Here is a 114,607-nt window from a genome sequence, read left to right on the forward strand (position 1 = left end):
TCTTGAGCAAGTCCTTGGGGTAGACCCAAGGACCTTGCCTGCAGTGCTGCCAAGGGCCACCAGGGGGCAGTAAGGCCCGCCCAAGAACCCAGAGCCGGTTCACCCTTCCAGAGGAGGGGAGGGCTTGGGGGCGTGGGGGGCAACGCGCCCATCTTGGGCAAGTGAGGCATCAGCCCAGGCTGCTGAAACCCTCGGAAGGAAAAAGGGAGCGCGGAGCCCAGTCTTCTTCCTGGTGCCCCCCCCCCCCCCACTCTCCTCCAGCTGACCCTTCGCCGTCCGGGCATCACTGCAGGGTCAATTCGTCAGCTGGCTGACCGGGGACGCCAGCAGGCAGTTTGGAAGGAAGGTCCAGGGTAGCTTCGCAGTCTGCGGGGGGGCTAACCGTCTCCCGCCCCCCCGCGCGGTGCCCTCCAAGGACCCTCCACCTGTGAGGCGGAGCTCAGGCGAAGAGAGCAGAGCCGGGAGGGAAGCTGCCCCTCGCGTGACCCTCGCCAAGCAGCCGCCTCCCGCTCGCCTGGGGCATGACGCGCCCCCGCCCCCGCCAGCCCTCCCGCGCGAAGCGGCCACTGGGACCCCCGCCTCCGCTTTTCGGCCCCCGCCCTCGCATGCAGGCCGGCGGGGAGGCTCGGCTGGCAGCTCCTAAGGCGGGGGAGGCGGGCAGGTGCCTACCTGGCCCCTCATTACGAGGGGCGGACTCGGGCAGGTGAGTCCCGTTCCGCCCCCAGGGACCCTTTCAAGTCAGACAAAGGCGCATTGAGCTGCGCAAAGGCCTCCTTGTTCTGCAGGGCCGGCAGGGCGGGGCGAGGGGTCAGCGAGGCGGCAGTGTTTGGGGGTTCCCGCTTCGGCCCCCACTGCCGCCTCGCTGACCCCCCCGTCCTGCCCGTCGGGTACCGCAGCGGCGCTGCTGGGACGGAGTTGGCACGAAGTGGGCCCCGTTTGGCGCCCAAGGGACGAAGGCGGGCTCCCCCCACCAACTCCACGGGAGACCGCCCCGTGCCCGGCCTGCTCGCCGCCCAGACCCCCTCGGCCTGGCCCGAAGACCCTTCGCCAACTCCGCCAAGGGTCCCGGGGAGACACGGCTGCCTCCCAGCGCCCGCTGACCCCGGGCAGGTGCCCAAGAGGGGGCATCTCGCGGGCCTCTTTGAGGTGGCCCAAGAGCACCAGGATCGCCCGGCCTTCCGTCGGGGAAGTGAGGCCGAGTTACCCAGCAGGCGCCAAGCCGGGGCTGGGCTGGCTAAGAGGCCGAAAAACGGGGTGCGGGGGAAGGGGGCTGGGCTGAGGAGCAAGAGCGGCCCCGAAGGAGGACCTGGGCACGGAAGAGAGAGCGAGGCGAGGGGCCAGAGCTGCGCCAGAAAGGATGCCCGGCGCCCCCTCCAGCCCCCTCCTTCCTTCGCTGCGCGGACCCAATTCTAGCCCGAGACCCGCACGCAGGTGGGCCGGCGGGATAGCAGAGGCCGCCCTCAATCCCCCCCGCCCCCGGACAGAAGTTCGCTTGAGAGCCCAAAGGGCGCGGTGATCTCCCGATTGTTCCTCCCGGCCGACTTTCGGGGGGCAGCGGGCACCACCCAATAGGGCAAGTCCTCGGTTTATAAATGCAAGGCACCCAATGACTGGGGCTGCCTTGGCTGCAGAGGAGGCGGGTTGGTGCGCGGGCTGAGCTCCAGAGCCCCGCAAGGGACCCCGCCACTAACTGCCCCCCCGCGATTCCGTAGCGACGGTTCCCTTTGCCATCCCCGCCCGGACTCAGCGCGGGGAGGGGGAGGCCGCGCTGGGGGAGAGGCCGGCTCGGCGCCCGGCTGCCCCTTGCTTGGGGGAGGGCCACGGCGGGCTTGCCGGCTCCCCTCCCCCTTCTGCCGTCCAGGATTGGCTACCCCCGGCCCGGCCCGGCTCCTCCTGGCCCCCGAGGCCCATATAAGCCTCTCCGCCGGCCTCTCTGCCCAGCGGCATCATGCGGGCGCAGCGCAGGTGGGCGCTCTCGGGGGCGCAGAGGGAGCTCCGGCCTCAGCGTCGCGCCCCGAGGTGGCTCGCGAAGCCCCTGGAGCTGGCCCGGAGAGCCGGCAAGGGCGGCGGGAGACCCCCGGGGCCCTCGGGGCAGCTTCCAGCGGCGCCTTCAGGAGGTGCCCGAGCCGCTGGTCTCGCTCCTGCGCCCGGCAGGAAGGCCGGAGGCTTTGCCGCCCACCGGCGCTCCCCGCGCCCCGTTTGACCCGCGGCCGCTTCTCTCCTCCGCTGCAGGTTCCTGGCCGTCGCGGCAGCCGCGCTTCTTCTGCTCCTGGCCGTGGTGGCCGCCGACGGTGAGATGCGACCGTCGCTGCCTGGAAGCGGGTCCGGCGGCCCTTCGCCCTGGCGGGGGGACGGGGGACTGTCGCCTGCGGGGAGACCGCGCCGGAAAGGCTGCCATCGCCTCGGGGGCCTGAGCGTCCGTCCCCCCGGGGGCAACTGCTTGGCTGGGTCCCAGCCTAGCTGTGCAGCCCTTCAAGGGAGGCAGGAGGGGTCCCCCCACCCCGCATGGGGCTCCCGAACCCCGCTTCTCCCTCCCTGCTCCCAGGCGCGCGTTTCAGCGGCCTCCTCTTTGCAGAGCCGCTGAGCTCGCCAGACCCCACCTCCGCCGCAGCCGGCAGCCTGACCTCAGGTGCGCTGGGGGACCCTCCCCTGCCTGGGCCCCTTTGCCCCGAGCCTGCCAGCCGAGGGGTTCCTGAGCCGCCCCCTCTTCAGAATCCCTGAGACCCGCCAGACGCTTATTTTTTTGGGGGCTGGGGAGGGGAAGGCAGAAGGAAAAAACAGCTTCTGACCCCGCGCAAGGGTGATGCGGGGGGGTCTGGTGGGGAGCCCAGCCTTTTCTCCCCCCTTTCAGAGACCGGGGCAAATTCTGAGCCTCTCTGTCGCCAGCAAATCGGAGGCCTCTGGAGAAAGTAAGAGACGCCCCAGGAAGCGGGGTTCGCTTGGGGTCGAGGGGGTCGAGGGGGAGGGGTGAATCCCAGTTGACCTCTGCAAAGGGGTCTGCGGCCCCCCAGCCGCCGTTTCCATCAGCCCTGAGATGCGTGAGGTGGGGGCCCTTCCTCAATCCAACGCTGTGCTTGGGGGGCTTCGGGGGCAGTGTGCAGCCTCCTTCCACTCCTCCTCTGCCCTCCCCTCTACAGGTGAGATTGCTGGTCCTGTGGAGCAAGCCACGACAGGTAGGCCGCAGGGCAGTCTGGGCACGCTCCTGCCCCCTCTGCGCTCTTTGCGGGGCAGCCTGCTTCGGCCGGCGCCTGCCCTGGCACCTGCCCCCAGCCCAGCCGCCCTCCCCCTCTCTCGGGCAGGTGGGGCCCCCGTGAGCTTTGCGCAGGCCGATCGATCCCACACGGAGGAGATGAACGGGGACCTGCTGCACAGCGACGCCTCCAACCTCGGCTCCTTCAGCCTGGACCCCCTTCCTGGAGACGCCCAGAGTGGTGGGTGGGCCGGGGAGCACGGAAGGGGGCTCTTCCTCATGGAGCTGCTGCTGCTGCAGGGGGAGGGGAGGGGGCTGGCCCTGTGCACCACAGCCGGGAGGGGAACCCCAAAGGCTGGCGGGGCCCCAATGGGGCCGGACCAGGCTGCCCAGTGGCCGTGCGGCCAGAGGGGGCCCCTCGGGGCATCTCCAGTCAGGCGGTTGCTTCCCAGGGGAAAACCAGCAGCTCTTCCTGGCTGGCAAAGCTACCAGCTGGTTGCCACCCTCCCCTGCCAGCCCCCTTCGCCAGGCTTTGGTGCCGGGACAGGGAAGCGACGACGGGGTCTTTCTTTCCACAGGCCCAGCCACGGAGGAGCCCTCCCGCTCGCAGGAGTCCCAGGAAAGTGAGTCCTCCCCCCTGGGTTGGGAATCCCAGCGACGGGAGCACTGGGAGGAGGGGCAGCCCCCTCCCTCTGACGTGCTGGCACCAGTCTCTCAAGGGGAGGGGCCCCCACCTGGCTATGGGCCGGGAGCCAAGGGACCCCGTGCTCACAGGGCGCTGCTCTCTTCCCTTCCCAGGCCTGGACCACGAAGTCGATTCGGAGGAGTCCCTGGCTTCCCCAGATAAGTGTCCTCGGCTCTGCCTGCCTCTCGCCCCCTGCAAATGGGGGGCTGGCCAATTCCTATTGGGTGGGTGGGGGAAAGAGGCCCTAAGCTTGCGAGGGATGTGTGTGTGTGTGTGTGAAGAAGGCCAGGCCTTGCCACACATCCCTCTCAGCGGCCTCTGGGGGACATTGAGCGAGGCGCCCGGCTGACCCCCAGGGATGCCCAGTCAGTGGCCCAGCCTGGATGACTTTGCTTTGGGCAGGTAGCAGACGGGGACAGCCTGGCAGGAAAGCTCCCGAGGGCCCAGCAGGGCTCCGGTCGGAGGGCTCCTGGGGGCGAAACCCGGGGGGATGAGCTTCTTGCCGAGGGCCGCCAGGCAGTGCAGGGCCCGGTGATGAGGGCCTCTCCTCCTCCTCCTCCTCCTCCACAGGCATGTGAGGAGGGCTGCTGCCACCTCTCCCCAGCCTTCTGGAAGATGATGCTGAGGTGCCCCGGCCGACCACCAGGACCCGCCTGCTCCTGCGCTCTCTAACCCGGATCCCTGGGCTCAGCCGTCCCCGGCTCCTGCCACAGCTAGGCCCAGAATAGGGGCCCCTTGTGTGTGTGTGCGTGCGTGTGTGTTTGTGGGTGTGTGCAGTGTGGGAAAGGCAGCAACGGCACCAGCATTTTCCTCGGGCGTTGTGGCGTCCTCGTGTCTTCCAAAAGGCCTCCTGGCCGGAGGAGCCAGGCTGCAGCTGCCCTCCCAGTGAGGGGCTAGAAGGGGCCCTGAAGACCATCTGGCTGGTCCACGCTCAAAAGCAGGGGCCCTTTTATGACTTGTGAACTTCAACTCCTGTAATTCCCCACCTCTGCTCTGGAGCACCCATGTCTATGTGGCCCCAACCCCTTCCGGGCTGCCCTCTCACATCCCAGGCCAGACCCCCTAGGGGTGGGACAAAACGGGCTAGGAAGACCCCTGCCCAGGAAGTGGGGGGGTCCTAGGCCTGCAGGGGGAAGGGATTATGGGCCGAGACCATCTGCACAGAACCTTAACGGAGGCTGGCTGAGAGACGGAGGAGAGACCCCTGGAGGGGCTCCGGGGCGGGGAGGGTCTTCCCGGATTGACAAGGGAGCCCCAGGGGGGGTTGGGGAGAGGAGGCCAACCCTGGCCTGGCTCCCTTTGGGCCACCGTGCCTGTCTAGAAGAGCCACACAGGCTGGGAAACGTGCAGTTCGGTCTTTTTAAGGTTTAGGGTCTGAACTGGTGAAGGAGAACGTGAGGTTGGCCGAGGGTGGGGGCCGACCTGGTCGGTGTGTGTGTGTGTGTGTGTGTGTGTGTGTGTGTGTGCGCGCGCTGTAGGTTTCCCTTGCCCCCTGTAGAGGTGGTGGTGGTGGTCTCTGCCTTTGCTCTTGCCGGCTGCTCCTTCAGCCCCTGTAATCAATAAAGGTGCACAAACTGCTCTGGGTCTCTGGGTCCCGTGTGTCGTGTCCCCCCCAGCCAGGAAGGCGTTACCTCGTGCCCCCCGCCATGGGGCCCCGCCTTGCAGCTTGGCCAGGCCCACCTAAGTGGCCTCTGGTGGGAGGGAGGCTGCGAGAAGTCCTCAGATCCTGGGCGTGTGGCATCCCCCCCATCCCGTTGCAGCTGAGTGGGGGGGTCTGGGGCAGGAAACGGGACCCCTTGAGCTCTGGTGTCACACCCCAGGCCCGCTCCTTGTGGCCACAGATCCTGGCCCGGAAGGGAGAGGAAAGAGAGTGACGAAGCCAGGCAGGGCCTGCCACTCACTCCTGGGGCAGGCTGGGGGAGGAAACGCCTCTAAAACCAGGGGGGCAGAGGAGTGGGGGGCAGGTAAGGAACGGGAGCCGGGAGAAACAGCCCCAGGAGCTCTTCATCCCAGGTGAGGCTCATCCTTCGCCAACCCCCTGCTCCCCTTCAGATCGGCCCCCACAAGCCCCAGCTGCTCCATGGGGCCGGATGGACGACTGAGATGGAAGCCATGGACCCACCGGCCCCTCCTCCTTTAGGAGGGCTGAAAGCAGGCTGGCCGCCTTTGCCGGAGGGGCCACGGGGGGCATGAAGTTTGCTGCAGTGTCTCGGCCTGCTGCCCCCCATTCCTTGACAGCCTGCAGTGGCTGAAGGGCAGATCCCAGCCACGCAAGGCCAGGCCGGCTGACCGCTGGGACAGGGTTGGGCAGGCCCCAGGATGGGGAAGGCAGCTGGGAAGAGGCTGGGCGGGCTGCCCCGGGAGGCACCCACCTGCTCCCCTCTCTGGGGCTGCCCCCCGGTGCTGGTCACCTGCCAGCCTGGCCCGAGAAAGGGAGGCGGATGGGGCAGCCCTGCAGCCACACATGGCAGCAGGCTGGCCTTGAGTTTGGGAAATGCGGGGTGGCCCCGAGTGCAGGGGGGCACCCCTTTGTCAGGTGCACTGAAGGAGGGGGCCGGACATGGACCCCCCCACGGCCTCCTTCCCCGCAGAGGATCCTGGCAGCCCTTTTCAGAGGCTGCAGCTGAGGCAGGTTGGGGGCACAAAAATGTAAACCAAGCCCAAGTGGGGGGCTGTTATTCCCAAGGAGTCTGTGGGATTGGGACCGGCCCTGCCTGACCCCCATCCCCCCATCCTGGGCCGGCCTCCTCCGAAGCTCCCCTGGAGAGCGAACCCCAGAAGGCGGCGTCCGAGGCGACAAAAGCGGAGAGCGGGAGGGGCCGTTCCGTAGAGATATAGATATATTTGAGCGTGTCTATATAGATATTTATATGGGGGGGAGGGAGGGGGGGCGGGGGGGCGTCTTCTCTTATGTAAAAATTCAAAATACAATTTTTCTAGTAACAATCAAAGTGTAAATGTACAAACCCTTCACTGCTAAGCCAAGGGAAAAGAAATCAACCCCACTGGGGGAAGCCGGGGGCCTTCTCGGGGGCCCCCAGGAGGCAGGGCTGCAGCCGTCCCCCAGGGAGCCCCCTCCGCCCTCTGCCCGGCTGCTCGGAGGAGCCACGGAGTCTCTCGGGCAGGAGGCGTCGCCTTCAAGACACGGAGAGTGACCGTCACGCAGGCCAGGCGGGCGTCCTCTGGCAGCCACGTCCCTCCGAGCCCCACGCCTGCCCTGGGCCGCTCTCGGGCCAGCAGGGCCCACCGCACCGCCTGGGAAGCCCCCCACCCGCCGCCGCAGCAGCAGCTCAGCCCCCTTATCCCGCAGCAGCAGCTCAGCCCCACAGCAGGGCGGCCTTCCTGGCTGAACCGGGGTCTAGGACGCCGCGGGGTCCTTGGGCTGCTCTGTCCCGGAGAGCAGGGAGAGCCCGGGGTCCTCCAAGCAGTCCTCCCCCTCCGGGAAGCCGGGTCCTTCCCCCAGCTCGAAGAAGATGGGCGGGTCCGCGCTGCCCACATCCACCGTGCTGGAGTCCACCAGGAACAAGGGCTGGGCCGTGTAGTGGACCAGCTGCTTGCCTGTCAAGGCAGAGGAAAGGGGTCAGGGGTGGGAACGGCCCAGGGCCCCTGAATGGACCACGGGGAGAGACCTTCCCCTCTGGGCTGGCCCAGCATGCAGAGCCCGGAGCCCACCTGCGTCGGCCGCGGCGTCTTCCCCTCGGCCGGCTTCTGCTGCTCCTGGGAGGAGAGGAGCTCCTGGATCTGCAAGGGAGCCCGCGGGGTGAGATGCCGGGGGGAGCCGAGGGCAGCCCCCCCACAGAGGCAGCCAAGCAACAGACCACCAGCCCTGGCCCCTCCCCCACCCCCTTCCTTCCACCTTCCTTCCCCTTCCTTCCTTCTCGGTGCTCAGAGGGGCCTCTCCATGGTGTGTGTGGGGGGGGCAGTGAGCGTGCCCCCAGGCGCCCCCTCCGAGAGGGAAGCTGCCTCTCCCAGCTGAGGCCAGAAGGGCCAGGAGCCCCAGGGAGGGAGGGAGGGAGGACCGAGGGGCCTGCTGGGGAGGGGGCCGGGCTGGGGGACCTCCGCAAACTCACACTGGCCAGGCTGCTGTCCAGATCCGGCAGGTTCATGTCCGCCACCCCCACGGAAGGGCTGAAGAGCTGGCGGGAGAGGAGGGGGAAGGGAGCCGGGTTAGGGGCAGGGTCCCCTCCCCCTGAAGCCCCTCCCCCACCCAGAGTCCCCGAGAGGAGGAGGGGGGCTCACATCCATCAGGGCGCTTGTGTCCACGCTGAAGCTGTGCGTGGTCAGCATGTTCTGCAGGTGGTCCAGGCTGGAGTCGATGGTCTCCAGGTGCTCGTTCAGCTCGTTCCTGGGGAGGGAAAAGGGCGCCTGGTGGGGGGCGAGGGCAGAGCAGGCCACGGGCTCCCTGGGCTCGGCCTGCCAACACCACCACTGGCCCCTCGTCCCTGGGGGACGGGAGCACCGAGAAAGCCAGGGCCTGGGCTGCCCCTCCAGCTCCTCCGTTGGGGCGCCTGTGCGACCCACCCCTGCCAGGGGGCACCCGGCACAGCCCCTCCCTCCCAAGAGCCAGCAGAGTCCCAGGGAGGTGGGTGGGGAGGCTGGGAGGACCCCTGCCTGGCCAGGCCCCCAGGATGGGGAGAGGCCAGCTGGACCCCTAAGAGCTGTGTAGCCCCCCAGCGCCCCTTCTCAGCTAGTCAGGAGGGGCCTCCCGTTCCTCTCTCTCCCGGCTCCTTCGCTCTACCGCCAGCAGGGAATCCTGCCCCCCCCACCGGGTTGGAAGATGTAGGACCCCCTTCCTTGGGCCGAAGGGTTGGTGACCCTCCGGGCCAGCCCCACCCTGCTCGGAGCAGCAGCCAGGCCCCTGGGCCCTCCAAGGGGGCTGGGCAGATGCCCTGGCTGCTGGCTGCGTCCCTGAGCGCCGCCTGAGGGCGAAGCAGCCGCCGCCCCCTCCAGCCCCCTTGCCTGGGCGTCTCCCTCTCCGCGCCCTGCCCTCCTCCCCACTCGGCTCCTGAGGGGCTGGCAGCCACGGCTGAGGAAATGCTGACCCTTGCTGTGGTCTGCAGTGCAGAGAGGAGGAGGAGGAGGAGGAGGAGGAGGAAGGGCTGGGGAAAAGGCAGGTGACCTCAGGCATCTGCGGAGCACGACCCACCCTGAAAGATACAAGAAGAAGAGGCCTCCATGGAGACCCACCTGGGGCCCACCTGGAGGGAGGGGGAGGGGGGACGAGCAGAGCGCTTGGCCAGCCAGAGGCTGAGGGCGGGGGGAGGAGAGGCCCCAGGCGCAACCGGGGGCCGCCTTGCAATCGGGCAGGCCCAGGAGGGGCTTCCTTGTTGCCCAGGCAGGCCAGGGTCATGAGCAGCAGCCCAAGAGCCCGGAGTGGGGCCCACGCCTGCCCCCTTGCAGGGCCCGAGCGAGGTCTCCCCACCCGCTGAGGCCCAGCCCCCCCTTGCCACGGGGCTCTTCCTGGAGGCTTCCTCCAAAGGATGCCAGCCCAGACCGGGCATGCGCTGTGTGTGTGTGTGTGTGTGTCCGTGTGTGTCCGTCTGTCCGTCCTGGGGGAGCATCCCTCCCACCTGGGGCCTCAGGTTTTAGGGGGCTTTGGACCTCGAAGCCCAGGGGGGGCTCGGAAGCGACCCCCTTGAGATGATGCTGCAGACGCCCCGCCCAGGGAGCCCCACCCCTCTTGTCCAGGCCACCTCCTGCGACCCCCGAGACTGGCTCCCCCCTCCGGCTCTGGAGACAACACAGCCCCCGCCCCCATTCAGGCTCTGCCTTTGGGGCAGGGGGTGCGATATCCTGCTTGGGCCAGCCCCAGAAGGCCCACTCGGAGGCCATCAAGCGTTGGCAGGGCCGGGCGTCCCTGGGCTGCAGCCAACCTCCAGGTGGAGCTCGGGCGGGGACGGGGCCCCCTCCCCTGCGCTGGGTGCCCCCCACTTACTTGTCCAGGCAGGCCACGCTGAGGCACTTTTCGTGGGGCTGCTGCGCCCGGGGGCCCTGGGTGGCAGGGGCTGTGGAAGAAGTGCTGCTGGGCTGGTCCTCCTGGAAGATGGAGTCGATGAACGTGGAGGGCGAGAGGGGGGCGCCCAGGGGGCTGGCCTCCTCCGCGGAGGGGCTGCACGAGGGGCTCGGGGGCTCTTCTTTGATGCGGACCACAGGGCTGCTCCTAGGAGAGTCCGGGAGACGGAGGGGCAATGAAGGCAGGCAGGCAGAGGCCGACTGGCCCGGCCGGAGGACACCGCGGCTTTGAGGAGGCGGCTAGCGGCTGCAGGCAGAAGAATGAACGGGGAGGGTCCCCCCACCACAGAGCTGCCCTCGCCCCCCAGCTCATCTCTCCTCTGAAGGGGGAGAACAAATCCTGGGGACAGATAACAGAGGTGGAAGGGACCTTGAAGGTCTTCTAGTCCAGGCCCTGCACCATTTCAGGCAAATTATTGTCCAGCCTCTTCCTAAAAACGCCCAGGGATGATGGAGCCCCCACAACTTCTGGAGTCCAGGCGTTCCACTGGTTCATGGTCCTCAATGCAGGGAAATTCCTCCTGAGTGGCAGGTGGCTTCTCTCCTCGATTGGTTTCCCCCCTTGGTTGCTTCTTCTCCTGCCTTCAGGGCCTTCACCCTCCCTCGTCTTCGTAGGAGCCCCTCGAATATGGGAAGGCTGCTATCCGGTCACCCCGGTCCCTGTTTCCTTCGACCAGGCCTGCCCAATTCCTGCCAAGGTTTCAGCCTCCAGGCCTTCGTCACCTGGGCTGCTCTTCCCTGCGCCTTCTGTGGCGTCTCCACCTTGGAGGTGGAGGGAACGTCCAGGGTTCACACGCCAGCAGCTCCAGAGACGGAGTAAACACGGAGCAGGACTGGCCCCTTTCGGCTCCCCTTGCGAAGCAGGAGCTCCTGCCTGGCCCTCAAATGACAGGCAGGCTGAGGGGTGGGGGGGAGGAAGCAGTAGGTGGCCGGGGTCTTCAGGGAACACTGGGCAGGGCACCAAGCAGGGGCCGGGAGTGCAGAGGGGGCCTTCCCCTCTTAGAGTCCCCTCGAGGCTCAGCAGCGTGGCGGGAGGGGCCTCGGGCAGACGGCGCACAGCAGCCTCAGAGCCAGCGGGGAGTGACTGAGCGGCTCCCCATCAAGGCCACAAAGGATGAAGACCCCAAACGGGCTCGGGACGTCCCCAGCCCCCTTGGAACGCCAGTCAAGCCCTTCCTCGCTTTGGAACCCTTTTCCCTTTCCTCGCCGGGAAACGCGGAGGACCAACCCCAGCCCTCCCCTTGTCTCCGAGGAAAGGCCCCCCCCCCCGCCCAGAGAAGCCCCCTACCTCTCCTCCTCAAAGCTGCTGCTGCTGGGACAGGGAGACGGGCTGGACTGGGCCAGTTCGGTCACATCGGAGATGATGGGGCCGGAGTCCGGAGAGTAGAGTTTGGGGCCGCCGTAGGCTGGGGAGGAGGCCTGCGGTGAGGAGGGGAGGGGGAGCAAGGTGAATCTTTCCCCAGCTGGCCGTGGGCCAGGAGGCAGCCCTCCCCCGGCACTGCCCCCTCCCTCCCCAAGAGGGGAGGGAAGCAGGGAGCCCCCTTCCCAGGAGGGGCTCCTTCCTACCCCGACTTCTCCCCCTGCAGAAACTGCCTCCCCCCCCAAAACCCCTTGGTAATGAAGCTTGAGAAGAGGGCCGAGAAAGCCAAGAAGGTGGACAGAAGCCAGTCAGGAGAGAGAAGGGAGGCCGGAGGGAGGCCGAAACGGGGCTCAGGAACGGGGCTCCACGCCTGGCCTGCACGAAGGGAGCGCTGCGCCTGGGTTCGCCCCGTGGGGGACGGGAGCTGCAGCCCCGGGGGCCCAAAAGAGCAGGATCCAGGCACCCCGGTCCCAAGGGGCACGTGCCGCGCAACGGCAGAGGCAGCCAGGACCTGCCTCCGTTGGGAAAGGACCGCTCGGGCGTGGATGTCTGACGTGAGGGCTCGCCAGGCCCCCCTGCCTGGGGATCCGGCCCGAGGGATGCTTCACACAGCTCCAAGGGCCGGCCGGAGTCCGAGGGGCTGCAGCAGTCCATCAGCCAGGATGGAGGGGGCCGTGGAGGCCTTCTAGTCCAGCCCCTGCTCAGGCAGGAGTCCCTGTACCTGCAGCACACATGGCTGCCCGGCCTCCCCTTCAAAGCCTCCCGGGATGGAGCTCTGGGGGCAGCTTCCCTTCCAGGGGTTCACTGTCCTCCCTCCTAGGAGGTTCCTCTCTCTTGAGCCCCTCAAATACGGGGCTGATCTACTGCTATCATGTCTCCCCCCCCCAGTCCTGGCCAAACCCAAACCCTGCAGCCGTTCTTCCTAGGTTTTACCCTCCAGGCCTTCGATCCTCTCAGTTGCTCCAAAGCCTCAACCTCTTTTTTTGTAACGTGGGGACCAAACCGGGATGCAGGATCCCAGGTGTGGCCTTACGGAGGGTTTATAAAAGTGGTCCGAATACCCCACGTCCTTCTGATTCAATGCCTGTCTGTTTATGCAACCGAGGATTGTATCGGCTCCTGTTTAAGGGGTCGCCCAGGGGAGAGATGCCAGTCCTCTTGGAGGCTCTCCCCACAGGCAAGGCAGCCAGCTCTGCCCAGGGACACCCGGAGGAGGAGGAAGTGGGGGGGGGGGGGGGCTGGGGTCCTAAGGGGCAGCCTGACAACAACGGTCCCTCTGTACTTACTGAGTAGGGGGAGGGGCTGTGGAGGTGCTCCAGGGAATACTGCCGGCCGTACTTGGGCATGCTGTGGGGGAACTGCCGTCGTTCAGCATCAGGGGGCTGGAAGGGAAAGCGGGGGAGTAGTGAGGCCCCCCTCCAGCCAGGGTCCCCAGGCCGCCCTGCCAGACCCGGAGCTCCCCCCTGCTGCCCCTCAACGGTGCCCCTGGAGGCTCACTTACATCTTCCTCTTCACCCCAAGGATGCGGTTGGACTGCACCAAGGAGATCAAGAACTGGATGAGCTGCAGGAGGAGGAAGAGGAAGAGGAGGAGGCCCTGAGGGGGCTGCTCCCTGGGAGCAAGGGGGCCCCAGAAGAGGCGGGGGAAAGGGGGAGCCTGCTGGGGGCGGCCAACTGCTTCCCAAGGCAGAGGGGCTGCTGGGGGTGGGAGGCCTGACTCAGGGCCCAAGATCAGGGCCCAGCCCCAAGCCCTCCAGGCTGCTGCTTCCGCCACCTCCCACCGATGGGCACATGCCCTCCGGCCCTTGGGCAAGCTGTGGGGTCACAGAAGTGGGGAGGGGGCTGCAAACTCACCTTATTGACGACCTTCTGCTGCTGCGTGTGCTTCTGACGCAAAGTGACCACCTCTCGCCACAGGGCCTCGTTCTCGCTGCAAGGAGAGGGGCGACCAGGCCATCAGGAGACCCAGCCTCCTGGGCCACCCCACCCCCAGGCCCCAGGAGGGCCTCCCGCAGACAGGCCCCGGCCTCCCAGCAGCGGCAGCCCAACCACCGGGGTCCTCCTTCCCACGACTCTCCAGGGGCTTCTGGCCTGGCCTCCTGGGCATCGAGCATCCTAGAACCCCCACCCCCCCCGGGAGGCTATAGGCAGTCCCTGTTTAGTGACCACAACTGGGACCTGCAACTCAGCCATTAAGCATAGCGGTCGCTAAGGGAAACCATGACTGTGCTTAAGACCTTACTTTGGCTTTCCTTCGCTTGACAGACCTGCACAGGCCCCAACTAGGAGGGCAGGTTGCAAAATTACTTCCTTCTTCACCGTCCTAAGTGCAAACAGCCACCAAATGAGGACTTCCTATAATGCCAGCTCTGTCTGTCGATATGCAGGCCTGGGGTGGGGAGAGCCGCCGTCCCGTCCCGGCCTCCAGGCTCAGCAGCCCCAGGACCTCAGAAGGACAGAGTGGGGAGGGACCCCGAAGGTCTTCTAGTCCAGCCGCCCCCAAGTCTTTTGGGCACCGGGGACCAGTTCCGTGCAGAGGGATTTTTCCACGGATCGGAGGGGCCCCGTTTCCTGGGCTGCTTGCCTGCCGCCTGTGGGGCTCCCCGTGCTGGCAACGCTGCAGCCTTCCGCTGGTCTAGGGCCCAGGGATTGGGGCCCCCTTTTCTAGCCCAACCGCCTACCCAAGCAGGAGGCCCCAGGCCATTTCGGGGGGCCCGTCTCTTCTTAAAAACCTCCAGGGTTGCAGTACCCATTCTCCACACCCTGCAGTGCCTTTTAGGATCTACCAACGTTACCTATTGTTTTTTATTATTTTATTTCAAAAATAATTAAACATACAATCGCAGCCAAAGCTCTCTGGGCAGTTTACAATAAAATGTACTTGGGCCCGAAATGTGTTAAGGCCTCGGCTTTACTGTTGATTTATCATCACGGTTGATGTTGAATTTATTGTTTTTATTATTTTGACGTTTTCTAAATTGTTTTATAATTTTAGACTTGTAAGCTGAGCCACTTGGTTGAGTTGGGCGGCTATAGGAATGGAATAAATCAATAAAATATTTTGAATGCTTGCCACGCAGAAGGAACGAAATGCTCTATGGACCTAACTTCGGTTAAGTAAAAATGGCAGATTCAACTCTTGTGAAGAACCCAGGCGGAACAGAAACCTTCACTACTCTTTCTGAATTGTGTTCACACAACGCCTCCATTCCCAAATTGCTGGGACGCAGGCGGCTTTGTGTTGACTTGCAAGGAGGCTCAAGGTTAAGCTGGCCTTGGGTTACACGCCCGGCATCCTGCCCAACAGGCAGCGGAACCGATACGAAAAAGGAAAGGAAAATCTTGCCCAATACACTTCATCCTCAGTCCATGCAATATGAATAGAGAAAAAAGGGGAAAAAATAGAACAAAAAGAAGAATGAAAAGTTAATAGGAAAACAGGACAAAATGCAGAATGATTTTAAAGAAAATCACGTTCTGGAGAGGCGAAGAAGGCAAAACAAAAGTGAATAAAATTCAAAGTAAGTGATGAAATGACCTGAAGTGGAACTGAACTGAGAGAACGGGGGACGGAGGACTGTATGCGGAAAAGAGGAAACGACAGTGGCAGATGCTATGGTTGAAAGGGTAGAAGAGAGAGGCTGGTGGGATGTTATGCTGGCCAACGGCCTGGACAGACTGGCTCTTTAGCCAGTCATAATGAATGCCCCCACAGGATCAAGTTTAACTTGTGTTAATTGTGTTCTTGCCGGCTTTTGTTGATCCTGGTGGCTGAGCTTGTGTGTGTGTATGTGTGTATAACACACACACACACACACACACACACACACGGATTTTAATTGTTGCTAGCCACCCAGAGTTTTGAATCTGAGACAAGTGGTCAATCTAAATTAAACCAAGAAAGCAACACCTGTCGGTGCTCCCAGCAGCCCCTGCTGCCCCTGGAGAGGGAAGCTTCTCCTGGCATTTGGAAGCCCTGCCCCTCAAACCGAAACTCAAGAGGCCTCCGGGGACCGTCTTCAAAGTCTTCCAGGGGAAGGCCAGTCCTTCTGGCTCAACCTGGCAAGCCCCCCTTTTGCATTTCTAAGGAAAGGGACTGCTCTGCCTCCAGTCCAAGGCACTGGAGGTCCTGCAGGGGCTCAAGTGGGAAGCTTCTGTGTGGGGGAAACGAAGCCTCTCTTGGCTCCATTCGGACAAGAGGAGCTAAGGAGGGGGAGCCGCCCCCCATTTGGCCATCAGCGAAGCTCCCTGGAAGGGCTTCGGTGGAAAGGAAGGCAGGGAAAGATCCATCCTGGGAGGCCCTGCTGGGCCCCTTCCCCCCACCCATGGAAAGATCAAATGGCACTGGGGGGACACCTGTGGGGGGCGGCTGATCAAAGGCGCAGAGGGAGCCAGCCAGCAGCTTAATCAGGAGGCTGCTGGCAGATTGGCAGGGGAGGGGCTGTACTGAGAGAGGCCGGGCGGGGTGACACCTGCCTGCAGGGGCCCAGACAGGTGGACGCACCTGTGCGCTTGTCCAAGCCGGCCCTCTTCCCCAGAAGGCCAGGCACCTCCCCTGAAGGGGCCTAGCCCTCCCACCCCAAAACCGAGCCAGCATCTGCTCGGCTGGCAGCCCCTCCAGGCCGCTGAGAAGGAAATGAGGGGTGATGGGATTCGGGGCTCAATCTGGGAGACGGGGAAGAGCCGCCACCTTCCCCGAGAGGGGAACTGAGCGGGGGAGGGGGTCTCAGGGGACAGAAACAGCATAAAGCTCCCCACGAAAAGAAGTCTTAAACGTTTGGGGGGCAATCCTTGATTTAATTATTTAAAGGTCTCCTTTTTATTTAAAAGGCACAGAGCTCTTGAGCAGAACTTTCAGAGGAGTTTCCCAAGGCCTACAAAAGACAAACTGTGTTCCTTATACCTATTTTTAAAAAAGGGGGGGGAGGGGAACCTTGGAGAAATGGAAGCCCCTTTGCCCAGGAGGTCCAAGAAGGAGCAGATGCGCCCCCCCCCCCCCACGCAGAGCACCTGCAAGAGGTTCCTTCTGTGGGGAGGGAAGCCGCTCTGATCTTTAGCAACCCCAGAAAGACGGCCAGGCGGGGAGGGGGGCAGGTCTGCCTTCTGGGGAGGCGGGCACCAAACGGCAAGGGCCACACGGGGAGGAGGCAGGCACCAGTGCCCAGCCCTGGCTGTGCCCGTCCTCAGAATCGCTCCTAAGTTTCCTCGGACCCCGGCCCTTCTCTGCTCAGGCCCCGCTTTCCACCCACCCACCCCACCCCAGCCACGTCTTCAGGAAGTGGCCTCACCTGAGCACAGCCGTAGTCAGGCAAAGCCCTTTGCATCACTTTCTCGTGAACCCACAACCTATGACACAGCCTCTTTCTCACGTGGGTGCTTTCTCCCGGAGCTGACCGAGAGCAAAGTCCAGCCTGCCAGGTAGGTCAGTGCCCAGACAACACCAATGCCTCCCTTCCCAACGTTTATGGGGACCCCTTGCACCCTTTCCGTCAACCGCAGCCCAGGGGGGCTCCGCTCTCTCCCTTTGCCTCTTGCTTCTTTCTTCCCATGTCCAACGCTTCCCCCAAACTTCATTTCGGACACTGCCAAAAACAACATTTCACACTCTCAGACTCTCTTATCGTTCTTGTATGCTTCGCTCATTCTTTCATAACTAGATTGGCCATGCTTTCTTATGGGCTCCTTTTCCGGGAGCCAGACGGACCACTGAACTGAGATGATGTCCAACTTCCAGGTAGGATAGAAGCTGCCCTCCAAAACCAGCTCAGGGGACAGAGAGCAAAACCACAGCAGGAGGAGGAGGAGGAGGAGGAGACAGATGAATGCTGAGCCACCTAGACAAGAACAAGGAACAGCCACCCCAGAAACAGCCGGGGGGGGGGGGCGAGGGGGGGCTGCATAAGATGACCCCCCTCTGCAGCTTTGCAGGTATTTTGTCAACTCTTCTCTGCTTGATGGGAACACAGGAGGGATGCAGCACACCTGAGTATTGCCATGGGATGGCAACGGGGGGCAGGGCTGCCCTGTGGAGGGTGGGGTGTCATAACGGGTTTCTTTTATCTCAAGATCAGGTGAGGCACTACTGCCACTTTAGAAAGCCACACCTAGAATACAGCATTCAGTTTTGGTCACCACACTATAAAAAACAATGTGGAGACTCTAGAAAAAGTGCAGAGAAGAGCAACCAGGATGATGAGGGGACTGGAGGCTGAAACATATAATGAACGGTTACAGGAACCGGGCCTGGCTCAGTCTAGGGAAGAGAAGGACCAGGGGAGGCAGGAGAGCAGCCTTCCAAGATTTGAGGGAGGGGCTGCCCCAGAGAGGAGTCAAGCTATTCTCCCAGGCCAGACAAGGAGTAATAATGGATGGATGCTGATCAAGGAGAGATTCAACCTGGAAATAAGAAGGAATTTCCTGACAGTGAGAACAACCAACCCATGGAACAGAAGTGGGAGCTTCATCCCTGGAGGCTTCCAAGAAGAGACTGGACTGCCATTTGTCAGAAATGATGTAGGGTCTCCTGCTTGGGCAGGGGGTTGGACTAGATGACCTCCAAGGTTCCTTCCTACTCTGTTCGTCTGTATATCTGCTGCTGTCTGGGGAAGGACAGCGATGCACCAGGAGTCCTGGCCAAAGGGCTTCAACATCCCACCAGGCCCAGAGGAATACACAACAGGCCCTTACACACACACACACACACACACACAAGCAGGATGCCACAAGTCGGATGGTGTTTCTCCGCTCTAAACACAAGGTGACAACTTCCAGGTGGCCTTCAGATTGGCAGAGAACTAGACTTGGATGCCCCCTCAGGGGAGGCGGTGTAATGGGACGTGGGGTCGCCCTGGGAGACAGCGGGAAGAGCTGCAGCCAGGGCGGTGGCCGGAGAAGAGGCGGCTGAGCCCAGAGGAAGAACCTGGGCGTGGGGAAAGCCTCAGAAGGGACCCTGCCTGGTCTCCTCAGCTGCAAAGGTGGGGATTGAGGGAGAGAGGTCTGTCCAGGCTTGCAAGATGCCGTTCCTACAACTTGACAAGCAAGCCGAACGGATTCCCCTGGGCGGGCGGCTCCCTCCTCCTTTCCCAGGACAGGACCCAGGAGAAGGGAGGCTGCACCTTGCCAGGGGACGGCCTAACTGGCAGCCCCCTCCTCCGCGGGGGCTCTGAGCACCGAGGACACTGAGACTTCCGGCCAGGATCCGCCCTTCTGGCTCTCTGCATCCAAGGGGCCACAGGTGGCGAAGAGGACGACCCAGGAGTCACCACTAGGCTTCACTGGGTCTCCCACGCGCAAAGCACTCCCTACGAGCGGGACAGGGGCCAAAGGCACTAGCGCTGTCTCATTTGGCAGCGGAAAACAGCAACACCCCCCCAATTAACAAGCAAGTCTACTGTGGCATTTCCAGGTATTTCCCCCCACCCCATCTCTCACCAAAGGATAATAAATCCTCATTTGCCTCTGGAGGCTCCTCTCGCTTCTCCCTCGCACAAAGCTCCCTTTGAACTAAGGCGCCATCTGGAGATAGCCAACCTGCTCTCTCTCTCTCTCTCTCTCTCTCTCTCTCTCTCACTCACACACACACACACACACACACACACACGGCTAGGCTGCTCAGAGCACTGGACGGGCAGCCGCTGACCCCAACAGGCCACCGCTGGGTACTAGCTGGGTGCCGTTTTATTGGTTTGCTTTCACAGCTCTGCATCACCAGAATTGCTCACCGTTGCTGGATATGAGATGGACGGCAAATGACTCAAATAAATAAATGTGTTTTACAAATAAGCGAATCCCCCAAAGATTCTTGGCTCATAAGCATCAATCCACACAGACGAAAGAGCCCTGTGAATGTCAGGCAGACGACTTCTCCTTTCCACCTCCTAGCCCCCCTCAAGTGGGAATCGTCTTGGGGCAGCCCAGGGCCAGAGGGCCAGGCAGGCTCCTTTCCTTCAGCCGAGAGAGAGAGAGAGAGACCGGACGGCCGCCGCCTCGGCCCAGTCCTTCAGCCGCAGGGAAAGGTACCAGGGTCTCCCCGCAGAGCAGGCCCCTCCTCCCTGAGGGGGAGGGGAGGGGAAAGGGCCCCTGCTTCCTGGGTGGAGTCTCTCTGGTGGGTAGAAAGCTCCCATCCCCGTCAAGGCAGCTGAGGGCCAAGGGTGGCCAAGGGTTTGCTTCCTCGGCTTCCGCTGAAACCTTCCTTCCTCCAGCCAGGCTTCCTACCCTGCAGCTCGGGGGATATAACTTTGCCAACAAAAACGACTCTGCAGAACTAACTTTCGCCCCCTTTCCCACCTCCGCTCCCTCTTTTTATAGAGTAGCTTCTGACCTGCTCTTGGGATGCTGCTCTCGTTTTGGACCCCTGGAAAATGCCCCGTTTGTCCTCCAACCTGACTCATCCTGCTAGGCAACCTGGGGCTGGTTGGCTCGTCCCTTCGTCCCTCTCTCTCCTGGCCGGATTCCTCCAGGGCGTCCTTCCCCAGGACGGAGCTTCCAACGCCCTCAAGGGAAGCGCTGGGACGCACTCCGGGGGGCCTCGGTTGGAACTACGTCACCACGCGAAGGGTTACATTACGCCACAAACTTTTACGACGGAGTTGGCATCCTCAAAGGTTTTACAAACTTTGCCAAATTTCAGTTCCACAGGAGTCCTGGGGGTGGTGGGGCTCCCAAATTTTGGACATATTGCACAAGTTAGCCCATTGGGGGTACCTCGGTTGCCCTACGATGCACCGTTCTGCCCAGTTAAAAGTTACAAGGCTGGGAGATTTAGGAGGATGCAGATTCCTGGCCCTGATTTATCCTCGAATGTCGTCTTGTGTCGCGGAAACAAAGATGGCAAGACCGACTTGGCCGGGGAGGGGGGAGAGGAAGGAGGAGGAAGGAAGGAAGGAAACAAAACAAGGAGGCCAGTAGGTGGCCAAGAGTTTTCATGAGCATTTCCACTCTTTGGGTGCTGATGGCGCTGCCGGCACTTGCCAGGAGAGGGCGCTACAACACAGAGGAAGGGAGAGCAGAGAGGGGGAGAGAGAGAGAGGGACACACACACACACACACAAACCCCCTCCCCTCCCCGGGCCTGTACGTACTGCTTCATTGCGATCAGCTTGGAGTCCATGCTCTCTTGCTTGCCCTTCATCAACTGGACATCGGTCAGCAACTTGGTCATGCTGTCCTGGCGAACCTTAACGTCTTCGTTCTTTATGCTGGATACCTGAAAGCAGGGAGGGAGGGAGGGAGGGAAAGAGGGAGAGGGAGGAGAGGGAGGGAGGCATTACTCAACTTGGAAATGAGGAAATGGCTGGCTAGGGGTCCCGTGCAGGAAGTCAGGAAACCAGGACAGAGTTCAAAAGTACCGCAGAGAGTCCTCGACCACAATTGAAAACCTTGGAGTTCTGTCGCTGAGGCAGTTGTTAAGTGAGTTTTGCCCCATTTTATGACCTCTCTTGCCAAATTTGTTAAGTGAATCACTGCAGCTGTTCAGTTAGTGACATGGTTGTTAAGTGAACCTGGCTTCCCCGTTGACTTTGCTTGTCAGGTCACAAAAGGGGATCACGTGACTCAGGGACACTGCAACAAGCGTCATATATGCGAGTCAGTTGCCTGACTGAATTTTGACATGACCAGGGGATGCTACAAAGGTCATAACTCTGAAAAAATGGGTCATAAGTCCCTTTTCTTAGTGGCATTGAAACGGTCACTAAGTAAGTTGAGGACTACCTAATTGGTCTATGGAGATTCTCAGCCGTCCCGTTCAGCGACTTTCTGGTTTTTCTCTGAAGAGGTTGACCTCTGCTGTTCGGCATCAACGCATGAGAGTGACAGCACTACGGAACAGTTTCCTGGGGAAAATAACACTGTGATACTGGACACCTGCCCACAAACAGTAGGAAATTAAAGGGTTTTGAATCTGCTTCTGATTTTTGGAAGCTCGCTCTTGATAATAGAAGTTTCAGGGTAAAAAGATTCGGATTGTCTGAATGGGTCTATGGAGATTCTCCGTCGTCCAGGTTAGAGGCCTCCAAACTTGGCAACGTTCAGACGTGTGGATTTCAACCCCCAGAATCCCCCACCGGTCACGTTGCTGAGTTTAGAGACCCCGGATGCAGGTCCTGGCTCCCCCAAAGGCCTTTTGTTTTGCTATTTTTCCAAATGGCAACTGGACTTTCTTGGTAAAGAAGGTTGTGCTGCCTTTTGGGGGGGGGAAGACCCCTTTGCTATCCAGCTGAGGGCGCGGCAGAGCCAAACCTCTGGAAGACCAGGCTCTCCACACAAACAGGGTGTCCGCGGGGCTCTCGGTCTCCTCAACTCAGAGAAGAAAAAGCAGGCCGGTCCTTGGCACCCGCCTCCTCTTCCCGTGGATTCCTCGGAGAAACTGTCCCAGGAAGAGCGACTCTGACTCAGAGGAGTCATTGGGGGCGCAGCAGGAGAAGCGTCTTTAGCTGCCCCAGAGGGGAGATTCAGCCCCCTGCCAACCTCGGCTCAGCTCTCGGCCGGCAGAAGGACCAGGAATTGGGGGACGGGATGGGGGGATGCTTAAGGCCTCAGCATCCGTCTCCAGCCATCGGCTTCCTCAGCCTCGCCCTCGTCATTGGCATCCCAGGGCCCTGCCAGAGAGAGGCTTCCTCCCCCTCCCAGGGACGGACAGAAGGAAGGGAGGGAGGGAGGGGAGGAAGGAGGAGGAAGGAAGGATGGATGGATGGATGGATGGATGGAAGGAAGGAAGGAAGGAAGGAAGGAAGGAAGGAAGGAAGGGAAGGAGGATGGAGGGAGGAAGGAGGAAGGACGGAAGAAAGGATGGAAGGGAGGGAGGGAGGGAGGATGGAAGGAGGGAAGAAGGATGAAAGGAAGGAAGGATGAAAAGAAGGGAGGGAGGGAGGGAGGCAGGCAGGCTCCTCTGAACCTCGGCTGGTCCCGGCAGACTCACGTTGGTGACTTTCCTCTTGATGTTCTCCAGGAGATGCTCCTGGCCCCGGAGGAAGTGGGGGTGCTGGAACTCCGTGTCATCCTTCTCGGGCTTGACCAGCCCCCCCTGCTCGATGTGAACCACTTTCCGGAAACCGTCTGAAAGACAAGAGGAGCCCCAGTGTGAGGGCAGCCAGAGCGGAGGAGACCAGAGAAGCCGACCCAACGGTCATCTACAGCAGGGCTCTCCCACCTTTGCCACTTTTCAGGCTTGTGGACTTCAACTCCCAGGACTCCGTGCTGGCTGAGGAATTCTGGGAGCTGAAGTCCACAAGTCGTACAGCTGCCAAGGAGACCCCTGAGGCACGGCATCCATTGCCCCTCCAAGGCGTGGGGTCATTCTGCTTCCCAGGACACACTCAGATTAACAACGCTCTCGTTTTTACAAGCCCACTTTCCCAAATGCCAAGGAGCTGAAAGGAAACACTTCCCACCCGCAGGTAGCCGGGGTGGGGTGGGGGTGTGTGTGTCTTTTTTGGAGAAGCATGGAAAGGGTTGCAGATCGGAGCAGAACTGAACCAGCACAGCCTCCCAGAAGCATCAGGTGGGCCCGGTTTGAAGCAGGACCTACGGGCGGCCCGTTTCCCTTGGCTGTTTGGTGGTGCTCTTAGTCTGTGGAGCTGCTCCATCATCCTGGTCAGGGTTGTCCAAAAGGAAGCTGGACTTTCTTGCTTTTTTTCCTTGAAAAGGTTCTGCTTCTCACCCAAGAACGGAAGAAGCTTCTTGCATGAGAACAAAACGTTTTCAAAGGAAAAGCAAAGAAGGAAGTCCAGGTGAGCCTTTGGGGAAAAGCTCTTGGTGGCCGGTGCTCTCGGCCGCAGCCTCCATCTTTGGTATCCGGTCTCTCCTCCAGAAAGCCCCTCCTCCTTCTAAAAGCTCCCCCCCCCCCGCCCTTGAGGGGGATCCTTGAGGCCACCAGCAGAGGCTCTCAGCCCTTTCTTCTGCCAAGCCGGCCGGCAAAAGCCGAGGTTCAAGGTCTCCTGGCCCACGGTGTCCCTGTTTACGAACACAAACAGCAGCAGAGACCCTAGTCCTCAAGGCTCAAGCGCCAAGCCTCGCCTGCCCCTTTAGGGCAGCTATTTTTATGGATATGGGGCTTCTCTGCCCTCCCTTTCCTCGGGGGCTGAGGCAGGGGCCCTGACAAAAGCGGCTCCTATTCTCCTCCCATCGGGAGCCCTAAAGGATGGGAGAGCTGCACTTGTTCTGGGGTCCCCTGATTATTATTTCTTCGGTGCTGCAGGCAACCTCGGGCAGGGAGGCCGATGGGTGGACATCCCAAATTCTCAGTACTGTATTTTTACTGTATTTCTATTCTTAAATAGAAAAAAAAAATAGTAAATGCTATTTCAGGAACCACAGAACATTTGGGGTCCGTTGCCACAAGACGATGCTCGGTCCTGTTATGGAGAAACTGAGGGTAGGAATTTGAAAAAGCGCACCCCCAAACCGAGGACAGCTAAATGAAAGCAATAGCGCTTAGATTTATATACTGCTTCACGGTGCTTTCCAGCCCCCTCTAAGCAGTTTACAAATATCAGCCTATTGCCCCCAACAATCTGGGTCCTCATTTTACCCACCTCAAAAGTCAACCTTGAACCTGGTGAGATTCGAACTGCTGGCTGTCGGCAGAGTTTGCCTGCAATCCTGCATTCCGACCACTGCACCCCCAGGGCTCTTTGAGTGACAAACCCTTTGAATGTTTATTTCACATTTCATGCTTCAAGGGCATTTTGTGAAGAGCAGAAAGTCCAACTTTCTCTTGCCCGATGCACCCCGCATCAGAAGAGGTCACGGCTGTGCACCATGGACTTTGCCTCAACTGAACTCAAAGGAAAGTCCAAGAAGCCCCCGGGCACCACACGCAACCGGAGCAAAGCGCCATCTCCTCTCTGGGCACGGCCAGAACCCGCCCGCTGGGCTCCACCCCAAGCAGCATCTCAGGGGTGTGTGTGTGTGTGTCCCTGGCAGACCTTCCCCAGGCGCTGAGCATACTCACACATGTTCAGCTGCCGCACAAAGCTGGCCATGTTGTTGTGTTTGAAATACTTGGGAAGGACCTCCTTAGCGAACTGGCCTTGGTCGAAAACATGGAAGCTGTTTCCACTCTGCAACGACAGAGAAAGGAGGAGTCCGCCAGCTGGCCGGAGCACAGCCAGCCGAGCCATAAAACAGACATGCCTATAGGTAGTCCTCCACCTACGACCACTGTTGAGCCCAACACTTCCATTGCTAAATGAGACCATCGAGTTGTGCCTCACATTACAGCTTGACTTGCCACAGCAGTTCAGTGAATCGCTGTGGTTGTTAACCTGGTTGTTAAGTGAACCTGGCTTCCCCCTTGACTTTGCTGGCCGGAAGGTCACAAAAGGGGATCATGTGACCCTGGGACACTGCGACCGTCATAAGTATGAATCGGTTGCCAAGGGTCCGGATTTTGATCACGTGACCGCAGGGATGCGGAGGTGGCCGGCGAGAGTGCAAACGGTCGTAAGCCACTTTTTCAGAATGCCGTGGTAACTCTGAACGGTCACTGAATGGATGCTCGTAAGTCGAGGACTGCCTATGCTGCAGCAGCCCCTTCCGCTCAGAAAGAGGCAGCCACGGGCAGGAGGCAGGTCCAGGCAGCCGGGAGCCCCGTGGGAAATATTTGAAAACCTGTCTTTAGTCAGGAGGAGAAGCCTCCCACGCAGACACACGCCTGACTTTTCAAACCCTTCCAGAGAAAAATTAGGAGGGACAAGAGATGCCAGAAGCTGGCAGGCTGCAGGGTTAAATGCCAGCGTCATTGTCCTGTCCAGAATGCCGCACGCCCCCCCCCCCGCCCACCGCAGCCTTCCTGGGAAGTGAAAATGGCGGCGGCGGCAGCGCCAAATGGACCGGCTCCTCGGAATCCCTCTCGGGATGGAGGAGAGAACAAGGACCCCCCCCACACAAGTTTCCTCCACCCAGATTCTCCCCGCAAAGAGATGGTAAAAGAAGCCCTAGCTCTGCAGACCTAAACCCGTTAAGGAAGAGCCGTGGTTCAACCCATGGCCAGTCCATTGGGTAGCCAGGCTATTCATTATCAAGAGGGAACCCATGAGCAACATTATCCAATACTTTATGGAGTCTTAAGTACACTGCGTCCCTGACATTCCCTGGTTCTCCTAATCTAATAAATTAAGTTTTAAAAACAGTAAAATTTGTCCAGCAAACCCATGCTGGCTTTGAGTAATTGTCTTGATCCTTTACTAAGTGCTTGCAAGCCAACTGCTTAATGATTTTCCCAAGTACCGAGACAAATTTTTCATTCTGCAGTTTCCCAGGTATACCTACCTACCTACCTACCTACCTCTCTCTCTCTCTCTCTCTAAACAAATGGCTATTTACCCATTTTTGGCATTTCCCCTGTACTGTGAGAGAGAAAGGCAAGCGAGAAGACGAGAGTCAGGGTTCCGATGCCAATCACAGGTGGCCGAGCGAATAAAGGAGATGGCCTTGAAGTACAGAAGGAAGGTCCAATATCAAGGCAACAATCAAGATCACTAGAAGCTTTCAAGAAGAGAGAGGCTGCCAGAAACGGGGTAGGGTCTCCTGCTTGGATGGGGGGATGGACCAGATGACCTACAAGGCCCCTTCCAACTGTTATTCTGCTGAGACAAACAAAACTTGAACCCAGACCAAGAGAGAAATGGGCAAAAACACCTGACAGACCCCTCACGATGAAGCGATTCAGACAAGTAAGGTTCTATCACTACAGCTATTGTACTGAAAGTAGCTTTAGACCTGTGTGGTGTCTGTTTCTCCTTCTTCTTCTGCCGTACCTGATAGGACTGACAGGTGACCAGGGAAAGGCTGCACCTTTATTTATTCAGCTGGTTCTATAGGACATATTAACCACTTTTGTTTTAATCTTGGTTTGTTGAACCAGCCATACGTTATTGGCTTGACTAATTGGGCTATTATATAAGGGCAATATTTGCAGGCCACAATGAATTACTTCATTCTATATAGATATGATGAAATAAATAATATCAACCTAATTGAAGCTGAAAGAACTCATATACAGGTAGTCGAGTCACAACGGTTCATTTACTGACCGTTCAAAGTTACAGCGGCACTGAAGAGAGTGACATGACCATTTTTCACACCGAGGACTATTGTAGCATCCCCGTGGCCACGTGATTTACATTCAGATGGTTGGCAACTGACTCATACTTACGACGGTTGCAGCGTCCAGAGTCATACGACCCTCTTTTGCGATCTCCTTACAAGCAAAGTCAACGGGGAAGCCAGATCCACTCAACGACAGTGTGACTAACTTAACAACTGCAGTGATTCACTTAACAAAAGTGGCAAGAAAGGTCGTAAAATGGGGCAAAACTCACTTAAGCCCATGTTTCACTTAGCAACAGAAGTGTGGGGCTCAATTCTGGTCCGAAGTTGAGGAGTTCCTGGCGTGGGAAAGCCCGGCCTGTGGTTCGAGGGGCCCTTTTGGTGCAGGACTGGCAATCGGTCAAAATCAGGACCTGAGGGGAGGGCCACCCCCCCCACCTTCTCTGGGGGCCCTTCCAGAAAGGACGGGGCCCTTCAGCCAGGCCAGGCCAGTGCCGGGCAGTGCATGGCGCAACAGCCTTCTGGCCACCCACCCACCTCAGCCCGGCTTCCGGCAAGGAGCTGCTGGTAGGAGCAATCGCTGCATGGTTTGTTCTGAGAGCTTTATTATTTAAAGGCATCCCTTTTGTTAAGCAAAATGCCATTATTCCTACGGCTCACAGAGCGGGAGTTTTATTGCCAAAATATGAGGGTGTCTTCAGAAGGAAAAGAAATATTTTCCAATCTGGCAGAAGAACATAAGAGACCATTGTACAACTGGATTTTCTCTCATGGCAGGAAGAAGATCTGCCATTGAGTCATCTTCCCGTTGAGACAACGCCATACGGTTGGAGAACAAACACAGCTGGGAAGGGTTGTGCCACCCTTGGCCCAGGCTTCGGTCTGCCAGTTCAGAGAAAGGGAGGCGCATCTTGGACTCCCCAAACTACTCACTGATCCTGGAATCCTTGCCTGGACCAGGCAACCTGCCCTCAAGTGACACTGCCGGAAAGTCTCCTTTGGGGGCAACGGTTGACAGCTCGTAGGTCGTCTCCCAATCCCATTCCCTGGCCTTTTCCCATCGACTGCAAAGCCAGAGATTTCTTATACAGCAGAGGGCTCTAACTCACACGTGAATCCTAAGGCTATTCTTATGCAAGACTGACAAGGCTACCATAGGCCCAGTCACCGGCTTGCCACACACACATCTTTATTGGTGTATGCAGGGTAAAAATAGGCCCGTTATATCACCCCGTGTGTTTCAGGCTTCCCAGGTGCCAAGGACTCTACTCTGCTGGATTTCTCCTTTCTGAAGTCAGTAAGGTCTCCTCGGCTCATCAGGCACATCCTTAATCGTCTGGGTTATCGCAAGGACAACCCACGAGGCTTCAACCAATCGCCACCTGGCTCCTGAAGGATGCTAGGATGCAATTCACTAGGGTTGGGGGAATTCAAATCCACTTAAAGTGGCATTTCCTGACCATGCTTCAAACCTTCGCCTTCATCCTGCAATTGTCACAGAAATGGAAAATATAAAGAGGGCGCCTGCTTTGGGGGACCTGTTGGTATTATGCCTTCTTCAGGGAGCAGCTGGCGTACAGATTTGATTCCTTTTATTTTTTAACCTATCTAAAGACAAGTACCCTTTTGCTAGTGTGCTTTGTGAGCCTGAGTCATTCTTAGCTCCCTGACATCTAGTTTCCCGTCCTCTACAACCCAGCCTTGCTCACGGTCAACCCCAATGAAGTTCAGATGAGTCCGAAGTCAGCTGTCCGTATTTAGGATGCACCTGTTGCCAAGCTACAGGACTGAGTCAGGCCATTGGCAGGCCAGGAGTCCACCGAGGAGTGTTCAGCAATCTCTGTCAGGAAGCTCACAAGAATATCGTGGAAGGGTTTGCCTTGGGAAGCTGTGGCTGCTCCACTGGTGGAGGTTTGTAAGAAGACACAGCCACTATTTCTTGGCCCGGCACACAGATAAACGAAGAGCAACTTTCCTGGAAAGGCTGCTTCCTATCACCTCTTCAGTGTGCCTTTTAAGGAACTTAGCTCAGGCACATTTTTCCCCACAAGGCTTTGAAAGTATTTCTCCTCTTCCGCAATTGAAGGGAAAATCTACATGGTACTCCATATATAAACATTTTGTTCTTCCAAGAGCCAGAATGCTACAAAATTACCCAACCTGAGCCTTAAAAAAAAACAACGGAGAGGGCGCACAAGTAAATCCAGTTGTCAAGCAAATGTGACCTCCCTCCATTGACTTGGCTTGTCAGAAGCCAGCTGGGAAGGTTACGAACGGGGTGGGTGGGGGGAGAACCACGTGACCTTGGGACAGTGCAAGTGTCATGAACCAAATGTTGATCCATGGGGATGCTGCAACGGTTGTGAAAACCAGTCATAAGTCACCTTTTTCAGGGCTGATGTAATGGTCACTAAACAAATGGCTGCAAGTTGAGGACCACCTGAATGCACATTGGTCACTAGGAAAGGCACACAGTATTGCTTTTACCTAGCTATAATGTTTTATTAGGACTGATTATATTTACAACTCTACCGTTGTCTCTCATGAGATGCAATATAACCACAATCCTTGAATTACAATCTGGAACATACTTTTCTTATCCTCAAGAGACCTTTTCCCAAACTGACTCAAACGGCCTCCAGTCCTGTCTTTCCTCAGGAGCTATGAATCCATCCCATCAATCCTGGGCAGTTATTATTCTTCAAAGTTGGATTTTTCTCAAATGTTGATTTAGCGGCACTGATTGCATTTCAAAGTGGTAGCTTCCCATTGAGGCATTTTGGCAGAAGCGAAACAACCATCTGTTTAGAGATACTGCACACTTGCAACAATAAAACTCCTCTGAACACGGGGAGCTTACTTAAAAGAACAATTACTATATAAATTACTCAGTTTAAGACACTTTTTTAGGCACATGATATTCTGCTAGTTGGAAGATTGCTACAGATTTCTTTACTTGTTTACTGAAACAGAGATCTGAGAGGAAGCCTCATTCTAGGCTTTTGCCACTAAACAATCTGAACAATCTTTTCTCTTTTCTTAGCCTAGAATAGAATAATAGAGGACCTTGGAGGTCTTCTAGTCCAACCCGCTGCTCAAGCAGGAGACCCTATACGATGTCAGATAAATGGCTGTCCAGTCTCTTTTTAAAAAACTCCAGTGATGAAGCACTCACACCTTCAGAAGGCAAGCTGTTCCATTGGTTGATTGTTCTCATCGTTAGGAAATTCCTCCTTAGTTCTAGGTTGGTTCTCTCCTCGATTAGTATCCATCCACTGTTTCTGTCTTGCCTTCTGGTGTTTGGAAATTAGGTCACGCTCTTGTATTTGTAGGAGCCCCTCAAATATTGGAATATTGGCCCTTTCCCTGTGCTCGAACACTGACATAATCGCTAAGGACAAATCTAGTTAAGGTAAGCATCAAGAGTTCTCCCTTTCTGGAAAAACTGCTCCTTAAGATAAATTGCAACTCCATCCATCTCAGTTTCTTATTTTTCAATAGCATTTCCATCCGGCTTTAATTTCACATTGTTTTCTCTCACCCAAAGTGTGTCACAGAAGTACAGATTGCTTGAGCTCCTGTTGAGCTATATTGATGACAGATATTCCAGTGGTCCCGACTCACAGCTTCTTGGAGACGCTGAACAATGGAAATCCCTGGGACATTATAGCTCAGTGACCAATAGTCCCATAACACCTGCACCACGCAACAAGAAGGACCAGAACCTAAACCACAATCTCCAACTACACAGGAGGGCCAAACAGTAAAGTAACTTTTCAAACGATGCCAGCAGATAAGCAGCAGGTACCATTTTGAGAATAAAAACTTTAAAACACCCCTACAGCGCTGATATTTTAATTGAGAACTGCCCCGCTATAAAACCTATAGAGGAGAAATGGGAAAAAGACAGATTGCTAATACTGGTCTCCTTAGGGTAACAAGTATAAAGGGGAAAAAATACCAAATGGCTCTTTTCCTATGCTTGAAAACAGTCTAAAAAGCACTCTTTGGTATGAACTGGAGTAAAGAAAGATACAAAAACACACGTTAAGAAAACTCAAGAGAGGGCAAATTAGTAAAGGGCGAATAACACACACTTTTCACCACCTTAGGCTGTTTCACCACCAAAGAGCTGGGGCAGAAACAGAGAAACCCTCTACATTCTTCATCCTCTAAAGCAGGGGTCTCCAACCTTGGGCAGTTTAAGACTTGTGGACTTCAACTCCCAGAATTCCTGAGCTAACATGACTGGAGGAGGAATTCTGGGAGTTGAAGTCCACAAGTCTTAAAGCGGCCACAGTTGGAGGCCCCTGCTCTAAAGCAGCGCTCTCCAATATCGGCAACGTTAAGACTTGGGGACTACAACTCCCAGAATCCCGCAAGCCTGTGGTCGTTGTAGCCCGCCCAACCCGAAAGCCCCCGGGAGTTGAGATGCGTCGCTCCAGAGCAGCGGCTTCTCCGGGGCTCCATCACCGGCCCTTCGAGGGAGCCTCACCTGAGGAGCCCCCGAGCATCCCCTCCTGAGGGACCGCAAGGCATTTCTGCTCCGCCCCACTTGCCCGGTCGCCCCTTCCCACAAGGAAGTCGCCTCCTCCTCCTCCTCCCCGAACCCGACAGCCTCGACCGGACAGGAGCCGGAGGGACCCAGGCCCGGGCTGAGACCCCGCCGCGGCCTGCTTCCCGCGTGGCCCGAGGCCTTCCTCACCGGGCTCCAGCAGATGAGCGCGTCCGTGTCCGGATCCTCCACCAGCGTCCACAGCTTGGTGAGGAAGGCCGGCACGTTACTGCCCGCTCCGCCTCCTCCGGCCACGGCGCCGGGGGGCTCCATGCTAGCGGCGGGCAGCCCAGCCCAGCCCGGGCCCGCTTCCCTGGGCCGGCCAAGCCCCACGACGGGCTCCGCTGCTGCCGCCGGAGCGGGCGGCGCGGAAACGACTAGCGGCCGCGGCTGCTCCGGCCTCGCCAAAGCCCGACGCCGCGCTGCGCACTCGCTCCCTCAAAAGGAACGGGCATGGCCGCCGCCATCTTGCGACGCGCAGACGCAACGCCGCACGCACGCACGCGCCGTCTAGACGCACTGTTGTGCCTCGCGCCGTGCGAGGGACTGGTTGTGGTAGCACGCATGCGCTCCCACCTGTTGTCGTGCACAGATGCGCGCAGGCGCAGCCCTTCCACCTGTTCGCACCGTCCACGGGGCTGCCTGCAGGGGCTCTCCCGGCGCCTTCCGCTTGGCGAGTCTCCGGAAGGACGGGGGTCCTTCCCGGGACGCTGACGGTCGGCTTCTGCCGCTGAGGATGCCGGCAGGACGGCTCCAACTGGCCCGATGAACCCGCGTTGCAGGCGCTTCTTTTGCTTTCGGCTGTGCGAAGAGAGGCAGCGGCAGCGTCCTCGGTGGGGGCGTTCGCGCTGCAAAGGGCAGGAAAATGTCAGCCTTTGGGGGGAACCCGATCGGAGTTGCGTGGACCATCCTTGCTCCAAGCTTCCTTCCCCCGTTGCTCGTGCAAGCCGGTAAAATAGGTCCTTACGGTTGTTGTTGTGTCCAACTCTGTGTGACCCCCGTGGACCAAAGCATGTGAGCGCCCCGCCCCCCGTCCTCCACTGTCTCCCAGGGTTTGCCCCAATTCATGTTCATTACGTCGATGACACGATCTAATCCTTTGGCCTTTCCTCTTCCCCAACATCAGGCTCTTCTCCAAGGACCCCCTCTTCTCATTTGGTGGCCGAAGAATTTGAGCTTCAGCTTCTGCCCTTCCAAAGGACACTCGGGGTGGGCTTCCTTCAGGACTGACCGATGGGATCCCCCTGCAGTCCGGGGGGCTTCTCGGGACTCTTCTCCAGCACCGCGATTCCAAAGCTTCCATTCTTCCGCACTCAACAGCCCTCGCGCTTCTTCTCCCTTGCGAAGTTGCACGAGCTTTAGCGATAATTTTCGAAGTGATTGCCATACCAATCTCCACTCTTCCGTTGGCTGAGTTCACTATTCCACATTGCACCAATGACTTTAATCATTTAGGCTGCGTGGACTTCAACTCCCAGAATTCTCCAGTCAGGCAGCCCAAATCAAGAACTCTCCGCCTCTGCAGAAGGGGGGAAGCTTTCCTTGTGCCTACTGTTTAAAGCAGGGGTCTCCAACTTTGGCAACTTTAAGCCTGGCGGACTTTAACTCCCAGAATTCCCCAGCCAACATGGCTGGCTGGGGAGTTCTGGGAGTTGAAGTCCACATGTCTTAAAGTGGCCAAGTTTGAAGACCCCTGAGATTAGTCTCAAAGACAGCCTTTTCTATTCCCCTCCCCCACCAACACCCGGACACTCTGGGGATTGTCCCGAGAGACCCGCCGGTCGCTAGACTTGGAAGAGCGGCCCAAGGGGCGACGCTCGAACGAGCCAGGGGCTTCCCGGTTCCAAGGCGCATGCGCGACGGTAGCCAGCTCGTCAACGAGGAGCGGATAGGGTGGAGCGAAGGCCTACCGACTTAGCGCGCAGGCGCCACCCGGCGAGGGCGGGCAAGGAGCTTCCGGCGCATGCGTCGTGGCTAGTGTCGGCTGAGGGGAGCGCACGCGGTGCCGACGGAGGAGGGCTGCGGGACCGGCAGAGGCGGCTTTGGCCGGGTGAGCGCGGGGAGCCGCGTCTAGCCGACCGGGTGGGGCATCATCGAGGCGGGGAGGGCCGCCGGGTCGGCCGCAGCCTTGTCTGGCCAGGTTGGCGGGTCTTGAGGCTCTCCGGGCGGCCTCCCCCAAAGGCGGGCGGGGGTGGGGGGGCTGGCTGAAGCGCGGGACCGTTTCTCCCGTTACCTCACGGCCTTTGCCTTCTGGAGGGACGGGGGATTCGGGCAACGTGTGGAGCAGCGGTCTCCGCTCTTGGCCGCTTTAAGACTGGTGGACTTCAACTCCCAGAATTCCCCAGCCAGCAGAGCACAGCAGACTAGAGCACAGCAGAGCACGGCTGGGTGCAGAATTCTGGGAGTTGAAGTCCACCAGCCTTAAAGCGTCCAAGTTGGGGGACCCTGGTGTGGAGGGAAGGCAAGTAACAATTTACCTCGGGAGTTCGAGGCCCCGAGGAGCCGGTGGGGGGCTGTTTTGCCGAAGATGCACGGGCTCTCCAAGGCCCAGAGAAAAGGCGGTTGGAAGGGACACCTCAGAGGCCTTCTAGTCCAACCCCCTCCTCAGCCAGGAGACCCTACAACAAATGGGGGTCTCCTGCCAGCCCGCTCTTCTTCGCTGTGTAGTTTGGAAATAAACAATCACCAGCCAAAACTCCCAAGAGAAAACAATGGTAATTTTATTCACATCTTTGCAAAGAGGGTGGACCAGGCACACGCAGGGACAGTGGACGCACCCTAAAATTAAATCAGTGCATTTGCTTTATATTCTCTAGTCCCGTTGCAGATTTACCTCCCACCCTTTTTTTGGAATGTTTCCCACATTCCCAACCTCCAGTGATTCCACTGGTTAATTGATCTTGCGGTCAGGAAATTCCCCCCTTAGTTCTAGGTTGCTTCTCTCCTTGATTCTTCCTAGGAGCCAGGAGGATCGACAGACGGGCCTTAGATGTTCTAGGGCAGGGGTCTCCAACCTTGGCAACTTTAAGCCTGGAGGACTTCAACTCCCAGAATTCCCCAGCCAGCTGGCTGGGGAATTCTGGGAGTTGAAGTCCTCCAGGCTTAAAGTTGCCAAGGTTGGAGACCCCTGTTCTAGGGAACTGCATATAGAACATAGCAGCACTGATTTTGATTTTATACATTGAAAAATACAAATTGGGGGTATTTGGGCTGAAAGGAGAAATTTCCTGACAGAACAATTAATCGGGAATGGGTTGACTCTAGATGTTTTCGGTATCCCCTCACTGGAGGTTTTCAAAAAGAGACCAGACAACCATTTGTTATATGGCATACGGAAGGAGTGTCCAACATTGAGAAGACTTATGGACTTCAATTCCCAGAATTCCCCAACCAGCTTAGCTATGGGAATTTTAGGAATTGAAGTCCACAAATCATAAAATTCCCAAGATTGGATATCCCTGGCATAGGGTCTCCTGCCTGAACAGGGGGTTGGACTAGAAGACCTCCGGGGTCCCTTCCAAACCTTATTCTGTAAGTCTGGTACCCAGCAAACCTGTCCTTTGGGGAGATGAATTCTGCATGAGTCAAGTGTGGGGGAGAGGGTTATGCAGGTCTTATTAGCATTACAGTGCTTTGAATAGTGTGCTTTCCCTTCTACAGCCCATTCTCAGGACCAGGATGTTTGAAGAGCAAGAAGAAGCAGGCGGTCTTCTGACAGACAGCGAGGAAAGTGTCTATTCTGGACTGGAAGATTCTGGAAGTGACAGCCTTACAGAAGAGGAGGAAGACCAGGATCATGGAGCTGAGGAGAAGAAGTCAAAAGGGAAGTTGCGCTCCAGAAATACTCAAGTAAGTTGATCATCTCAGAGGCTGGTAAAGATAATGTTGTTTCTCTGTCTGAGAAAATCAGCCAGTAAAATTGGTTGGCACAGCCATGAAGATTTGTGGGTGGAGGAGGACATCAGCTTTGCCTGCTTGCCCTTCAGGATCACTCTGGGGTGTTTCTACAGTGTTTCCACTGTAACCTACAATCCACAAAACATGTGCCTTGTCATTCATTGTCAAACCATGGTTGATCCAAAGTATTTGGGCAGAATTTCAAGAATGCAATGGCTTGTTTAGGGTTTGGAAAATAATACATTTCTCATTTCATGCACATTTGTAAGAGAATCCAGAATAACGTTGTTCAGTGTGTTCCCTCTGTGTTTGACAGCCTGTAACCCTTAAAGTGAAGCTTAGGATGAGGTAGAAAATGGCTATTTTAGTGAAAGACGTAATCATGCTTTTGTCTGTTCTCATAGGTCATGTCCTAAGGTTCCTGTTTAATCTAGTGCTGCTTCTAATCTAGCCCAGAGTTATGTTACTTCTTTTAGCAGCTATTTCATACTCGTGGCTGGTATGTAGCTTGTTAATGTTGATATTCAAGTCTTTTTCAAATATCTGTTGCAAGATATTTGTAGGTGCAGATTTTTATATGTATGTGGATTTCTTGGGATATTTTTGTTCGAATTGTTAGCAGCCTGGGATGTCCAGGAATAGGTAGCACATAAGAACATATATGCATACAAAAATACTCTCCATAGTACAGTGCAGTCACATTAGATCTTCCTGGGTTTTAGCCAGACCTAGTTCAAGTTTAATAAGCAATCCACCAATCCCTTTATCCAGTTTGTGAATAAAAGCATTGAATAATACTGGTCCCAAGACAGATCCTTGTGGGGATCCCATTGGTTGTTATTATTTAGATGTAGCACACTGAATTCTTTCAGTGTGGTTTGCCAGCCAGTTGTGGGCCTGTGCTCCTGTTGTATCATCCTTTTCTCCCCATTTTTTCAAACCTTTATTGTCAGTGCACAACATGTGTACAATGAGATTGGCTGACGCTCCCTTAGTGCACCCCCCCCCCACCCAACACAATACAACTCACAGTGAAGACAGAAAATCCCATACCCAATAAATCATATCAACAAACACGTAGTCCTATTGCACCAATGTGAACAGGTTGCGCCGGCCCTGCAGTCTATTGCAGTACAAAGTTCTGATGTTATTTCACATTCAGAAGTCTGACATCTCACAGATAAAAACTGTTCTTCAGCCTGTTCATACAAAACTGGCTCTGTTTCTCTATCTCCTGCCCGATGGTAGGAGAGTAAAGAAGTGCTGACCAGGGTGTGAGTCGTCCCTGAGGATTTTCCTCACTCTTCTAAGGCCGCGAGCCCTAGCGAGGTCATCTAGTGCTATCAGGGGGCAGCCCAAGGTGTTTTGTGCTGTGCTCACCACCCTCCGTAACATCTTTCTAACCGCAGCTGTGGTGCAATAAGTGAGGGGTGCTTTTATTGTGGACTGGTAAAAGGAGGTTATCCGTTGTTGTTTCGCCTTGTTTTTCCAGGCCACATTTTAGCAGCCTGTCAATGAGAAGGTCACCTGGAATCTTGTCAGAACCTTTCTTGAAATCAGTGTAGATTATATCCACACAGCTCCTTTCATAACCGTTAGCCTCTGTTGGGCTCTTTATTTTACAAAGCCGCTTTTGGCAATCGTGTTTGTGTTGGACGGGCTTGCGAATGGCCTCCTTTATTGTCTGCTCTAAAACGTTGTCAGGTTTTTGAGTCACCGTCCCATCACGAGAGGGTCCTCTTTCCTGCTGGAAGAGCGGAGTCCCGCTGGCTGGCCTTCCATCCCCTGGCCTCTCCCTGGGCCTGCAGGATTCTCCCAGGACACCTGGCGGAGGCCCCAAGAGCTCTTGGCCCTTCAGCCTGCTGGGGCGTATTTCATCGGGGACCGGCCACATCCGGCTTAGCCGGGGGGGGGTCCCTTCCGCCTCCTTTCTGGCCTGCACCCTCCCCTGCTGAGCTCCTCCCTAGCCTGGGCCACACAAATCGGCTTCCTCTGGATGCAGGTGGGCGTGGGGGGCAAAGGGATCGGAGCTGCTTTGCTTTCCCTTGATTAAGACCACTCACCTCCTTTTACTCCTCAACACTCTCATCATCAGTTGGGTGGACCTCAGGCAGGTGAGTTCATGCTGGTCCTTCCTTCTTCCTCCCTGATTTTGTTGTCTTCCTCTAAAACTGTGGCCTGTGGATTTTGGGGCCCTGGCTTGGCTGTCGTGCTTGCAGCATAACTCCTCAGGAGAGAGAAACCTGGGGAAGGAGCTGAGATTTGGCCTTGGGGAGTGCAGCTGTCCTGTTTGAGGGCTGATGAGCTGACCTGGCCTGCTGGGGGGCAGATAGAGGCAGCGTTCCAATCGGTCGAGACTGTTGCATGTAAGCGTTGAGGACTAAAGCAGGGAGCCTGTTTCCTTGGCAGCTGGTTTGACTCCTGAAGAAAAGGAGAGAGAAACGGAGATAAGTTGCCCCATTTTAGCAAGTCTTTCAGAAGGTACTGATGGAGAGAAACATTCTAGTAAGCGTTCGAGAGAGAGTAAGTGTTGTGTGGTCACCATTTCCTGGCCCCGAAGGTGGAGAACAGAGTAAAGGGAGCAATGTGAGACTTCCCAGAGGAAGCCTGTGTGAATTCTACTCAGAGCGACCGTGAAAGTAGAGAAACGAGATCCCGGGGAGCAGAGGCGGCTTTCTTTCTCACCATGACAGAACTTTCATTGGAAAGCAAAAATAGAAAAGGAAGGAAAAGCATCGAGGAGGGTGTTTCTGCCTGGCCCTCTGATTTTTTCCAGCTGAAATAAAGGAAAATTAAGTCCTGGATATTAATCCAGTTTCTAAGATAGAGGTTCAGGTCAAAATTGCATCAAAATAATTCAAAATTATGAGGGAGATGTGCGATTATGCTCCATAACTTTTCTGCAAAATGTGATATAGCAGTGAGAATGGTGCCACACCAATCATTATAAATTTATCTTTATATTGATACCAACAACTGAACTTTCCATTCATTTATTGGTTTTTCACGTAACGGTTTCATGTTTTTGCATGAAAAACTGACAAGCTCTAACATCAGATTAAAGGACAAGGTTCCATCTTTATTTGGTCTCTGGACTGGGCTATTTGGCTTTTCTCTTGTGAACCGCATTATATCCTGGTGGAATCTCTCCCCGTGCTCATCCCTCACTGCCCCACAGTTCAAAGGGGAATAGTCTAAATGCGAGTGTAAGAAGTGAATTTTCGATGACACGTTTGCACCAAGTGCTTTGTAGGACCTAAGCAAACTTTCCACATCTTCTTGACTCGTCCTCTGCCTTGCTGTTCTCAAAGTGAAGATAAATTTATACATTTCCAGGTGGTACCGTTTTCATTCTTCTACTATACTCTGTCCAGATAAGGCATCATGATCATTAGGCTCCTCCCTCCCTTGCAGGCAAATGTACCCACCTGTGTATAAATCATTATTGTGAAATATCTTGAAAACTTTATCCAACCAGCACCTTTATCACCTGTTTTCTAATTCATCTAATCAAAATAGGTAAAATTAACACATTTTATCTTGGAGGTGGATAATTTCCCCAAAATTGTAAACCAGGGTGGGTTGTAGGTAAGCTCTGCAGATCAGCCTTCTCTTGGGGCTATTCTTTGTTTAATCTGAGGCTTGAGGTAACAGGGCTCGCTTGAGGGCTCCTTCCCCCTCGACGTAGGGGCCACGCAGGCCCTTGGCAGCAGCTTGCTGCTCCCGTATGAGCGGCAGGTGGAGGACCACCAGCACACACCACCTGTGCATACTCATCCTGCTCTTGCTGATTACCCAAGTGCAGCTACTGGAGGATGGGTTTCCCTCACTCTATGCAGATTCATTCTGGTGCGATTTATCATTTTCATCCAGGAATTTGCCCTCTCTTTTTATAGGCACAAACTGACTCTGCTGGTACAAATTGCAAAGTAGTTTTTTTAACTACTTTGCAATTTGTACCAGCAGAGTCAGTTTGTGCCAAGAACTCTTTCCTGCCCTGATTGGTGCACTTACCATTAAGTTGTCCTAGTTGTGCATCCTGCTCTTGCAATGCCTGCTCCTGTTAACTCTGAGTTCAAATGGCCATTGGTCTCTTGTTCCAAAAGGGAAAGGAAAATAAATCTCTAATATTAGAAACAAACGTTTACTTGGGTGCACCAAAGCTAGTGAAAGATCCAGTCTTGAGATGAGCTTTAACTAGGGCAATAGCACTAGCACTTAGACTTGCATACCCCTTCACAGTGCTTTCCAGCCCTCTCTAAGCAGTTTACAATCTGGGTCCTCATTTTACCCACCTTGGAAGGACGAAAGGCTGAGTCCACCTTGAGCTGGTCAGGATCAAACTCCTGATCAAACTTTGAGCAGAGCTGGCCTGCAATACTGCACTCTAACCACCTGTGTGCAACATAATGAATGAAGGCTAATGGAGTTCTCAGGGCCCTGGCACACGGGCTTTTTTCTTTGCCTTGGGAGCCAGGTGATTGGAAACCCAAATGGAGAAAAGGTGGAACAAATGTGTTCACTGATCTTTCAGAGGCTTTTGTTAGCTTGGTGTAAAATGACAGCAAGGTTGGGGGGGATCAGAAATAGCAGCCAGATTGTGTGCCTCCACCTCACCTGAGTATAAATGTTAGGCACATTTTTCTTATGGCGAAATGTTGGTAACATTTGACTTTGTTCGCTTTAAACAAGAGACAAATCTTTGGAGAAGCCTATCAAAGAACAGTGAGGGAGCTATATGAGGATCCTTTTTGTGGATTTTCTGCATTTAACACAATTCTTCCACATAGACTAGTGTCTAAACTTCTGGACCTTGGGCTTTCTAATTCAATCTGCCTTTGGATTATGGATTTCCGGTCTGGCCGCTCACAGAGGGTCAGATTAATCACGCCTCTTCAGCCCTTATTCTTCACACTGGTACACCACAAGCAATAGTATTACTGCTAAATTTGCAGATGATACAACAGTGGTGGGACTCATCTCAGAGGGGGGATGAGTCTGCCTACCGAGATGAGGTGGACCAATGGTTGCTTTCGTGGTGTGGAGACAATAACTTGGTCCTCAACACCAATAAGACCAAGGAGCTTATAGTGGACTATATAGAAGGAACAGATCAGACATCCAGCCCTTGCTTATCAAGGGAGGCCGAGTGGAGCAAGTGGCCGGTTTTAAGTTTCTGGGTGTTACCTAAAAGAGGACCTGACCTGGGGGGCTCCCATTGCAGCCCTGGTCAAAAGGGCCCAGCAGAGATTAGACGACCTGAGGCTTCTCGGAAAACAACAACTGAATGAGAAACTGCTGGTGACCTTCTACCGCTGCACCAGAGAGAGCATCTTAACTTCCTGCACCTCTGTATGGCTTGCCAATTGCACAGGGGCAGATAGGACGGCACTCCAGAGGGTGAACATCATTGCCCAGAGGATCCTGGGTTGCCCTCTCCCCTCTTTGGAAGAGCTTTAGAGCTCCCGCTGCCTTAAGGAACTTCAAAACATCCTCAAAGATCCATCTCATCCTGGGAACCCTTTTTTTTTGAACTATTACCATCTGGCAGACGGTACAGAATAATAATAAAAACAAGGACAAATAGGCTGAAAAGCAGCTTCTATCCCAGGGCAGGGGCTCTTTTGAATTTTGCTGTATAGTGCAGTGTTGGTGTGGTGTTGGGTTTCCGGTTCAATGTGTGAAGGGTAAAGGATGTGTGTTTGTGTTTATTTTCATGGTCATGATGTGCACTGAAGATGGTGTTTGATTTTGTTGTACGAGGTGCAATGACAATAAAGTAGAGTAAACTAAACCAAAGTAAACTAAAAACAAAGGTGATCGGGGAGAATTTTTTTGTATTTATAGAACTCTTTGAACAGCAGATACTTGGAAAATATTTCTTTTTTTCTTTTTAAACAAAGTTTTTATTTTTTACAACAAACATACCAACAAATCATAAAAACGTAAAACCCTCTTTCAATTATATATATATATATATATATAGTGTGTCAGTTGGTTACGGTCTTTGGTGCTATCCTTTTTTTACCATTACTCACAAGTTATATAAATTCTATCTTATCGGTCTAACTTGTGCTTATATAATATCAATTATTAAACATTCATTTGACTATTTGGAAAATATTTCTGAAAATGGCTATCCTGATTGTAGGATTGAAAGGACATTGCAGAACTTCAGCCGGCCCTAAAGTTTGCTTCAGAGCAGTCGAGTTTCCTCCTTTCCCAGCATCGGGATGCGCCCCAGTGAACATCGGTGCTGGGGGAGCTTCCAAGGACAGCCCCCCCCCTCTCTAGGCGGCTGCTCTGATGAAAGACAGGTCCTTGTTTTGCGAGGAATCTGGTGGACCGTGTAAACCTCCCCGAGGCCAAGCCGAACAATCTTCCCTCCGCAGGGTGATTAAGCAGCAGACGGGCCTCCTCCATCCGTTCAGCAGCTGAGCTGCCATGCGGCTGCTTGCTCCCTGCAGCCATTTGCGGTGTCGAAGGTGGTTTTCAGCACCAGCCATTGTTCCGCTCTTTCCTCCCGTTGCCTGCAGCTCTGCTGAATCAGCCGTGCTGCGCAGTGACCTGACCTCTTCACCCACCCACCCACCCCCGCAGGGCCCCTGCCACGACTTCTTCCGATTGCTTTCCTGGCGAGGAGTTGGTTGCATGCTGCCCTCTGGTGGTCTCCATGCCCACCTTCCCGTCTGGATTTATCAAGTGGTTGCTTGGTGCAAGGGATGATCCTGCCTGGGGACTAGGAAGTAGCTGTTCAGCGGAAAACCAAGACAGAGCGAAATTCAGGAGCCCAAAGAATGCAGGATGTTTCGATGGGATCCGAAACGTCTCCGAGAGAAAACATTACGTGATTCTTGACAAAAGCTGCAAAGCAAAGCTTATGTCTTCTTCCCCAGGGCGAATCACGCGCCCTGGTATGTGAAGGCAGCCTCCTAGACCAGAAGACTTAACAGCAGCAAGTATGGAGACATAGTTGGCCAAGCCTGGAAGGACACTTTGGGGAGACATTAGTAGAGAGACGGTTGTTGATATGTGGAGCAGAGAAGAGCTTGGCACCGCCCGTCCTGGTTCTCTTCCACATAACTTGGGCCAAACATCAAGGAAGCTTTTGGCATCAAGCGCAGGGCTGGCTGGCACGTGCCTGTCCTCAGAGCACTATGTCCTCCAATGTACCGAGAGAGCAGTTCAAGTCCTGGAAGAGCTAGAAAGGCCTAGAGCCCCCTGGACTGGCCCTAGGAGAGGAGGAGACCTTGGGCCTCTGTTGCAAGGGCTTTGCTGTGCAGAGACCCCTTCCTGCCTCCTGCTCCAAGCCCACGGATGGGCTTGGAAGGGAAACAGAGAGGCAGACAAAACCTCTTTGATGCCAAAAGCCTGGGAAAAAAATTACCTCTGGTCTGCTTTTTTCAAAGACTTTCCTAAAGCCTTTGTTTTTGCTGTAATCCCATCTTCTGGTTGGCCCTGGACTTTCTAGGTCCTCCCCCCACTTTCTCCCCTCGGCCAGGAGGGTGGAAGTCAGAGGGGGCACATGGGACCGTATTATAGGCTGCTTCTAGCAGAAGGTGATCACACACTGTGCGGATTTTACTACTCCCAGGAGGAGCGTTTTGTGCGGCTGCCTTCCTGATTGTTCCACCAAAACCTCTGGCAAAACCCTCTCCAGGCTGGGTCCCCTTTGAGCGGGGGAGGAGGAGGGCAGATCTCTTTTCCAGCAAAGGATGTGCAGTTTTTCCTGCACCCGCACGCTAGGCCAGAGTGTGGGTGCAGTTTGGGCTGCCAGGCCGTGGGCTGGAGTTTGGCAGATGGGCCACGGCTGGATCCCGTCCTGTCCCAAAATCTCAGTGTGGAGTATTTTCACACGCTGAGCCCCGGGCGATTCTGGAGGAGGCCTTCCTTGGGTCTGGGGGCTGCCCAGAGGGCGGGACTCGTCCTAGGCGCTGGCCAGAAGGTCCCCTGGGAGGGCACGAAGGCAGCAGCTTTCCTGGGGGGTTTTTTTTTTGGATGTAGCAGAACAGACGAGTCGAAAGGGATGGCTGTGGATGGACCGGGTGACCTCCTCCAGTGGAAGCATCTGCAGCAGCTCAGCGCCCTCTGCCATTTGAGCTCCCGTTTCATGTGTTTTGGCTTCGCAACGGCTGCAGCGGTATTTTATCCCCACTTCCAAATAATGAAGGGTCCATCATCTGACCTTGTCGAAAAGAATTGCAGAATAAAGCAGGGTTGTCAGTGCCTCCTGTCAGTCGGTTTCCTTGCAAAACATGAGAGGGAACCTGGTGGCCCTTCTTCAGACCAACACATTTTAGTGCAAGGCCGAAGTTTTGGAAATTCGTAGCTCGCTTACACAGTCTGTGGCTGGATGGGGGGAGGGTTTCAATTCGGATTGCAGGGAGGAGAAATCGGGATGATTTTGCAGATTGCATGGGAGACATTATTGGTGAAACATTGTGATGTGCTAAAAACCATTTGTGTTTGCTGAAGTCCTGAAACCTTTTGATGTGTGTAAGTTCAGCATCCCCTCACTCAGTGGTGGTGGAAGCTGGTGGGAGGCTGAAATGTTCTGACCTTCATTTGCCTCTGTTTAGAGCGAAGAGTCCAACCGAGGCAACATGGAGACCCGGGGACTTCTTCCGCTCCCAGAATCCCCCAGCCAGCCTTGGGGGTTGAAGGCCCCAGGCCTTGAAGGGCGCTCCTGCTTGAGAGTCCTGCTATCCCGTGCGTATCCATCCATTCTTGCCTTTCCTTCGGATTGGCCCCCGCTCCCCCCTCCCCTCAATAGACCAGCACTGGCCCTCCTCTCGCATTGTCTGCAACCAGAGGCCTTCGCGTCTTTGGGTGGCCCAGGGAGCGACCTTGAGGGGGGAGGGGGGGAGATGCTGCCTGGGGGGAAGATCAGATAAAAGGCAGAGGAGTCCACAGCTGCTTAAGGGACCAAGGAAGGAACTTAAAAAGGATCCCCTCTAATGTATCAGACTCCAACAGCAGGAGATCCGCATTTTGAGACTTGCCCGATCCTGTTAATGTAGCCTCAGAGTCAAGTAGAATTAGCTCATCTGGTCCTGTTTCCTGTCTGGCTTACCTGGGAGGGCTGACAGGAAAAGAGGAAGGAGCTCTTTCTTTCTTTCTTTCTTTCTTTCTTTCTTTCTTTCTTTCTTTCTTTCTTTCTTTCTTTCTTTCTTTCTTTCTTTCTTTCTTTCTTTCTTTCTTTCTTCTTTCCCCCGCCCCCTTTCTTTCTTTCTTTCTTTCTTTCTTCTCCCCCAGTCTTTCACGATGATGGACTCTTCCAGCAGAGGAGAGAATCCCTGGGCTGCCCGGGGCTCTTCGGCAGCAGGGAGAGCGCGGCAGGCCGGTCTGGTTCTATAGGTTCTCCCGAGACAAGCGTGTGGCAGCGGCTCCTTGGTGCGAAAGCCCCCCACCCTGCCCCGGTCAGGGTTTGGTTTTTTTTGTTTTTTTTTGGTGATTGCAGGTAGTCCTTGACTTACCTGTTCATTTAGTGGCTGTTCAAAGTTACAACAGCATTGAAAAAAGGGATGGTTGCAGCAGCCCCCATGGTCATGTGATCAAGATTCAGACACTTGTCAACTGACTCCTATTTATGACGGCTGCAGCGTCCCAGGGTCATGCTTGTGCAGGGGGTTGGAGTAGAAGACCTCCAGGATCCCTTCCAGCTCTGTTGTTCCGTTATGGGATGCCCTTTTGAGACCTTCTGGCGAGCAAATTCCCCAGGGAATTCAGGTTCACTTAACAACCATGTCACTAACTTAACTGCAGCGATTCACTTAACAACTATGGCAAGAAAGGTCGTAAAATGGACAAAATTCACTTAACAAGCAACAGAAACATTGAGCTCAATTGTGCTTGTAAGTTGAGGACTACCTGGACTTGTCTCTGGAGCTAAGAGGAGCCATGAAGGTACGGAGGGTGGCTAGACGTTTCTTTCTTCAAGTTCTGTTCCACAATATCATAGATGTCAGATCGTTTGGCTGTTGCTTTCACTCAGGTAAATGCTTCTGGCTTCCTGAGCTTGTCTCCTGGGTCTGGTCCCTTCTGCATGCACATAATTGGGTCGCCCTAAGGAGTCACAAACATTCAAATCCTTGGCGGAAGGGAGACGTAAGCGGCACGAGGCGTCAGGCCGAACAAGAGGCTGTTCCTTCTGTCAACAATGCATCGTCACCGTCTTGGCTGAAGAGCAGAGGGGCCATAAACAAAGGCGGATCTACATGTCCCAGGATAATGTTGCAGGCTCCAGTCTGGGTCACTCACTGGGACCAGAACTTTAGCCTTCCGAGCTTTCGGACTTGTGCTGGAGCCCATCCTCAGGGAACTTCTATACAACCTCAAGGAGCTGGCTGAACCCAAATGGTGGGGAAAGTTTTGTTCCAGAACTTGATTCCCACAGGAGCCAATCGCTCACTCCTCGCTCCTTGGAATCCTCCCCTCTGTTCTGGGATATTAATGTTTATGTTTACGTGCATTGGAGTGAAAGAGATTACAAGAGAGCAAGTGGGGGGATGATGTGGGGTACGCATGGAAAGGAACCCCTTAGTGCCAGCTGTTTGCTCAGGCTTTTTAGAAGCCCAAAAAGGGGGGGAGGGGGCCTTAGGGTGAAATGGATTAGGGGCTTGCCAATTTCAGGGTGTTAATTCACTTCTTTGGGGAGGAGAGCACTTAGGAAAACCCTAGCTGGTTTAAATAATGGCTCTGCTCTGTGAGGGGAAATGACTCCACTCGGGAGGGAGAAGGGAACTGGGTCAGGTGGTGGGACACAGGCCATTATGCGCTTGCAACTGAGGGGATCCCCCAAAGCCCCCTTGAAATCTTAGCAAAAGTGAAGAATGGGCTCACTTATGTGTGGCTGTTTGGGGGATCCCTGTCACCAGAATACAAATCAGGTGGGGGGGAAAGGGGTCGTTTTTCGACTCCCTCCAGCAAAGTTTATATAACTTCTTAGTTTTTGCTTCACGGAGTGTGGCTGTCCTGGCACTAAAACAGAGAACTGTGTAATTTCTGGGCCTCCCCAAATCCCACCTTGGTGCTTCTTCCACTTGCTTTGGTGCTTGATGGCAGAGTAAACCCAGCAGGCTGACTTTCCCTGTAATGGCAACTGTCTAAGGGACAATTAGGGCGTGAAGGTTTTGGCGTTATTGGTTTGTGCTTTTCCACTGTCTGGCCCTCCACTAGCCGAGGGCAGCTGCAGGTGGAGTGGGCAGGTGGGGCAGGTGGGAGGCCAGGAGGTGTGCTGTGAAGGGAATCATTCCTCCCTTGCGTGGCTTCTGGCTCCTCCACAGAGCCTGCGAAGGTCTCCAGGCACGTCTGCTGCAGCCCTCGCTGCCTTTGCCCGATAACTGTTCCTGTGCTCCTGTTTTGCAGGCTGGAGAAGCACCAGAGTTGGGTACAGCAGCAGATCAACGAGAGCCTCCCTTGCAGAATGAGTACGAGGAAGACAGCTCTGACGAGGAGGTAAGATCGCCTCGGCTCCTTCGTGTGGTCAAGCAGCCACGGGGCTTCTTTGGCCGGGTGGTCCGAAGTGCGTCCAGGCCAGTCCGCCAGCAAAGGCGGCTGCCTGCTGCAGGGAGACGGAGGATAAGGGCTGGTTGCGTGGCCCTTCGCTGGACTCAGGGAGGGGTGCTGGGCAGCTGGCCTGTGCTTTCTAGGGAGGCTGGCTGGAGGCAATGGATGCCCTGGACCCCTTCCGGGCTGTGATCCAGCAGGGAGGCTGGCGGGTGACTTTTGTGGCCTCCGAAGGGGAGTCCTTCCTCCCCTTTGCCCCTGGTCTCCCCATTGGGGCTTTCAGACTGCCCACCGGGGCCTCCCGGGGGAGTGGCGGGGTGTGTGTGTGTGTGTGTGTTGGGAGTGAGGGCTGACCAGGGTGAGACCTGGAGAGGAGGTCCCTGAGTTCTGTAGTTCATTTAGCGACTGTTCAAAGTTACAGCAGCTCTGAGAAAAGTGACCAATGACCGTTTTGCACATTGACGGCCATTGCAGCCTCCCTCTGGCCATGTGACCCATCCAAATTCTGATGCTTGGCAACCGATTCATATTTATGACCGTTGCAGTGTCCTTCTGACAAGCAAAGTCAGTGGGGAAGCTGGCTTCACTTAACCACCGTGTGACTAAGTTAATGGCTGCAGTGATTCACTTAACGACAGTGGCAGGGACCCTCTTAGACTGGCCGTGAGGTCAGGAGGAGAATCTTAGGAATACGGTGGCCGAGGAGAGTTACACACGCTGGCTTGATGGCGCCAATCTCGCCCTTTTGACCCAGCAGAAACCAAGATGTGGAAGCGATTAGTCTGGAATAGAGGTTGAGAGCGTCATGGAATATATATATATATATGGGCCTACCAAATGTGCGCGCGGGTAAATGTCTTAAGCATAGCCCAAGTTTGCAGCACTTTCATGTTGGAGTCCAAGGTCTCTCCTTCCCAGCCAGTCTCTTTCGGGGCCCCAGCGGTGGGGAGGAAGGAGACGGTTCAGAAGCGGTTGACATCCGAGGGGCTTCCGGGGGCTTTGCTCCTGCTCGCCGGCCCACCCACTTTTCTGGAATTGCGTCTTTCTGTCTCCCAGCAGAGCCCGACGCGGTTTCTGCTCCCTGTGCCCAGGATGTAGTCCTAGTAGTAGCACGGTGTCCGCGGTCACTGCCACGCTCGTGTAAAACCGCTTGCAAAGCTGCAGCCCTGGCAGGGCCTGCATCCCAAGGGGACGAATGGCCGTCTTGGAGGGGCTGCCAGCCGCATTCCTGATTGGCTGCCAAGTTGCCACAGACCCTCCCTCCGGGGACGTGCTGTCATCGTCGGGAGGGGCAGGGCAGAGCCCGTCAGTTGATTGAGGGGCGTGTGATTAGAAATGGGGCAGGGAGAAAAGGGGGGGCTTAGCGGAGGGGCCCAGAGCACTTTGCAATTTGGTGAGAAACGGTTTGGTGAAGCGAGGCCTTGCAACCAAAGGGGGAAAACGGAGGGGGAGGGTCTCCAAGGGGAAAGGATGGCTGAGGAGTGAAGGGACTTAAATTGTGGGGCGGGGGGGTGTCCTGCGGTGGCTGAGAGACAGGAGCAGCCAGGAAGAAAAGGAGTTGAGCCTTGGCCACCTGTGCTTTGCAGGGTGGGCCTGGAGCACAAGTGTGCTGAGAAGTCGCCACCTTTGCCGTTTCCCAGCATTCCTTCTACTTTGCCCCCTCTGTCCCCTGGGGGATTGTGCTCCACACACACACACCCATCACCAGTGTCCGTGCCTGCTGTGCCCGGGCAGCTGCCTCCATCAGTTCCCAGATGCAGTGGCAGACGGTGGTGCTTTGTGATGAAGTCATGGGTTTAGAAAGAGAAGCCCTTCCAGCTTTGCAACTTGGTCTATGTGTGTGTGTCTGTCTGTCTGTCTGTCTGTCTGTCTGTCTCCCTCCCTCTCTGAATTGGAGGGGGGCCAGAGACTCCTTTCCCCGCGCTCTGTGAGACAGGACAAGGCCCCTAGTGCCAGGCAACCGCCCCTTATGGGCTTTCGAGCTGTATGCACATAGTTATGAGATGGAAGGTAATGCAGACACGTGCTTAGGAACCTTAGGGTTCTGTGGACACCCCAGGGTGGAGAGGAGGGGGCTCCAGTGTGGTTGCAGGGTCTCTCTGGCGCGAGGTAGCCCCGCTTCCTCCTTCCTGGGGCCCTTGCTCAGTTCCTCCCCCTTCTGCCCGCCTCCTTCCCCTCCCCTCCCACCTGGGGGGCTGTGGAAGCGCTTGACAACACTCAGCAGTGCAGACTAAACTTCCTGCCCCTGAGCTCTGCTCCGTTGGCAGCCCTGGCGCTCTGCCTGGCACCTGCCCAAGTCGGCTCCTGCTGCTGCTGCTGCTGCGTGTTCTGGGAGGAGACCCAGCAAGACGAATGGGCTTCCTGGCGGGGCTCGGCCGGGCCCTTTATAGCCTCTTGGCCCACCTCCTAGGGCTGGGCAGGTACAGTCAGGTGGAACGTGAGCGGGAGGGGCTTTTCTTTCCCTGCCCCAAATGGGCCAAGGAAGGCCTCCCCCCCCCCTCCCCTTCAGCCGCTGGAGATGAATGGCCAGGAGCTGGAGAGGCTGTCAAGGCCACGCGGGGAGGAAGCAGTTTGGGGCCCTTGTTTGCTTCTGCTTCCTCCCAGAATGACTATTCCATATGTCGGCGGATAAGCAAACCCCCCCTCCCCCTCTCCCATTGAGGGCTCCTCCGTGAGGGGGCTGTTCCAAGCCCCCTCCCTGCCCTTGCCTGGGATGCAGCTGACTGGGGGGAGCCCTCCTTCCAATAGCAGAGAGCAGGGGGGAGGGGGGCGCCCTGCCGGGGTCTCCGAAGGCATCAGCCGGCCAGCCTATAGGGATCTGCTCGGCCAGATCTTTTCAGTTTTATTGAGGTTTTTTTTCCCCTAAGAGATTCTAGGATGGTGGGCAGAATTGTTTTCGATTTCAAATAAATGACAACTGAAACGTTTAGAAGTGTTTTAACTGGCCAACCGAGCGAATAACCTGGACTCCAATTGGTGCTCTGGGGGTTCCCTTTCCTTTTTTCTGGGCACCCCCAGGCTAGCGCACCTTGAGGGTTTGATGGGTCCTGAGCTGCTAGCCTGTCGGAGGCCCCACACGCCCCGGTGGGTGTCCCTGGCACTCTAAGGGCCCAGGCAGGTCAAGGGCACCGGGGCGGCTGCAAAGACTCCCAGTAAGGGTGAAGCTGGTGGTGGGGTGCCCCCTGCAGGCCAGGAGTTGATGCAACGCCTAGAATCCGTTTGACCTGGACCTGAAGGCGCCTGAGCCGGTTCTCCTGGAGAGTCCAGAGAAGGGCCCCCCCTGGGAGCTGCTTCCGGTTCTTTCATCCACGATTGGGCTGGAGTAGTTGGGCGGGGGGTGGGGGGTGGAGCTGCCTTTTTTTTAAATGCAGATTTTGTTTTTGCTTTTCCTCCGGCCTCCATTTTTCTGAACCTTGGCAGGAAAGGGCTTCTTTCTCTATCGCTGCCTCCTGAGGTCCAGCTGGGTGACCTCAGGGGGAGGGGGAGGGGCTGGAGATTTGAGGCCATCCTGTCCGGCTGGTCTTGTGAGTGGGAAACCCACGAGGGCCAAACAGCCACATCACCGTTTTTAAAAAGGGGACCCCCAAAAGCCAGGGAGAAACACAACCGGTCCGCTGGAGGAAGAGCAGCAGCAGAAGTTTCCCAGAGTGTTTTGAGAAGGCCGGCAGGATTTCCAGGCCCTTCCCAGGGGTTCTCCTTCCTTGGATCATTGGTTGCCTGGTTAAAGAAACAGAAGGAAAAGGTGGTTTTTCTCCAGGGTAGCTTTTCTGCCTAATAAAGCAGGTCTCCGGGAGCCCCTGTTTTGCCCTCCAGCTGTGGGAATGGCTGCAGTTCAGATTTTGAGCTGCTCTTCTGGCTAATGGCGAAGAAATGGCTCTGAAACCTTTGATACGTTTTCTTCGTTAGGTTTGTACGCCTTCCTTCCTCCCTTCCTTCCTTCCTTCCTTCCTTCCTTCCTTCCTTCCTCCCTCCCTCCCTCCCTCCCTCCCTCCCTCCCTCCCTCCCAGGAGCTCAGGGCAGTTGCTTCCTTCGGCCACTTTTCCCAACAGCAACCTGGAGGGGTCAGGGGCCTGTGGACATCCGGAGTGCCCTGGCTGAGCCGCTGGGAGCCCTTTTGACGGGGGAACTTGGCCTGTGGCTCCTGCTGGAGGAGGGAGAGCCTGCCGGTAGGTGGGCTTCCCACCCCGGAAGTCACGTAGTCCAGGCGGAGGGCGGTTTGGGCCTCTCCCGGCAGGCAGCTGCCCTTTCCGTTTGAAGTGGGTGTGGTGGGGCCCCGGGCAGGGTAAGAGATGCCCCCCAAGACAAAGGAGAGGAATCACTTGGCCTGCTTCCGCCCCCCCTCCCAGCCCCCCCATCCCAAGACGGAATCTCGAAATCCTCGCATAGAAGAAGCATCTTGATGTGGAAGGAGGAGGAGGAGGAGGGGGGGGGGCTGGCAGGGAGAATTTCTTTATCCTGGAAAAAATGACATCAGTGAATAGCTAAAAACGATCATCTTTCTCTGACCCAGAAAGGGAGAGAAAACCCACAGCAGCTTTGAGATGAAGAGTGGAAAATTTTCCCCCCATTTATTTCCCCCCTCTGTGCGTTGGATCTGTCTCAGCTTACAGGCTGCCCTTTTGGAAAGACCGGCTGCCTCCGTTTCAGGGGGTCTGCAGGGACCCTGGCCTCGCTGCTGCCAAAACCAGGGTTGCTGGGGGGGGGGGGAGGAAGGAAGGAAGGAAGGAAATAGGTGTAATCTAGCCAGCTCTGCGTCTGGCATGCTCGGCATCTCTGTCTGGCAGTGGTGCGTCCAGCCTTTCCCTACCATTTGGGGCTTGCCCCTTTGAAATCCGTGGCCCTGTGCAGGTCCTGGGTCTGTGTGGCATATAAGCCTCAATGCCAAGACTTAGGTTCCTTTTAACTCTGCAACCGCTGAGTAAGCCCCGGCGGCACGTGGCAGCTCACCCGGAGACATCGGATGTTGAGGACAGGAGTGAGGTCACCGTCTGGCTAAGAGCAGAATCATTTTCCTTCCTGGTGTCCCCAGCAGCTTAGCAGAAATTGACAGGGCCTTTCTCCAATATCTCTGTTTCACGGAAGTCAGCGGGGAGGTTTTCCTTGCTCAGCTAGCCAGACACCCAAGGGGCAGTTTAGGCCGGGCTGCTCTTGCACCGAAAAGAGTTGTGAGAGTTTGTGGTTCTAAAAACTCTTCAGGGGAGGGTGGTTCAACCACCCAGATGTAAACCAGCCGTGGGTGTAGTAGGAGCTGCTGTTCGAGTCATGTCAGTAGCTGGTTTTTCTTCCGTTTTTCTTCCATTCTGGCGTTTAAGTATCTTGCAAATTGGTGAATACTTTTGATTTAATCATGGAAAATTATTTTTCAAAAATAAGCCAGGAGATCAAGCTGTATGTGCTGATTTGCTATTTTGCGGAAAGGTGCCATTTCTGTACCTGATAAGGCCCAGTTGGTTCACTAAGAATTGGATTAGGTCTGGCTCAAATATCAGGCAAATTTCTCCTTCCTTGCTTGGCAAAATATCAAAACCCTGCAAGCGTTTTTGTAGACTTTGTGGGAGTTAACAAAGACGTTGCCTCAATATAGATTTTAGACTTCTTTTCACGAACAATACGGTGCATTTAGCCTGTTATGTGACTTGGGAGCCCTTTTGTGAGACGGATCTCTCTCCTCCTCTCTGATACCAATTCCTTAGTATCTGATGGAATTAAAGAGGGTTGGTGAAACCCCAAAGAATTTTACCCTGAAAATCCAGAAACATCCTGTGTTTGTTTTTTTTTTTTACCCTATTATGTTTTTATAAATAACTCTATGGACCCAGTGGAAAAGAATCTGTAAAACGGGGGTTTCCAGCCTTGGCAACTTTAAGACTTGTGGACTTCAGCTGCCAGAGTCCCCGGCCATTCTGTCCTTTATTGATCTATGACGGGGGTGGGTGGGTTGTGCTTTGAGTGGCACTCTGAGAATGAGGTGGGCAGTTTCTCAATTAGACAGACAGACGGACGTGTCAGATGTTGCCTCTTTATTTGCCGAGCCTCAGGCTTCCTGGTGATGACAGCACTTGGTATGGAAGGCTCCTTGGTCTAGGGCGGGGGGGGGGTCCCCGACCCTCAGGCTGCATCCTGCAACTGGGCGGTGAGCTGTTCAGAACCAGGTCGCGGATGTGGCAGGCCGGTGCTTGCGTACGCACACGCATCCCCACTTGTGTGAGCACTGAACGAACCATCCTCTTTCTCCCCCCACCCTCCCCCAGTTTGTAAAGCTGGAAAGGTTGGGAAACCTGGTCTAGGTCACTAGTCCCCAGGACGGGCTCACTTGGGGGCAGAGATTAGTTTGGAAAGGAAAGCAGAATGTGCTGGTGTGAGACTGCAAAGTGACCATCAACCTGGTCTGTGTGGCCTGAGCATCCTGGTCCACATTTGTACCTTAGAAAGGGAGAAGTCTTTAAAAATGATATTTTATTGGTGGGGGCGGGGGGAGGCTGAGCGGAAGAGGGTTTTTGTAAGGCAATCTAACACTCGGTCATGGTCTCCGCAGAGCCCGGGGAGGAAGGGGAACCCGCGGCTGGGGGAGAATTGTTTTCATGCCAATTGAAATACATGTGAAATGTCTGGTAGGAGCTTTGCTGGAAATCCTCAAGTTTTATGAAAACATTACAAGGAGAGGAAAACGCAGGTGGCGTAGAGACCAGAACCGAGGGCAGAAGGTGGTGGGGATAGAAGGCGGGCAAGTAAGCGCTCTCTTTTCTGCCTTGGTAGGAGAGCAGCTCCCCCTCAGGGTCAGTGGAAGGGCCCCGGGCCCCGGATGAGCATGGCTGGCCCTTGGCACAGAGTAGCTGTGCTACTAAATCCTGAGGATTTGATCCACCGTTGGGAAGGCGAAAATCCAGCCCCACCATTCTTGAACAAAGGGTTCCTTGCCATATGCAGCACTTGGTGGAGGGTCTTCTTGGGTGTGTGGGAGCGCCACAAAAGGTGGACGTGGCCTGGAGCCCCTCCTCTGCCAGCCAGTGAGGCCCCGTGATGCTTCCAAGCATCGCCCCCTTCGGTCGTTGGCTTTGGTAGATGGGGATTTGATCCCTTCAAGTTGCATCCAATTCTTGGGGATTCTACGGGCCAGGTGGTTTCTCCGCCTCTCCCGATCTTGCGCTGCTTCTTTGAGTTGTTCTGTGCTCTGGCTGGTGTCAGCTTTGATGGTGTCCGGCCGCTGTCTTCTTGGGCCGCCTGGTTCCCTTTTACCCCTAACTCTTCCCAGCACAGTCGCTCTCTCCCGTGAACTCCTCCCTAGGGCTCCTCCGAAGTAAGTGAGACCCAGTTTCAGGGTTTTGCCTTCTTGTGACATGTCCGATGTGTTACGTGCTCTATCTAGCGCTTGCTTTGCCATCCAAGGAATATGCAGGAGGCGCCTCTAGCACCTTTGGTGGAGCCAGCTGCCAGCCTGAGGAATGCGGAAGGTCTACCCATAACACATACACACACACACACACACACACACACACACACACACACACACGGGTGTGCTTCTGAGCAATCTTTCTGGCAAGGGAGCCTCGGGCCACGTTGCTCCCCTAGTAAACACCCCTGCTCTGCCATGGGGGCTCCCTGCTTTCTCCCTTCCCTCTTGCCTTGAGGCTTTGCCCTGACCACCTTCCTCTCCAGCTTCCTGAAGCAAGGAAGTTCTTTCCTAACTTGAAACCACCTTCTCTTCTGCAATTACTTGGTTTTATATTTATACTTTGCAAATGTATTTTTGAGTCCGGCATTAGGGACTTTCCTGTTACTTCTTAACTTCCAGAGAATGCAAGCAGAACGGGGCGGTTGGTTTAGACACTGCTCTGCGGGATGCACATTCCCAGGAAGAGGCACTTCCAGTTTGGAAAACTACTGGAGGGTGAGCACGGTCTGGGTGTTACCAGGAGAGAAAAAGAATCTTTTAAGAGAAAACATTTGGCTTCAGCATGATCTCCTTGTGTGTGTTTGTATGAAAAAAATTGGAGAATTGATTTGAAAACAAGGGAAAAACCCGGAAAACTTGTCAAATGCTCTGTGTCTGAAGGAGGAGAAACCAAACCATCGGCTTGGAAGGGGCAACCGTTGTCTGGTCAACTTCCACCCACTCAGAAGGAGGCAGGCTTCCTCCCTTCGGCGTCCGGTCAGGGACTCTGTGTGGAGAGCAGGTGTGTCCAGTTTCGCTGCTCCAGGTTTCTGGCGCAAACCAGCCAAGCAACCTGCAGCGGTGGAAGGGGACTGGACCCTGCTGGCCCGCGAAGGGCAGCGAACGGTGCCCTCCTTAAACTCAGCCTCCCCGGAAGGTTTCCTCTGAGGCCGTTGTCCAGTTGGGGTGTTTTCCTCACCGAGAGGCTCTCCTGCGTCTGGAGCGCAGTCTGCCAAGCGCGCCGCTGCCCCTCCGCTACGAATCTGTCCGCCTCTGTGGCCGGTCCTGGCACTCTTGTTAAAGAGGCAGGTGACCGTAGACATGTACAATTCTGGAAAGGGGAAATGGTCTGCCTAGCAAGTGGCTCAAAACAGTGGAATTAAGAGCAGGCAATGATACCGGAAGGAGTTCCTTTCTGACAGACAGAGGAGTCGCTGAACTGGGACTCTCTTGAGGCAGCTTCTGAAGAGGCTCCGTGCTCGGCTAGTAAAAGAAGAAGAAGGAGAAGGAGAAGACACGCTATAATCCCCGACTTCTGTAAATCTAGGGATTATAAAGACGTTTAAGGGAACGTCTCTAAGGATAACGCGTTCCTGTTACCTGTTTAAAACCACAGAGACTTCTTCCAAAATGAACACGGAGGAGAGTTGTTTTTTTTTGCTGCCTCCGCACATCTGTGCGCTCCGTGTTTTTGGGCTGTGTGCCTCTTTTCCAGTCTCCTCCTCCAGCTGCAGAGCTGATGTAGCTTGTTAGGCAGAAGGGGAAGGGGGAATCTCTCCCTAGTTTGTAACCGGTGCCTTTCCTTAGAGTATAAGGAACACACCTGGCGGCAGCAGCAGGTGGGGGTCTTCCCTCCTGGGAAGGGTTGGCGTCGGTTCCCCCAAGTGACGGTGGCAGGACAGGGGGCCGCCTAAGACGCCTTTCCCTCTGCCCGCCTGCCGTTCTGCTTTGATGGGGATTTCCATGAGGGCTGAAGCTCTGCGCTTCAGTCTTGGCAGGAGCACTGGCTCCCCCCGTTTGCTCAGCCTCCTGCAGGAAATCTGTCTTTCATGGTCTTTCTGAAGGGGGGGAGGAGGAGAGGCTGCCTTTGCCTGAGCAAGAGGGATGTTGACAGGGCAGGCTTGGCAGCTGCCTGGCTTCCCTGGCTGCGCTTCTGGAGAGGGGAGCCGCTTTGGAGGAGCAAATCGCCTTTTGTTCCTTGGCCATCCATTATCCCGCTGCCTGTTCGGAAGCAGCCGAACAGAGAGAAAAGGGAGGAACGGCCCCCTGCACAAACAGACCTAATTGCTCCAGAATGGCCCAAGGAGGAAGGGGAAACGCTGGCAGTGAGGCAGAACCTGGAAGAGGGGGAGCCGGGGTGGGTTCACGGGCAGTCGCGAGGAATTAGGAAATGACTACTTGCCTCTCATGTCTCTTGGCCTTGTCAGGATTCTTGGGCCCCCAAAGCTCCCCCTCCGACTGAACGGCGTGTGAAGCAACAGAGCGAAACGGGGTGAAACGGGTGTCCGCCTGCCTCAGAGGAGTTGCCAGGTGCAAATCTCTGACCGAGAGCGGCCTGATTTCCACTGGCACAAGGGTGGTTGCTCCTTGCCCTCTTCCTACTCAGACCCGGCTCAGTGCCTTCTGGGAGGGGGAGGGGGTGGATGGGGGAGCCTGGCTGCCAGCTGCCCTCCCCTCCTGGCCCTCAGGATCCTGAACTGAGGAGAGTCTGAGGGAGGATGGGACCCAACTGGAAAACCCTTTTTGGGTTATTATAGGAGCTTGGTCCACTCCGAAATGAGGGTTTCTCTTAAGCTAAAGCCTCCAGGTAGCCAGATGGAAATGACTGCAATTATATTTAAATTGTGCTGACTTTGCCTGTGGATGTTCACATTACTTGGATTTTAACAGTGACTTGTAGTGTTTAAAACGATGTTATCTACATAGCGCTTTATTTTTCCCTTTGTAGCAAGAAAGGCAAGGGGGCTGCTTCATAGGGAGGGCAAAAGGGAGGGGTTGGAGCAGGTCTTGCCCTCCCCCCAGGCTACCTGGAGGGGCAGGGAGCATCTCTAGGAGGAACAGCCGGTCCAGCCAGAGCTCCGGAGGGGGCAGCCGAAGGTCTTCCAGAAACCCTCCCTCCAGGCCTCAGCAGGGCAGCAGCAGGTCCCAGTGCTCCCAGCCCTGCAGCCCAGTAATGAACGGGGTGAGGTGGGCCAGGCTGGAGGGGTCCTGTGCCAGCCGAGTCTCCTGTCTGTCCAGGGCCAAGTAGGTGGCCCAGCTCCAGTGGGAGCGGCTGTTGGGAGGAGGCTCAGAATGGAAAAGCCCAGCGGTCGCCAAAGCTTGGCGCAGGCCATGCCAACCTGGGCTGCCAATTGCGACGGGGACAGCCGAAGCCAGGAGGCCAGGAATTTTGGAGGCAGGAAGGGGAACTTGAGTCAGTCTGGAGAGAAAGGGAACGTGCAAGGCTTGGCCCGGAGAGCGGTGGCAGACGGGGGGTGCTCAGGGTGCTCAGGCCGTGCAGGGCAGCCGCTGGGTGAGGCCGAAGACGTCCACAGAGAGCCTGGCCCTTCCTGCCGGCCTCGGGGGCTGCCCTGGCGGTCTGGGTGCCCTAGGGGGCATCTCCTCCTCTGCCGGGGTTACCGAACCCCCTTTCCCCAGCTGACCCAGGTGCCTCTCCCCCCTTTCTGCTCATTTTCCCATGAAAGCGCCCCCCCCCTCCCGCCCAAACTCTGCCCCAACAGTATCAATTTAAAAGGTAAAAAGGGGCTTTAAATTCGCCTGCCTGATTCGCCCGTGAATGCAGCCGGGTGCAGCCAGAGTCCCCCGTGAAGAGCGCCTGCAGTGATCCCATTAGCTAGGGGTGTTGGCTTTTCATACAGCAGGAGGGAGGTGTGTTTATTGTGCCATTTTCCCCTAATTAAATACATCGGTGCCCTGTCAAAGGGGGAAAAAAAACACACCAAGGGCCCCGTAAAGACGGATCCTTCCATACTGTGTAAGCTTTCGTGGTCTGCAGCCGCTTCTTCCGATGCAAAGGATGTTCTCCTGAAAGAGGAGTAGAAATCCCACAGCTTTGGGGAGACGATCCCTGTCTGCACCTCCTCTTGCATTTCCTTCTGGGCCCCTTGGGAGGCTTCGGCTGTGTGTGACACACGGTGTGTCCTGCGCCCTGGGCAACACGTCCTGCCTCAGAGTGAAGTTCTCCGCAAGCGTTTGTGTGACATGTGCGCTCACATCCCTCCTCGCTGCGCTGGTTGCTGTGGTTTGCGTCGTCCCTGACTGGTTTGCTTCTGGGCCTGCTTTGGGTTTGGGCGAAGGGGGCCCAGCCAGTCAGGGAGCGTCTGCACGAGTCGGCAGTTCTCTCGGATTCCAGGCTCCCCCAATGTCCCATCATCCCCAGCCACTGAGGAGGTTGTTTGGCAACCCCAGGACTCCTGGGGGTGGGACTCCTGGCTGGGGTGACTTAGCTCTGCATTTCAAAGGCTGCCATCCTGGGGCCTCCTGGCTGGAGAAGCACTTGAAGCTGCTGCCCCTCTTCCTTCTGGGGGAGGCTCTAGGGCTCCTGGTGCCAAGAGGCCTTTGTGTCTGGGGGCGTCTTTCTGCGCCAGGCTCCCTTTCCTGCCCCGCGACCGGGGCTGACGGGCACTTTCGCTGGAGATAAAAAATAGCAGCAGAGGAGGAGGAGGAGGAGTAACGGAGAGAGGCAGAAGGCACAGGAAGGCGGTTGGGTCGTTAGAGACAGAAGAGCAGAATTAACGTGCGGAGGGGGATTTGGAGGGAACACTGCCTGCATTGTAATCGGAGAGGGGCGAGGGGAAAAGAGAGAGACCGAGCGAGCGAGACTGACCCCCAATCCCCGGAGGGACCCCGAGAGTAGCAATGAGGAGAGAGTGAAGGATTCCAGAGGTGGGATGGCTTCCTCTTTCTCCAGACAGGCGCAAGGGAGGCGGGCAGCGCGCCAGCCCCGGTACCTGCACTTCCAATCTGGGCCATTGACAGCTGGAGCTACTTTGTGCGGAGGGGGGGGGGCAGGAAGGGTGGGGGGGCAGGCGGCTGTGCAGCAACATACGGCCGTGGTGAGGCAGCGCTTCTTGCCTCGGCCGCCGACAAGGGTTGCAGCCTCCTCCGTCCTGGAAGGCTCTCTCTGGCCTCTCCCAGCCCCCCCGGGGGAGGAAGGAGCACCCCCACCCCCAGCCATTCAGTGGAGGAAGGAAAGGCTGCCTGCGGGGGCTGGCCCGACAGCAGGGCGTGTGTCTCCGCAGCCCCCCAGGTGCCGGCCCTTGATGCGCTCCCTTGCCCCTTGCCTTGGGGTCGGCTGGCTGGGTGTGAGGGGTGGGCTCGGGTCCTCCGTTGCTCTTTCCCCAGCCAGCCCTCCCTCCCTCCCTCTTGGCCTCCGTGGGCACTTCTGTGTAAACGTAACCTCAGGGTCTCCGATAAGGATTCCACAGGCAGGGGGTTGGACTAGAAGACCTCCAAGGTCCCTTCCAACTCTCTTAGTCCATTCTTCCTCTCTGGCTCGTCGAATCCTTGAGTTGAAGGGGCTGCTTTCATCCGTGAATTCAACTTCCTGCTCCATGCAGAAATCCACACGGAAATGTATACCCCTTGCCTTGTTACCCTCCATTTCCACCTCCCTGGGTCCTCCGTTCACCTCTCTCACCGCCGTGACGCTTTCCCTAGCATTGACTCTCCTCTTCTGGGCTCCGCAAGTACAGCGTAGGGCCCGGCCTGTCCTCCCGTGCGAGGAAGGCGGCCATGCGTCCTCCTATTCCCTCTGGGAGTTTGGACTTCCAGGCCCCCCCCTTTAACCAAGCGGAGGTAGATCTGAGGGAGGAGGCATTTCAGCAGTTCCTCGGGTGTGAAGGCGCCTCTCTGGCAGGTGCGGCCTGGATCTTGCCTTGGCACCCAGGGCCTGGCATGAAGAACCCAAAACCCAGAGGAGGAGGAGGAGGAGGAGGAGGTGCTGGCTAAGGCTGAGGACCACACGGGCTCTGCTGCTCCTTCCCTGAGGTTGCGCTGTGTTGTGACTTTGTGGGTCCTAGTGCCCCTCCTGCTCCCCCTTGTTTGGCCCTGGAAGTGGGTGGGGGCTGAAGGTTCTTCCGAAAAGAGGCCGTCGGTCCCCAGCGTCTCCCACCCCCCCCACGCCTGGGCTCCCCGGAAGAGAAAGCACTGCGGATGAGGATTGAGCTGCCATTGGGAGAGGCCCTTGTCCCTCATCAGCGCAGAGCTCTTTCCCAGTGTGCCCCCAAGTGACCCAACAGTTTAAAAGGTTGGGGGGGACACACACCCCCACCTTTGTCCCAACCCCTTCTTCCCTCTCACTGGAATGAACTTTCCAAAGTGGGCTTCCGTGTCGCTCTGGGCCCTGGATTCAAGAGGGGGGAGGGGCAGCAGGGACGATGGCTAGGGATCTCTCCCCCCCGTTTGTACCCCCTGCCGATGCCCTGGGCCTGGGCGAGGGGGCTTGGCCTAACCCGCAAAGTGAGCTGGGGGGGACCGCCAGGAGCCGAGTCCCTGGAAACCTCTGGTGAGGGAGAGCCCTCCTTGGCAGGCTGGGCAACTCCAGGAAGCGGAAATCAAAGTTACCGTTTTCGCTGGGAAAATATAAAATGTGGCCGGATTTGAGGAAGAAATATTGCGTCATCCTTCTGAACCTGCCATCCCCAGAAAAACAGGCCAGGAGATTTTCTTGAAGCTATACAGTCAGAGACGATCTGTTTCTAGGCAAAAATGAGGTCCCGATCTCCAGGAATGAGCCTCCCAATTGCCGGTCAAGATTGTGTAAGATTGAGAATGTCCCCTCCCCTCCCCCCCCCCCCCCCCCTCCCCAATTCCACCTACTTTTCACGCTTCATACCGGCCACCAGACTGATGTGTGTCTGCTCACAACTTAAGCCGGTTTTCTCGCTCAGCCCTTGCTCAGGTTCAGAATTTACTCTTAATTTTGCTCTTAATTCAATTCTTAACGTTCCCAATTTATACTGATATACGCTTGCCAGGCCTTTGGAAGAGGGAGGGGGGTTGGCTTGCAGAGCAAGGTCCCCTGTATTCAGCCCTAGGCTCATTATTTTTGTTTCCACTGGGCTTTTATGCTGCTTCAGGCTCAAAGCTGGCATGTTTTTTCCACAAAGTGGCTTAAAGGTGAAAATCCACCCTATTCTCTATCATCCCGTGTAGTGTGCATGCTGATTATTAATTCATTGTGCAGTAACGATGGGCATTGATGTCTCTTGCAAAGAAAAGCCACAGACGTTTATTTTTCTGGCTGTGTTTTACCTGGCAGTCCTGAGCCAGGTCAGCAAGGGGCCTGTCTTAAGGTCAGAGGCTGAGAGGATGCCTCTGGCAAAAGGCTGTCCGGGGGGCTGACCAGCAGCCATGACCAGAAGGGAAACCAGCAGCTCTGAGCATCCCAAATCTCCCCGCCCTCCCCAGCTGCCTTTGGAACGGAAGTTGGCCCAGCAATTTATGTGGAACGCTGCAACCTCAGAGGAAACCCAGGAGTTGGCCTGAAAATGTAGATTTCCTTTCTGGGAGCCCCAGGGAGGCCGTTTAGTGTCCTCCGGGCTAGAGAGTTTGGCCCCACTTCAGCCAGGTTCAGTCCCAGGTTGGTTTCCTTCCTTCCTTCCTTCCTTCCTTCCTTCCTTCCTTCCTTCCTTCCTTCCTCCCTCCCTCCCTCCCTCCCTCCTTCCTTCCTTCCTTCCTTCCTTCCTTTCCTTCCTTTCCTTCCTTTCCTTCCTTCCTTTCCTTCCTTCCTTCCTCCCTGGCACCGCAGAGGAGCAGAGCTGCCCTTTTCTGTGGCTTCTCTCCCCCGGGGAGCCCCTCTCTCTCCTAAGCGCTGGTAGTTTGGTTTGCAACCTGCCAGCAGCTCCCCCTTGATTTATAGATCTGCTTTGACGAGCAGACTCCACGGAAAGAAGGAAGGCCGCAGAGTGGCGAGAGCTCGTCTTTGGGTTGCCCCAAAGGTGCTTTTTCCAAAAGGCAATGGATTCTCTTGGTTTCTTTTCCCTGAAGACATTTCACTTCTCATCCCAGAAGCTTCTTCCGTTCTTGGATGGGAAGCGAAACCTCCTCAAAGAAAGCAAAAACAAGAGAGCCCAGTTGCCTTTTGGAAAAGCACTTTTGGGACATGCATGACCTGGACGGCAGAGAATCTCGGGAGAGACGTCTCCGGGTTGTTACTTTGGGCCCAGGACGGTCTCCTCCACCCGGTCATCTCTGCCCTCCACGCCTCTCTGACCTTTCCCAAGCCCCTTGCCAGGTGAAGGGGGCCTTTGGCCTCAGCCCGGCAACGGGGCCAGGTAGCCCCAACTCCTCCCCCCCCCCTCCCCCCCACCTCATCCGGAGGATGCCGAGACGGAGGAGGCTGTGCTATTTAATAGCGACCTGGTGGGATTCATTGTTCCAGCTACCAGCAAGGAAGCCCATTTCATCCAGAAAGCGTATGAATTACAAAATGGGAAAGTTGATCTCACTCCAGGCCTCGTTCTGGCTGTTTTCGGTTACAGGCTTCAGTAGTGCTGTCTTCAATTAGTCTGTCTGAGGAAAGAAGCCCACAGACCTGCCTCCTCGGTCCCTACTTGGTCTTCACATCCGGCATTACCCGAAGGCTTCGGTGGGGCTCGTCAGGCCCGGCGGCCCCCAGCGCTTTTCACGGCCAGAAAGTGCTTTTATTGGCCGGCTCAGAACAGAGGCGCCCCGAACCCTGAGCGGGGTCTTCCCCACGTGCTGTGTTTCCCCCAGAGGAGGCTCTTTCCTCCCTTTGCCTTGGGGGTGGGGGATGTCCTAGGAGGTCTTCTGCTGCTGCTGCTGGATTTCCTGGAGCCGAGAGGGGAAGGTGAGCTGGCCTCTCGTAGCTCCTCTCCCCTGCCTGGAGGGTGGCCAGCAGGGAGCATCCAGGTCCAAGGCCGTGGCGACTTCCAAGAGCTGCCCTGCCGCCTCCACCCTTCTTCCTGGGGTCCTTGGCCAGGAGGGCGTGAGGCATGAGGGGGCACCTGGCCAGAGGCACCTGGCGGTGGGGAAGGGGCAGGCATGGCGGGAGCTGGGAGGGAAGGCCGCCTGGTCTGACCTTCCTCCTCAGCCCCCCCTCCCCCGCCAGATGAGCCATGTTGTTTCAGAGGGGGGGTGTTGCATTTTAGGTGCAGGAGCTGCACAGGTGTGTGAAGCTTAGGCAATCTCAATATTTTTTTTTTAAAGATCAGGGACAACCTATATAACTTAGGGTTTATATTGCTATGTGTGTAAGTTATATGTAAGCCTTCGGCTCCACTCCCATAAGTTTGTTTTTCCCCATTGCTTTTTTTACTTAATTAGTAAAAATGAACATCATTGAAAGCCTTCCGATATTGGCAGGCGGTTGTATTTTTCTTGGAGGTCCTGAGCCATTTTCACAGCAACGGAGGAGGAGGAGGATCCGTCCATTAACGGCTTCGCCTGCTCCCACTCAGCCTCCCTCGGCCTGGGGGGAGTGAAGGGCTTTGTATCCCCTTTCTTGCTGAAGGACGTTTGAGGGTCTGTTTCCTGAAGTTCTCCGACTGGGGGCTCCTTTGGGCCTCTGGTAACCCCTCCTCCTTTCTCCTGCTTGAATAATACGTGAGCGTCCCCCCCCCCCCCCCGCTATTCCCTTCTCTCCGTTTGCTTGTGACCCAGCGAAGAAACTTGGCCAGCGCCAGCTAAGGGTGGCTGCCCTTCCCAGCGCCTGTCTTGTCTCCGCTCTTCCCGAATAGGGCTGCAGGGGGTCCGCAGGGGATCCTTCCCGTGAACCGGGGTGGTCCGACTGCAGCCTGTGAAGGGGAGGGAACTTCCTGCTCCCCTGTTTTATTCCTCCCCTTTCCCTTTAGGGCATCTCCTCCCTTTCCCTTCCCAGATCGCTCACCTTTCTTCTCTGCTTAAGAAATATCCAGAAGTCCTTTGCATCCTTCCACCCTATCCTCCCCATGCGCCACATGGAGATGCCAGCCCTTTGGCCCCGACTGGGAGGCAGTTTTCAACCTGATTATGGGAGAGGTTTTGCAGGGTGGCAAACTGGCAAAGAATTTAAAATCAAAAGGGGGTTACTAAAGTTGACACTGGTTGTTAGCTGAACAAGGATTTCCGCCACAGTGCCGTGTATCTGAGCCTGTCTGGGATAGTCTGTCATTTTCCAAAGTGATCTTCCTCCGTGTGTCACCCTCCAGATGGTGCTGAATACACGTCGGGAATTGTGACCTAGAACCCACATTCCCAGCCAGCCTGGTCCTTGGGGGAAACTGCTCTGAAAGAATGGAGAATATCCAGTGAAATGCCCATTCTGTTTTGCTTCTTATATAATAACGTGGATTATGGCTTCCAGACTCTTCCCCACTTCGCTCATGATAAGAGTTTCTGCCTCCAGAGCTTGAAAGAATAACAGAGTCGGAAGGGACCTTGGAGGACTTCTAGTCCAACCCCCTGCCCAGGCAGGAGACCCTGTCCGGTCTCTTCCTAAAAATCCTCCAGGGACGGAGCACCCACAAGGCAACTTCTGTTCCACGAATTAATTGTTCCTACTCTCAGGAAATTCCTCCTCCGTTCCAGGTTGCTGCTTCTCTCCTTGGTTAGTTTCCATCCGTTGCGTCTTCTCCTGCCCTCAAGGGTTTTGGAGAGTAGGTTGGCCCCCTCTTCTCTGGGGCAGCCCCTCAAATATTGGAAGACTGATATCAGCCTGTGCTGGCCGCTGGGATAGACGGCCATGGGCAGACGGAAAGGGTTTCTGAGGAATGAGACTTATATTTCCGTTGGATCTCTAAAGCCAAAGTTTGTTGTTTGTGCCAGATTTGGCCATTCCAGTTGTTGCACATGAAGTAATGAACTGCCTCTGTTTGTTCTAGGTTTTGATATAATTACCATGCTTTAATTGGCTTCAGTAATCCTTATCAGAAGTGGGTTCATTTCAGAAACCCGAATTTACAAGTGTAGGATTTGTGGCCTAAGAAATAGGTGCAGTTGTTTGGGTGCCACAATTCTCTTAGTGAGCATATAGGTGGATGTAATTGAATCCTCCCCCCCCCTTCCTGCTGGATGAACCCTGGTTTTTCCCCTTTGGTGAAGCACATGGTGCCTCCAAATGACAAACGTCTTCACTTTTTCTCAGAATAAACCCTTTTTTTACTTGGGGCGTCTCTGAGAGCCACTTGGTGGGTTCTGTTTCAAGGCACCAGGCTAGAAACCCCAAGTTCTGACTCCACCTTTGGCTTAGGCATGGAGCTTAGGAAATGGCATGGCTTGTAGACACCCAAAAAACCCAGCCACATAACTCTGGTCATGCAAAACTGGAGGCCACTTTGCCATTGCCACTTCAGACTGTGCCATTTGAAGGTACAAGTGAGTATTTTAAACCAGGGGTGGGCAAGTATGGCCTCTTTATGTGGTCCCCCCCCCCGCCCCCATGACTGACTCGGGGATTCATGGAGGATCCATAGTTACCCACCCCTGGCTTAAATGATGCTGAGGTTGTTGCAGGTTAAATTGGCCAAATCCTTAGATATGGCAGCAGCTGCTCTGAATGTTAATGTTGTTGTATTTTTTCCCCAAGAGGCTAACATTTCTGTGGTCTGAGAGCAAGACGTAGGCAGGCTGGATGTGACCGGTCAGAGCTTCCTCCCCTTGCCGTCCAGCCTGGCCCTCGGCCTGGCAGAGGGAGGCCAAAGCCCTCTTTGCCCCTGGGCCAAGGCTTGGGGACTGCCCTGCCAGCCTGGATGCGGCCTCCCTCTTTCCCCCCGCAGGAGCTTTCCAGCTCCCCTGTCAGAAGCGGAGACGTCGGCAGGCGATGGTCTTTAGGGAGACGAGGCGTCTCCTGAAGGGCCGCCAATGTTGATGCCTGAGTTTAAGGCTTACCTGGCCGCTGGGTTTCTCTCAGAGTCTGAGGGGCACCGGGACTCTTGGGCGGGAGCGGCAAAGTTTTGGAAGCCCTTCTGAGCTCCCTGACAATACTGGGAAATCTCCCTCTTTTTAAAGCGGGGTCCACAGAAGCAGCAGCCCAGGGCTTTCCCCCTGCATCATCCCAGCCCCCCCCCCCGCCCCAAACTCCCTCCGGGCGCCCCCACCCCAAACCAGGCAGCTCTTGACCAGCCCTTCTCTTTTGCCCGAGGTTGCTCAGGCTGCCTCCCACGTGGTTTGGCCAAAAAATGCAGGTACAGATAGTCCTTGGCTTACAGCAGTTCGTTTAGTGACTATTCTAAGTTAACAATGGCACTGAGAAAAAGGGACTCACGGCCGTTTTTCACTTACAACCGTTGCAGCCTCCCTGTGGTGGTGTGATCCAAATTCAGGCGCTTGGCAACTGACTTGTACTTATGACGGTTGCAGTGTCCCCGGGGGGGGTTTGTCACGTGATCCCCTTCTGTGGCATCTTGTCCAAAGCAAAGTCAAGGGGAAGCCAATGGATCCAACCGCAGTGTCACTGACTTCACAACTGCGGTGGTTCACTCAGCAGCCGTCGAAAGCAAGAAAGCGTGGTTGTAAGTCGAGGACTGCCTGCCCTTGGCCCTGGGCTTCCTGTGCTAAGAGGCGCTAACCCTTTCTGAGCCCCACGGGGGGGCAGTGACCCTGGGGGACCATTTCAGATCCGCTGGAAGGAGCAGTCGGAACCCAAAGCCTAGATGGGAAGTTTATGCTGCATCCTTACACAAATATCACTAGGGAAACAACGTGGGTTTTATATTATTATTATTATTATTATTATTGTTAATATTATTATTACCGAGGCAGGAAAGTCCAGCCAGTGCCCGTCCAGAGTTCTGACAGCGGGGCAGCCCGAAACTCCCGGAGGAGCGCTCTTCTCCGGGCCCCCGAGGATGTGGGTCAGTTGGGACGCCGGTCCCCGGTGAGCTGGAAGGAGAAAGCCTCCCCTTCTGTCCTGGGAACTGGCCCTCCGGCACCCGGCCCTGGGCCTCTGGGCTCGCCTGCAGATCCAGCCGTGGGGCTTTCCGTCTCTCCCGGCTGCCCTTCAGTCCGTCCCGGGCAGAAGCTCCCGAGGGCAGGGCAGGGGGGCCCCGTCTCTCCATTGCGCCCTCCTGGGTCCTGCCGCTGCCTCCAGCATCGCCTCCACCACCACCACCACCACCATCCGGCTTCCACCAGGGCTAACTCCGAATCGCGGTCTTTCTGTCGCGGTCTTTACTCTGCGGAGGGACAGAGGGGGGGAATTAGGCAGAGCCACCCAGAACCGGCCCCGGGCCTGGAAGCAGCCAAGAGCCACCTGGCAGCCAGGTGGGCAGCAGGCAACACTGATCAGCAAACAGGCCAACAAACAGCTGGGCTCTTGCCCCCCCCCTGCCTGCTGCCTCTTCCACCCCACCCCCACCCCTCTTGGGCCCAGGTCTGAACAGTGAGAGACACCCCCCAGTGACCACATGGCTTCCAGAGCTGAGGGGCTGCCAGCTGCCCCTCCCCCGACTGGCTTCTTTCACCCCCACCCCCTTGGAAGAAAGTGGCTCTCTGTCCTTTGCTCGCCTGCAGTTAGGAAGCAACTTGGTGTGTGTGTGTGTGTGTGTGTGTGTGTGTGTTGGTGGAGAGTTGAACTGGAAGTCTCTGGGCTGGGCTATGGCCAGAGTTTCCCTGGCTGGTCATCATTTGGGGGTCTTCAGAGGTGGATCAGGGTTGCTCTGCAGGCAATGCAAACCTCCTGAGGCAACTTCTTCAGGGCTGGGGGTGGGCCTGGGGTCTGGAGGCCCCACAGGTGGGATGAACGGCCAAATGGCCAGCGGGGGGTGTTGTTAGTGGGCAACCCCGTCCTTTGCTAAAGGGGGGAGGGCGAGTCCAGGAACGGCCGCATTGAATTTCCCAGATGTTCAGGCCCCAAGAGCCCTCTGGCTGTCTGGAGAGGAAACGGGGGATCCGGAAAAGGCTGCCCCCTATTTCCCCCCCTGCTCCCCCCAAAAGCAGGAGCAGTCAATTAAGGGGGCTCCACAGCTGGATTCCAGGTGCCTCTGGCCCTGCTGCCTGAAGCGCTCAGTTCAGCCTGCGGGGCTCCTGAGGGTTGGTGCCTGAGTGGGGTGGAGAGTTGGGGGGCTTTGCCCAAGGAAAGGGTCCCTGGGCCAAGGCGCTCTAGTCCACCCAAGCTTGCCCCGCTCTTCCTCTAAGGAGGGGGCCCCTTCCGGCTCCTGCCAAAGATGGGGAGCCAGAGGGAGGCTCTGCCCTTGAAGCCGCCCGCATGCCAGCCCCTCGCACAGCGCCTTTGGCACCCCAAGGCACTGCACTGGGAGAGGAGGTGCGGGGGGGGGAAGAGCCCTTGAGGGGCTCCCAGTGCTCTTCGGGGCATGGCCGTCCAGGGGCTACAAGCTGGCCCTTGCGGGAGCCCTGGAGCTGGAAGGGTCCAGAAATCCCACCACCTGGTCTTGCTGTGTATGGGGGCCTCCACCCCACCCCCAACAGCCCCGTGAATGCCTGGCTCCTCTGGACCTCTGGAGGAGCAGCTGCCGCCTGGGTGGTGGAGATCAGGCCCCCTTGACTTCAAAGTGGGGGCAGAGATTCCTGCTGTGAAAGAAGCTGCTAATTCACCCGGAGGTGTGAAGTCCGTGGGAGGCCCGGCCCCAGCTGTGCTCCCTGCTCCCAGCCAGCCCCAGGGAGGATTCCCTCCCACCTCCGGTCAGGAATCTGTTCAGGGCCCCCAGAGGCCTTGCGCATCCCCTGGAGCCCCGGTCCCCACTTCCAGGAGCCTCTCTGGGGTTTTCTCCCACCCTGGCGGGGCCCCGGGGTCTCTCTAAGTGGGAGGGCAGAAGCCTGAGAAAGAGGGAATGAGCTGGAGGGCCGGAGAAGGGTCCCTCCCTCCTCTTTCCAGGACTGTGAGCAAGAGCGGAATTATTTTTAAGGGGTGGGGTAGAATTGTAGTATTCTAGGCTCTTCCTGGATATATATATTTATAAGGATTTATACCCCTTGTAGGGAGCATTGTGGATGAAATAGTTAAAGGGCAGATAATAGGGCCAATAGGAGAAAGGCCGCTTTGCTTATTCTCAGTGGTCGTTTTGCTTCCGAAATGCAGCCTTGCAACCTTGAATTGGCGCCTCTGTCACAGTAGCTGGTCACCATTTGAACACGGGAGGCCCAGCAGCTGCAACCGCCCGTATGGTGTGTTGGTGAGAGAAAGCGTGACTGCTGCCTTTGCCACAAAAAGAGAAAGGAAAGGAAAAGGCCGCCCCTAAAATACCCAAAGAAGCACGTGGCGGTTAAAAGAACGTTCTTGCACTTTCTGAGCCAGTTTCAGGCATGGAGGATCCTTTGTGGAGGCCTAGTAGTCAGGCAGCCTTGGCCTCTGAGAACCAATAGTAGGTGAACGCAACTGAGGGGCGCCTGAAATAGTCCACGCTGCTCCCTTGCGAACATCTGAATCCATTCGGTGGTTGTCTACAAGTCCTTTCGGGACGGCTGCACTTGAACTCTCGGCCGTCTCTGAAGGAGTCCAAACCAAAGGCTTGGCATTGATTGGCTAGACAGCATTTGTTTTAAAAAATAAATAAGTTGCTAGCTATTGGATTAAAAGTATAACCCGTGTATTCCTAAAATGCTGTGAAGGGACCGGAAATAAGGTGGGAAGTGGCGACGTAGAAGCCTGTCCTCAGCTCTTGCCCTCCCCCCACCCAGAGGGGAGGAGGCTCGGAGGAGAGCAGGGCTGCGCGTAGGGCCTTAAGTTGCTGCATGAAGGAGGGAGTGAAGGTCTAGCAAAAAATAGTATCCAAAATGAACAAAATCGCTTTTCCCTTTTGGCCAAGGCTGTAAGCCACATAACGCAGCAACTGCTGGTTATGGCTCTCTCTCCTTTTGCGCAATTAATCTCCATCTGGAGATCAGGCTGGGAGGGAATTCCGTACCCGAAAAGTTAGCCGGGCCCCCCCTGCTCTGCCCATCCCATCGTTCCTCCTCTGTCCTCCATCGGCTGCTTGTCCCCCCCTTCGGAAGGCCCGTCTGTGCAGGAGCTCCCTCCTAACACCCGCCAGGCTTCCTTGGGGAAGTCCAAGGTCCAAGCGCCCCTTCTGTGGGCAGAATGACCCAGGTTCAAGCCCCGGCACCTCTCCTGGGGTGTCCTGGAAAGACCTGAGGCGGTCAGGGAGGGGATAAGGCGGGCCTGGGGGAATCCTTGACCTGGCCTGCTCTAGGGCGGCTTCCTCGACTTGTGTCTGCAGCTGTGGCCCCCAGGCCGACTCCAGCAGCAGCCGAGGGATTCTGGACTCTCGGCCCGGCCTGCTTTCCATGAAACGCCCAGCTGCTCTTTGACTTTTCTTTCCTGTTAAAAGTGGAGGGTGGGTGGGAGGGTGCTACTTCAGTGAGGTGGGTAGCTGTATACACCCGATAAATAAAATAAATTCTGCCAGAACTTGCTGTCCTTGGTCCCTTCAGGCCCAAAGATGCCCCAGCTTTGAAGTCAGCCAGTTAACTCCAGCTGGGTTTGCTGAGCTAAATAGGGCTCCCCCCCCCCGAGTTACCCCAGTTAAGGGGCAGCTCCTGGTTTGGGGCTGTTTTTAGTGACGAGGAGGGCTGCCCAGGGGTGTATTGTTGGGGGGCCAGTTCTCAGCTTCTGCCTGTGTCACTTTGATCGTGAAGAGGGGGAGAGATCTGACGTCCGCAGATGGTCTTTCTTTCAAACCCAGCCTGCCCTGTTCCTTAATCCGGATCACAAAGAAATCCCACTTCTTTCTCCTTGCTGGAGAGCTGTTCCTTCTTCCAACCCTCCATATGAGATCATTTCAAAACCCTTATTTGCGTCCGCTGGGCAAAGCAACTGGGCGGGAGGGGATTGACACTGGCAGAGTTAAGGAATGCCGTTGCAGAAGAGCCAAGAGAGGTGCACTTCGCGACGCTCAGTTGCAGGATGTTATCATTCATGAATTGTTCCAATTGTAGACATTGGTTGGGAAGACCGAGCTAATCTACTTTCACGTGGGTCAAACGGTTGCAAAAACAAGCTGGTTTTCCAAATAGGAATCTTTCATAAAATAGCATTTTATGGGTTCCTGGGGGGAGGCATTGCTCTTTCTGGGTGATGGATGTTGCCTTCTGTGACCTTTGGGGGGTCCTCTGCTCCGCAGATGGGCTACAGAAGCGCCTGCCCAGGAGCAGCGAAATAGGTTTCTGTTGCAAATCTCCCTTTTCACACGGAAACTCAAGAAGGTGCGTTTTCCCTGCCTCTCGTCTCTGCAGCAGCCTCCATTCCCGGAGGCCGCCGTGCGTATTTCCAGTGTGCTATTTGCTCGAGGTGAAGAGCAGTGCGTGCACACGTGGGCGCTTCTCCCTGCACGCCTGCCCTTTTGAAGGGCGGACTGGAACTCTGGCCGGCGAGGGCCGTTTTCCTTCCGCAGCCGGACTGGAAGGGGCCGCGGGTTTGGGTCTTCTGGGGCTTTGGCAATTGGGCTGCTGCTGCGGAGCTCTGCTCCTGCCCCAAATTCTTGCTCAAATTCCTCAGGAGACCAGCTTGCAGAGAAAAATGCACCCCCTCCCAGGCGCAAGATCCCAACGCTCACCATGTAGAGAAGCACAATAAACACACGTGGAACTTTTGTGTCTGTGAGAAATGAGCCCTGAAGCCACAGCCTCCTCTAAACGATGGTACGGTAGCTGCTGCCTTGCAAATCCACGCCTGGGCCATTTTCAAGAAGCGGCCGACTTTTCCTCCTAGTGCAAGGAGAGCGAGGGCCCCCCTGCTTCAGAGGAGGTTTATGAGGCGCCTGTGTGCCGTTTGCGTCCCGTCCTCTTGAGGGCTGAGGGTGCCGGGGTTCAGGAGACACAGGGTGTTTTTTAAGAGGACCAGGACGCTTGTCCGTCCCACTGAGACGCCCTTCCTCCTCTCGGATCTGCAGGGTCTGGCATGACGGGCTGTGCTTCTCTCTTGCTCTTTGCCCCTCTCGAAGGCTGAGCCTGGAAGGAAAGGGCGCCTGCTTTGCCCCCCACCCCCGTGCTGCTCCGGGGTTCGGGTAGGGATCCACTCGCGTTGGGGCGCTTGAGAGAGAGAGAAGTGGGGGGGGGGGCCACGGGCTTTCCTTTCCACAAGCAGCCTGCTTGCTTGGTTCGTGTGAAGCATCTCGTCCGGGATGAGTAAATGGAGAATTGAGGTCACCCACCCAGACTGGCCAAGATTGAATTCTGATCATTTTTCTTTTTTCCTCGGACGCCTCTCTACGTCCTTTTCTCTTGTCTGGTTCCCACCGCACTTTCGTTGTATGTTAACCGAAATGTGCCCATCATCAAGACTGAGGAAATATTTTGGTTGCCCTGTTTACACAATCACATCCACGGGTCGTAATCTGGGGGCCTCTGGGAGTTGTGGTCCGAGAAAGAATATCCAAAACGGTCAATGGGGAAATGCATTTTTTTTTAAACTTTCAATATTTTTAAATAGTTTTTTTTTTTTTAAATCACAGCTAAAACCTTCAAGGATAGTTACAACCGAAAGAGTGCCAGGTGCGTCTGTTGCCTCTCCCTGTTTTGGCTTTAACAATGATTAACCTTCTTGGCTGGAAGTCTCGCTGTGGTGGAGGGCCTGGCACTCCGGTGTTTTCAGCCGTACGGGGGGCTTCAGCCTCTTCCCACAACGCATGGCCAGATATCAAGGGCCGACGGACAGCTGTCTTACGTGAGGAGGGTCCTTGCGCTTGGCAGCCACGGGGCGCCAGGGGGCACTTGGCATGCGGTGTGCCCATCCACTGAGGGGTCTCCAGGCCTAAAACATGCGCTTAAAGGCCAGGTGGGCGCGAGCAGCAGCGGCAGTGGACACGGCAGGTGTGGGAAGACCCTGGGCACGCTGGGCTGCAGGGTTGGTCTTCCTTGTCCCGCTAGAGAAAGGGGCTTGGCGGGCAGGTTCCCTCCCCTTCCCCAAAGCCCCTAGTGGATTCTGGAGCAGGTGGGACTGAGGGATCAGCGGGGACTTCATGGGACTGGCTTTGCAGGGAGTCTCCCCCCCCCCCATCCGTGGAGCTCCTCTCACCCCCCCCCCCTCTCTCTGGTCCCTTCCTCCGCCAAAGGTCCTTCGAATTGTACATGCGTGGTGGTATTTTTGGGGGCGGGGGTGGTGTTGTGTGGAGGCAGGTTTCTTTGCTTTGGTCCTTGGGGCGCTGAGGGCAGCTGCCTGGAAGGGCTTCCTCCCTTAACAGTTCAGTTTGGCAGACTGGGGGGGAGGCTTCTGCTCCCTGGAATTGCTGGGGCCCTTCGGGTAATAAAGCCCCGGAGGAGCAGCCCCCCTTTTCATCCCTGAAGCAGCCCAAGGTGGGCGCGTTGGCTCCTAGGAGTACCCGGATCCCAGCTCTCTTGTGGGTTCATGATGCCAGGCTGGAGCAGCCCTTGGCTAAGACGAGGGTTGGCAGTGGCTTCCCCAAATCCAGGGGCTGCTCACCCCTCTCGCTTTCCCCATCTCTGGGTTGCCCTGCCCGATGGGCTTTGATCCGTGGGGTTTCCACCCCTCTTGTTCAGTGGACATCGGGGCTCGGCTTGGCGTGGGCAGCGTGGAGCCCTGGAGGGAGCCAGCCAAGCGCCCCCCCACGTTCCCCCCCCCCCCAGCAGCCACTCACCAGCTTCCTCTGGTTGCTGAGGCAGAAGGTGCAGATCTGCTTGGGCTGGGAGCCTTCGCTCTCCGGGCCGGCCGGACTGCCGCCGCCGCCTTTGCCGCCGCCGCCGGCGGGGTGGAAGAAGGCCGGGCCGGCGTGGCAGGGCTGCCCGTCCCCGCAGCCCTCCCCGGCCAGGAGCACGTTGCCCAGGTGCGCGATGTAGCTGGAGGCCAGGCGCAGCGTCTCGATCTTGGAGAGCTTGCGGTCGGCCGGCTCGGTGGGGATGAGCGTCCGCAGGGCGCTGAAGGCGGTGTTGACGCTGTTGGTGCGGTCGCGCTCCCGCGCGTTGGCCGTGTGGCGCTGCCGGGGCTCCCGGGCCACGGGGCCGCGGCCGCCCTTCTTGCCCGGCCCGCGCTTGCCGCCCCGGAGCCCGTAGGCGCCCGCCTCCAGCGCGTAGGGCTTCTCGTCCGAGCCGGAGCTCTCGCCGCTGCCGTTCTCCTCCTCGTCCTCCTCCGACAGCATGCTGATCTCCGGGTAGAGGAAGCGGCTGGGCGCCGAGCGCAGCAGGGCGAAGGACATGGCTGGGCGGGCGGCGACGGGCGGGCTCAGCTCCGCGCTCGCATCTCCTCCCCGCGCTCGCCTCTCGGTGCCCGGCGAGGGATTCCCGGGGCTTCCGCGACTTCTTCGCCGCCGCCGCCGCCGCCGCCGGCCCTCCCGAGCGAGATGGGCACCTCCGCGCTCCCCGCACACAGAGACAGCGGCGGACGGGCGGCTCCTGGGCGACGGCGGCGGCCGGACAGGCGCGCCCGAGTTTTATATTGTCCGGGATGGTCGGCCCGACAGGCCCCTCCCTCCCCGCCCCGCTTCACGCCTACCTGAGCGTCCCTCCTGGGGAGGGGGGAGCGCCTGCCCACCCACCCCCGCCTGGGGGCTGCAGTCTGGAGGGGGCCCTGCGCTGACTTCACCTGTTGGATGCAGAACTTGGGCTGGCTCAGCGCTTCCTCCGGGACGGCCGGGGGGGGGGCGGGGAAGCGGGGGAGGCGGAGAAGAGGACCCGGTCGGCTGGCTTGCCGGCAGCGCTTCGGAGCCTCCTGCCGAGGTCAGCCCAGTCCAGGCCGGAGGTAGCTGGGGAAGGACCGAGGAGGGTGTCTGCTCTTGGCCAGGGTGGGGAGGATTGAACCCTTGCTGGGCTGCTCCTCCTCCTCCTCTACGGAAGGCCTCAGCAGCTCCAGGCTCTCCTGGGTGGGATTTGCTGTGGGCTCTGGCCAGGGGGCGTATTGGTTCCTTCCTCTGCCCCTCTGGGCTGCCCGTCTGCCTCGTCCCCAGGGCAAAGGGTTTGCGGAGGGCCCCTAGTCTGCCCACGTCTTGGGGAGAATCCCCTTGTCCCGCTTGCCAGGGGAGCGGGGGTAATTGGGGAAGGGGCTCTGGGGCGCTTCCAGGGTCTTCGGCCATGCAGCAGGGCCATTGAGCCCGTGGAGATGTGGGTCTTGCGCCCTCTCCTGATGCAGCATGCAGGTAGACTGCGCTTGGCACTGCAGGCTTCTTCACCCGCCTAGTTGCTGATTTAAGCTCATTCCTGGTTTCAAAACAGAACCCAGCAAAGGGGCATCCGTGGCAGGGCTTGCTGGGCTGGGGAGGGGCAGCCAGTCTCGGCACCCCAAAATCATTGGGCTTTGGGCGGTGGGATGGATGGGTAAATGGATGAACCTCTGTCTGACCTGGTCCCTTAGATTGTGCTTTAAAACACACCCATGTTTTAAATGAACAGAGCCTTGTGGGAACACAGCCACACTGCAGCCCAAACTTTCAGTCTGACTCCTGGCGTGCTGGGAAGCTGGCTTGCAGTTCCAGGGGCCTCCGGAGCAGCCTCCTTGTCGGGCGGCCAGTCAGGCCTGGGAGGAGACCGGGACCATTTCGGTGGTCTTGGGGCTCCAGTGAGGGCCCTGGGCAGCCATCGTGGCCTCCCTCCGAGACCCAGCTCTGCTCCGGGAGGTTTCTCCCCTCGGCCAGGGGCTCCTCTCTGGGAACAGGGGCCACAGTTGAGGGGCCCTGAGGGGCCTCCAGACCTTCCCCGTCGGCTCCCAAAGGGATCTCCTGGGCCGAGCTGCCTTGCGAGGGAGGGAGGGGCCAGCCAGGGAAGGGGAGGGGCAGGGCAGAGACCCCAGCCCCCTCACCTGGCCAGCGCAGGGCAGGAGGAGGGTCTCCCTTTGGGCGCATTGCAGAAGGACTCTGGCCGGAGCGGAAAGCGCTGCTTCCTTCTGGGCTCTGGGCAGGGGAGGAGGGCCCGGCCTTGCAGGACCCCTGGCCAGGTGGGGGCCTTCCTCGGCCATAGGAATCCCCCTTTAGGTGGCTCTGTTTTCCACACTCCTTTAACAGCCCGGATCACGAGAGAAGTCGGCCAGAGTCCTCCCTCCCCTCCCCTCCCTCCCCCCCTCCTCCTTGGGCCTTCTGGGTTGGCGGTCAGTCCTTCTAAGGAGCCTTTCGGGGAAGGCCTCCCTGAACCTGCACAGGGCCCCCCTCCCGGCTCAGGCCTTCCTTGGCAAGCTCTGGAGCAGGGCCAGTCTAGGGAGGGGGGATTTCTCTTCCCTGCCCCCATCCCAAAGTCCGCCTGCCCCCCCTTCCCCTCCAGCGGCTCCCCTTCTCTTCTTTCTCCACGTGGACCAGCAATTTTTGAGGCAGAGCCTGTGCCAGGAATGCACACCCAGGAATGCCTCGGCTCTTCCAAGAGCAACTTCCAGACGTGTGGCTGAGTGACGGCAGTGCCTGGGGGAATTGCGGGGGGGAAGACTGATGTGTTAATTGTGGGAGGCAGCTGGAGGGCTGGGAAAGCTGCTACTGGCATCGGCCCCACGCAGGAGAGGCTCTTGGCTGCTCTGCTCTCGGGTGCCTCCTCCTCCTCCTCCTCCCTTTCTTCCCTCCTCCTCCTCCTCCTCCTCCTCCTTTCCTCGTCTTCCTCCTCCTCCTCCTCCTCCTCTCATTCAAAGTGCGGGGGAGCAATGCTAGGGGGTGTCCCACCCTGGTTCTGGCAGCAGACTGAGGGCTCCCTATTTGTGATAGGCATCCCCACGCAGTTGGGGAGGGGGCTAGAAGAGCCCCCCCAGCAGTTCCCTTCCACCCTCTGCCGGTGCCAAGCCTTTGCCCTGCCCAGAGCCTTGTGAAGGGGCCCGTCCTGGCCCCACGGGGCCTCCCAGCTCCGCAGGAGGCAGGGGGTGTTGCAGCCTTGGAGGTCCAACTGTCCGTGCCAGCCCAATAAGTGGGCGTCAAGGAAGAGGAGGCCGGGCATGGCCACCTGCCAGCCCTGGGTGGGCAGGAGCCACAGGGCTGCACCCCTAAAGTCCCTCTGTCCCTTTCTGCAGCTTCGCTCCCTGGCAGGAGAGCAACTTTCGTGGCAGTGGACTCACCTGGATATGCTCAACGTAGGAAATGAGTCCCTGGCCCTGGGAGGGGCCGAGAGGCTCTTCTCCTGCCGGGGGGCTTACCAAGCACCCACCGCCAGGGCCCCCTCGGCTTCACCCCTGGCTTCCATGCGCTCAGGGGCCCCCGGAGGGTGACCCGGGGGGGGGGTGTCCCAGAGATGCCTCCACGGCAGGAGAGTAACTGGCAGGGAAGGGGAGGCAGTCGAGGAGCCCCTCCCTCCCTCCGCTCCAAAGGGGCCAGGAGTGGGATTTACAGCCGGGGGGGCAGCTGCAAAGGCCCCAAAGGCGGATGGGGGGTGCTTGAGCCTCCCGCCTCTTGGGAGGAGAAAAGGGGTTTTGTATTCCCACCTCACTGCGCCTGCAGCTCAGCCCCTCTTGCATTGCTCGGGGGTCCCCTGGCCTCGTCTGCCTGCAGCCCCCAAAGGGCACCCCGGTTTGGAGGCCTCCCGGTGGTGCTTGGTAGGTTTGGGGGTCCTATTGATTCTGCCCACCATGATTGCTGGAGGGGTGTTTTCAACCGCTGATGGCTGCATGTGAAAAGTGGAGGAGGAGGAGGAGGAGGTTGAGGTGCCACCTGCAAGCCAGTGAAGAGGCAGGTGCAACGGGGGGGAATCAGGAGGGAGTAACCCTGCCCCACCCTTAGCAGAGCGTCCCCAAAGCCTCCCCCTCCTGAGCCCCGCCTGCCCCTCCTCTTCCAGGACATCCGCAACACGGTGGGCAACGTCCCCATGGAGTGGTACCAGGACTTCCCCCACATCGGCTACAACCTGGAGGGGAAACAGATCTACAAGCCCATCCGCTCCAAGGACGAGCTGGACCGGTTCCTGGAGAAGATGGAGAACCCCGACTACTGGTGACTACTGACCCCCCGCCCAGGAGGGGCTGCCTCTGGTCCAAGGGGAAGCCTGAAGCCTTCCTGGGCAGAGCCTGCCTCTTCCCCCCACCCTCAGTCAGGCAGGCAGGTGAACAGGTGGGCCTGGCCTCTGGGCCGGGCCTGGTAACCTGGGAAGCACAGCTGCTCGTGACTCTCTCTGTCCCCCCTTCCCCCCCAGGCGAACGGTCCAGGACAAGATGACCGGGCGGATGTGAAGCTGACGGACGAGCAAGTGGAGCTGGTGAACCGTCTCCAGCGCGGCCAGTTTGGGGACGTGAATTTCAATCCATACGAGGTGAGCCGAGGGCCGCCCCCCGCTCCCAGGGAGCCACAGTGTGTGTGTGTGGGGGGAAACAGCGGCTTTCCTGCGGCTGCAGCCCCACCCACCTCGGGCTCCTTTGCAGCCGGCCGTGGACTTTTTCAGCAGCCAGCTGAGGATCCACCCGGTGACAAACCGTCCGGCGGACAAGCGGAGCTTCATCCCTTCCTTGGTGGAGAAGGAGAAGGTGAGCTGCTGGGAGGGAGGAGGGCTCCCCTGGGAGGAGGGGGCTCCTGGCCCCCCCCCAAGGCGCCCCGTTTCCCAGGCGATGCTGTCCCGCCCCACACCGGAACCGGCGCTCTGTCCTTTCAGATCCAAAGGGCTTGCGGGGCTGAGGGTGGCTTGCTCAGGTGCCAGGAGATGGCGCTGTGGGGCAGCTGCCTTTGGTCAGCATGGCCCCCGGAGGGGCAGCCTAGGCTTGGAGACCCTGGAGGGACTGGGGCCCAGAGCGGTCCTGGCCAGATGCCTTCCGCTTCTGCCTGGCGGAGCACCCACCCCCTTTCTCTCCACCCCAACATGACCGACTGCTCAGGTGCCCTGCCTGCTCCCCTCCTCCTCCCTCCCTCCCTCCCTCCAAGGAAGGGAAGGCGGGAAACGCCGCCACCTGGGAGAAGGCCTCGCCTGGGGCACCTCCAGGCAGGGCCTCTGCGGCTCCCGGGGGTCCCGGGTCATGGCGGCTCTTCTGACCTTGCAGGTCTCCAGGCTGGTGCACGCCATCAAGATGGGCTGGATCCAGCCCAGGAGGCCCCGGGGGACGCGGGGGTCTTCTACGACCTTTGGGCCCAGGAGGACCACACCTCCATCCTGGGGCGGCACAAGATGCACGTGCCTGCCCCCAAACTGCCCCTGCCCGGGCACGAGGAGTCCTACAACCCCTCCGGAGTACCTCCCGACCGAGGAAGAGGTGAGGGCCAGCGCCACAGGAGGGGGCTTCTGGGGGCAGAGGAGATGCCCTGGGGTGGGGTCTCTCTCCCTCCTCACCTCTCGCCCACCACCCCCTGCAGAAGGTCGCCTGGGAGCAGCAGGAGCCTTCGGAGCGCCGGCTGAACTTCCTGCCCCAGCGCCATGACTGCCTGCGCCGCGTGCCCGCCTTCCCCGCTTCATCCACGAGCGCTTCGAGCGCTGCCTCGACCTCTACCTGTGCCCACGCCAGAGGAAGATGCGGGTGGGCTTTGCTGCTTGCCCCCCCTCCCCCAACCAGGGCATTTGTGGGGAGGGGGGCCTGTGTGGCCCTCGGCTGATCCCGACGGAGGGCAAGGGCGGGTTCCCCATGGGCCAGCCTGGGCACCTGCTCCCAGCTGGAACTGAGGGTGGGTGGCGGCTTCCTCCCAGGTCAGCGTGGATCCTGAGGACCTCATCCCCAAGCTGCCCAAGCCCCAGGATCTGAGGCCCTTCCCAACCGTGCAGGCCCTGGTGAGGTCCTTTTGGGGGCGGGGGGTCTTCTGGCTCTGGGTTTCTGCTGGGCTGAAAACTTTGGGAGGCTGGAGCAGCCGTTGGAAACTGGGGGCAGCAGCGTTTCTTCCTCCTCCTCCTCGTCTTCTTTTGGATGGGGGGCAAGAGAGCAGGACACACGGGTGGGGGGGGCTGCTCCGGGATGCCCTTCCTGCGCTTCCTGTGTTACTCCCCTCACCTGCCTGTTCCCCTCCAGGTGTATCGTGGGCACACCAGCCTCGTGCGCTGCATCAGCCTCTCGCCGACTGGGCAGTGGCTGGCATCAGGTGAGCTGGGTGCCCGGACCCCGAGGGGCCTCCAAGGCAGGGGGAGGGCAGCGGAGGGGAGGCAGGTGAGTGCCCTGGATAGGGAAGGGGGGGCGGCCTCCTTGCCCCTCCCAAAGGAGGCCCCCTTTCCAGGCTGAGGGGCAGCTTGCAGTCCCCAGGCGCACACACCCACACACACCCCGGCTGCAGGCAGGGCCTTTGGAGCCTCCCTGGGGGGGAGGGGCTTCGCCTTCCAGCCTGGAATTGGGACCCTGGCCGCACAGGAGCCCCCTCCCTCTGAGGGCCATCCAGGGCCCCCCCCAGGGGCTCCGTCCTGCCAGAGGGCCCGGCCTCCCTTCTCGGAGGAGCCACAGCTGCCGCCTCGCCTGCCCCTCAGGCTCCGATGACGGCACCGTCAAGTTGTGGGAGGTGAGCACGGCCAGGTGTGTGAGGACGCTCCCGCTGGCAGCGGCTGTGAAGAGCATCGCCTGGAACCCCAACCCCTCCATCTGCCTGGTGGCCGTGGCCGTGTGAGTGGGGAGAGGAGGGGCTCCCGGGTGGGGGGCGGGAGGTGGGAGACGGGCCAGGGTGGGTGGGACAAGCGGGGAAGGCCGGGCGGTGGTGTAAAAGCCTTGGGAAGGGAGGAGCAGAGAGCAAGCCTCCTCCCCCTCCCCCCTCCCCCCATCCCCAAGGGGGTCTCCTGACACCCAGGAGGCGCTTGACCCCATTTGCCCTTCAGGTCCAGCAGAGGAAAAAAACGCCTCTGGGTGCCCCCCTTGGCACAGAGGAAGGGCCTTGTTTGGGGGGCTCCTTCCCTCCTTCATCCCCCAAGGTGGGGACAGGTGGTTGTGTCTCAGTTGCTGCTAGCAGGGGGTGGGGGGCTCATTTCCCTTCCTGCGAAGGCTTCTGTCCCTGGGAGGGGGTCCGCCTGCCCTCCGTCCCGGAAGCCCCGGGCTGCCCCTGACGCCTCCTCTGGGCCCCCGTCCCCTCCAGGGAGCACACGGTGCTGCTGGTGAACCCCGGCCTCGGGGACAAGCTGCTCTGCGGGGCCACCGACCAACTTCTGGAAGGCCACGTGGCCCCTGAGGAGGGCCGCCTGCAGCCCGTCACGTGGGAGGAGGCCACGGAGGAGGAGGAGCGCCGCCTGGGGGTGCGGCTCAGACTGAGCTTCGGGAAGGTACGGCCCGGGCGGGGCGGGGCAGGAGGGACCCCCTCCGCCTGCACCCGTCCCCCAACCTGCTCTCCTCCTCCTCCTCTTCCTCCCCCCCCTTAGCCCTTGAAGCAGGTGGCCTGGCACGGGAAGGGGGACTACTTTGCCACGGTGGTCTCGGACAACAGCCACCTGCAGGTGCTGATCCACCAGGCCAGCAAGCGCTGGAGCCAGGCGCCCTTCCGCCGGAGCACGGGCCAGGTGCAGCGCGTCCTCTTCCACCCGCTGCGGCCCTTCTTCTTCGTGGCCACGCAGCGCTTCGTCCGCATCTACCACCTGCTCAAGCAGGAGCTGACCAAGAAGCTGCTGACCAACTGCAAGTGGGTCTCCAGCATGGCTGTGCACCCCGGAGGTGAGCGGGGGTCCTGGGGGAGGGGAGCCCTCCCACCCCTGCCTCGGCCGCCAGTCGTGCCCCAACGGGCCCCCTCCTCCTCCTCCTCCTCCTCCTCTTCCTCTCAGGTGACAACTTGATCTGCGGCAGCTACGACAGCAGGCTGGTCTGGTTTGACCTGGACCTCTCCACCAAGCCCTACCGGGTGCTCAGGTAGGGGGCAGTCCCCCTCCCCTCCCTCCCCAGATGCAGCCCCCCAATGCGGATGGGTGGGGCCTGGGCTTCCCCCCCAGGGCCGCAGGGCATGCTGCTAACTCATCGCTGAGCCTGGGTCTTTGCAGCTGGGCGCTGGCATCCCAAGGGCAGCCCCCCAGGCTCCAAGCCAGCCCTCCCTTTCAGAGCAGCCCCAGCCGCCTCCTTGCAGGGAGGGGCACGGGGGGCAGAGGGGGCTGCTGGGTCACCCCTCCCCTTCTCTGCCAGGCACCACAAGGCGGCCCTGAGGGCGGTGGCCTTCCACCCTTCCTACCCGCTCTTCGCCTCCGGCTCGGACGACGGCAGCGTCATTGTCTGCCACGGCATGGTCTACAGGTGAGTGTCTGCAGTGGGGCTGGGGGGCTCGGGGCATCAGAACCGGCACCCCTGACTGTTCTCCCCCGCCCCAGCGACCTGCTTCAGAACCCACTGCTGGTGCCGGTGAAGGTGCTGAGGGGCCACGCTCCGGCCCACGACCTGGGCGTCCTGGATGTCCTCTTCCACCCCACGCAGCCCTGGCTCTTCTCTGCGGGCGCAGACGCCACCATCCGCCTCTTCACGTAGCCCTGCGCCCGGCTCCAGAGGGACTTGGCAGGAGAGCCGCAGCCGGGGGAGGCGGCCTCCCCATCCGTGGGGCCCTTTCCCTGGGAGGCTGGAGCGTTGGATCCGGGCGGGAGGAGGAGGAGGAGGCGGCTGTTGCTGGACCAACCTCGGACCTTGCAGGCTGGAGGGGGGCGGGGGGGCCTCCTGGAGGACTGAATAGAGCCACTCTTTGCTTGGAAAACAATAAAAGTGCCTGATTTGCAAGGAAGGCCCTCATCCAGAACCAGAACCGGGGGAGGAGAAGGGGTGAGAGCTGCCTCGGATCCTGACACCTCCCAAAACGTCTTGCCCTCGGCTGTTTTTGGTGCCACGTAGACAAGCCCCTTTTGCTGCATCCGCTTCCTCTTCTAGCCCAGCCAGTCGTGCCCCCCGGCATAACGAGGCTTCATGCGCACACACACACCCAACCCCCCAAAAAGCCCTGGCAGTGGGAAAGGGGTGCTGCAAGAGGGTGGGCTCTGCAGAAGAGCACCTAAGACCTGCCCACCTGAGCAGGGCCAGAGGGAGGCTGACCACCCCGGGGCCGGACTGCAGCAGGGGCTCCCCTGTCCTGCTCGAGGGAGCCCCCTCCCTCCTTCCACAGGGCTCAGCTTGGCCCTTCCGCTTGGAGCTGTCTCGGGTGCTGCGTCTGGGCGTACGAGAGTCTCGGGCTCACCTCCGGGGGGGCATTTTTGTCAAGGGGGTGGGGGCTTGTAAGGCCAGGATGGTGAGAAATGCCCCCGAGCTCCAGTTCTCAGATGCCAGGAAGTGCAGGCGGCTGAACTGCTCATTGCACCACCACCCCTCCCCCAGGGTGGGGGGAAGGGGGAATTTGGGGGTAGCAGCCCAGGAGCAGCCAACACATTCGTCTGTTAGAGCAGGCCGAACCCCAAGGGCGTCCCAAGACCACGGCCGTCTCTCTGTGGGTCCCTGGTTGGCCAGGGATCGAGGCCACCGATGGCCACCAAGAGTGGCAGGGAGCCTGAATGCAAAAGGGGCCAAAGGGGAGGGCGGCCCAACAGAAGCCCTGAATCGGGGGGTTGGGGAGGGGAGGTGGGGGGCTGCGTGAGTCTTCAGTTTCCCAACCGGTGCAGCCGCTTGGCAGGCCTGGAGCTCCGTCCAGAGTCCTTCAGAAACGAGGCGGCTGCTGCTGCTGCTGCTGGTTCCTCTGAAGGGGGCCTTGGGAGGGAGGAGGCCGGCTGGAGCTGTCCAGCTTTCCAAGAGGGAAGCAAGTGGGGTTCAGAACCGGGCTGGGGGGCTTTGCACCCCGTCTGCCTCGCTCCCTTGAAAAGGCCTTTGCTGCCCTTTCCCACTCCTGAGCTCCCAGACGCAGCCCTGCCGGCTCCCATTCAGGCAGCAGCAAGGCCTGGGGGGGGATTTCCAAGGCTGGGGGTGGGGGTGCTGCCCTGCAGGAGGCAACGGGGGAGAGAAGGCAAGGCCTCCCTTGACCCCAGGGGCTGGTGACAGGTCCCCGCTGCCCAGGGAGATCCCGGCGTCTGTCCCTCTCTTCTTTCTACTTCCTACGCTGGGACCAGTTGCTTTTGGAGGAAGCGGCCTGAATGGTCCCGGGAGCAGGAAGGACGCGATTCCCTCCTTCCACGTGGCCGGGCCCAGCCCTAGCCGCCTCCAGCCCCTTCTCTTGCCTGGGAGCCCCCCAGGAGCAGCCGGCTGGTCAGTCAACGAGGGGGCTTGGCAGACCCTCCCCAAAGGCCGAGGGAGAAGCCACCGGGGATGGAGGGCCTCTTCTCTCCCGGCCCAGGAGCTAAGAAAGAGCCCTCGGGGGTTCTGAGAAGCAAATAGTTTATTAAAAATAAGTCCTCTGAGTCTATATACAAACTCCGGCCGAGAGGAATGTGCATAAACTCTGGAAGGTGCAGCAGGGGCTCCCCCGCCCCGGTGCTAGGGATGGTGGGGGGCAGGTGCAGCGTGGCGCAGTCGGGAGGCACCTGCTCCTGTGTGGGGCAGGAAGGGGGCAGAGGGGGCCACGCTGGACCGGTGCCCCTGTGCTGCAGCCCTGAGTCTTGACTCTGCACCCTGTTTGGTCCAGCCTACCCAAGGGAGGGGGGGGGGCAGGGTGGCCCCTGCAGAAATTCAACCAAAAAACCCATGGAAACACACATTAAGGTGCAGAGACGTCAGGTCTTCTCTTTAAGGTGTGGGGGGCAGGGGGCTCCAGGGTGTGACGCTTGTGTTGCTCCGGAAGACGTGTGACTCGCCCCTCGGGAGGTGGGAGGGCAACTTTGAATGGGGGGCGGATCCCATTTCCTCCGGGGGCGTCCATGGCCGGCAGCCCTCAGATGGCCCGTCCCAGGCGTCCCAGCGTCTCCGCCGCCGCCCGCACCGTTGTGACGGGGTCCTTCAGCAGCACCGTCAGAGCTGGGCGAGAGGAGCGGCCGTCAGCCAAGTGGGTTGCCCAGGCCCTGCGCCTCCTCCTTCACCGCCCCCCAGCCGTGGCTGAAAGCCAAGCCTGGAGGGACGCCCGCCTCTCGGGGGCCCGGGGCCACGGGCAGCCTCGGCCCAGGCGGCAGCGGCAGCAGGCAGGGGAGGCCTCCGTGGGCCGTCCAGGGCTGCTGCTCCGCCTGCGCCTGGCCCGGGCCCAGCGGCCGAGCAGGCGAGGGGCCAGCAGTGCCTCCCGAGCAGCAGAGATACAATAATATTTTTCCAGTAGCCTGTTTACACTGCAAATCCGAGCCTCTCCCGTCCCGCCAGAGCAGCCAGCGAGAGCGAGAGAGACGGTCTGATTTATGCACGGAGCTGCTTCCCGTCCATCAGCCCCGGCCAGCTGCAGGAGCTGGAGGGGGGGGGGTTGGCAGGCTGAGCGCTCGCTCTCGCACTCAAGACGGGAAGCTGTGGCGACCCCATCCGGAGTCCTTGCCGCTCCCCCCCACCCCCCTGCACAGACGGGCCTCTCTCGGGACGGCTCCACCAGCCAACGGAAAGATACTTTTCCCTTTTTTAGTGGTTTTTAAGCTCCGTTGGAAAGCTCAGAGATTTTCCAAGCCTTCCTCTAAGCGGTGAGGTCACTGCTGACAAGGGAAAACCGGGGGAGAGAGGGGGGAGTCCAGGAAAGTTTATTACCTAACTGGATTCTCCGGCTGGTCTCGGAGAGGCAACCCTGAGGGGAGGAGGGAGCTGCGCTGCACGCAGGGACGTGGCCCTGATCCCCTCCACCCCACAGCCCGGGCTGGGCTAGCCAAGGGCAAGGGGGCTGCCTCACCCCCTTCGCCCAGGACGGTGCCCCATGCGGGACCCTTTCCCCTTCGTGCCCTGCGTGGAAGTGGCCAGCCCTCTGGTGCAGCCCCCAGGGAGGCCTGAAGCCCAGGAAGGCTCCTCCCTAGTGTGGACGGGGGCCTTTCTCGGGACCCCCAGCCGGCTCCCTCCACGGTTCCTACCCAGCATCCACGGGAGCCCCTCCCTCCCTCCCTCCCTCCCTCGCTCACCCGCCATCAGTTCGTCCAGGTCCAGCTGCCGGCTCTGCTCTCGGTCCGCGTGGAGGATCAAGAAGCCTTCAAGGGGGAGAGAGGCGGCCCCTTGAGTCCCACGGAGCCCGGGGGGCCCATGCAGGAAAGCCCAGGGAGGGAGGCCCACGTGGCCCTTCTCACCTACAAACATGGGGGCAGCCGCTCGGACGTCGGGCCAGCTGCTCTTGAAGTAGAAAAGGTTGATGCTGACCAAACGACTCAGCATTTCTGGGAAGTTCTGCATCTGGGCCAGAGGGAAGGAAGACCAGCTGGCACCCAGGGAGACCTCCGGCCAGGGCAGCCGTTCAAGGGGCCACCCAGCGCCGCGTCGTCCGAAACTTCCTCTTTGGGGCAAGGCAGCGCTGAGCAACTGAGCCGGAGGGGCTGAGGGGGCCCGGAAGTGCAGGTGGGCCAGAAGGGCCACTTCAGCCCAGGAGGCTCAGCCACAAAGCAGGAGGAGAAGCCTAGGGTGCCTTTGGGCCTCCTCCTGATCCCCCCCCTCCCCCCCAAAAGGTTTCATCTGGGACCAGAACTCCTCGGACCGCCCTTTGGACCTGCTTGCTCTGGAACCGGTTGTGCCGTAGCTGCTCCGGCCCCTTCCCTGGCCCAGCGGCTGGCAGGCGGGATGCTCTGCGGGAAGGAAGGCCGGCCGGGAAGCCAGAGACCAGGTGCTCACCAGGTGTTTGCAGGCGTCGTTCATGAACTCGCCGTAGTGGAGGCTCCACTCCTCGTGCAGGTGCTTCTGGAACATCTCGCACAGCCCAGCGCAGCCCAAGATGGGTCCACACGCGCGCAAGGCAAACTTGCAGGCCTGGGAGGAAGAAGAGGGGAGGAGTGGTGGGGCCTTCCCCGCAGAGGCGGAGAGAGCGGAGCCCCTCCTAGCCGGGGCACCCACCTTGATGACCTCTGGCTTCGGGTCCTGGAGGTGGAGCAGCAAGGTCACCAGGCCGTAGAGGATCTGCTCGAAGAAGGCGTCCTCGCCACTCCCGGAGCTGAACTTGGCCAGGTTCCCAAAAAGGAAGATGGAGGCCTTGCGGAGGTTGGGCTCCTCCTGCAAGGAAAGCAAGCCCTGTGTGTGTGGGGGGCTAGAGACCCGGGGGCGGTCCTCCCTTCCCCCCCGACCTTCTTCTCCTTCCCAGATTTCACCCCCACCCAAAAAAAACCCCAACAATATCCATCCACCGCAGTCTGGAAACTAAAACATACGAAGAATGGTTGCACGGTTTGGGTTTGGCTACTCTAGAGAGAAGAAGGGGAGACATGAGAGCAGTATGACAGTATTTGAGGGGCTGCCGCAAAGGGGAGGAGGGGGCCAACTTATTCTCCAAGGCCCCTGAAGGCAGGACAAGAAGCAACGGATGGAAACTAACCAAGGAGAGGAGCAACCTGGAAATAAGGAGAAACTTCCCGACAGGACAATTAACCAGTGGAACAGCTGGCCACCAGAAGTTGTGGGTGATTCACCACTGGAGGCTGTCCAGTTTAGCCACCTGTCTGAAATGGTACACAGGGTCTTCTGCCTAAGCAAGGGGCTGGACTAGAAGACCTCCAAGGTCCCTTCCAGCTCTATTCTGATTCTATAGTCAGATGTTCTCTTCCCAATTCCTCTCCCAGGACAGCAAGCATGCTCACTGTATCGTCATCTCCCACTTGCCCTGCGTGTGGGCGTGGAGCGTACACTCCCGAGTTGGCCACGCCGGGCTTCTTTGGCACTGCCCTCCCCAAGCACATCTGCACACATCGTCTTGCTGCGGCACAGAGGCAGGTGGGGATACGGTTCAGCCCTTGGGCCCGCCCCTCCTCAATATGGACAAGGCAGCTGCACCTGTGAGGCTCCGTTCTGACACATCACAACTTGCCAGGGGATTGGGGGAGGGGCAGGGATTCCCAAGTCGCCTTCAGAATGACCAGGGGTTCCACAGAGGCATCCATCGGCCACCGGGTCCAGATTATGCACCACGACACCTGCCATGCTAGACCAGGGACCTCCGAGCGTATGCTGGCTGGGGAATTCTGGGAGTTGAAGTCCACAAGTCTTAAAAGTGGCCACGTTTGGAGGTCCCTGACTTAGATGACCCTTCTGGTCTCTTCCAACTCTATCATTCCTGGCTGGCTGGGGAATTCTGGGAGTTGAAGTCCACAAGTCTTAAAAGTGGCCACGTTTGGAGGTCCCTGTGCTAGACAAACCAACCTGAAGGCATCAGGGCTATCTAACAGATTCCCCCAAAGGGCTGCCAGATCCCCCGCCGGTTTGCACTCCTTACGCTGTCAAAGAAGGGCCGTATTCGGATGGTGACGTGGAGCAGCACGGCGTGGACGTCGCTCTCTTCCGTGAAGGCCAGGATCTTGGAGAGGCTGCACATGGCTTCCAAGGCCACCAGGTTGTGGGGATCCTCCTTGTCGTCCAAGCTGTTGATCATGGAAGACAGAAGGTGGGCCCCGTGCTTCCTCACCTACAAGAGGAGGGAAAGTGGACGGTCCACCACAGCTTCAGCGCACGTGCTCTGGGCGGGTGGTCTGTCCAGGAACCTGGGCGTCCCGCTTGGGCAACCAGCATCCCATCACAAGGAGACCACGGATCAGGGGAGGGAGGGTAAGGGACCAGGCAGGCCCACTGGCGGAGGGACCTCACGTGGCCACCCAAGCCCAGGAGGCCTCACCTTCTCTGGGGAGCCCGAAGCGACATTCCCCAATCCACGAAGGGCCAGCATCCGCACCGCCGTGGAGGAGTCCCTCAGCCGGGCTGTCATGCTGTCCATCAGAGTCTCCAGAAGAATCAGATCGTTCACCACGTTGCTGTTGAGCAGCTGAAAGACGCCCAGCCCATCGTTTGTGGCAGGGGAGCCTCCCCCCCAGAATGATTGCACCCTCCCTTCCTCCACTCCATCGGCCCAAACCAAACGGCAGGACTCCTGCCTGGATAGCTGGGCCCCACACTTGGTCCAGCTTGCCAGCTCCCAGGTGGAGCCGAAGGCCCCTTTTTGACCTGCCCAATGGCCACCACCGCCCAGGTGGAGAAAACCGGAACCTGGAGGAGGTGAGTGGGGCCTCCTTGATTTGCAAGTGCCTCCTCCGCAAGGAAGTCCTCCCTGTCGCGCCCAATCCCCCCCCCTCCTGGCTGCACTGGAGCTGCTGCCTTGCCTCGTCCCCAGCGACGGGGTTTGGGGAGGCGAAGGACCTGTGCAACGGGCAGCTCCTCCCTCCGCATGCCCACGCGCACACGGGTGCAGGCTCTCCCTCCTCAAGCGCTCTGCGTGCTTCATGGCCAAGTGTCTCCCCCTCCCTCCCTCCCTCCCTCCCATCTGGCTGTGGGCTTCCCGCGAGCCTCTTAATCCCCGGCTGAGATTTGAAGAGGCCACTTCCTGGCGCAGCAGCAGCCGCTGCCAGTGCCAGGCCCAGCAGGAGCAGCTGCCTTGTAACGGAGACCATTTGGGCGCCCCCGGCCTGGCTGGCAAGTGGGCCAAGGGTGGGAGCCACAGGCGCCCTGCGCAGGAGGAGGCAGCCTGGCCCCCTCCATGCCTCGGGGTGGTACAAAGGGGGCCAGGTCAGGGCTGGTGGCCTCGTCTGCTGGCTGCCCAGGCAGGAGCCGGGTCCCCAGCAAAAAGTAAAAGGGGGGGGGCTGCGTCCCCACGGTGAGAGAGGCAGCAAATAAGTGTTAGCAAATGAATAACAAATGTAACAAACAGTCCCGGTGGGCAGGTGCACACCTGACCGGCTCAAGGAAAGCCGGGGGGCTCACTTGCTCACCCCACCTGCATCTGGACAGGAGGCAGCCAGATCCCACTAGAGGAATCCACTAGAGAGCGACATTCATTCCCCTTCTCCCCGGGGCTCCAAGGGGGGGCACTGCCCAAGGGGGTCTCCAAGGGCGGCAGACTCACCTCTGCAAAGTAGGCGGTGGTGGTGACCCGCTGGCTGTCGTAGATGCTGTTCAGCATCGGTGAGAGCAGCTTCACGATCAGAGGGAGTTTGGGCCCCGCGTGCTTCGCCATGGCCCTGCAAACAGCCCAGAAGCCCCCCCGGGTGAGCCGGCCCAGGAAACCCCTGCCTGGCCCCCTCCCTGCAGGCACGCTCCCCCTCCGCTCCCTCCGCCTCACCTCCGCCCGGCCAGACACCCTCAGTGGGGGCCCCTCCCCCCAGGCAGAAGAGCAAGCAAGCGGGCATCCAAACGGTTGGCACCGTAGAGTCCTCGCTGCTCTCCCAAGGTTGATTCTTTGCTTGCAGACGTTTCACTACCCAACTAGGTAACATCATCAGTGCTAGAAGGGGGTGAGTGGAGGAGGAGGAAGAGGGCTGCGGGGTCCTTTTTGCTCTGAGCTGGGCTGCTTTTTGCAGACCTCTCATTACCCAACCAGGTAACACCATCAACGCACTGAAAAGGTTACCTGGCTGGGTGATGAAATGGCTTCAAGCCAACCATAAGCTCAAAGAGCACCGATCCTGAGCCCCCTGCACCACCACCACCCCGCTGCAACTCTCGGGAGGGGGGCTGTGACAGTGGCGCCAGGAGCCATCCGCAGACGGGGCCCCCTGGAGCAATCTGGGAGAGTCCCGGGCCAGCAAAGGGCCCCACCCAGAGTGTCGCCCACTCACCTGGCCAGGAAGGCCACTCCGTCGTAGTGCCTGTCCGGGTTCCGCAGCAGCTCCCAGCCTCCGTCCTCCGTCACAGCACGGCTGACTGACTCGCTGCCTCCCTGGCTCAGCATGGCCTTGAGGGTCTCGATGGCAGAGCTGGGGGAGGAGGAGGGGAGGGGGCTGAGGCCCAGGGTCCCCCATGCTGGAGGATGGCCAGAGCTCAGCCCGGTGTGGAGGCCGCTGCTCACCTGCTCCCAGGAGCCCTTCAAGACCTCCACCTGAGCACAAGAGCTCCAGAGCACCTGGCCCACTTGTCTTTATTTGGGGCGGGGGGGCGCAATGATTCCCCAGCAGAGTGAGGGAGGGTCCACCAGGGAAACTCTCCGGACCCTCCCCCACTCGAGCCAAACAAGGAGACCCTCAAGCAGGACATACCATTCCTCGGCCTGGGCCTCAGAAGCCCCCCACCCACCCAAAACTCTCTGCTGGACGACCCCCATCCTGCCAATGCCTGCCTTGCAGGGCAGGAGCTGGGACCCCCTCCCGACCGAGAGACAAGGAGAAGCCGGCCACAAAGGACCCCAGGCGGACTTGGAGAGGCATCCTCTCGGCTTCTGCCCTTCCCCTCCAGGCCTTTTGCCCCCCCTGCCCCCAAGCTGCAAACCCAGGTTTTGTCTGGGAAGGTCCTCCTCCGTCCAGGCCCTGGCCGTCCGCCCAAAGGGGCTTTGGCTTTAAAGGCAGTTGGACCTTCCAGATTTCCTTCTCGTCCCCAAAGCCGCTTCAGTTCAGAGAAGCCGCTCAAAGAAAGATCAGGAAATCCAGCTGGCCCTTAAAAAGCCCCTTTGGGAGAAGGGAGGCGGGATCTGTGGACCCCAAGCAGTGCACTCTTTCCCCCCAAGGGAACGGGGTCAAGGCTGGGGGGGCTGCAAAGGGGCCTCCCCGCTGCTCCGGGGCCAACTTACTGCTCTCCCAGGTGACCACAGCCCAGGGCCAGCAGCCTGGCCCATCGGAGGGACGGCTCTCCCGCTGGAGGGTCCCAGCACAATCCCCCCCCCGCCCACCTGGTTGAGCTACCAAGTCTTCGGGGGCCCCAAAACAAGGGGCAGGTGGCTGGACATCCAGGTGCCTCAGGAGGCCTGCAAGTGACCCAGGGCTGCTCGGGTGTGAGAGCCCAGGTACCTCCTCCACATACGTGGACCCCAGCTGGGTGACCTCTCCACCCCCAGGCCCCTCTGCTCTCCGGCTGGCCCAGCCCTCCCCGGCCAGGACCCCAGGGAAGCCCCTGCAGCCCAGCCCCCTCGGAGGAATGCGGAGGGAAACCGCAAGGCTGCCTGCAAACAGGAAGCACCATTTAATAGTTCCCGGTTTTGGGGGAGGAGCGTGCGGAAACGGGCCCCAATCCCCCCGCTGAGGTCAGGCCCGGCTCCATTCCTCCGGTGCGATGGGCCGTGGCGCTCCAGCCGTTAGCTCTACACCCATTGGCTGAGCTATTTCCTCGGGAGCGTGGCAGGGAGGGGGGTCAGGGGGAGGCCATTACCTGCAGGGGTCGAGGGTGCGCAGGCTCTGCCCCCGGCCGATGCTCTTCCGCTCCTTGGACTGCAGGTGCTTGGGCAGCTGGACGCCCACCGAGCAGCTGACCCGCAGCAGGAGGGAGACGAAGAGCTCCGCGTAGAGGCCCCCACGGCCGGTCCAGACTCCCGGACAGACATGATCTCATGCAGCGCACACGTGGCCTGGCGGGAGAGGGGGAGCGCATCCAGTTCTGTCCCCGTCCCCCCCACGCAGAAGGCACCGGCCTCCCTCCCTCATCGGGCTTCAGGGAGCTTCCCTCCCCCTCCCCTTCCTGCAGGACTGGGGCTCAAGTAGAGCCCCCCCCCCAGCACCCCCACAAGGTGTGCAGCTCCTTCCCCCTGCCCCTCCACTGACATACAGACCCGCCCCAGCAAGGCAAGTGAAGTGCAGGCAGCCAAGGGTCCAAGGGGGTCTTCAGCACTGGGCCAGGGCCCCCAAAGACGTCCAGAGACCCCCGCCCACCCAGCGCAGGGCAGGGAAGCAGGCCGAGTGGAGGGGCCACAAGGGCAAGGGGGCCCCCGGGGCAGGTGAGGGCGCCAGGCTCCCAGAGGGCTCAGCCAGGCATCAGCCGGGAGGGGAGCCCACTTATCCCCCCCAGCAGCCCTCCTCCCATGCAGGCCAGCGCCACAGGGGCCCCAGGCAGCCCCCTGCCCGTCACAGGCCCAGCCGACTGGGAGGGGAAAGGGAGCGGAGGGGCCCCCGGGGGACACCCACCGAGAGGGGGAGAAGGTGGCCACGCGCTCCGAGCGGCTCCCTCGAAGGAAGGACTTGTTCTCCTTGTAGGGGACGTCCCGGTTCACCTTGTCCAGCAGCAGCTCCAGGACCTGCGGGGTCAGGGTGGGCTCCGAGGCCAGCGCCCTCCACATGGTGCAGCTGCAGCTGCAGGGAGGCAGAGAAGCCCCTTCACCCCCAGCCCGGACCCCTGCCCGTAAAACCTTCCAGGGAGGGCAGCTGCCTTGGGCAGAGCCCCCAGGAGCCCCGCCCAAGGGAAAGGGGAGGCTGCCGGCCCTGCTCTCAAGGCCCCCCGTGGCCCTCGGCCCAGTCGGGGAACCCAGAGGGCCTTCCGGGTGGGGGGAGGGGGGCTTCCTTGAGAGGGGAAGTGACCCCCGCCTGCTGCAGGCCACGCAAGAGACCCTGGCCGGCCTGGGGCCACTCAGGAGCAGCGGAAGGGCCTCCCCAGGAATGGATGGAAAGGGGTCCCTCCCTGCCCTCCTGTCCCCCGAGTGCTTGCCCTCCCCCAGCCGAAAAGGCCCCCGGGAGGCTCCCAGCCCCCTTACCTGTCCAGGGGGAGGCTGTGGCTGAGGAGGCTGGACACCACCGCGGCCTTGTGCTGGCTGGCCAGGATGCAGACCGTCTGCTGGGTGGCCTTGCGGACCGACTCCTCCGGCACCTCCTGCAGCTTCAGGTGGATCATCTCCAGGAGCTTCGGCACCTGCCAGGAAGGCGGAGGGGCTGGGCTGAGAGAGAGAAGCCCCTCCGAGTCCCCTCGTGGCCCCCTGCCAGTTGCCACCCAGGATCAGACCCCCGGTCTCTTCTCCCCTTCCTGCCCCACAGACCCTCCCTGAGCCTCTTCGGCTGAAACGGAAAGACGGACCGGCGGCCAACGAAGGAGGGCTGGGCGGGGACCCCCCCGAGGCCTCCGCTAACCCCCCAAGGGAAGCCCTGACCCTCTGTCTGCTTCTCCACAGCCTCCCGGGTCTCCGCTGAGCAGGAACAGAGCAGGAGCCCGAAAGGGCCCCAGGGAGCGTGGCCCTCCAGCGGGCCCTTTCCGAGGCTGGGGGCCTTTCCCCCCTGGGGGCTTCCAGGCCTTCAGAAAAGCCGCTGTGTATCCAAGGGGGGGGGGCAGTGGCCCTGGGCACCCCCTGGACTTGCAATGCTGGAGCAGCTGCCCAGAGCGAGGCGTCCCCCCCAGGGCCCCCCACCTTCTCCAGCAGGACCCCCCCTCGCTCCTTCAGGATGGAGTTGATCATGACGGCGGCAGCTCGGGCGCAGTTCCGGTCGGGGTCCGCCAAGCCCTCCAGCATGGAGAGGAGCAGGCTGAGCAGCTGGTCTGGGGGCAAGTGCTTGGCCATGACCTGCAGGGGGCAGCAGAGGGGAAGGAGGCCGTTAGAGACCTTCCTCGCCACCAGGGGGTGAAAAAGCCACGGAGGTCCAGCTGCCCCTGGAGGGTGAGAATCCCACTTGGCCCTCAGCCTCCCGGCCTGCCTCCCTCGAGGGCCGAGCGCCCCTGGGCAGCCCAGGGCAGGGCAAGGAGCGGGAGACCCAGCCCCTCCCTCTGCCTGGCCAGCACCCCCCCGACAGGCCCAGAGGCATCTGGGAGGCCGCCCCTCCCTCCCCCAAGGCCGCCCCCAACCCCACCCTGGCAATGTTGCAGCACGTCTGGAAGAGGACGGTCACATCGGGATCCTTCAGGCCTGGCTTCAGGGCTTTCAGCTGCTCCACGGATTCATCCTGGTGATCCTGGGAAAAGCCTGGAAAGAAAGAGATCCAGTGGGTCACGCAGCCACCCGGCTGTCGGTCTGGGCAGCTTCCCTGGAGCACACTAGGAACGCCCCCGCCCCCCGCCCCCCTTGCAGCCGCTGAGCCCTGGAAGGCAGCAAAGGAAACACTGCCCCCTGCTGTCCAGAGAGAGGCCCTGCCCTGCAGGAAAGGGCCCCACGGGAGGAAGGGACGGGGTGGGGGGGCCGTGGAGCAGCCCCCCCCCCAAACCCTCGGCAGGGTTACCTTCGTAGCAGAGCTGCACGTAGAGCAGGGAATGGACGCAATCCACCGCGTGTTGCCGGACGCTGAGCAGGGAGTCCGTGCAGCGGGGGAGAAGAGAGCCATCAGCACCCCCAGGTTGTAGAAGGGGACCACCTTCTGCGCAAGGAAAGGGGCCGGAGCCCCCAGGCCACTCGGTCAAGCGGTCACCAGGGAGGGGCACAGCAGGGCAGGGCGAGGCAGCCACCAGCCCACTCCCCTCCCCAGGCCGTGGGGGGGGGGGTCTCAAGGCTGTGTGTTACGAAGCCCCCCATCAGCCCTGGCTTAAGCCTCAAGGGGGGCCGTGCTGGGACTGGAGGAGGGAGGCTCAGGTCCTGGGAGGGAGGGGAGGGGAGGGGGGCAGCCCCCCAGGAGGGACTCACGCTGACGTTCAGCTTCTCCCGGTAGAAGAGGAGGAGGGCGGCGCTCACTTCCACGGCCCGTTGGCGCTCGTGCTCCTTGGTGGACTTGATCCAGGGGCCCAGGTGCTGCGGAGAGAGCAGGCGGCTGCAGCCCCCGAGGCCCCACTGGCTGGCCGGAGCCCCCTCCCCACAGGAAGGCTGGCCGCCCCGGAGGGCCCCCTACCTCGAACATGGTCTGGAGGCCGTGTGGAGTCATGTGCCGGTGCAAGAGGCTCTTCAGCAGGTCCTTGAGGGCCGCCAGGGTGGCACACCAGAGGGGCTGGCAGGGGGCAAGCGCAGCCTTTCAGTCTCGGAGGGGGGAGGAAAGCCATGACGGGCCCTGGGACAGTGGGGGGAGAAAGGGCCCCAGAGGGAAGGGGGCACAGACGATTCCCTGCCCCCGCCAGGCTCTGGGCTGGTACCTCTCTCGCCCGGCCTCCCCTCAGCCCCATCTCCTTCCTTGGGCACATCGGGGGCGGAAGGGGGAAGACGCTGTGCAGGCAGCCCTCCACCAGCTCCACCTTCTCGGCCTCACTCAGGGGGGCTCCAGGACGCTGCCCGGCAAGTTAAGGCTGCAATAGGAGACTCAGGGGTGGGGGGAGAAGCCCTCCCCAGGCCCAGACTTAATCACAGCTGCAGGCAGAGCTTGGCCCTGGGGAGCCCCGCATAGACTGAGTGGGAAAAACCCCCAGGGGCCCCTCCCCCTGCCGAGAAAGGATACACCAGGTACATGCAGGCAGTCATGGCTCTCTGGCGAATGGCCGTCCGGAGGGCATCGGGGGCTCAGCCTTGATGAACTCCTGAGGAGGAAGAGGAGGAGGAGGAGGAGGAGGAAGGGGGCCTGTGGGGAGGCCCCCGCCTTGGGCCCAGAGCTTGGCATCCCAGCCATGCCAGGGAGGGGGAGGGGCTGCTGCGGGAGCCTCACCAGCATCTGGGCGACCACCTCGGCCTTGCGGGAGAAGATGAAGTCCCCCGACTGGGCGCTGTGGCAGACGGCCTGGCTGATGAGGCAGATGCTGCGGATGAGGCAGAGCTTCAGGGTGGCATCCTGCGGACGGAGGAAGAGGAGGAGGAGGAGGAAGAGGAAGAGGAAGAGGCCTTGTGGGGCCGGAAGAGGCACCAAGCAGGGGACTCGCCCCCGCTCCCGCTCCCTCCCATGCGCCAACACCGAAGTCGGCTGAGGGTGCCCGCTGGCCCTTCTTCTTCACCTGGGCCGGGACTCGAACCCACATCTGTCACTCAAGCCACAACACAGGCCCCCAAAGAGGGCGAACCCCAAGAGCGGCTCTCCCAGAAAGCCGGGGGCGAAGAGCCCCTCCCACAGAGTTAGTGCAGACACGGGGAGGAAGGGGTTAGTAAGAACGGAGCCCCCGCCTGAGAAACGCTCCCGGGGGTGGGGTTGGTAAGCGCCTGGAAAGAAGGAACTGCCCCCCCGCACTGTCAGGCCAGGGAAGCTGCCGGAGCCCCAGAGGAGCCCAGAGGGGGTGGACTAGAAGACCTCCAAGGTCCCTTCCAACTCTCCTGCTCCAGCCTTCTGCCAGCAGAAGGGCCCTTGCCAAGCTGAGGGACCCCCCACACTTCCTTCTCAGGCAGAGCAGGGCTCTCCTGGCGCTCCCTTGGGGTTCCAAGCGCAGCCCCTCCCCTGGCAAAGGGCGCCCCCTTTGGGCCTTAAGCCCGCCTCCTCTCTGCCCGGGGGCGTTTCCCTCTGCAGGGAGGCAGCCCGGAGGCCTGGCTGGCTGGTGCCGCCGCCCCCCGCCTCAGAGGGCTCTGCTGGGAGGGGGCCTCGGGCGACCCTCCCCCTCTCAGAGCAGCAGGAAAGGCTGAGAGAGAGAGGGACAAAGAGAGAGGGGGGGGCGAGCTGTACCTTCGTCTCTACTTTTATGCCCAGAACCTGACAGAAGGAAGGAGACGGGCATTAATGGCCGGGGGTGAGGGGGAGTGGGGCCCAGCAGCTGCCAACCCTCCCTCCCTCCCCTCCCTCCCTCCCGGCAGGACCGGCCGGCCTCACCTTGGTGTTGAAGTAGAAGAAGACATTACGGAGGATGTCGGCCTCCAGGCGGGCCAGGACCAGCTCCCCGGGGCCCTGCTTGGCCACGTAGCCGTAGCACAGGATGAGGGCGCCCTTCACCTTCTCCACCTCGTGGTCGCTGCGGTCCTGGGGAGGGAGGGGGCAGGAGAGGTCAGAGGCAAAGACCCCCCACCCCCCGCCCACAGAGGTCCCCAGGGCAGGAGGGCGCCCACCTTGAAGATGCTGAAGAGGCCGGCCGACTTCTTGAAGACGTCGGACTTGACGAAGTCCTCCAGCTGGGCCAGGACCTCGTCCAGGTGAGCGACAGCACAGAAGCCCAGGCAGGCTGCCAGGCCCTGAGCGGGAGACAGGAGGGCCAGGTAGGACACCGTGCAGGAGCCCAGCCTCGCTCCGACCTCCTCCAGGCTCTCCAGTCTCGGGAGCTTTAAGCCTGGGGGTGGGGGGGGACTCCAACACCCAGAATGCTCCCCCGGTCACGCTTGGCTGCCAAACTGGGGGTCCACAGGTCTTAAAACTGCCGAGGTTGGAGCCCCTTCCAGACCAGCTGCCCATTGCCCCCCCCCCTGCCAACCCAGGCGGGGCTCTGGCTCCTCTCTCTGCCCCCTCTGGCCGATGACCAGCAGGCGGTTGGCCAGGAAGCCAGGTGGGATGCAGAGCCCCCCCCATCTCCCCCCCTCCAGCTTCTGCTCTGGGGCCCACCTCTCGTTCCGCCTCCTCCTGGTATCGCGCCGTCTCCAGCAGCTCCTGAAGCTGTTTCCGCACCAGGTCCTTGTTGGCACAAGCGGCCAGGCTCACCCCGATGGCCTTGTAGAGGAAGTTCTGGAGGAGGAGGAGGAGGAAGGGAGGGAGGGAGGAAGGAAGGAAGGAAGGAAGGCAGGCACCTCAGGAGGGACCCCGGCAGAGCCCGGGATGCAAGAGGCTCCTTGGCCAGGCCCCGGCACGAGGAGCTGCCTCCCTGAAGGAGGAGCCCAGCCAAGAGGCCACCCTTCCTGCCCACCCAGAATCCGCAAGAGATGGCCAGCAGGCAGGAGGGGCCACCGCTGCCTCCCCCGAGGACCCCCACCGCTGCCTCCCCGAGGACCCCCACCGCTGCCTCCCGAGGACCCCCGCTGACCTTCTCCGGAGAGAGGCCGTTGTAGCCACTCAGCTGCCTGCACATTTCCGAGACCAGCTGGGCGGTCCAGGGCACGTCCGAAATGGCGTCCAGGGTCTTCTGGAGGAACTGTGGGAGAGCGGGCATTTCAGGGTGGCGTCCGCCCGAGGGGCCCTGCTGGACCAGGGAGGGAGGCAGGGCAGTTGGACCCCCAAAGGCCCTCCCGCCTGCAGGAGGCCCCCAGCAGCAGCAGCTTCCTTGGCAGCCCCCCGCCCCGCCTGGCCCTCCGCCTCTGGGGCTGTGGCCATGTGGTCAGCCGGAGCCCCCATCCCCGATGCCCGAGACTCAGCTCGTCTCACCCAGGTCACTAAGTGGAGCAGGAGAGCAGCTCCTTCCTGCTCCAAAATGAGCCCCAGGAGGCAGAAATGTCCCCAAGCCCCCTCCCTCCCAGGAAGCCCCCTCCAAGGACTCAGGGACCCTCAATCACCCTTCCTGGGGCTTTTATCTCCTGGATGAGGCTGAAGGTATTTGATAACAGAATTGGAACTGGAAGGGACCCTGCAGGTCATCCAATCCAACCCCCGTTTGTGAAACCTTTAAGCATCTTATATGCTATTTTATTTTCTAACTTCCTTATTTCTTACAAAGGTGATACGGAAGTCGCCACCTGCAAGCCGGATGGCCCTACAAACCTATCCGGTCAGCTGCAGGGGAGCCCTTGGGGGAGATGCCCAGTCAGAGGGGCTAGAGGGGGGACGTCCTGCCCTCCCCTTGGCTCCCCGGGCCCGGCCTCCCCCTCCAGCTCTCCCCAGGTGGGGGGGTTGGGGAGGCTCACCTGGAGCAGCTGGTCCTGCCAGTCCTTCAGAGACAGGGAGGCCTCCGTGGTAGCTGGAAAGGCAAAGCAGTGGTGGGAGACCCAGCCCCCCCACAACCCCCCCCCGAGCTGAGCCCAGCCCCCCCAACTCCACACCTGAAGGAAGGAGGCCCACCGTTGACCGGCGGGGGGGGAGGAGGCGACACCCAGAGGGGCCTTAAGCAGCCCAACCACCAACCGAGGCCATTTCGGTCCATCCTGTTTCCGGGGGTCCCCAAAGTGGGGGGAGGGGTGGCCTCTTCAGGCTGCAGTGAGAAGAAAACGGGGAGGGACCCTGGCGGGACTTGGGGGGGCACGGGGGGCCTCCTCCGGCCTTACCTTCCAGGTGCTGCAGCAGAGCAGGGAGGCTGCTGGTCCAGAGGGGCTCGGCGGCTGGGTGGACGCTCAGGCGCAGGACTAGCAGCAGGCGCAGGGCCCCCGCCCCACGGGGCCCCCCCAGGAAGGGCTGGGAGGCCACAATCTGGGTGGGGGGAGCAGAGGGGGCGCCTTGCGGGGTCTGGCCCAGAGCACGAGGGGGTCCCAAAGCCCCTGGACTGGGGGAATGTCCAGAGGGAGGGAGGGGAGGCCCCACCTGAATCCCCCTCCCCAGGAGCAGGGCAGAGACCCCCTCCCAGTCAGAAACCCCTCCCATCCCCCCACCCTCTTGGCCCCCAGGCAGAGGGCTGCTACCCCCCCGCCCACTCCCCCCACTCACCAGCAGCCGAGACATCAGAGCGTGGGGGGACGGGAGGTTTCCTGCAAGCAAGGCACCACCCTCAGGTCAGGTGTTGGGGGCTCTTGCCCTGAAGCCTATCAAGGACCCCCAACACTCTGGGAGACACAGGGACCCCCTGGCCGGGCAAGCGACTTTGGGCTGCCCCAGCCAAGGTGGGGGTGGCAAGGAGCCATGGGAAGCCCCTCCCCTCCAGCTCTGCATCTCAGAAGGGGGAGAACCGGGAAGGCGGGGGGGCAGGTTGCCCCCAGGAAAGGCCAGGCCAGCTCCACCCGAGACCCACTGAAGCCAGCCCCTCTGTCCCGCCCCCGAGGAGCCGGTCGGGCTGCTTTACTCTTCCTCCCCCAAGTGCTCCCCCTGAGCCCCCCCGCCCCAGAGAGGCCAATACGAACCCCCGGGTCGTAGAGGAGCTGCTGCTGGGAGTCCCCTGCTCCTGCTTCTGGGCGGCCAGGGCCAGGAGGCTCTTGCAGAGGGGGCAAGGCGGGGGTCAAGGCCACGGGGGTCACAAAGCCCAGCAGGGACGGCCAGAGGACCTGCAAAGGGGGGGACACAGCAAAGACCTGCAGAGGGGTCTTCCCCCGGAAAGCCCTCCTCTCCCGTGGCAGGAGCAGGAAGCGCCCACCCCCTACCCCGAGGAGGCTCTGCTCAGCCGGGGCCCCTCTGGAGGCTCCACTACAAGCCCCATCAGCCCCGGCCCCCTCCCTCCCTTGGGGGGGCTCACATCCACCATCCGGTCCACGGTGCTGCTGAGCAGGAAGAGCGTATTGGCACTGATGCTCCTGACCTGGCTGTCCGTCACCTCCTCCGGGTCCAGGGGGGGCTGCGGGGTGGCCTGGGGGGAAGAGAGGGGGGGGCTGCTGGGAGGCTCTGCTTGGGGCTGGCAGGGGCAGCCACTTGGAGGGGCTGATCCGCAGGGCAGGAGGAGCAGAGGCGGGTCTGACACTCGGCCTCCCTTTCAGAGCATTTTGACTGCTGGTCCAGCGGCCACTCCAGGCCCTCACCTGCTCGGCGGGAAGGGCGCACTGGCGGACCAGGAACTCGATCAGGGCCTCTCCGCCCGGCTGCTCCAGGTAGCCGTGGTGGGCCATGGCACTGACCATCTGCACCAAGGCCCATTTCACCTGCAGGGAAGCAAGGAGGGGGGTTGCCCATCACCCAGGACCTCCTGGCTGCCGGCTGGGCGGCTTCGCTCACTTGGGAGGGGCTCCAGGCCCACGGGGGTGGGGGGTGGGGGGTCAGCTGCCGGGAGGAGGAGGAGGAGGGAGCCCTTGGCTAAGCGCAAGCAAGCCTGGCCCAGAATTCGGCTCCTGCTGGGCTTCTCCTGCTGGCGCCACATTCCGGCTGACCTCAAAGAGGCCCTTCCAGAGGGGGAAAGACCTCCTGGAGCACGTGAGGCGGTCAGCAACCTTTCTCAGGGGCTGGGCAGGCAGCAGCCCAACAGGGAGGGAAGCAACCGGCAAGGAAGCCGGCTGGGGGGCAGAGCCAGCCAGGTGTTCTCAAGAAACAGCTGGCAAGGTGAACCCCTCCCTCCCTCCACCTTCCCCAAGAACAGAACGGCCGTCAAGTGGGGAGGCTCCGTGGCCTCCAGGGACGCAGCCAGCCACAGGGAGGAAGTGAGGCTGCGAGGGGGGCTCTGCGTTATTGGTCGCGTCATCATCCTCATCCTCATCCTCGTCGCTGACCTTATTGCTGTGGTCCTGCAGGGGGAGCTTCATGGAGGACAGGAGAAACGGCTTCTTCATCTCCATCTGAGCGGCTGGGCAGAAGCGGAGCAGAGGCTCAAGGCCAGGCCGCCTCCTGCCCCCCCACGTGCCCCCCAAGGGCCCATCACGGGTCCCCAAGAACAGAGCCACCTTTGCCCCTCCCTCCTGCCCCCCCTCCCAGTGCCCCGGGGACCCTCCCCCGCCAGCAAAGCCCCCCTGGTGCCAGAGGAGGCCAGATCCTCTGCCAGGCACAGGAGGGCAGGAGGCCCGTCACCCACTGGCAACCAAGGGACGGGGAGGGGACTCTGGGGGCGGGGGGGCAGGGGGCTGGGCTTGCAGGTTTGACACCTCCCGGAAGCCGCCCCTCCCTCATCCTGCCTTTCCCCTCCCCTGCCCCCTTGAAGGCAGAGACACACACCCCCCGCCCTGCGCAGTGCCCTGCCCTGCTGCCCTCCCCCACTTACGGGCGCTGTTGATGACCTGGCGCAGGACCGTCAGGGTGCCCAGGCGCGTCTTCTCGTTGCTGGACTCCAACTTTGGGAGCAGAAATCCGAGCAAGCGGTCAGGGAACGAAGCAGCTGCAAGAGACCGAAGGTCAACGGGGCTGCCAGCCTGAGGACCCCCGTCCGTCCGTCCCATCTCCCCCCTCCCCCCCCCCGGAAGCTCCACTCACCTAAGACGGTGAAGCAGCGGAGAACCTCGTTGTGGTTCTTCAGGGAGGTGGACTGGTACGAGTCCAGGGGGGCGCAGAGCTGCTTGGGGTGGGGGGGGGAGAAGAGCGCTGGCGAAGGGCGGCTCCAAGCGAGAAGCTCCTGCCTGTCGTCCTGCTGGGACCCCCCCCCCGCTGCCCCCCCCCAGGGCGCCCCTAGGCACGGGGCAGGAGCCTGTCCCGCCACGCTGGGTGCCGCCTCAGCCACGTGGCCGGAGGCCCAGGCAGGGCGGCTCCTCTGGCCAGACCCCTCCCCGCTTACCTGGAGGTGGAGGGTCCCAAGGAGGACGTCCAGCTGCGTGTCCAGAGTCCGGCTCCCGATATTGACCGAGGCTTCCAGGATCTGGCACAGGCTCTGTCCAAGGGGGAGGAGAGTTACCACCCCCCCTCCCTTGAAGGAGCAGCTGACCGGGCCCTTCCACGCCCACCTGAGCCCACCTCATCAGCTGCCCTGGGGGAGGGGGGAGATTCATAGAACAACAGAGTTGGAAGGGGCTTCGGGGGTCATCTAGTCCAACCCCCTGCTCGAGCAGGAGAGCCTATTCCAAAGAGGAGCCTCTGCCTAGGATCGAACTCACAGCCTCCTGATTGCGAGGTGAGAGTCCCCCTCGAGGCCACTGGAGCTGCCTGTCTCCCCCCCCCCCTTCGAGTCAGTGGCTCAAGTCAGCGGTTTCCTCTTCCCGGATTCAGAGCCTGCAGAAACTGGCAGGTTTCAGGGCCTGATTCCTCTTGCCAAACCTGCTCCACTCCGGAAGCCTCGGGTGGAGCCTCCGGGCCTTGGCAGCCACAAGGGAGCCTGGCCAGGTCTGTCGGCAAGTGAGACGGGGCTCAAGGGAGCCACTTGGCCCAGATCTACGACCTTTCTGGCCACGGCCGTTAAGCGAATCACTGCACTTGTTCAGTTAGTGACACTGGCTTCCCCGTGGTCGGAACCGGCCGTCTGAATCCCATGCCGAGTGCCAAGCGCCCGGATTTGGGGGGCAGGACCACAGGGGTGTGGGAAACGGTCCGGTCTTTCAGGGCTGCTGCAACGCTGTGAACGGTGGCTAAAGGAACTGCCGTAAGTCGAGGACTGCCTGGGGAGGGTCCCAAGGAGAGAACCTCTGCCAACGCCGTGAAGGTGCTGGAGGACACGGCTGTCCTCTCCGGGCCCATGGAGGGCGCCTCCCCCACCCCACCCCAGGTGAAGGGGGGAACCCACAGGTAGCCCCCTCCCTTCCACTCGCGGTCCTGAAAACCGGCCTTTGCCCGCTCCGCACCGCAGCCCCCAAACTCCGGCCAGGGACCGGAGGCCAGGCGGTCAATACTGCGAGGGCCGTGGGGCACATGAAGGGCCAAGGGAGATGCGCCCTTCAAGGGCTGAGGACTCCCCTCCCCCCACTCAGGCCCTTCCTCGTCCGGGGGTCACCCTGCCCACCAGCCCACCTTGGATATGTAGTAGGCCTCTGCCGGCTTCCGGTAGAGGGCCAGGATGCCCGGGATCAGGCGCGGCAGCTGCTCCTCCAGCTTCTCACTGGGCATCAGGTGGCTCATGGGCCCCAGGGCCTCCACCACGGCCAGCCTCACCTGGGGGGCAGGAGGGACGGTCACCCCAGCGGCTCCTCTCCGGGATGCGCCCCCCTCTCGTCTCCTGGGCAGAACGCTGGGCGGTCTGTAGCCCCCCCGCTGGCACTGAGCTCCAGCCCAAAGCCCACCCCTCAGCCCGCCGGCCAGCCGGCCTTCCCCTCCTGCTCCTCCCCCCTTCGCACCTTGGCCTCCCTGCTCGGCAGCCAGCAGTTGAAGAGGACTTCGTAGGCACTGAAGACCTCGCTGGAGAAGGTGTCTCGCCTCACCGTCGGGTCGGGCGCCTTGTCCAGGTTGGCCAGGTACTCCAGGATGCTCTCACTGAAGTACTGCAAGGCTGTGCAAGGGATGATACGGCGGGCTCCTAGGTCTGGAAGGGGCCCTGGAGGTCTCCTAGTCCACCCCCCCCGACGCTCTGCCATCCCAGTCCAGGGGCTGTGCGACCTCTTCTTAAGCACCCCCAGCTCCCACCTGGGGCCTCTTGCCCTGCCCTGGAGGGCTTTGGGGGAGAGGCCGACCCCCTCGTCTCTGGGGCAGCCCTCCGAGGATCAGCAGGCGGCTCTCGTGGTTCCCAAGCTTCTGCCCAGGGGGCTCCCGGGCCTCGTTCCCTCAACCCTCCACCCTTCACAGTTGGGGTCCTTTCCTGCCCTCCTCCCAGAGTCCAGAGGGGAGGGGAGGGGCAAGGAAGGAGGACACTCCCCCCAGGGAGAGAAGAGGGGGGGTTCTCTGCAGGGGCCCCTCAGCAGAAGAGCCCAAAAGAGCCCAGAGGGCAGCGGCCAGAATCACACACCCCCACCCAGAAGCCTTGGGGTGTTCCGGCCTCCCCAGATGATTTGGGGTGCGGCTGTTGGGCTAAATGCCCTTTCCACGACCCTCCAGAGCCCAGGAAGTCCCAAATGGGAGTTTCCCCCCCCCACAAAAAAAAGCGGTTCTGTCCGGTGGGCAGCCAGTTTTACTAGTTTGGGACAAGCGAAAGAGGCAGAAAATGGGGAGGGAAAGCACGAAAGATCGAACAGGTCAAATGGGCTTCCTCGACTGTTTGGCGCATAAGCGCGAAGGAAGGTGGGACCCGAATGCTGACCAATGGGGAGACCTGGCCGCCCTCCGCTGCTCTGCGCCACTGCTGGGCCCAGGCAGCCCCGCCAAGGGGGCTGAAGCCCCACATCCAGCGAGGAGACCCGGCTGCCTTTCTCTCTTTCTTCTTTTTTTTAATGTTATTTTTATTAAACATTTTTCCTCATTTTATAACGCCATTTTCATTCTTTGCAACCTTTTGGTATGGGTATACACATGCTCTACATGCATTTTAATCACACTCACACACACACACACACACACACACACACACACTCTCCTTTATATACATATTGTTCCTCTGTAATATCTTTATATCTACTACTTCACCGATGATGCCGTGCGTTCCGAATCAAATATCTTCGGTTTCTCCTCTCTCTTTTATTTCCACGGTCAGCCTATCCATCTCGGCAAACCCTAATACTTTCTTTATCACACTTTCCCCAGACGGTATAATACCATTTTTCCAGTTTTGCGCAGAGACAATCCTAGCCGCCGTTATTAAATGCCTTTCTTACCGTAGCAGAAGACGGACTTCGCGTTGTCCTGCCTGGCCAGGGGCAGCATGGGCAGCATCGTCCCCAGGATGGAGTTGAGGAAGGGGACCATCCCGAACACTGGGAGGGGGAGGGGGAGATGGAGAGGGTTCAAACCGAAGCACCCCCCCAGCAGGTGCTGCCACCCCGAGGAACTGCCCCCCCGACCAGAAGGGCAGAGGAGCACCAAAGCATCACCCACACCTTCGCTTCCTCTAATCCAGGTGACGTGTTCATTGCTCGGCCACGTATATGATATGCCACACGCTGGGCAAATCCCCCCATTCCCTCCCCCGAGCTCCCCCCGTGGCCTTCAGGCGTTCTACAGACGGAGCATCATTTGAACCGACAGCTTGAAGGGATACAAAGAACGGCATCTAAAGCTCAGTCCCTTCACGGGAGTTTTATGGAGCTGAACCTCTACAGGCGTCTCCCATCGTGTGAGTCTTCTCCAAAATGCTTTTTTGTTTTTGTTTTTTTGGTTAAATTCATTTCCAATCGTTTCTACACCCCTCCCTCCTCAAACCTCCAGGGAGCTCCCAGCAGGCATTTTAAGAGGCTCAGATCCCTCTAAATCACTGAAAATGCAAAAAAAAAAACCAAGGACTGGGCCTCAAACTGTCCATTCCCCCGGGCAAACCTGTCCCTTCATGGGCAGAGCCTGGAGGAGGAGCTGCGCCACGATGCCCAAGGAGCTTTGGACCCTCTGCCGAGGGACCCCGGGATGAGCTGGCAATGCGGGTGGCAGAGGGCCGGGCTGCCTCTTGGCTTCCCTTCTTTAGCGCTGAGCCCACCAGAGGCCCAAAGGCCCCCTCCCCGGCCGCAGGTCCTCTCCCCCCTGAGGGCAAAGAGGGCACACCCACCATTGGTCACCGAGAGGTTGGCGAAGGTCAGCACCACGAAGCAGTGGGGTAAGACCCCTGGCTGGAACTTGGTCAGCATCTCCTCCATCACCTGGTTGATGAAACGCCTCCCCACGGCGACCAGGACGGTGCTGGCGGCTTGTTGCCACTCTGGAAAAGCCTCCTAGGCCCAAGACCAGCAGCTCGGCCTGAGCTCCCCTCACATCCCCTGTCCTCCCCAGGGAAGCAGGCGACCCAGCGGAGCAGCAACCCAGGCCAGGAGGCCCAAAAGAGGCCCAGGACCCCCGACAGGCCCTGCCCCTCCTCCGGGCCTCCAGGTGGGAAGGCCAAAGCGGCCCCCAGCCCTTCAGCTACCTGCCCCCCCCCCAGGCAGCCCCCAGGCTGACCTTAGACTTGGTCATCTCGCTGGAGGCCAAGAAGATGACGATCTTGGCCGTGCTCTTGTCCAGCTGAGCCAGGCTGCTCTTCACCACGGCTTCCATGGCCCTCAGGAGAATGACCCGGTGGGGGTGGGCCAGCTGGGAAGAAGGGGGGGGGCGGCAGAGGTGAGGCAGCCCCAACCTGCGCCCGGCACCGGCTCCCTGGAGCCCGAAGGAGCCTTCCGCCCCTCCGGGCCGAATGTCCCCCAGCACCAGCCTTCCGAGGGAGCCCCACCTTCTCGTGCTGCCGCAGGTACTCCTCGCAAGCGTTCAAGACCTCCTCGGGCTCCGCCTGGCCCAAAGCACAGAGGGCGCTGAAGATCTGCTCCTGGACGAGGGGATCCTTGTCGCCCGTGGCCTCCATCAGAGTCGTGGCCAGCCCTGGAAGAGAGACAGAGCGGCTTCACCCTCCTGCCCAGCGCCCTCTGGCCCGGCTGCCACCAGCTGCCCCCTCCTGGGCCAAACATGGCGAGGAAGTCCAGGGCTCGGTTTGGCCATCCACCGCTCTGGACCGAGAGGGAAGGGCCTCCGTTTCTGGGCCCTTCGAGGCGCTTCCCAAGGGAGATGCTCCAAGGGCTACTCCGAGAACCATAACGTCCAAAAGATGTGGAGACTCTGGAAAGGGGGCAGGGAAGAGCAGCCAGGATCCTGAGGGCCTGGAGGCTGAAACCGAGGAAGAACGAGGAACTGGGGACGTCCAGTCTAAGGAAGAGAAGAAGGACTAGCGGGGCCATGACAGCCGCCTTCCAGCATCTCAGGGGCTGCCCCCCAAAAGAGGCCGTCCAGCTATTCTGCAGGGCCCCTGAGGAGGGCGGGGCAAGAAGCAACGGGTGGAAACTCATCCGGGAGGGAAGCAGTCTGGCAACCATTAACCAGCGGAAGAAGGGCTTCCCTCCAGAAGGTGTGGATGCTCCGACACTGGAAGGTTTTAGGAAGAGACTGGAAATTGTATGGGGTCTCCTGCTTGAACAGGGGGTTGGACTAGAAGACCTCCAAGGTCCCTTCCAACGCTGTTACTCTATGTTCCATGGTACAGGAAGTCAGTTTAAGCTGTTCACTGAAAAGGGGGGTCCAGACAACCCCCTTTTCAAATCCAAATGCCAAGGACACCCCAGCCCAGGAGGAGGAGGAGGAGGAGCTGGGAAGAGCGGCCGTATCCTGAGCCCACAATACTCGGCCTCTGTGCTTCGGAGGAGGAGGAGGAGGAGGAGGAGGAGGAGGAGGAGGAGGAGGAGGAGGAGGAGGAGGAGGGAGGCTGTTGCAACCTGCAGACCCTCAGGGCCCTCAGGGCAGTCAAGGGCATCCAGCTGGGGCTCTTCACCAGCCCCTCCAGCCTCAGCTGGAGCAACACATCAGCCGCTCTGTCTCTGCACAAGAGGCAGACAGAGAAGCAGCCAAAACCAACAGTGAGACTGAAGAAGCAAATGGGCAGCTGGCCTCCTGGAGTTGTGGTGCTCCATCACTGGAAGTTTTCACCGGAGATTGGACCCCCGTTTGTCTGGGATGGCCTGAGGACTCCTGCCTTGGGAGCAGGTTGGACTAGAAAAAACCCCAAGATCCCTTCCAACCCAATGGGTCTAAAGTGTGGGATCTGCTCCCCTCCAAAACATCTCAAGCAAAACACCCGGCAGCCCAAGAAGCCAGAAAGAGGCGTTCTCTCCCGCCTACGGTGGAAGGGCTGCTCCAGCCATTGTGGAGGACAGGCAGGCAGGCGACTAGCAGATGACCGGGAACCCCGACTTGCGGTCAGGAGACACAATGAAACCTCCCCAATTCCGTAAAACGTGGACAGACTCAAATCGTACTTTCAACTGGGGAGCTATGAGAATCCTAGACCAAGTTAATTGAAAAACAATAGGGGATTTTCTGGAAGTTTGGCCCTCCGTCACCCAGAGACACACAGAGATAAATCACATTTACACACCATTCAAACAAGGGATTCTTTTTAAAAAAAAGCTAAGAAGGACATAGAAAGACCACCAGAATACACCTTCTCCAGCAGTGCCTGCGGAGATTGTCCCAGTCCTGAAGCTTCTTGGATGAGAAGAGAAACATTTTCAATGGGGGAAATACAGGACAGTCCCATTGCCTTCTGGGAAAAGCACCTCTGGGACTTCCCCAACAGCCAACACCCAGATAAGCAGGGATTAACACCAAACAAACAATCGAGCAGAAAACGGTGCCCTAATGCAGGAGCTACCAAGGAGACAACCGACGCTGGCAGGACAAGGCCCTAAATCAGGGGTGTCCAACCTTGGCAACTTTAAGACTTGTGGACTTCAACTCCCAGAATTCCTCAGCCAGCTGGCTGAGGAATTCTGGGAGTTGAAGTCCACAAGTCTTAAAGTTGCCAAGGTTGGACACCCCTGCCCTAAATAAACAGGAGCAAATCCCACTTCTAGCCCTGATTATTTGCACAATACTCTCAAAATCAAGACAAACCATCTTCTTTGTTTGGAGTTGGTCACATGCTGAATACGAAATCCAGTAACAGACACAGATTGCTGGGAGACAAGACAGCCACGTTCAAGCCATCATGCCGAAAAGGTGGGAGAATTTCCCGTCCAGGTTTAGACTTCAGTTGGCCATCAGACAGGCAACCGAGGCAGACGTTCTCCAAGGGTCTTGGATTCCCTTCTTTAGCAGGGCTCTCCCCCCCCGTTGGGGCAACTTTAGGACTTGTGGACTTCAACTCCCCAAATTCCTCAGCCAGCCAAGGTTGGAGACCCGACACCCAAATTTCAGTCACATGCAGGCTGTTATCACATTTCCTTCTCCAGACTAAACCTCCCTGGTTCCTTTCCTGGGCTTCCCCTCTACTTCCTGATCAGCCTGGTTGCCTTTCTTGGGCTTCTTTCGCCTTCTCTGAATCCTCCTTAGATAGCAGGGCCCGTAATTCTTGGAAAGGGGATCTGACCAATGCAGGATACCCTTCCCAGAGGGGAGGCAGGCAGGAGGAAGTGGGAATGGGGCAACTCGCCACAGGACCATTTACCAATTCTATTTATTTAAAATAAGTAAAAATATTTTAATTTTTGCCATGCACATTTCATTTCTCTCCCCCTTTTTGCATCCTTTAGCGATTCTATTCCACTATTTCTTTGATAGTATTAGTGCAGCTCTTCTTGTCCTGCAGCGAGTTGGCCGCGGCAAATGGCCAGAGTCTCAGAGGAGGCAGGAACTGCGCCAGAGCCGGCATCTCAAGAGGCCAAAGGCTTCAGAGTTTGAAGTGCAGGAAAAGAGCTGGAGAAGTGGACACGGCCCTTTGAACCCCGTCCGACAGACAATATTCAAGAAATGCCCCCAGGTGCAGGACCAGAGCCCCTGGGGGGCCCCCTCGGGCAGAGAACGTAGCAGCCCTGGGTCCCTCTGGAAAAGGCGGAGGGCAGCACAAGGAGAAGGGCGACACTCGGGCGCTGTGGAAGAATCGGTGGGGCACGAAGGGATCCAGCCAGCAGCAAAAGGCTCTCAACAGGCTCTGCCTGGAGCTCAAAGCGTCACGGCAACCCCAAATCCTCACCCTTCACGAGACCCCGAGGCCGCAGCTGCCCAGACGGAAGAATCGGCATTCTGCGACCTCGACAGCATCCGAAGCAAGAAGGGCCTGTAACAGGGGAGCAGGTCTTGCCCCCCCAAACTCCAGAGGGCCCCCCCTCCTCCTGTCACAGGATCCGCAATGGGCAGGATGCAGCAAAGCCGTCCTAATGTGCCCTGCACAGCCAGGGCGGGGGGGTGGCGGGCCTGGGGCTTCCTGGGCCATATCGAAGAGGCCTCCATGTCAATGCCAGATCGACCGGGTGGGGTGGGGGGTCAGGCCCAAGGAGGAGGCCGTGCAAGGACGGAGACACGGGGTCCAGTACAGTCCGGGGGCACTTTCGAAGCAGGTCCCCAAGGCTGGATCTCCTGAGAGACGCCAGCTTTGCCCGGAGGAGCGGAGGGGGCTGCTCGGGGGGGGGAGGGTCCCAGGTGCACCTGGAAGGTTTCCTCTGCGCCTGCATTTAAAAAGTGCAAAGCCAAGCAAGTTTTCTAAGCCCGAATATAATCCCCCAGCTGCAGAAGAGCTCCTGCAATTAACCCCTTCGTGCCTTCCTAGTCGGCATCTACCAGGAAGGTCAGCCTGGCCAGGCAGTATGGAATGACAATATATATATCATCTCCCCAGCTGACCTTCTTTTAGTCGTTGGGAGATCCCACATCCAACCCTCCGCTCACCAAGGGAGGAAAGGAAGGAAGAAGGAACAGATTTTGGAAAGAATGAATAGCAAAACCAGGCCGGGTTTGTTGAGGGACACCCATCTCCTGTGGCTCCCCCTTGGCTGCCTGGCAGAGGGGCTCCCTCCGCATCCCTCCCGCCTGCCAATGGCCGGAAGCGCCTCCTCCTCCTCCTCCTCCGCGTGGCACCTGGAGGGAGCCCCCTCGAGATCCAGACGGGGCTCAAGGCCCCCCCAAGCTATGGCTCTCCTCACAGGCCTTTCAGCCGCGCCAGCCAGCACTTGGGACTGACCAGAGCGGCTCCTTTTGGAAACCCAGCCTTGCAAATCCGAGACGGTGCTGCTTCCGGTGTGTTTCAATTCCCGAAAGCCACCCAATTCCTCCACTTCTACCCCAGCAAGCCAGGGAGGAGGGGCCACTCCAGCTTAGGTGGCTGCTCCAGGAGCTGTTTTCCAAGGAAAAAAACAGTCCAGTTGCCTGAGAAAAGTACCTCCCCTACGGCCTGGAAGACTCTTCTCCAGGCAGCTGGACCGGAACCCGTCCCAGAAGGGAAAGCCTCCGCTAAACGCTTCATACAGGGGGCTGGTTTGTGCCAAAACCGGGCTGGGCGCAACTTCACAGCAAACCTGATCAGTTGCATGCAATACGGAAAGGCCCGTCTCAATATTTTTAGAATAGAGAGAATTTCCTGTAACGGCGAAAGAAAAAGGGGGAACGGGAACCTTGTGTGAAAGAAACCACAGGAAGGTGCTCCGTCTGCCTTTTCAGTCCGTAGAAGCAGCCAGAGCTAGGAAAGGCGGCCGCCCGTCCAGAGGAGGCCCCCACGGGTCCCGTCATTGACCAAAACATACATTATTCCGGCAGGCTGAGAGCTTAGCTCACACTCCCGCTTTAGAGAAGCCAAACCTTCCTTTGGCTTATCCGCTTATTGCTGTAAGCAAAGGCAGCGCCTGCTTTTACCTGTCATGTATCCAATCCCTCTGAAGCCCACCTTCCTGGCCAGGTGACTCTGGGCAGCCTTTCCCAGCCTCTGCTCTGCTGGGGGCTCCCAGTTTGCCGTCCGCTCGGGAACAGCCCAGTAGAGGCCGGAAGGGAAGGTGGGCTCCAGGGAAGGGGCCTTGGTCAGGACCCCCAATGCCCCAGGGGAAGCTGTGGGCCCTGCTCGGCTCCCAAGGACACGGAGGCTTTGCACACTTAGTCACCCTGTGCGATAGTTAAGCACACCGGAAAGAGAATGAGGACACGGCTGGAGTAACCACCAGGCAATTCCCCTTCCTCTATACAACAGAGGGGAGTTACAAGCGGTGGGGGATCTCTTCAGCAGCTACTCCAGGCAAGCGTGAATTCACCTCCCCCGGCTGCCCTCCTAGTCGGCCAGGTGTGAAGTGCGGCACCCCAGCTCCACGCCACTTTTTCTGTTAAGATGGCAAGTGGGCAGAGCAGCCAGCCAGTGCGAGAGGCCCCTTCCTGCCCACAGGAGACGTGGGGACCCCCTTCCGAGACCCCGCCGGGCCCTGCCACCCTCCAGGGGAAGGAAGGGAGTCATTAAGAGCCATGCCAGCGATACTCGTACAAAAGACTGGAACCCCTGCATACAGGAAAAAGCGAAAAGGCAATTTCTGGAACTGCCTATTTTTAAAAAAGGCTGAATATGAGACCGAAGGAATCCCAGTGATGTAACCTTGTATAGGGAGGAAGAGTGACGCTTGTTTGTAACGGCTGCAGAGGAGATTGGAAGTCAGTTCTCTTTTTTTTGTTTCCATTTACGGCATTTCTTTAATTGCCTTTTTGCACTTTTCCTATCTAAGTTCTCTTTACCTACTTTTATGTTTACCTTGTGTTTATATCAGGGGTTTCCAAACTTGGCAACTTCAAGAGTTGTGCATTTCAACTCCCAGAATTCCCCAGCAATGCTTACAGTTGCCAAGGTTGGACCCCCCCCCACCAGGGTCTATATCAAAGCCCCACAATAAGGGGGGGGGGTCTCCCGCAAGGGCAAAGGCCCAAAGCTGCTCCTGGGCCGTTCCGGTCAGGAGGGCAAAGCCCTTGGGGGCAGGTGGGGGCAGGAAAGCAGCGGAAAGGAAGGGGGGCTTCAACCCCCAGCATGCGAGGGGGATTCTGGGACCCGAAGTCCATCCATGGCCTAGACTCAAAGCCGGGCTCTCCAACCTTGGCCACTTTAAGCCTGGAGGACTCCCAGAATTCCCCAGCCAGCCAAGCTGGAGCCCCTTTTGCAGGCCAGACGGCCCCTCCCCCACCCCACTTACTTTTCACGCGGGACTCGGCCATGGTCCCGGCTCCGGCTTGGCAGCTGCCGCTCCGGGTCCTGCTGGGCCAAGCGCGGGCTCCGGCCGAGGCGCTCCGGGACGCCAAGGGCGGGCGCGGGTGGAGGAGCGAGGCGGGCCCGGCTAGAAGCCTCAAGGGCGCCCTTCGCCGCCCTCCCAGCGCCCGGTGAGTGTCGCGGGGCCGCCCGGCGCCCGGCTCATCCTCCGCGCCGCGGCTTCTGGGCGGGACGCGGCTTCTCTCCTGGGCAGCCCGGCGCCTCCTGCGGGGGGGAGAGAAGCGGCGCTCAGCCGGCGGGCGGGCGGACCCTCCGGGCCAGGGCAGGGGCTTGGCGCGGCGGGGGCGCGGGGGGCGGGAGAGGCGCTTCCGGGTATTCAAGGCCACGCCCTCACCTGGGGAGGCCCCGCCCCGCCCCCCGGCCTCCTAGGCTTACCCCCCGCAAGAGCACGGGCGTCCGAACGGCCGAGGGGCGCCCAGTTGGAGAAGCGACGGCTTTGGGGCGCCAGCCCCGTTGACTTGCAGCGGCAGTCCGTCGCTATCGCGCGTGCGCCAACTCGCCCCCGCCCCTCGGAGCTACACAGACTAGTATCTCGTGACGAGGCCCCGCCCCCGCCCCTCCCCTCCGCGGTCTCGGGGGCGGGCTCAGCCGCTGCGCTGTCGGGTCTCGCCGGGATCCCCTCGTGGCCTCCGTCCCGGCGGGGAAAACTGAGCAAGGGGGAGGCGCCCTTGGCTGCCTGGCGGGACGGGCGCCGGTCGCCCCCTCAGCGGCCCCGTCTCGCCGCGGACGGAGCTCCGGGCGGCTCATTGGGTTTATTCGCCCGAGGAGGAGGAGGAGGAGGAGGCGGGGGAGGCGCGGCTCTCCCGGCGGAGCCTCCACTGGCGGCGCTTCCGTTGCGCCAAGCCGAGGCTGAGCACGGGGCTCCCCGCCCGGCCAGCTCCTCTTCGGCCCCGGGAAGAGCGGCCCTCCTGCCCGCCGGGAAGCGAAGCGGGCGGGCGGGAGGGGCTGCGCTGGTCCTCCGAAGGCGGCCGGGCAGTCGGGCGAGGGGAGGGGCGGCGGGAGGCTTCCAGCCCGAACGCGGCGGCGGCGACGACCTGCCCGCCACGAGCCTCGGCCTCCCGGACGGCCGCCGGGCAGCCCCCGCGCCCCGCCCCGCCCGGCCTGAAGGGAACGGGGCTCCCGGCAGGCGCTCGCCGTCCCCCAGCCAGAGCGGCCTGGGCCCCGTCCGCCTCCCGCCGGCCTGGCCGCTGCGGAGCTGCGGAGGGGAAATGCCGAGCGGCCTCTGCGGAAAGGCGGCGGCGGCGGCGGCGCGGGAGCCCTCGTTCCCGGCGCGATTTCCGGGGGCTGCCCGGACCGCCTGTCTCGCCCCCTTCGGCCGCTCTTGGACCCGCCGCGCCCCACCCGCCCGGGGCTTCCCGCTTCTCGGCCCAGGAGCTGCCGCGGCTCTGGAGCCCCGGCTGAGGAGGCGCCCGGAGGGGGCACCAAGCGCTCGCCTCGGTCGCCGCCTTCGGGGCGCAGCCGCTGTCGCCAATGGCTTCCCGCTTCGGGGCCTGAGCGCTGGTCGGGGGCGACCCGCGGCCCTTCATTGCCCGGCCGGCGAAGCGAGACGGCGCTCGGTCGGCGGCGGGTCGGGGCTCCCCGGGGCCCGCAGACCTTCCGCGGTTCAGTTAACGTAACGGGGGGGGGGAGGTCGAGGGTTGCCTTGAACCGGCCCAAAAGAGCCGAAGGGGAATTCCCACCTGCGCTGCGTCCCCCACCGGCCTCCTCGCCCCGTTCCGCGTGGCCAGTTTGCTCTGCGAAACTCTCTGGACGGACCGGGTTTCCGAGGGGGACCGTGCAACCCCCTCCCCAGAAACTCCAGCCCGAACCGATATTGGCACCTTCCGGAGCGAGTCCCAGAGTGGACGGTTATGAACGCGGGTTAACTCGACCCGCCCTTTGATTTCAGCTCTGCCCCGTTCTAGCATGTTGGCTTTTTTTTTTTTTTTTGGCGTGGATGCTTTAAAAAGTTCTTAACCAGCATGATTCAGCAGGGCCATTGGCCTGTTTTAGAAGTGATGTGTATTCCCCCCCCCCCCCCAGGTATGCAGAGTCACCTAGTCCAGCCTCTTGGTAAAGCACCTTCCAGCTGTCATTGACTTTTGGAGGGGGGGGGTTGCAAGGGAGCAGGTGTCAAAACCCCACACAAACTCCCTCCCTTTTGCTCTCTGGCAGCCAAGGGCGTGAGGGCCGGA

The 114,607-nt window shown here is 59.3% G+C and overlaps 5 protein-coding genes across 6 annotated transcripts; 2 read left to right on the forward strand and 3 right to left on the reverse strand.

The window, feature by feature from the left end:
- Nucleotides 1-1,874: 1,874 nt before the first annotated feature.
- On the forward strand, nt 1,875-5,453 carry LOC148131593 (uncharacterized). 2 transcript variants are annotated; one of them, XM_087958941.1, is made up of 8 exons: nt 1,875-1,965; nt 2,233-2,291; nt 2,576-2,629; nt 3,138-3,173; nt 3,300-3,431; nt 3,769-3,813; nt 3,989-4,030; nt 4,443-5,453. In XM_087958941.1, exons 1-8 carry the CDS (start codon nt 1,949-1,951, stop codon nt 4,451-4,453), a joined length of 396 nt encoding a protein of 131 aa, XP_087815067.1. In that variant the 5' UTR covers nt 1,875-1,948; the 3' UTR covers nt 4,454-5,453. The 2 variants fall into 2 exon arrangements, 1 of the variants encoding a protein (XP_087815067.1); XR_015748312.1 differs by lacking the exons at nt 1,875-1,965; nt 3,300-3,431; nt 3,989-4,030; nt 4,443-5,453 and adding an exon at nt 2,852-2,909 and having other exon boundaries at nt 2,236-2,291; nt 3,769-3,814.
- A 1,655-nt stretch (nt 5,454-7,108) lies between these two features.
- On the reverse strand, nt 7,109-31,373 carry HSF1 (heat shock transcription factor 1). Its single transcript, XM_087958920.1, is given in 16 exon segments — nt 7,109-7,433; nt 7,548-7,571; nt 7,574-7,616; nt 7,946-8,011; nt 8,115-8,220; nt 8,918-9,022; nt 9,811-10,035; nt 11,176-11,306; nt 12,534-12,601; nt 12,604-12,629; nt 12,749-12,810; nt 13,101-13,176; nt 20,327-20,451; nt 22,165-22,301; nt 24,199-24,307; nt 31,003-31,373. Coding segments are annotated over 16 exon segments (1,626 nt in total). The 5' UTR covers nt 31,126-31,373; the 3' UTR covers nt 7,109-7,233.
- A 634-nt stretch (nt 31,374-32,007) lies between these two features.
- Nucleotides 32,008-81,778, forward strand: BOP1 (BOP1 ribosomal biogenesis factor). The gene is given in 20 exon segments (XM_087958918.1): nt 32,008-32,902; nt 34,513-34,701; nt 46,117-46,206; nt 76,991-77,145; nt 77,345-77,370; nt 77,373-77,461; nt 77,571-77,672; nt 78,180-78,234; nt 78,237-78,357; nt 78,359-78,389; nt 78,490-78,577; nt 78,580-78,650; nt 78,818-78,898; nt 79,134-79,203; nt 79,580-79,712; nt 80,176-80,359; nt 80,456-80,744; nt 80,852-80,936; nt 81,204-81,311; nt 81,386-81,778. Coding segments are annotated over 19 exon segments (2,103 nt in total). The 5' UTR covers nt 32,008-32,902; nt 34,513-34,530; the 3' UTR covers nt 81,540-81,778.
- SCX (scleraxis bHLH transcription factor) lies at nt 66,045-73,626 on the reverse strand. Its single transcript, XM_026687132.2, has 2 exons — nt 72,901-73,626; nt 66,045-66,525 (listed from the first exon to the last, which is right to left on the reverse strand). Exons 1-2 carry the CDS (start codon nt 73,453-73,455, stop codon nt 66,487-66,489), a joined length of 594 nt encoding a protein of 197 aa, XP_026542917.2. The 5' UTR covers nt 73,456-73,626; the 3' UTR covers nt 66,045-66,486.
- A 1,906-nt stretch (nt 81,779-83,684) lies between the features above and the next one.
- MROH1 (maestro heat like repeat family member 1) lies at nt 83,685-112,666 on the reverse strand. The gene is given in 48 exon segments (XM_087958942.1): nt 83,685-83,933; nt 84,998-85,063; nt 85,160-85,262; nt 85,695-85,829; nt 85,914-86,069; nt 87,283-87,471; nt 87,679-87,825; nt 88,900-89,014; nt 89,612-89,749; nt 91,131-91,272; nt 91,275-91,326; nt 91,837-92,044; nt 92,443-92,597; nt 93,088-93,240; nt 93,524-93,636; nt 93,890-93,979; nt 93,982-94,024; nt 94,288-94,392; nt 94,490-94,585; nt 94,728-94,843; nt 94,846-94,859; nt 95,027-95,081; nt 95,084-95,105; nt 95,231-95,353; nt 96,170-96,196; nt 96,314-96,460; nt 96,547-96,669; nt 97,034-97,153; nt 97,449-97,556; nt 98,263-98,315; nt 98,620-98,761; nt 98,996-99,036; nt 99,402-99,440; nt 99,443-99,489; nt 99,491-99,546; nt 99,735-99,845; nt 100,015-100,134; nt 100,696-100,769; nt 101,181-101,294; nt 101,390-101,468; nt 101,688-101,780; nt 102,851-102,991; nt 103,174-103,325; nt 104,581-104,679; nt 105,462-105,624; nt 105,848-105,979; nt 106,116-106,261; nt 112,360-112,666. Coding segments are annotated over 48 exon segments (4,968 nt in total). The 5' UTR covers nt 112,382-112,666; the 3' UTR covers nt 83,685-83,850.
- Nucleotides 112,667-114,607: the final 1,941 nt, after the last annotated feature.

The sequence above is a fragment of the Notechis scutatus genome, chromosome 3 (genome assembly GCF_049901735.1).
Source record: "Notechis scutatus isolate UNSWTSFEM ecotype Mainland chromosome 3, rNotScu1.2, whole genome shotgun sequence".
Taxonomy (NCBI): domain Eukaryota; kingdom Metazoa; phylum Chordata; class Lepidosauria; order Squamata; family Elapidae; genus Notechis; species Notechis scutatus.

What these genes read in the sequence shown, in the direction of transcription:
- LOC148131593 (XM_087958941.1), top strand. An exon ending in AGCCGGCAGCCTGACCTCAG is followed by an intron (nt 2,630 to 3,137) that starts GTGCGCTGGGGG and finishes TCCCCTCTACAG; the next exon opens with GTGAGATTGCTGGTCCTGTG. An exon ending in TGTGGAGCAAGCCACGACAG is followed by an intron (nt 3,174 to 3,299) that starts GTAGGCCGCAGG and finishes TCTCTCGGGCAG; the next exon opens with GTGGGGCCCCCGTGAGCTTT.
- SCX (XM_026687132.2), bottom strand. Translation starts at nt 73,455, where the DNA reads ATGTCCTTCGCCCTGCTGCGCTCGGCGCCCAGCCGCTTCCTCTACCCG. An exon ending in TCAGCAACCAGAGGAAGCTG is followed by an intron (nt 66,526 to 72,900) that starts GTGAGTGGCTGC and finishes GTCCCTCCGCAG; the next exon opens with AGTAAAGACCGCGACAGAAA.